Source organism: Sander lucioperca, chromosome 17 (assembly GCF_008315115.2).
Source record: "Sander lucioperca isolate FBNREF2018 chromosome 17, SLUC_FBN_1.2, whole genome shotgun sequence".
NCBI lineage: Eukaryota > Metazoa > Chordata > Actinopteri > Perciformes > Percidae > Sander > Sander lucioperca.
This window is the reverse complement of record NC_050189.1, coordinates 8,296,350-8,440,528: the sequence shown is the minus strand read 5'-3', so window position 1 is coordinate 8,440,528 and position 144,179 is coordinate 8,296,350. Positions and strand designations below refer to the sequence as shown.

The 144,179-nt window shown below is 40.6% G+C and overlaps 4 protein-coding genes and 1 long non-coding RNA gene across 14 annotated transcripts in view; 3 read left to right on the top strand and 2 right to left on the bottom strand.

Moving 5' to 3' along the window:
- The window catches only part of clcn5b (chloride channel, voltage-sensitive 5b), a 36,643-nt gene extending 24,469 nt beyond the window's left edge, over positions 1-12,174 (top strand). For all 5 annotated transcript variants that reach the window (XM_035994126.1, XM_035994127.1, XM_031304317.2 and 2 more), the window contains 5 exons: positions 3,564-3,706; positions 4,333-4,482; positions 4,866-4,971; positions 6,856-7,072; positions 11,037-12,174. In XM_035994126.1, the coding sequence (XP_035850019.1) occupies positions 3,564-3,706; positions 4,333-4,482; positions 4,866-4,971; positions 6,856-7,072; positions 11,037-11,127 (707 nt within the window). In that variant the 3' untranslated portion in view covers positions 11,128-12,174. The remainder of the gene's footprint in view (positions 1-3,563; positions 3,707-4,332; positions 4,483-4,865; positions 4,972-6,855; positions 7,073-11,036) is intronic.
- Positions 12,175-36,706: 24,532 nt separating this feature from the next.
- On the bottom strand, positions 36,707-93,320 carry tnfsf10l (TNF superfamily member 10, like). 2 transcript variants are annotated; one of them, XR_004895490.1, is made up of 8 exons: positions 92,760-93,320; positions 63,890-64,039; positions 41,080-41,116; positions 40,852-40,959; positions 38,866-39,029; positions 38,131-38,241; positions 37,670-38,041; positions 36,707-37,602 (listed from the first exon to the last, which is right to left on the bottom strand). XR_004895490.1 is itself a non-coding variant. In XM_031304134.1 (7 exons), exons 1-7 carry the CDS (start codon positions 93,006-93,008, stop codon positions 37,856-37,858), a joined length of 1,005 nt encoding a protein of 334 aa, XP_031159994.1. In that variant the 5' UTR covers positions 93,009-93,320; the 3' UTR covers positions 36,707-37,855. The 2 variants fall into 2 exon arrangements, 1 of the variants encoding a protein (XP_031159994.1); XM_031304134.1 differs by having other exon boundaries at positions 36,707-38,041.
- Positions 37,976-119,313, top strand: LOC116053171. The gene is made up of 3 exons (XR_004105763.2): positions 37,976-38,058; positions 118,914-118,996; positions 119,203-119,313. It is a non-coding gene; the product is annotated as an uncharacterized LOC116053171 (long non-coding RNA).
- On the bottom strand, positions 113,656-120,932 carry si:dkey-171c9.3. Of its 3 annotated transcripts, XM_035993688.1 has the most exons (3): positions 118,609-118,701; positions 113,893-114,783; positions 113,656-113,862 (listed from the first exon to the last, which is right to left on the bottom strand). In XM_035993688.1, exon 2 carries the CDS (start codon positions 114,775-114,777, stop codon positions 113,917-113,919), a length of 861 nt encoding a protein of 286 aa, XP_035849581.1. In that variant the 5' UTR covers positions 114,778-114,783; positions 118,609-118,701; the 3' UTR covers positions 113,656-113,862; positions 113,893-113,916. The 3 variants fall into 3 exon arrangements, with proteins under 3 accessions (XP_035849581.1, XP_035849582.1, XP_031159995.1); XM_035993689.1 differs by lacking the exon at positions 118,609-118,701 and adding an exon at positions 120,700-120,932 and having other exon boundaries at positions 113,656-114,783; XM_031304135.2 differs by having other exon boundaries at positions 113,656-114,783.
- Positions 120,933-121,003: 71 nt separating this feature from the next.
- ccnb3 (cyclin B3) lies at positions 121,004-130,747 on the top strand. Of its 3 annotated transcripts, none has more exons than XM_031304132.2 (13): positions 121,004-121,204; positions 121,438-121,573; positions 121,816-121,899; positions 124,935-124,991; positions 126,563-126,675; positions 126,794-126,962; positions 127,059-127,157; positions 127,327-127,419; positions 128,412-128,549; positions 128,665-128,820; positions 129,058-129,207; positions 129,803-129,933; positions 130,053-130,747. In XM_031304132.2, the coding sequence occupies exons 2-13, from the start codon at positions 121,490-121,492 to the stop codon at positions 130,120-130,122; spliced, it is 1,344 nt and encodes a 447-aa protein (XP_031159992.1). In that variant the 5' UTR covers positions 121,004-121,204; positions 121,438-121,489; the 3' UTR covers positions 130,123-130,747. The 3 variants fall into 3 exon arrangements, with proteins under 3 accessions (XP_031159992.1, XP_031159991.1, XP_031159993.1); XM_031304131.2 differs by having other exon boundaries at positions 121,005-121,204; positions 121,435-121,573; XM_031304133.2 differs by lacking the exon at positions 124,935-124,991 and having other exon boundaries at positions 121,008-121,204; positions 121,435-121,573.
- Positions 130,748-144,179: the final 13,432 nt, after the last annotated feature.

Genomic DNA, 144,179 nt, shown 5'->3' with positions numbered 1-144,179 from the left:
CTTCCTATAGTGGTATTCTGAGCAACTGGTAACATGTCAGAGATTAGATGATTTGATGTGGGAATGTCTTGCGACGCCCAGAGAGCAGCTGGATGTGGGTGGGGAGAAGGAAGTCTGGACTCTGCTCTGTTTTTTTTTTCTTCTCTCTCTTCCCCCCCCCCCCTTTTTTCTGCAAACCAGTCCCAAATAAGTGGTGTACTGCTGATGGATGGACTGAGGAAGACTTTACAGTGGTTTTTGAGTCCCTTAAAGCGTAACTCTCGCCAAAATGCTACCTAGGGTCTTTTTGTGAATGTACCCGAGTCAAACTTTCGTTTAAAAGCCTATTTAGGACAGAATCGGCACTTTTAAGACTTACCGAATTTTCGTTTTTCGGTCAAATGGCCTTTTGAATGGGAGTCCTACGGGCACTTTTATGCTAGCCTCAAAATAGCTATTTTTAAAACACTAAGAAGGCTCGACACAACATGAAACTGCTCGAAGTATCACCAACAACTCACCGTAGGTTTTGTTGTTTCCGGCCGCTACCACCTCGGCAGTCAAAACGAGTCGATATCTGAATGTGAATGAACGGACTCCATATGAGGCTCCTTTTTCAACTACGAGGTCAATATTGTTTTTCAATAATGACAAAACAAGAAATAATCTGTGCATTTATATGGAACTAAGCTTTAGGAGCTTTCCATCTTTACTGTCCTCCCTGTTATGTTGCATTCGGAAATCGATTGTTTTTGACTGATAAAATGGCTGCGGCCGGAAACAACAAGAGCTACGGTGAGTTGTTCAAAACCTTTCTTTTTAGTAAACTCTGGGTACACAAACAATGTTGTCAATGCTGGAGTTCATGTGTAGAGCCCATGGTGATACTTCGAACAGTTTCATGTTGTGTCGAGCCTTCTTAGTGTTTTAAAAATAGCTATTTTGAGGCTAGCATAAAGGTGCCCCTAGCACTCCCATTCAAAAGGCCATTGGACCGAAAAACGAAAATTCAGTAAGTCTTAAAAGTGCAGATTCTGTCCTAAATAGGCTTTTAAACGAAAGTTTGACTCGGGTACATTCACAAAAAGACTCTAGGTTGCATTTTGGCGAGAGTTACGCTTTAAGTCTTATTAGTTGCAAGTATTTTATAAATACTGGGTTTCGGTTGACTTTTTTCCACTTCAAAAAGGTTTTTAAAAAAAAAAATGTTTTTGTTTTTTATAGACTGACATGTCTTCATAAGGTGATAATTTGCACACTAACAATAATTTAAACTATTTATTATTCAATCTGTCTGTTTTTGAATTCTAATTAAATCAGTTTAGTTTTTGTGAAAAGAAGTGACTGTTTGGCCTCCACAGACTGTGGATTTATTCCATCAGCTCTTAAAATGACACATAGGAAACTAATATACACATTATTATAAAGGCTGTGGTTAAAATAAGTACGGCAACATGCCAATCCAAACAGTTTTCTCATATTAACTGTTGCTGTTTCACATTATGTACAGTGAATTCCAGGAGTGTTAATGGATAATGAGAATTAATCTTTCTACCTTCTAGTTCCTTTGTCAAAGCCTAAGTGAAGAAAGAAAACAGATAGCTGGTATGCTTCGTCGCACACAGGAAACATTTGTATAAAAAACAGATTGGTACTAAATTCTTACCAAGAGGACAGGGTTTCAGGGTAACAGGCCAGATCTGTCTTTCTAGCAGATCTGGGACAAAGTTTCTTTGTTTCTGAAATATGTACCAATACATTTGTGTGACTAATGTTAGTACATTCTGTACTTAAAGATAGCTCTTGTAAAGTAGCATTTAATGCAAGTGACCAAGAATCACTCCCAGCAATGATCTCCTCTAACTTCAAAGTCGATTGAGCTTATTCTCTTTACTACACTGTAATTTGTCTCTCTGTTTGTAATGTCCTCGTACATTAAGTGCTTTCAAAAAGGCTATCAAAGCATTTACCCAGAGGCCGTGGGCGTCCTTAACTACTAAAATACAAATGTGCTGTTTTATAACTCTTGTCCTTAACCCTCTGAGACCCACGTAGACCCATTTTTGTCCTTTTTTTGGGGGGGAGGGACAGGGGATCTTTAAGGGGAGGTAGTAGGTCAACAGTTTAAGCCACATATACGTGTGTATACATCATCTGAAAGATGCAGCTCAGCTTTGTGTGTCAAGTCTTTCTACTCATAAATCTGTAATAAAGATTATGTTTTGGTTAGGCGCCTATTCAGTTTTGAAAGTTTAGTGTATAGTTTATTTATATAGCACATTTTAGCAAGAAGTGAAGTAAAGCAATTCAAAGTGCTTCACATACAACAGGAAATAAAAACAAGCTAAAATAGAATAAGACAGGTATAAAATACAAGAATACAAGTTACAGTGCAGTGTAAGAAATGAACAATTACTTAATTTAATAGAAGGCAGCGTCAAACAGAACTGGGAGTTTCAGCGGTTCTGCAGTTTTCTAGGAGTTTGTTCCAGTCAGGTTAAAACAATAAAAAATAGTCTCACTAAAATAAAATGGCTTCTATGGGGACTAACATCATTGAACATGAATACAGTTGGTTTCAATGAGTCATACCCAATTCTTAGACTAAATATTTCTGCATACTGGCATCCATAAAGAAATACTGTACACAATTTAAGAATAGGCAAAAATAACACATTTATACTGCATGAGAAAAATGGCATGGTTTTTGCAAAAGACTACATGGGATTATATAAAGTGGGTGTGTCTGTAAAGTGCGGACTCAGGGATACCCATAGAACCCATTTTCATTCAGATATCTGGAGGTGAGAGGTCAAGGGAAGGCACCCCTTTGAAAATGCCAGTCTTTTCCTTGCCAACATTTAGCCTAACTTAACTTTGGAGCGTTATTTAGCCCCCTTCCCAAAATGCTAGCATGATTTAGGCTTTCTAATTCCATATGATACCAGCCAGCCCGCTACAGCTTCTTAAAGACAGTAATGTCGTCCAGGAGCGCTGATGCTCCCGCGGGTCTCCGAGGCCAGACCGCATTTCGCGTCATCCTCCGCCGCTCGGCGCTCCGAGCACTGGCGCCACTGAGGGAAGTCAAATCACCATTCATCTAAACACACTGCCCACACAAAGATGCCACGCAGCTGGTTTAAAAAGCAGCAAAGTATCCCTTTAAGCTAGTTGTTTAGAGGAAGGAGGCCACAGAAGAAACAACGAAGCTAAATGGTTATAATTGGATTCAGAGTGGAACCACAGACCTAAACTCCCAACATCTCCATATGAAGAGGGAAAATAAAGAGCTCAAACTTTTAGATAAAGAAATGTCAAAATGCATTAATATGTCACTACATGTTGTTGCAGCTGTCTCTTCCATCCAGACAGCCGGATGGTATTTTCTGACTCTAGTATTTACCCTTTGTGTATATCATCAGTACTGTATCCCTTCCAGCCTTATGCACCCTTATCATACTGTAGATATTGTTGTTAATGTAAAGTTTAGATGAATCAGACAAGTGATTCATTCGACAGAACTTACTGTGAGTCACCTGCAGATGCCTTGCTCGAGAGTATTTCTAACATTTTACTTCCTCCAGGTGGAGTGACTCGTATGACGGTGTCACTGGTAGTCATCATGTTTGAGCTGACTGGCGGTCTGGAGTACATCGTCCCGCTCATGGCAGCGACCATGACCAGCAAATGGGTGGCAGATGCTTTCGGAAGAGAGGGAATCTATGAGGTGTGTGTGACATGTGGTTGTGGTTGTTATGTATGCATGTCATGCATGCAACAGACTTGGGGGGCGGGGTTTTGTCCATAAAAGTGCCAAAACGATCTCCTCTGGCTCTTTTGTCCTTACTCCTTTCCGACCCTTCCAGTTAAAGTAAATTGATGGACAAATGTTGTCCACACAGCAGTTTAAAAGGAGACTGAATGTGATTTAGAGCCTGATGTTCAATCAGAATTACAACACAGCTATCAATGCGCGGAATATTGAAGTTTAACATCGAGATTATATCGACATATATGAGGCTAGATATCGTCTTGAATTAAAGTGTTGTCTTTTCCTGGTTTTTATAGGCTGCATTACAGTAAAGTGATGTACTTTTCTGAACTTACCAGACTGTTCTAGCTGTTCTGTTACTTGCCTTTATCCATTTAGTCATTATATCCACATTATTGATTATTAATCTAAAATCTCATTGTGTAAAGTTTTTGTGAAAGCACCAAAAGTTTACCCTACAGTATCGACATCGATGTATTTGGCCAAACATACCGTGATATTTGATGTCCTCCATATCGCCCAGCTCTAGATTTAAGAGGTCAAGGTTTTAAGTTTGGTATTTACTCCTCAATGTTCTGCAGGCTCACATCCGGCTGAATGGATACCCTTTCCTGGAGCCTAAAGAGGAGTTTGAGCACAGCAGCCTGACTGTGGACGTGATGAGGCCCAGAAGGTCGGACCCTGCGCTGGCTGTGCTCACACAGGAGGGCATGACTGTAGAGGAGGTGGAGGTAATGGACACATGCGCACAGTATATCATAACACACTGGAATGCAGAGCAGAAAAAAATTGAGTGATATGAAATGCACATGTGGTATATTAAAGCAAAACGTGTATACTGTAGGTGGGGATACGGATAAGTACATGTGAGAAACCAAAACTGTGCTAGCTGCATTTACTGTAATAAGTGAGCAATGTCAGTTATAAATGTGTGTGTGTGTGTATAAATAGCATTTATATGTGTGGGTAGTATTTATTACATTATTCCTGACTTCTAAAACTGTCAAAAAAAAAAAAAGTCTAAAGTATTTGGTCTTAAGAGTATTAGGACTTGTGGATTTATAATATGATGTACCATATTGCATATAACCTATGCGGTGTTATTTGTCCCCAGGCCTTGGTGGAAAGCACTCGCTACAGTGGCTTCCCTGTGGTCGTCTCCCAGGAGTCCCAGAGGCTGGTGGGATTTGTATTCAGAAGAGACCTGCTCATATCAATAGGTCAGAAGTGTGTGTGTGTGTGTGTGTGTAGAAATATACCTGCTGTCCGGCTTAAAACATATATAAGGATAAAGTTGTATCGCTAATCTATATAACATTATATCATCCTGTGTATGAGTTGAAGTGACACCTTAAAGGACAATTCCGGCACAAAACGAACCTAGGGGTTAATAACAGATGTGTACCCATTCTGTCGCTCTCTGGGACATGTTTTCATGCTAATCGAATGTGTTTGTAGCTTGAAACAAGCTAGCGCGGACCGCTGATTAGCTTACAACACTAGTATACGAGAACACGACTGTCTTTATAATCGGCGGCCGCTGTCTTGGGAGCTACTGTCTTTCTAATCTATCTTTTTAATACATTGTCTGTACACTTACAATGTTCTCAATGCTTCGGTTAACATTTAGGGACCCTCATTATGCTACCGTTGAAGTTTGGTGATATTTTGAGCCTTTTTAGTGGTACAAAATAGCGATTTGTTTTTACTTTCCCTGTGCCCCGAATACTAGCGTTGTCAGCTAATCAGCGGTCCATGCTAGCTTCTTTCAAGCTACAAACCCATTCGATTAGCATGAAAACATGTCCCAGAGAGCGATCGAGTGGGTACACATCTGTTATTAACCCCTAGGTCCGTTTTGCGCTGGAATTGTCCTTTTAAAGTGGCAATATTTAACTTTCAGTTTGTGTTGATTCTAGTGGCCGCTTTGGACAATGGTGGCAGTGTTTTTACCACCCCTGCTGTCGTAAAGGTCTTTTCTTTACAGTGCTGTATTACCCACTGTATATTACTGAGTTAGTGTTACAGTGAGGTCATACAGTCGCGATGAATGTTTTGCTCAACTAGAAAATCATTCATTTACAATAAGAGAATAAGTTACAGATGCATCGTTGCATTCCAAGTGTTGCATACGGTAACTTAGCTTACTTTGGATGTCTAAATGAGAGGATGAGCTAAACTGGGTATCACTGTCACTGCGTACAAGCCAAAGCATTAGGAGTTTGTTGAAGCAACCAACATAATAATAACTTAGATTGATAGAGTGCATTATTTGAAACCCATGGACGCTTTACACAAGTAACGTTACAGGGGGGCAAGGGAAAAGAAAATAGGAAGCCAACACGGACTAAAAGGAAAACGTCCATGCTAAATGGAAGGAGGACGTCATTTAATGTCTGCTACTAACGTACAACCACATTGCGCACTGTAAAGTTATTTTATGAATGAAATAGACATATTACATACCTGAGGGACAATTCTGGGTGGGTTTTGAATCATTTACAATCCCTTAATTGTCTCCATCTGTTGAAGCCCGACCAAGTGTGACTCACGTTATTGCCCGTTGTCTTTCCCTTCCCCTTTTCCCTTCCTTGTTCTTCGTTTAATTTCCTTCTTTTCTGTGATGGCCCTGCCCCAGTATCAGCCATAACTACAGCAAATAACTTCTAAAATAACATTAAAATACAATTATGCCTATATAAAGAAATCTCCTGCTTCCTTTTACCTGGCTCCGCTGGCAAACGCTAACACTGGCTTTTTCGGTGTTACAAAGAAATCAGTGACCCATCAGAATGTGTTACTGTAGCGCCGTCTACCTGCCGCAAATCATTCTTTGACTTCACGGGAAAAATCAAACCTGGGTAGATGCCTTACTAAAAACTATATAAAAATAGCGTTCCTTTTACTGTTAGTCTCGTTTGCTGTTACAGGTCATAAAAGATCATTGTATGAAAAATGACAGAGCTTCAGAAAAATGTAAAAGTTACATATAGTCACTTTAACAAAAAAAACTGCTACAAAACTACATTTTTTTTATTTGAATAATGTTGTGACGTGCTTACTTACTTTAAATAATAATACAAGTTAACCACCACTCCTTTCAGACAACGCCCGAAAGCGCCAGGAGGGCGTCGTCGGCGCTTCCCAGGTGGTCTTCACTGAGCACGCTCCGGCTCACGCCGCTGACGCTCCACCGCCACTCCGCCTCAGAGGCATCTTGGATCTGAGCCCCTTCACGGTCACAGACCACACACCTATGGACATCACTGTGGATATTTTCAGGAAGCTGGGGCTACGCCAGTGTCTGGTTACACATAACGGGTGAGAACAAACATGCGCAGCAAGTAGGGCTTGATTTATTTTTACTGCTTCATCGTTGTCAGGGTAGAAAATCCTCTCTGTGATCACATCACATTAAAGACAAGACAAGAAAGGTAGAAGGCACTAATAGACGGGAGGAACAGATGGATGAATACATAAACTGAGCGCACTCCCACACCTGTAGACATTAAAGTGAGACATCTTCAGGAAATTGTGCGTGTGGAGGGATTGAAGGAGTGACAGGTGGATGCGTAGGAGGGCCGCGGGTCGTTGTGCTGTCATGTCATGCATTAAAGGAAAAGCAAGGAGGCACAGGAGGTAGGGAGGAAGACAGACGGTTAATGGAGGGGAGGGGCAGTGAGAGATGGCACAGAACACTCTTCAGGTGCATTTACCCAAATCTCTTCACCGCCGCTGACCTCATCACCATGAACTTCACCGAGGAGCCCCCTTTCAGACGTGGTATCTGTAACATCTGTTGATTTAACGGAAAACATCCATGGTGACGCCAGTGGAAAAGCTTTGATGATATTTGACATCCTATACATTTTTTTTAATTCATGTAGCTTGTAAAAATCTATCTTCAGAGTCAAATCTGCTACTTCAAAGTGATCTCTGTGTTGAGGCAGGATTTATGGAGTGTTTGGGGAACCCGAGTGGAGGACGAGTGAATGTTCTGCTTCTTGCTGTAAGCATCTGTTAAAGGAAGAAAAGGGAGTTAGAGAAACAGTAAAACAGGGATGTAGACATTTCTACTGGGGATGCTTTAGGGGTTCGTGGGCACACACAGCTGTCATGTCGAAAGTAATTGAATTTTTTTTTCTCCCCAGAGCGAAGGTGGCGTTTTGAGATGTCTTATTTTGTCACACCAACAGTCCAAACCCCAAAGATATTTACTGTACAATGATACAAGACAAACTGAAGTGGGAAATCTTCACATTTGAGTTGTTGGAACCGGCAAATATTAGTGCTTGAAAAATAACTTCAATGATTGATTGATTGATTATCAAACTTGCTGCAAATGAATTTCCACTCAGGTTGTATGTTCATCTGATGCATAAACAGCAGTAAATACACAAATACCTGCACAGCTGTGTACTTTTGATAGGAACTAAGACTGACTCTGCTGTGTTCAGTTATTTGACAACAGAGTTTAACCTCTCAAACATATTTAGCAAAACTTTCTTTCTCACTTTGTTTGAAATCGTCTCCATATACAAAACCAATTCCAACATTTCACACGCGATGCTGTTTGTCTGTCAGACTTCTGTCTCTGTGATGACTAAGGGACAATGTTGACCTGGAGAATTCCATTCAGACAGAACAGAAGATACTCCCAGTGAGAATAAACTTAATCAGTGTTTCACTCCTAATCCTCATGCCTCTCATGCGCACACGCACACGCACACACACACACACACACACACACACACCATTTGTTTAGATGGAAATCTGACATGTTCAAACAGACAGCTCTCAGGGATTTAGGGGTGGAATAATGTATATTTTCACGAGTGTACAGAAATAGTGTATTTTACAAACATTGTCAAACACAGGCTTATAGTAGCTCGCACACACACATGTAACAATATAGCTTGTGGTTTCTCTTTGTCACTTTGTGCTTCTGACACACACTGTATTTATTTTCCAGCAGGAGTTAAACCCCTCAGCTGCTTCAGTTAGTTGTTGAGCTTTAAGTCTTGGTCGAGCTACCTTGTGTCTTTTTAGTCTTAGGGCCCTTTCACACCTACCTCGTTTGGTCTGGACTTTCAGCCTTTTCCGGAACCAAACAGCCAATCCTTGATCGGACAAAAAGAGGGGGGTCTCAGTCCAGATCAAAGTAGTAAGGAAGCTCCTTAAAGGAATAGCTCAGTGCGTAGCGAGTGTGTGGTCCAGAGAGAGAGAGTGACGGTGGATGAGCTCAGAGCAGACAGCTGTTGGCGATCGGAACAGAGAGGAAATTAACAGTAAAGTTGTCAAGTTGTAGTAAATGTACAGGGTAGGTTTCAGTTTGTCTGTTAATAAATACTGCAGCTCCTCAAGACCCAGGTAAAGTTCCCGTATCCTGCTTCTCAACTACTGGGTAGAGTCAAAGGGGTCAGCCCAGTTGGAGAAAACTCAAATTATTTTACAAGAGGATGAGAGAGAGGGATACGGGAGGGTGGGAGAGCATGTCTTCAAACCAAGCAAATCTGTTGCAGAAAATGGGTAATAATCTTGATCGGTTGAATATCGGCAAAGTATGCCTTTAACATGTTGAATCAGTGGAGTAAGATTGCATCTGCTGCCAGGTGGAGCAGATTTTTAAAGTTTCCCAGTGCAGCTTTAACGTGTGCGTATCCTCAAGATGAAGGGCTTGATCAACTATAATTCAAACCAAATCACCAAAACCGCTGTCAACAAAAACCTCACTAGTTCCCCTCAGTTTGGCTCTACATGTTTTCTTCTCAGGCATTTGGCTACTGATGTCCACCAGAACATCTCACTACGAATTGGCAATTTTTTATGTTCACTCACTGCCTGGCCCATGGGCACGGTTGACAGCGCACACAGCTGTTGAAAGGCTGTTGACAGGCACAATGACTCTGGATGAATCTTGCACATATTTTTTCTTTAGGCCAACAATAGAAGGCTCAATTATACCAGAGTGGATCCATGTGTGACAGGAAATGGGACATTTTATATGGGATCAAAAGGAGGCACAGAAAAGAGGGCAGTGAAGGGAAGGCTTGGGCTTCATGCGAGAGGGCAGGATGAACTGAATATGGCTAAAGAGACAGTGATCTACTCTTCTTGATAAGGCAGGATTTGTGTTTTCAGGCGAGGTTTTAGAGCAAGCTTATCACTCATTGTCTGGGAATGAAGATAGTCTGACACACTCATAAAAAAAGACCTTGAGGCGGTGTGAAGTGCAGAGTATGATCACTGCGGCCGTCTTGTGAGATGGATACCGTTAATTTCAGGACTCTGACTGACAACTATGGTATGTTCCCAGGAAAACTTGAGTTAGTATCTAAAGTTATCTAAAGTTCAAAGTTGCCTGGCTGCATTGGCAGGAGGCATATCTGGCTTCAAAACAGTCCAATCCTGGGTTTGTTTCTTTTCTTTTGTCAGCTTAAATTAACTTACAATTTATTTTGCAAAAGAAGTTTGTTTTAAGAGCTTTGTAAGACATCATCATTATGACAGAAATGCAAAAACAGGAGGAATTGTGTTTTCGGGTTTTCCGTCCGTACACCTGTCCCATTCTTGTGAATGCGAGATGTCAGAACCCCCTGGAGGGAATTTCTTCCAATTTGGCTCTCTTTAAGGCAGCATTCCTTCCACCCACATCTTTTGTGTTGTTTTATGTTGCCACATTTATTTCCTTAATATCTCCGTCCACAAATGATTTCTCTCTGCGTGAGGCCATGTTGAACCATAAGCTGCCCCCGCTGTCGTCGTTTTGAAATGGAATGAAATCCATTAACTGGAGAGGGACTAGATTTAATATGCTCTTTAATGTTTAATTTCTTATACTGCGCTGTAACTTTTATTCTCGTATTTGATCTGTTTTAAATTTTATTATCGTTTTTATGTAAAGCACTTTGAATTGCCATGTTGCTGAAATGCGCTATACAGATATAAAGCTGCCTTGCCTTGCCTTCATTTAACATAATTTGGCTTTGGCTCTTGTTGCTTAGTGTCCCGAGTGTGAACCTGAACAAAATTTTAAACGGCTTTAGTGTGATCAGGGACTTTGCGTTTCCCCCGTCTGATCTCCTGCTGCGTGCCAGTATCCCTCTGAGACTAATAAAACTGAGCCAAGCCACAATGTTAAGACGGAAGGCCAGACCTCCACTGTGTGCGTCTCTGCTTTCTGTCAATTCTTTTGACTTTCCATGACGAAGCAGACAAAGTATGATATGAAGTAATCTGCTTTTTCCATGACTTTTTTTGTTTTCTTTTCTCTCTCTGTCACCAGGAGGCTGCTGGGAATCATCACTAAAAAAGACATACTGAAACACATGGCGCAGATCGCCAACAGAGACCCCGACTCCATCCTCTTCAACTGAACCCCTCCCCGTCCTTCCTCCTTATTATCCTTCCATCTTGCCTCTGTAGACCTGGGGAGAAGAAGACACCAGCTTGCACACTTCGGAACGAAATGCACCTTCTTTTTTTTTTTTTTTTTAACTCTTCTACATTTAAAGAGTCTGTTCAGAGAAAGCCAAGTAACTCGAGCTCCATTTGCTCAGGCGAATAGAGAACAATGGATCTTTTTTTTTCTTTTCTTTTTTGTAAGAAGGAGGCGTTTTTGGCTTTGCGAAACAATGACTCATCCTCACTGCTGGCCTCAATTTCATGTTCAACCCAGAAGGATGTTGTACACTTGAGAAATAAGTTAACAGAATAGTTCACATCTGCGCCTTTTTGGCTTTTTTCATTCCTTCCTTTCCTTGAGAAATCTGGAGAGCAAAAGTGCTGTCTTGCTTCTCTGCAACACCTCAGAGAAAAACATTTAAAAGGAGGTGGGAACAGGTAATCCTATGCCATATATATTCGCAAGAAGAGAGGAGAAATAAAGAGGTTCGGGGAACTCCGTGCCTGCCCTCCGGCCGTCACAGCGAGCCCAGACAGAGCTCTCTGAGCTGGGCTGATGGATGCTCTGCCTCCCCCCCCTTCTCTTCCCTCCTGTGAGGTTTCCTATAGCCTCGGGGGCGAAGCACACAGGAGTGTGAGAAGAGGATCTAATACACACTTACACTCCATAAGGACTCCATGACAGCCTGGGAACTCTCTAAAAATGTCTTTTTGTTGTTGTCATATAGACTCTTGTGATTTGTAATACGGCGTTGGACTCCAGCCTGGGAACTATGCAGTGGTGTCTTCCATACCGACTCTCCCATTGGCAACATGGCGGTTAATATTCGAATACAAAAAAAAAATCATACGAACATAAAGACAATGCTGCAAAAACCATGTCAAGCCTTATGGAAGGGTGGAGGTGTTTTTCTGTGCTGCTGTGGAAGGGCTAAAAAATACAAAAAGAGAGAATCATGACACCTAAAATTAATTTATGTAAATGTAAAATTGTTTGTTTGACTAAATTATTTCACTGACTTAAATGTGTCTGTGTTTCTTTGTAACACTTTAAAGGTTGAGCAGGTCAAGTTGTTTTCAGCCTGGTACTCGGCCCGGGTTCTTTGACTCTGTATGCTTTATTTATCCACTGAATTGTCTTTTTTCACTCTGACCCTCCCACCTACAAACTGCCCTGTACTGCTAGTAAAAACATTCCAGGGATGCTGAAATTTGACTTATCTCTTTAATTTTGAACACCTTCTGCACCTTTTTTTTTTTTTGGTGGGGGGGGGGCACACCAAAGGTCATGTTCTGTACTGGCAACCAAGCATTTGGAAAAAAAACTATGTTCATTTGAAATGTTTCGGTTTTACGGCTCAAAACTTTACCATTTGGATATTAACCTTCACTGTTCTCACTGCTGTGTTTTCAGACAAAAAATCTCCAATGGATGCTACTGTACCTGCCCAGCGCCAAACAACCAACAGAGATAGCAATTAGATGGTAAACAACGTGGAGCCAGTTATTTCCTTTAGTAGTTGTTGATGACCAAAACAGAGCTAAAGGACGCTAAGGAGCATTAATATTGGATGTACATTCCGATGCACGACTCGAAATGTTGCCACGTGTCAACTGATTGTGTAATTAGCCAAGTGTTTGCTAACAAGTTAATCTTCGTAAGAGAATCATTTGTCCATGTTGTGCTTCCAGCGTGTTTCTGCTGCCCCCGAGTTGTCAAAATTGATGAAATTATGTTTAACCTTTCAAGTTTACTAAAAAAGAAGTTTCCCCACACACTTTACACCCCTGGCCCAAATTTGGCATCGCAGTTCCTTTAGATTGTCCTTTGCAAATTGATTGATTCCGTTTGCTGATTTATTATTGCAGTCAGATTCATCTGGCAGATCGTCACCAGGACGATCCAGCATCTCCAGGATGATTTAAGGGAGACATATTATGCTCACCCTCTGTCTGAAACGCTCCGTTTTAGCACATCTCTTTAACCCCCCTCCTGAAAAGCCCAGTCTTGCAAGACAAATGTGTCACTCCTTTGCAAAGGTAGTAAGATACTCAGATGGGGGGCGGCATATTCTAATGAGCCTGCATGTGGCGTAGGAAGGGGAGCCGAATCTAAATGGCTTGATGAATGGTTTGTGGGTTGGTAGGCTCTCCAGATACCCAAATGTATGAGCACGAGCACTAAAAATGTCCCCTTTTATGTCTGAAACAATCTTGAGTGATTGACTGTGTTACATTTGATGTCATGAACTCAAATTCCGAGTCATTTCTCTGTTGTGTCCTGCTTGAACCTGTTATTGCACAGCATGTGCCAATATTTTGTGATGTCTTTATTGATACATCTGTTCTCAGTTGACATGTGTTCCAGGACAAACCCACTATGAATTAGTCTCAGCCTTCATTGTTATTCATTATGTGAAGTTACTGCCAGATGAGATGATTAGATTCAGTTTGCTCCAAACCAGAGTCAATAATGGCCCACACACAGGTACATCCTCAGTCGAAATAATAAATCTAAGCACAAAACATATTCATTGTCACATTGTCATAGTCATATTCATCAGTACTGCATGGCCTTGATGCAAAAAGTTATTTTCTTCCAAACCAAAGACTTTGTTTGGCATGATTATCGCTTCCATTTAGAGGATTTTGGCCCAACAGAGGCCTAGGTTGGACAAGATGGAAAAGGTTAATTTTACAGATTAACAGTTTACTCTCCTTCTCATCATGTCTGTTAAGAGATCTGTAGGGGTTCTGTCAGTTTTGAAGAAATAGTGAAGGGGGTTTGGATGCCCCCAAGTAGTCACAAGAAAAAATATCTAAACCGGAAGGGTCAGAAGAAAGAAGGATATTTACCTTTTCAGGCCTCCTTAAAATGAGTCAAATGAAAGATTCTGAGAAGCTTAAATCACTCTTTATATTCCAGACGGGTACACAAGTAAACATTTAGTTTTTAAGGGTTCACAAGCACAAACAGCTTGGCAACCATGGATGATCCCCATCTGCATCATTTATGACATTTTCATCAGCCTCAGCTGTACTTTGTCTTCACTGATATAGTAATTATTATTACCTCTGCCAAGGAGGTTTTATTTGTTTGTCTTTAATGTCTGTCTATCAGCTTTACTAATAAACAACTGGCCGGATTTCCAGGACACTTGGTGGACGTGTGTAGCATGGGCCAAGAAAAAACCCATTGGATTTTGGAGCGAGGGGCGGATATATTATTTTATTTATTACTTTGCGAGATAGAGCATGGTCTTAGCGAAGGTCCGCACTCTCTGAGTGCGTTTTTAGTTAGCAAATGTTAAAAAGCGAGATGGTGAACATCGTAATAACACCTGATAAACCTTAGCATGTTAGCACAATCATGAGCATTTAGTTCAAATCACTGCTGTGTCCAAGTACACTCTCATTGAGCCGCTAGCACGGCTGTTGACAGCAGTCCTGTTATATTTGTGCTATGTATTTTTCCTTATAATGCAGAAGCACAGTACATACTTATGCTTGAATTTCCCCTTGGGGATCAATAAAGTATCTATCTCTACAGTGAGTCCACATTAAATAAATAAATAATTAACTAAGTTTTTCTGTGATTGTTTCTGAAGATATTTTTGTATAGTAGCTTATTTGTATACTAGTAGAAGAGTGTGAAACTTCTGCCACTCCTTTTCACCTTCTTCATGTCTGTGCCCAGGGACCCATTATTTTATATAATAACCTCTTTACATGCTGTGGGACAAGTACGAGATGACCGCTGTGTGTGTTTGTACTGAAGATCCTCTGGGTTAAAGGTGTTACGCTGTCATTCTTGACTTACTGACTCTGACAGCGAGTCAGAGCTCATTTCTGGCCACATAATCTCTGTGAGAAGTTTAGACTTCAGAGCGAAGTGTGTGTGTGTGTGTGTGTGTGTGTGTGTGTCATAGCTGGTTAGTGATGACTCAGCGTATTCTTGAGCTCAGTTCCTGTTGCTGAGACTTCACATGGGGCTCGAGTTACCAACCTGCTCGTGGCTTCTGCATTCTCACACCTCAAACACACACACAGGTTGTACTTCCACACATTGTGCTTGTCTTTATTTCCTTCTCATTTGAGTTCCTCTTTCTTTATCGCATCATTACTCTATGTTTCTTGTTCATTATTCTCTGAAATATGTTGCCCTACCTCATTTGTTTACTCTCTCTCTCATATCAGTAATCCCGTTCCCAGGCCTGCCATTGTCTTGGTGCACATTACAAAGCAGCGAAACATTTCAATTTGGATGACGTGTGTGTGTTTTCAAGGAATACAATCTAATCCACTCCACAGTGTTGCGTCTCTGCCCTTTTGGCCTCACCTGAGGTGGAGGTTCCCACAGCTTCTGCAGCCGCTCATGTAACACAGAATAACCACACTGACCTTTTACTACCAAAGATGAGTTGTCGAGTTGTGATGTTGATTGTTGTAATTTGTGTCATGTTATGACCAGTGAATGCGTATGTTGGAAAAGTACAATGAAAATTTGAGGGCCGTAAAACCAAAACAATGAGCTAAAGACACTAAAACGCTAGAGCTTATGGGAACTGCAGGGTCGGTTGATAATTCTCTGTGGGTTTGTCACTACAGACTTTAACTTAACATGTCGCCATTTGATCCGTTGTTACAAAATACTGATTAGTGCAGCTTTAAGATGCGTTGACAAGTAATGGCACTTAAGGGCTTGAAAGAGTGGACCTACATTTTATAAATGAGGAATTTCAGTGAATTGATCTCTCCCAGTAGACCCACACCTAACTGGTAATCAAATAGTTTGAAGCCCTCATAAACTCAGTGTGTCTAGGGAAGTTCAAGAAGAGGCTGACAAACTGTTTATGTCCTGCTGATATCTGGAAAAAAAGCTTTAGGTTGGAAAAAACACATGGTGCACCCCAGAATTTATGAGCCAAGTCACACTACATGAATGTAGCTCCAGCACAACTTTTACCCGAGGTGGTGCTGCTAACTTATGCTATTGCTACCATACATTTGTATTATTTATCTGATATTTGTGCACTAAATTAGTTTCTTTTAGGGATATACTGAAGTGTTTTTAGCCTCTTTGGTCTCTGCTGGTAGTTAATTAAATGAAGCAACCCAAAAAGGGAACGTCATTCCTTGGTTAAACTGCAAACGCAGCCTCTGATGGGGTGACACGAGCAGGCACTGCTTCTTTTCAAGAGCTCACGAGAAGCAGTGAGGTTGAGAACTGTTGATCAAACTCAAAGGTTTAAAGAGGTGGTAAGGGTATGATTGAATCCAGAGAAAATGGAAAGAAAAAGGAGCCAACACATACTCTGGAAGCAATCTAAAATATACCAGTGCCATATGACAGATTTGTATTCTCGCTGGGGGTTTTGGTGTAACCCCAGAAACATCACGAATTGGGCTCCTGAGTGTCGAGGGCTTGGATCAACCCATTCTTCAGTGTGATGGCTATCACTAACCTCCACAACACATCAAAAAGTAGATCTATGGCTGCAATCAGATATGTTTTCATCCAACATGTTGTTCAACTGCTGGACAGCTTGTTGTACCTTTTTCTCCACGGATACTGGAAACTTGAGGTCATCGAGCATGACAGCCAATTTACGTCCCCAAGCTGCAATATAATCCTACTTCTGCATAAAACCGGCATTTTTATAACTTCATGGAGCACACGCCAACAAACTCAACCACATCGTTATTTCACACAAACTTTTAGCTTAGCCTAACACTTGGATTTAAGTGTCTGTCTAGCATTAGCCAAACTCATTTCAAGAGCTAATATTAGCCTATATTTTAATTAGTGGCTAGTGATATTATCCAACTCCAGAAGGGTTATTTATACATTCGGTTTAGGTCAGGTTAACTGTATAATAATTTTTCATGGAAAGTCCTATCACATTTATTTTTTTTTTTCTGCCACTGAATGTTGCCTTAAAGAGCTGCAAAACAACTGCGCCATCAGCTTCTTTTTTGGGAACTGGTTAACGCTAATATACGTTTGTTTATAGCATGAAAACAGTCAAATTCAACTAAATTAGTCGTTGTTGCATATGTTTCGTACAGGTTGCATATGTGTGTGTGGGTTATGACAAGCAACAGTAAATCAAAGAGTTCATCTTAACTATGATTTATTGGTAACACATTGATTTTGTTTCTTGTTTCATTGGGTTTATCTCAAACTACAAAAGTATGAATCCAGAGACTGAAAGAGATTCAATGTAAATGTATAAAGTGTAAGTAAAATACTACATTAAACATTAAAATTACTTTCTCAACAGTAAATATTGGTATTGATCTAGGTTAGTGTATAACACACATGTGCTCCAGTCCCCAAAGCTATCACAAGTAATAATGAATTATTATATATGATGCAAGACAACACAGACACTAAATGACTGAATTGTCAAAACAGAAAGATGAACAAACATGTACAATTGTTTAAAAATGCCCCCTCTACTCTCTTAAGTTACATATTGTGCCTGTGGCTGATCTTAATGGACAGGTGTGGAGGAGGATGACAAATTAGACCAGTCTGGTAACCAATTCACATTAATTAAAATTAGCTACAGTACCAACATGCAGTCTCTCCATCAAGTGCAGCTAGTGTATGTGAGAGATAATGGTTAGTGTTGTTTATTGTAGGCGTTGGTAGCAGGTTTTGAGGCCTTCAGCACAGGGGTTGGTGGCTCCCATTTGAAACACTGCGGTTCCAGGCCAGCCATTTTCACTGTCATGATGGATGATAGAGTTCCATCTAGTGCCAAGCTGTTCCTGGTTTTGGTTTTGTTTAGTCCAACCATGGAGAAAACCCTCTCAGCGTCTGCATTTGAATGAGGGAGCACGAACACTAATGCAGCTATTTTAGAAAGCCTCCCAAACTGGCTCAAACCGGTCACCTTTGAAAAAAGGAACCAAGAGCCTCTATTACTCAAATGCTTTGCTTTTATGATTTCAATTAATTATGTGTATGTCGTGGTGCCAAGTATTAGTTATGACTAGTTAAACTAGCAAACATTAACAGCTTCATTGCCTGGTAAGTAGACTGCAAATTATGATTTATGTGTGAAACATCAATATTTACCATCTGAAAACCTCTTGTTGACCTAAAAACGATTTAATAGCATCAAATTATACTGTATAACTGCAACCACGATACATAGAGACTTGTTGACCAAGCTAAGCTAACATTTGATTAGTAATGCTAGTTTAACAAGCTAATGCTACTGTAGCTCAAAACTGTTAGTTAGTAGCCAATGTAGCTAACACTAGCCACAAGCATACTGCTAGCTAAAAGAGTGCTACCTTGCAGGTATGAAAGCAGAAAATAAAACTTTATTTTGAAGCAGTAAGCATGACTATGATTTGCAAGGGTGCTCAGGGAAGTTTTCAACTGAGTAAAGCAAGGCTAGGTTGAACATTTTAAATATTGAATTGTATTGTTTTTAAGGTGATAGCATGTGGACTATTTGCCCCTTTCCCACCCTAAGGATTGGCAAAAATGAGTGGATGACTTCAGCCCAACACAAATGGACCAAGAGAGGTTAGAGGCTATCTGCAAAATGCTTCTGGAGCTTCTGGTATGTAAATGATCTTTTATTATGTTATCACAAAACAGCAGAGGCAGACAGACTGCATGACATAACATGATAGAAAGATTAGATTAGGGAACCGCTTACTCTTGTCATATTGTATAATGAAATATACAGTAAAAGCTTTCCCTGAGGGTTTGACCAAGATATAATAGGCCAAATATAAAACACGCATTAAGCACTGAGCAGAAGGAGAAACATCTGTGCAGTGTAATGCATTCCAGTGTAAAAACAACTTTGTACTTTTACAAAACTTTAACTATTTTATTTTTGTTGAAACTGTTCTATAGGGGGTTGACACAGCTTATATTGTAGAACCTATGTATTTTAGTCACCAAATCATTGTTAATTAAGTTCATATGAGAAAACCATATTTTGCTAATTAAAACAAATTTCTCATTTGCCCGTTTTCCGTGCCAAAGCATTGGCTTGTTTTTCAGTTAGTTTGGCTAATTAGATCTAGATGTACTTGAGAGTTAAAATTGGGCAGAGCTATGCTGGGAATAATGTGGGGTCCAGCAGACTCCATGCACCAATACAAACGATAAAAGTAGAATTTGTCAGGAAAATGGCAAGGAAGCTTAATTTGCCACAATAATTAAAAACACCTGTGCAGGTTTTATGGCTGCAACTAACGATTATTTTCATTATTGATTAATATGCCGATTATTTTCTAGGCTACGTAAGGGAATGTCTTTAAATGTCTTGTTTTGTCAGTCCAAAACCCAACAATATGCAGTTTAACATGATATTAGAATTTAGAAAAACAGATTTGAGAAGCTGGAAACAGCATTTTCTCAAATTTTGCATGAAAAATGACGATTAATCGATTATCAAAATAGGTTTTGTTTATTTTTCTGTTGATCACCTAATTGATAAGTTGACCAATCCTTGCAGCTCTATTGGGTTTCCCATGGGTGTGAAGGGCAAGTTTGTGTTTATCTTTAAATATACCATGATACTGTACCATTAAGGTCCTTTCTTATTTAATTTTTTTACTAATCCCACTCAATTTCAATCAAAACATCTCTTTGAGCATCTTGAACGTTCCTCAGAATTGTAGCCATCAGTACAGTTAATTTTTTGCAAAAATAATTTTATTCAACCCCTCTAATATACTATTTCCCTACTCACTACTCTGCTCAAATTACAACTGTATCGCGTCTCAGTCCAAAGACTGTTGAACTGTTCTGAACGTACCCTGGACTACAGTTACAAAAACAACCAGTGGACTTTGTTTGGAGCAGAATCGGTCGCGCCTGTCACTCGGTGAATGAACAGTGCTCTGATCCACTCCATTACGCAGCACGTTTTCCACATGCATTAAATCCTTGAACACACCCTACATTCATACCATAATAACTGTCCATCAAAGTATTGACAAGAAGTGTAGTTGTACTTGATTCGATTCAATGTGGCTGAAAGTCTACACTGAAGTGGTTTTCTGTGCGTTACATATTTTTCATATTTTCTCAAACTTTCCATAACGTGGCTCAGATTGCTATCACAGTAACCTCCAGTCAAGTTTATTTTCATACCCAAAGCCATGCTACAGACATTTACATGCTCCACACATATTGATCCCATTCCTAGTCTGGCTGTTATTTAGCCTTTCAAAAATCCTCTGCAGATGTGTGTTTTAGTGTCCCGTTTTTTTTTTTATTTGTGTGTGTGTGTGTGTGTGTGTGTGTGTACGACTGAGCCCCACAGCTTTTCATTTTCTCATTCTCCACGGGTTGTTTCCTTCAGCTTCCTGTTACAAACCTTTTGTGTGCCAGAGGGGCTGCTTTAAAGACCTTATCAAAGCCTTAATACTGTTTGTTGCTTTATTGCAGGAATAACTGCATTGTTTAGGTGCCCTGCAAGGTATTCTGATCACACCACTCCCACTGATTCTGAAATTCCCATTTCCAATGGCCGGTAGTCAGGGCTGCAGGTTTTAGAAAGTAGTATTGTTCTCTTAAAAAAAGTGTGTGTGTGTGTGTGTGTGTGTGTGTGTGTGTGTGTGTATGTGTGTGTGTGTGTGTGTCAGGTTGAGCGCTTGTCTGGCCCCACTTAGTCTCTTCAGGATGTTTTGGGTTTTCTGTGTGCGTGTGTGTGCGCGTGTGTGTGCATGCATGCGTGTGTGTGTGTTTTCCAGCTTTATGAAACTAATTTCCTGACTGGCTCTTAGGAAAACAGAAAGCATGTTGGGCAATAATACAAGAGACGTGGAGTAAACGGCAGCACTGTTGATATGAAGGGTGTGCGGCAGTGCTATAATGGATGTGTTGTGTGTGTGTGTGTGTGTGTGTGTGTTTCTGTGTGTGAGAAAGGGAGACGGAGGGAAAGCGGGTGCAGTATGAGGAGAATGCTGATATGGAGATAACTGTAGTATGTAGGTGGCTGGGTCGTGTGTGTCAGGAAGGGTGGTACTGTATTGGGGCAGGTTAAAAAAGCCAATAGGTCTTTTGTTAACACTCCTATGAAAACACAAGGGGTCAGAGAAAAGTAGATAAAGTGTTTTGTATGACCAATGGCCTCCATTAATCAAAATGTCAGTCTGGGTCTGAAATTAAAGTTGACAGGACTCTTTTCTTACACAGTTGCGGGCAGTGTTTCTGTATGGAGGACGGAAGCTCCCAAAATAAAAATAAATAAATGACATGAAAGAACATAAATTGACACTTTTGTTTTATTTTTCCTTTTTTGATGTATTTACCTTTTGTATTAATTCCCCAATTTCATTTTCCCATTTATTCATTTTTAAATGTATTTATTCATGTATTTGCTTTTGTATTTTAAATAAAGGACCTTTTAACACAAAGGTAAATAAAAATAGCAAATTAAAACAAATATTATGTCACATTTTATCAACACAATAATGCCTACATTTATTTTCAATATTTTGGTACATTTATTAGCATATTCATTAATTCATCGACTCATTTATTTTGGATTTTGGCAGCTCCATATTTCTGGAGGTGATGGTTGCGTTTGATTAAAATGTTTTTTTTGCTTCTCAAGAAAATGTGATTAACTATGATGTGAAAATGCTACATGTAGCACCTGTAAAAGGTAAAGATGATGATGAAACTATGCACAGTAGCTCTTGTTGTGTATCCTGCCATAGCTGTCGTGCATGTGGTGTTTTCTCCTGCCTGTTTTCCACGGAGAAACTTGGACGTTTGGTCATTTCTTTAAGGTGGAATTTACTCACAGGTGTAAGTAAATTTTGCGCCAAGATTTTGTGTAGAGTTCAACTTTGGTGGACTTTTTGCAAACCATCTTAACAGTGCTGACCTTTGAGATGAAGATAACTGGAGAGTTCAAAATGGCTCTCATTAGAGCTGTTGTAACATAACCAGGGCTTTAAATTGACACCCGCCAACCCGCCAAATGCCGGTTAAGATTAACTTTGGCGCGTAACATTGTAAAGTTAGTAGCCAGATTGGCTGGAGACGAAAGAAGCGAATAACACAGTCTGTTTGAATCGGCAGGCTGCAGAAACAATGTGCCAGATTTGGTCTGTTTTCCGCCAAGAAATTTGGGCAGTTTTGTGTGTGTTTGGCTTGTAAATGTAATGTTTATCTGGCAACACTGTTTGTAGTACTAATCCTACATTTCACATGAACACCATGTGGTGTGTTGAACATCTGTCGGCTATACGTGCCTAGCGTGCGCTATCGATGAAGGTAGTAAAGTTATTCAAATTTGTTAAAATTAGTAAAAATTTGGCTATTGGAAAATCTGATTGGCTAGTAACTTTAAAAATGCACTAGCTATGTTGGCTGGTGATTAAAATGTAAAGCCCTGAACATAACATACATAAATACAATATGATATACATAATGCAAATATTTGCTTTTGCTGGCCATAAAAAAACCCCTCCCAATTGATCTTTGAATTAAACTCGCCACAATCTATAGTAGTATTTGTATTTTATGATCTAATGAAGACATTTCCAATTGAAAAACCTCTTCCATTCATTATATAAAATTATGTATTTAATAATATTAAGTATATTATAAAGGTCCAAGAGTGCCTGAAAATTCAAAACAAGTCCATAAACTGTAGTGTTGATTTAACGGGTGAAATCCAATGCTGAGCTATAAATAAGTCACTAAACTGTAATGACTGTCAGACCTCCACAGAGTAGCTCTCATTTTTTCACATAGTAAAAATTGTATTTATGAATACAGTAATAGTAAAATGCATTCATTTGAAATCTCTCACACGTACACACATTTTCTTCCTCATGCCACACACGTTACTACTTACAGATTATGTTGAATTATTCTGCTGTTATCATGGATGTATCTACACGCTGTTCATGCAGCACATAGCATGCTTAAATTACACACATTCTTATCCCCTCTGCAGGGTAACAAAATTGAACATTCCTTGCACACACTATCCCTTTGTTCATCAAATCATGAGGGAATTTGCCTGACATCTTCATAAACCTTCTTTATTTGTCATTCAAATCTTCCTCCTGGTATCAATTGTGTCGTAAGAAAGAAACAAATAAGTCGTCTCAGTTGGTTTATGTGAAGAGTTACAGTAGTTATTTTGTCTTTTTCATGTGGCATTCGTGAGTGGTCCAAGAGCTGCGTCAATTGTACGGTTCTGGTTGAAGTTAATACCCCTAACATCAGCAAGACATTAAATTAAGCCAGAGTAAATGTTAAATGAATGTGAATCTGCACGAACCATGATAACATTACTGTCCTTTCTTGACCCTGACGGTCGATATGGATCCACATGTGACTATCTTTAATCTCTTTTAGTGTACAGTGTGCATCCAAATAATAGCCATCTTCACAAAGGAAAAAGACCTTGCTGTTTTACAGTTTAAGTTGTGTTTGAGGCGAGCCAGTCATTATTGGGAATTGAACCCCGACAGGGTGATGCAGGACCCTCTGACTGTGTTGGGAAGATACAATAAAATGACATAAATAAATGTGTCTGTTCACAGTGAAATCTTTCTTGCATGACCTTCTCCAACAATCGCCTGTTAATTGATTTAACGTCCTCTTCTTTTGCTTCAATCTTATAAGGTTAGTAAAGTAAAACAAAACATTCCTTTCAATAATTACACTCCTGCATCCATATAACACAGGATGAAAATGACTATAGCTGCAGTTACTGTGAGCTTAGTATTATCAGGAGACCTCTGTCCTAACAAAATTATGGTCGGCAATTTGTGCTGGAATTTTCACTCGACAAATTACAGACACAGTACATTCATATGGGATAAAAATTTCTGACAGCCTCTGCAATTATCACAAATTACTGGGTGTCCCCAGATAATTGAATTCCTGCAAGACACAGACCAACGGTGAGCTTCAGTTCTGGATTAACCTTTTTAACCAGGCAAATTGATTAAAAACACATTTGTTATTTTAATGGCTTGGGCGAGTAGTTGTAGGTATAGTAACGCACATAATGTACACGTGTCTGTGTGTGATTACGGTGCCAGAATTGAAGTTGACACCGCGTCTGTAGTTGATTATAGCTGCTGCCTGGATCGTTTGGGGCCGTGGCGGAAGAAGAATTCAAATCGTTTACCTCAGTAGAAGTACTAATGCCGCACTGTCAAACAATACTCCACTGCAAGTAAAAGTCCTGCATTAAAAACTGTATGTAAAATATGTATCAGCAAAATGTACTTAAAGTATGTATTATGCTGTATTAATGTGTATGTTGCATTGTATTGGCCTGTGAGAACCATGTATCTCTAGAGCCAACCTTTCAATAGTTTAAGAAAAAACAGCCCTGTTTTCAGCTTTGTGACGATGCATATCCCAGCTGATCCAAAAGGAAGACTTTTATCCTTCAGTTTATCACAAACATTCAACATCAAACACATCTGGAGATACATCAGACAATCACTGTCAGACAAATGTAGTGGAGTAAATAGTAGAATACTTGTCTCTAACATGTAGTGGATTAGAAGTATACATACACAAAAACAAAAATCAAGTAAAGTACAAGTATCTCAAATTTGTACTAAAGTGAGTAAATGTAGGCTCTTACATTCCACCGCTGGTTTTGGGAAGCTGGGTCACAAATTAATATATTTTAGGATGAAATGGGCCGCTATAATATACATTATAGCTAACAAAATCTACTAAATTAGCAACATTTAGCATAATTAAAAGTTCAGTTTGCTAATACATTCCCATGCTAATAAAACTAAAACATCAAATGTTTCAGTGATGAGTCAATTTACTGAACTGAACCTGCTGAACCATCTGATGCAAGTGAGAAAATAAATTAAAGTGTGAAAATAGAGGTGGAATCCCAAGCATTAGTTTGCTCGTTCAAATCCCTGGAACATCTAAGAAAATGAAGGCAGCCGAAATTAATAGGTAGAACTCACGATGCCTTCAAGCAAGGCTCTGAAGTTTTACAAACTCAATCAGAGCTGCTCAGTGCCCCATGATACAAAACTGTGGTACTTGGAGATGTTGAAGTAAAACAGCAGCAAACTAGAAGGGCACTCGGACAGCGCAGACCTCCACAAAATCCATGTCCAATGTTAACGAAAGTGAAAAATAATTTGTGTATCCACTCCAAAATGTAATGGGTTCTTCCTTGGCCCAGGCTACACCCTTCCACCAGTTTCATGAACATTGGGCCAGTAGTGTTTCTGCAATCCTGCTGACAAACAAACCAAACTGAAAACATAACCTCCGTGGCCGAGGTTATAAGGTCCTGATGTGCATGTCTGAGTGGTTTAAAAATTGCATTGTTGCATTTGTTCCTGCTCATTGTGTACTACATGTGAGTTATTGTATTTCAATTGGTATCTGATCCAAATTACAGTGAGGACAGTTTGCCTGTCCTCACCTCTTCAAGGGGTATGTTTATTATGTTTATTGGCGCTTTCATTTAAGGTTAAGGTTAGATTATTCACAAGTATATCTAAACAGACTCAATTATGTTTTTTCTCAAAAATAGTATGAAATAGAAAATTCTGGAGGGCTGAAGATCTGGATTGCATTTTCACTCATTGGTTGTTGCACTTCATAAATTGGCCGAATGGGAATGTACTGCAACAAACATTGTTTTTCATTTAGTCACACTCATACACAAACTGACAACAGGAACACATTAAAGTCAGCGGGATAATGACAGTAATCTGGTCCTGATGAGTTGATATGTTGATCCATCTCAACGCCGTCAACATGATGTCACAGCATATGTGCTAGGGTCCAAGCATGTTGTGCACCAATAACAATCGGGGGTGGATTTCTTACTCAACAGCCATTTTTGCTATTCAGCAACCATACATGTTATAAGCTACATATGTTTGTTGGAGCTTGTGTAAAAGCAGAAATAATCAAATTGGTTCAGTTCCCCCTGGAGGAGCCATTGAACCCCTGTTGAATAAAATTAGCTAATGGACGAAGTGGAATGACCAAGCAGGAGCTGTGATTTGATTATAAATATAACAGTGAGCTCTTTTTATCCATTCATGAAGGTAGTATTTGTGATGTTAGAAGGTTTGGAGACTAGCTCACTACCTAACTAAACTTGGAGTAAGGTTAGTTAGTTTTTGACCACTAGTAGCACTAGGGAGTAGGGTCGGGCGGTAATACGGTATACCACGGGGTCTAAAAATAGCAACGGTATCAGTTTCAATACTGTCATTAAAAAAAATGCAATGCACTAATATAGGACACAAGGATTAAATATTAAATTGTGGTGACCCACAAGTACGACTGAAAGAGACATTCACCAAGGTACTGTAGCTTTAAGGGAGAGGTGTTATGATATACGAGTTCCGGGGCTGAATTATGTCAAACAACGACGGTGGCGAAAATGCTATTGCTGCGGCGACGCCGGCCGCTGCTAGTGGCACGGCTAATGTCGGTGCTATCTACGCGGCCACCATCAAGTTACCAGACTTTTGGCAGCACAACCCACGGCCGTGGTTTTAGCACATCGAGGCCCAGTTCCAGCTGAGAGGAATAACACAGGATGTTACAAAGTATTTCCACGTGGTATCGGCCTTAGATGCCTCAACAACAGCCGGGGCTATGGCGCTGTTAGAGGCTCAAAACATTCCTGTTGGAACTCTTTGAACTGTCGGAGCTGGAGAAAGCTGACCGCCTGCTGTCCCTGAATGGGCTTGACGACAGCAAGCCGTCCGAGTTAATGGAGAGCTTCCAGCACCTGTGCGCACCGCACTGGCCTGCTCCCCCCTCTCTTCCTCCAGAGACTATCGGGCGCTGGCTGTGGAGGCAGACAGGATTTTCCTCGCCAACCGGCAGCAGTTTGTCCACGCGCTGCTGCCCCCCCAGCACACGTCCGCCCCTCTTGCACTCCACAAAATATAATTTATGTAATTATGTGTGGTTGTCATCACGTGACAGTGTGGAGGAGAAATTATTTTTTTGTAAGTTGTTGTTATGTTATTATTGTTTCAGTATTAGTGTTTGGTATTCAGTTTCTGAACGGTGCACAAGCCAACAGTTTGGTGACGCCGTCTGAGCCTTACATCATAATTTTTAATTACTCACGGTAATACCGTATACCACGGTAAAATAGGGAGGAGGTTTGACGGTATCAAAATTTGGATACCACCCAACCCTACTAGGGAGCAATGTTTTATCGAGAAACACAGTCCTGCAAATGGTTTCATGCTATTCCATTGATCAAACAGTTGGTGGCCCTAACATGGTAGGAAATATAGCAATGTGCCAAAAAAAGGCAAGGAAGAAGAAGGATGCTGGCTAGCAAACATGAGGTGCTTCTCACTTCCCTTAAATTGCATCCCCGGCTCCTCCACTTGCCTCCCTTCCTCACGTCTTAGTGAGGAAGCATGGGAGAGACGGAGGAAATCATGGGAGGAGAGAGGAAGCAAGGAAATGTGTTTTTAGAGGGATGAGACATCCTTTCCTCTGAAACCTCACGTGAATACGTCAGCTGTATGGGCGGAGTTAGCAACGGCTTTCTGCTGCACGACTTCCAGGAATGCTGCTCTCGTGTATCCTCGCTCATGGCTCCTCAGAGATCCCTTTTCGATCCTCAATCCTCTGTCCTCGGTCCTTGGTCCTCGGTCCTCGAGGCAGGAATAAGAGCTTTGAAACAGCCTTCACAGGAGGGCCAGAACAACTTCTGGTTCAGCCTTGGAGCGAGGAGCTATTAAACAAGGGAAGTGAGAAGCACCTATAGATGTAAACTATGCAAGTTAAAATGTATCCAAAAATCGACTTTGCCGTTTTATGAGGACTGAAATATATTGTTACTTGTCTTTAAAGATGCACACAGTTCATTTGGGTGAGAAACAGTAAATGTAAACATAACTTTGTTTCAAAGGGTATATTTAACAGTTAAAGTACTCTAGACAAACTGTGGTAGACGAACCAACAGTGGCTGGTTGGTGGTGTTTTTCCATCCCTCCGAAGCCGAAGCAAAAACTGTTGCTTTTGGACAACCAGTCTGTCGAACTCAAATGGGGCTTGTGATGTATTTCCCTTGGAAATATATAATTATGTTCAGCAAGCTGCACTATTTTTCAAAATATAAATACAGCATGCATCTTGGATGGGAGCTCAGAACAGAGCTGGCAGTCGGTCTCAGTGCTGATTTATATATGATTCACAGTAACTCAGTGTCTTTCCCCAAGTCTAATGGAGAACAAATAATGGACGATGTGTCCGACTCGTGGCCTGGCAATTTCTGAGTTAACGCTACAAACTGTAGAAATGGAAAACCACTTTTCATGCAGAGCCACACACAAGACATAATTACACAGAGAGTATTTTTTTTTCTACATTTGAAACATGGGCATTATTCAATAATACAAACTTAACTGCTAAGTTCAACAGTATTGGGCTGTGGTCTCGTATTGGATTCACAGCAGACCGCTAACTGTTAGTTTCAAATGTCAGCATGAATACATACACACACTATCCCTAACTAACATATATAAAATGAAACTCCTCTTGGCTGTTTTGTACAGCTGATCTGATTTGAATAGGCTTATTAGTTTTTTTCCTTTCAGACATGCATGTTTCAGAGCAGCAATTTTACCTCAAATCTAATTGACCCTTCGCTAAGCCACGCCCGAAAACCACCACAGGCCAATCGTGGCTTAGTAACCGTTACTAGGCACGGGAGGTCTGTCAAGCTTTCGAGCGAGGGAAACATGCCGAAGCGTTGTGCGTATGGATTGTGCAAATCCGATACCCGGTTACCTAAAAGTTTGGACGGGGTGGTGGAATTTTTTCCCTTCCCGAAACCTAAAACCCAAGGGGAGAAATGCCAGGCGTGGATCAAGCAGTGTGGGATGCCCCATTCACAACTAAATGTCGACAGGATTAACAAAAACACCTACGTTTGCTCCAAGGCAAGAACACGCTAATGTTAGCTAGCTAGCTAACTCAGCACAGCATTGCTTGGAAATAATGATGGTTCTTTGTTCATAATGCATATATTTGAACGTAAAATAAGATGATTAAAGGCAAGACGGAGGCTCATTGACATACTTTAAAATATATTTCAGCATTTTGTTAATCGCTAAAAATATAAGCAGAAGAATGTTATCATTGCAAAGTGGTCAGGCTAATGTCTTGTGTTTATTCCACAAGACTTATGGATAAGCTGTTTGATTTATAATTATTAGATTATTTTCAAATTTCACTTACCCTGCTGTGCATGAACATAGCTGTTCCTCAATTGGTGTGTTTACCATTTGAATGGTCAGCGTATGAGGCGGCTGTTGCTTGCGCTGGGACTTATAGGCTTTAGCTAGCCTGGATGCCAGCCGAATTTAGCCCCGCCCACAACATTCAAGGTTGGGAAGTTCATTCTGACTAGAATCTGAGTATGACGATGTCAGGCTAGGCTTTAGCTTAAATTTTGATGAAATTATTCTCAAATCGGTTGCATATTATGTCATGGATATATCCCTCGAATGCATACTGCAGTCCCTTTTGTCTTGCTCTCTCAGATATTTCACCTGTTCGCCAAAAATTACTAATTATCTCCTTGGGAATGTCTGACACCGGTGCATACATACTGTAATAGACAATGTCAGGCGTAGCAACAGTAACTAAGGAGGGCGGGGCTTAGCGAAGGGTCAATTTGGCTACATACATTTTGTTGAGGCTGCACAGTGCCTCAGTGGTTAACAAAAAGAAGGGTCCTGGGTTTGGACCCGAGAGGCTGGGACATTTTGGTGTGTTCTTTGAATTTTCTTCTTGTCTGTTCGTTGGTTGTCATAGGAATTGGAGACATCGGTGCAGTCAGAACGTTTTTGTGTTAACTCTTAAAGTCTCTCTTAAACGTTTTTGTGTTAACTCTTAAAGTCTAATTTGAGTTCAGTTGAACACTGTTAGAATTGTAACCCTTTTTATTCAAATTCCCCAATTTTATGTAATTGGAAAAATTTATATAAACTTAATGTAATTCTAGTAAATATTAGTACATAATGATTTTAGTGACTCTTTGAAGTCTCAGGTCTTCACTCTTGCTTCTTCAGGCCTAGCCCACCCATACACAAGTCTTTTTTTAAACATAGCTTTTTCTGTGTTTTGGCCTTTCGTCCGCACAAACTGTGTTTCAGGTCACTGAAAATAGATCTTTTGTTAAACTCCTTACATGGTAAAGATTTCCAGACTCTGTTTTCAGTGTTGTTGTGTAATACAGCGAAAACTAGGTGTTTGTCCGAGTGTGTGTCAGACTGTGCGCTGTTCTCTCCTTGTAAGGCGTCACAGTTGAGGTGACGTTTAATAGCGGATGTGGCCAAAATAGTGCTGGTTCTGACCTTGCTAACAGGTCTTTTTACATGTTTACACATACATGTACAGTTACTCTTCCACTATACTGAGAAACAGAGGCATCAGAATGAGCTACAGAGAGATGTATGTGCTATTGCAGCCTGGTAACCTTCTGATAATAGCATGGCATGCTCTTTACAGCGCTTTGGTGTGTTTTTGCTTTTTCATTTTGGACCACGATTTTGTAAAAGTGTTTGTGTGGACGGGATTATTTTTGAGAACGTCGGAGGTAAAACCATGTCTTCAAAAATACACGTGTACGTGTGGACTAAGTCAGTGGCTTTTTGCCTTCTCTCTGGTCTTCTCTAACACATGATCAGTTGAACTGAGGTCAGGTGGCCAGTCAAGATCATTCCAGTTTGGTCATACAAACTCCTATACTGATCACCCAATATAGATGTGAAAAACTTTTTTTAAAACTGAAAGTCAGCAATTTAACCTCCTCCAAACAATGTGCTGTAGTACAGAGCCAAAACGATAAAAACGTTTTTAATTCATCCTAATTTTTGATGACTTAATTAGCTAAATGATGAGTTTGGTCTTTGCAGCATTTAAATGAACATATCTCCAGTTATTAAGATGATTTGGGATGACATGGCCCCATACTTTGTTTTTAAGCATAAACAGAGCGTCGCACTAAAGCAGCATGTGTACTCGTAGCTTATTTATTTATTATCTAACAACTAGTGAAGTGTTAACAATGCTTGGAGATGAGGAAGCTCACATTGCAGGGTGCTGCAAACGAAAAACATTTAAACTCAGAGAAACTTAATAAACTAAGCAGCGGATGTCACAAGTTGTTCTCTGCAAGAAAACTTTCCTTACGATCTTTGCACTAAATTCCAAATACTGCCAATTATTTGCAACAGTGGGATACTTTATGGATCCCTGGAGGTATTCTCATTTCTTCTCGACCCACTGCTTCACAGGGCGGACTCAGCTGCAAGTGAATCCGTGGGGTGCTTTCACTGTCTTCAGCAGAGTAAATGCTAGTAGTCAATGTTGAAATAACTTTTTTTTGACATTGTTGATCAGTTGCTTCCTAACTTGTGAAGTTGTGGTTAATTCCACCAAAGAGTGAATTTCACCACTTAAAAACTCCTATTATAGTAACTATTATTTCACAAAAAGAGCAAAGATGAGAGAAAAATTACCCCTAAAACAAATTTACCATTCCCATATTATCATTTTTGTAATCCCTCATATTCATCTTATGACCCATAGAGCTCAGCAGTGACATTCCAGGAGTGAAAATCCCATTAATATTCCGAATCAAGGATTTTGGTTATTAGCCATGATGTGGTAACATCCATGGTAGACTCTCCACAAACTATGAGATTGTGAAACGATGGTAAGCCACAAGTAGCCACAAGTAGCCACAAGTCTGTTTTATTGTCATGGAGAAGTACTACAGTACCCACAATCCTAAAGTGTAACAGCAATGTCTCTGATTGGTGGAGCTCCCTATTAACATGGAGATGAATCGTTATGCACACAGTTTTGTACTTTTCCCCGTTGTCCTTATTAGGGGCTGGTATGCAGGGTTCAAAATTAACTTTTTGTCCAAATACTAGTGAATGTTAAAATTTTACTTATTTTTGGCTGGTGAGTCAAGCAAATCTACCAGCCACTTGCATATTTTACCAGCATTTGGCTGGTAAATGGTGCTAATTTTGAAACCTGCTTGTATGAACGAATGTGTTGAAGGGGAGTGCAAGGACTGTTGGTGTCTGGCCGATTGTGGTGGACTGGTCTGGGTCTTAAAAGTCCAGGGCAGATTTTTCACCCCAGTACAGCCCTGTGTGTATATATATATATATATATATATATATATATATATATATATATATATATATATATATATATATATGCAGTATTGTGCAAAAGTCTTAGGCAGGTGTGAAAAAATGCTGTAAACTAAGAATGCTTTCAAAAATATAAATAATGATTGTTTATTTTTAACAATTTACAAAATGCAAAGTGAGCGAACAAAAGAAAAATCCAAATCACATCAATATTTGCTGTTACTACCCTTTGCCTTCAAACCAGCATCAATTCTTATAGGTACTTGCAAAAAGTCAGGGATTTTGTAGGATTGTAGTCAGGTGTATGATCAACCAATTATAGTATATAGGTAGTTATACTGCATCAGCAAGGTCTCTCCCAGACAAATATTTCAAAGCAGACTGGTGTTTCAAGATGTGCTGTTCAAGCTCTTTTGAAAAAGCACAAAGAAAACGGGCAACGTTGAGGATCGTAGACACAGTGGTTGGCCAAGGAAACTTAGTGCGGCAGATGAAAAACACATCAAGCTTATTTCCCTCCGAAATCGGAAGATGTCCAGCAGTGCCATCAGCTCAGAACTGGCAGAAACCAGTGGGACCCAGGTACACCCATCTACTGTCCGGAGAAGTCTGGCCAGAAGTGGTCTTTGTGGAAGAGTGGCAGCCAAAAAACCATATCTCCGACATAGAAACAAGGCCAAGCGACTCAACTATGCACGAAAACATAGGAAGTGGGGTGCAGAAAAATGGCAGCAGGTGCTCTGGACTGATGAGTCAAAATTTAAAAAATATTTGGCTGTAGCAGAAGGCAGGTTGTTTGCCGAAGGGCTGTACAGCGGTACAATAATGAGTGTCTGCAGGCAACAGTGAAGCATGGTGGAGGTTCCTTGCAAGTTTGGGCTGCATTTCTGCAAATGGAGTTGGAGATTTGGTCAGGATTAATGGTGAGAAATACAGGCAGATACTTATCCATCATGCAATACCATCAGGGAGGCGTATGATTGGCCCCAAATTTATTCTGCAGCAGGACAACGACCCCAAACATACAGCCAAGGTCATTAAGAACTATCTTCAGCGTAAAGAAGAACAAGAAGTCCTGGAAGTGATGGCATGGCCCCCACAGAGCCCTGATCTCAGCATCATCGAGTCTGTCTGGGAATACATGAAGAGACAGAAGGATTTGAGGAAGCCTACATCCACAGAAGATCTGTGGTTAGTTCTCCAAGATGTTTGGAATAACCTACCTGCCGAGTTCCTTCAAAAACTTTGTGCAAGTGTACCTAGAAGAATTGATGCTCTCTTTATTTGATTTTCTCTTCTGTTCATTCACTGCATTTTGTTAATTGATGAAAATAAACTATTAACACTTCCATTTTGAAAGCATTCTTAGTTTACAGCATTTTTTCATACCTGCCTAAAACTTTTGCACAGTACTATATATATATGTGTGTGTGTGTGTGTGTGTGTGTATATGTATATGTATATGTGTGTATATAGTGAGTGGTCACTGTCACTGATCTATTGACACTTTGGGCCCCTGGGCCTGTGCCCGGTAGGCCCGTTCAGTAAACCATTCATGGTTGAAGGATGTTCTCTTTGCTCATTACATCACCAAAATGCCACACTGTAAATCTGCAGATACACAGGGAGAGTTCAAATAGTTGTTTATTTTCATAGCAACCATGTGCTACACATGTCACAGCTACAAAACTGTTGAGTACAAACACGCCTCAATTCAATGCAAATGTTTTTCCCGCTGGCCCAGAGATTTGTGTAAGTTGCATTATCACTGGTGCTGGACCTGTTTGAGTGATCTGTTTGTGTTGGTCGGAGTGCAAGAAAGAAAAGGCTGTATGATTGTTGGAAGTTTATACTGGAAAATAAACTGACTTTAGTCCAAGTTTACAGAGGGAGGGCAAGCTTGGTATGTGTGATGTGATGGAGCGTCGGCGGGCCGAGAGAAAGCCCAATAGAAACGTGACCAGTTGCCAAAAAAAAAACAGCAATAAAACTAAATAAAATTTGCCTTCAATTATCTGCTTTGCACAGAAAAATAAACCGGAACGTTGTGTTTTCATTGCTTCACTATCAAACTTACAGTATAACGTAACCTTGCATAGAGTACATACACAGGTATGTGTGAACCACAGTGCCGGAAGGATGTCACCTTATTAAAAGTGTGCGTTAGAGTGTGTGTGAGTGCATAAAACATTTTCTCTCAGGGAAAACAAATAGTAATACACAAACAAAGAAATGTGTTTATGTTAGTTTGACCTTGTTTTATGAATTATCCATGTGAACCGAGCCCTTTGAAGAAACATAAGTATACACACACACACACACACACTCTCTCACACTCCATGCATGCTGCCAACTGATCACTGACAACTACCAGATGGCACAGGGAGGCAAGATGGTGTGGATAAATGAGTGGGTTTGTGTCTTTACAATTTGACGCTGGATGATGTGTGTGTCTGCGGAGCATAGCCTGGATATGGTGTGTGAGGTGATGTTTGTATCTCCTTATGTGTGTGCCAGAGATAAAAGTGTGCAGGGGTGGAGTCTTCGGAGTCGGTGTATGGTTTGTCTGTGACTATCTTCGCTCGCTCCTTCCAAATCTGTCTTTATGCAAGTCTGTGTCTTCTAAATCTGCTTTGTATTTTCCTAAAATTCACCTTTTCTGTCTCCACTTGCTGAACTGTTTTGCAGAGGGAATTCTTTGGTGTGTTTCTAAATCAGAAATGCACAAAATGTTTGCATGTTTTTATTTATGTGTCAGTGTGTCCAGGTGACTGGCAGCCATATTGGAGGAATTCATCTGCTGGTGTGTCTGAAAGTACAACTTGACCATGATTTTAACTAAGAACAGTTTCAGCACTAATACACCAAATTACTTTTGTTTTCTTGTTAGCAACTAACTTTTATCCAGTTAACTAACTATTACCATAATGTTAAAACACATCTGATTGGCACATAATAAGTGGCTGGTCGTAAATTAAAGCAATAGTTCGACATTACGCTTATTTGATGTCTTGCTAAGAATTAAATGAGTTTGATACCACTCTCATAACTGTCTGGTAAATATGAAGCTGCAGCCAGGAGGCAGTTAGCTTAGCTTAGCACAACGTGTTGAAACAAGGAGAAACGGCTAGCATGGCTAGTGAAAAAATCCTCCTTTGCCTCTGCTTCCAGTCTTTGTGCTAAGCTAAGCTAAGATGATAGCTAATGGGTTCCGAGACTGCATTTTGGCCAATGCTTTTCATCTCTTTTACTCTCGACACAGACTGTTTACCTGCATGCAACCAAAGCCTGCTCAAACATGATTGGTCAAAACTACTCTGACTACAAAGGTAAACCAGAACCCTTCCGATAACAAAATCTTGTCCCGTTGCCTCCAGATTCTGCATTCATATGCAGATATCTGTTTATATAGATTAGTCGCGCATTGCCAGACCTTCCTCCACAGCGCTGCGGAGGAGGGTCTGGCGCGTCCACACAGCATTCAGATGGGAGAAAAACGTGCTCTGGTTTATTGCCATTTCTTTGAACCATTCCCAATCGTCATGGGCAGTGCTAAGCGCCATATGGAGCAACAGTGTTTCTGCAAAATAGCCTCTGGAAGGAGCTTGTTTTGGTGGAACATGTATGTTCAAAAGTTGTTTTAGTCGTGCAACAGAAAACTCAGATTGGACAGATAGTCTAGCTAGCTGTCTGGATTTACCCTGCAGAGATCTGAGGAGCAGTTAACCATAGTCCTCAGAAATTCGGAGTTTAAAATTACAACACAAAGAACGCGGAAGGTAACGGACATCCGGCCTTAATGAGTGAAATCCGGCAGAATTTCCGTCGGCAACGGAGCAATCCCGGAAGTGGAACATCGTGAAATAGACTAATATAAAATAGATTAACTGTCTCCTGCTTGTAGCAGTTATGATAGTGGTATGAAACTCATCTAACTCTTAGCAAGACAGATAAAAGCTTCAAAATGTCAAACTATTTCTCTAATGTTAATCCGTGCTAAAGTGATGTAAGTCTGCTCCAATTTCAGGCCATTCTCTCTTATTATCCAGATGTTATTTTTTGTACAGTCAATTCTCCAGTGGACCTTTTTATATCATGAGTGGCAACTTTCCTTATTTGGTCTGTGATGAAACTCCAAAGCAACTGTTTTTTGTGATTTGCAGGACTAAAGAAGCAAAAGTAAAAAATAGTTTCAGACATCTAGGTGTTTTAATAACATTTCAGTGAGTCTTTGTTAAAATTGCTAAACCTCTTTTCTCTTGATCTGAAAAGCACCTAAACCATGCCTCTGTGTTTTGTGTTTGTACAACTAGCCTGTTGGCATGTGTGTCTGTGGTTGGTGGCTTCACTGATGCTTAAAATAAAACTGAATGCAGCTTCACAGGGTAGACAAGATATTTAAAATTCTTTTCAAGAAAAGAAAAAGAGATTGCGAGGGAGTCATCAACAACACAGACTGGTCGGGCTGCATGCCAGCCTCTTTCTCTCTCTTTCCTTTTATCTTCTTCTGCATGAGCTCATTCTTATTGGCCTTTTACAAGATTTCTGCCTCTTCCTCTCTTTTTTCATTCCTCCTTGCAACGTCCTTTCTTCAAAAAGGCACTATATGTTGCTCACAGTCTCACAGTCTTATTACTGTATCCAGTACAAAGAAACAATCCTGATCATCCTAAAAATGTCTTTGCATAAAATCCACAGATCTAGTGTTGTAGATAGTCCTCAGCAAAATCCAAGTGGTTTTAAGTCCAGTCAAGGTAAAATACATATGAATTATTTTTTTAAATCACCACGGTTCATTGTCTAAATCTCATTCTCAGCCATTCATATGTACAGTACTCTCATGGCACGCTTAAAAAAAAAGAAAAAAAAGTTTATTCCACAAATTTCTTTTGCTTTGGTTTGATCATCTGACTTTCTTCTGCTACCGTTCCACAGTCCTTCCTCACATCTCGGATGCAGAGGATTTGAGTTTTTATTGTCTACATTCTTCGGTCTTGAATCCAAATCCGAGGGGTCCCATTGCTTCCCACAAAAAGGCTGCTGTCGTTCGAAATATACTGAGATTCATGTGGTATTTGTGGGTGCAGGGTGACCTAATTCTATGGGCAATTCTCATCTGACAGGAGGGTTTTAAATGTTTTTCTGTGGTTAACTTCTTTTTTTGACATCCAAAAGGCAATTTGCTATTCCCAAGAATCAACAGAAAATCAATATCCTCACATTTATTTTTCGCTTGATTGCACGTGTCTTTGTATATCTTGCTCTTGACGGTTAAGTTTAAGAGTAAGGAAGACTTTCTTTTCCCTTTCACTCAGGCGAAGCCTTCAAACCCCAATCCTTCCATCCTTCAGTGTATCCATCCAAGCAAACTTTGAGGATCCAAGATCCAGGCCAACATCCTACAGCTCTGCCTAAATGACAATTTTTTTCTTTCAATCAACGGATATTCAGAAGGCCCCTAACTCATTGTCTCCAGCCCACCCATTTATTCATCTGTTCCTTTCTTTCTTCTTCCATCCTTTCCTCTCAGAGGTCCAGGCGGAAGGCGCCAAAGTAGCTGGAGGAGTCGTCCGCGTTGACCATGGTCGGGGACGAGACGGAGACGAAGAGCTCGTCGCCGGCTCTCAGCTCAAACAGTCCTCCCTGGTAGACGGAGTGCAGGGCGTACTCTGCGTCTGGAGCCCAGCACTTTGTCCCCACTCCCTTCAGGAGCTGAAGTGAAAATGAAGGTAGGAAAGATATTTAACCATGTGAATCAATCAACATGAGCGAATTATTTCAAGTGGAAAGGGATGATATACCTGTATGGGGCTGGGGTAGGAGGTTTTCTTGTAGACACACTGCACCAGCTGGTGGCTGACGCTGCGCTGGTCTCCGTCACTGGCTGCTGGGGACGGGTAACGAAAATACACCTGGGGGCAGGAGAGAGCAGAGCGGGAAAGATGATGAAGATAAAACTTAATATTAGGATTGTTCCATTTATACCATTAAGGTAGGAATCGTAGACAGTGAGAGGCACTTTGGATCAATGCTTAAACCATTATCTGATTAATTTAGTTGCTCGAAAATTCAAAACGTTGATTCATCTAAAACTCTTTAAAAACTTTTTTCCAAAACTGCCAACTTTTGTTGTGGTGTGAAGATTACCAATATGAGGATGCATATGTTTTCTCTATCTGAGAGAACTATTATGAACTGAATACTTTTGCGTTTCTTTTATAAATTGACATCTTGAGCTCTGAGAACTTTCTTTGGAATTTGTCCTTATTTAGGTCCACCTTTCCCTTAGATGCAGTCATGTCAAGGTGCAAATGCATCACAATAACTACCATCACTTCAGCAGTCATGTCAAAAAAATTAACTCAATTTGTAGGCAACTAAAATAGTAATTTCCAAAAAACAATATGATTTTTGGTTTGTTTTATTGTCAAAATTCCTGTGTGAAAAGTGAAACAAGTTTGCACCAAATCAAACAAACAAAACCAAATACTGCAGGGACTTCAGGTTAAATAGCACTGAAAGTACAGTATGATCACCTGTGAGTACAGGTAGTACCGCCCATCCTGAGGCACTCGGAGTTTCCCATTGGACAGGCTCATGTTGTGCAGGTGAGCTCCGAAGCTCTGATTGGCCCATGTGCGGACCACATGGCGACAGGACTGGTGGAGACCTGGCGTGGGGATCGGGTAGGGAGAGAACCCTGTTGGTGAGGAGGAGGAGGAGAGAGTGGGGAGAAACAAATAAGTACAAGAGAAGAGGGAAAGATGCCGGCTGATTCTGAGCCAGCAAGTCTTGGGCTTTCCTTCTATATTCAACAAGCATCTTTTCCTGTGCTTGCGTGTATCATTTTCTGTCTCCCTACTTTATGCCTTCATCATTCGTGTGCATGTTTACATATTGTGCAGGATTGGCAGATTGCACATTCAACACAGAAACACCTACAGAACGTAAATCCTGCAGAGAAGTGTTCATTGCGGGAACTCGTGTGTGTGTGTGTGTGTGTGTGTGTGTGTGTGTGTGTGTGTGTGTGTGTGTGTGTGTGTTAGTTAATGTGTGTGTGTTTATGCTCTGGTGTGGCTAACACACTGTTTCCTTCACATTTGTAAGATAATCAAAAACATCAAACGTCAACCCCTTTAGAGTCTCTTGCTGTTGTACTTCCTTATGAGAAATCCAGGCAGAATGTGTGAACCTCACCCTCTCTTCCCACACACACACGTACACAACACTATCCTTGCCCTTTGTCAACTCAATGGAAATAACATCAGTCGGACTTTGCCAGATTGTTAACACCCTTCAGTTCGCACGCCAGTTTCAGATGAAACGATACAGAGGTCTGGATAACACACACACACACACACACACACACACACACACACACACACACACACACACACACACACATGAAAAACACATTCCCACTTTTCAAATTCCACATTTTACAACATGCATACGCTCCATTATTCCTATCTGTGACGCTGTACTGTAATAAATATCTGTTTTACTGCTGAATGTATTGATATACCTCACTGATTCAGTCAGTTCATGAAAGCTATTCTTGGCATGCAGGGAGTGACATTTATCAGAAGAATTGGTCAAACACAAGTAATCTGAGGCTGTATTTGAAACCACATACTATTCTGGCAATACATACTAATTTGGCCAAAGTGTAGCATGCCGTATGCAAACAAAAGCAAAATCTACAGTATGCCAAAAATACCCGGATTGTACTGATTCGGAAACAATCTCCGGTATGCATCTGACCAGTCTACCTCACCTACTTTTTCCCACAATGCAAAGCGCTGGAACGGTCACAACAACCGGTCATTACTTCTGCTTTCAAAAAATGGAAACTGGCTAATCCTGGCCTTTCATACTGCAAAATAAATTAAAACAGTTTCATACTGCATATACTACCGACGAACACAGTGTTCAGTATGTACTGTAAATATGTAGTATGTTTTAGTTACAGCCATAAATAAACACTTCATATTTGAGATTAAGGTGGAATGTCCAAAGGATAAGCAACTTTAAAATAACTATATTTGATCCTTAATACAGCAAGTTCAAGTCCTATGTTCTTATGATCCTCAGCCTGCCCTTATATTAATGATTTAAGGTATTTACTCAATTAATTATTAATTATAAGCTATATTTAAGCAGCCTGTTCCCTAGGGGAAGATAAAGGGATACCGTGCAGTGACCTAAAAGATCCTGAGTTTATGTTAAAGGGAACGTGCATAGACCGAAAGATAAGACAATTAAAAGAATATTTTGGGTGTTTCAATTAGCAACAGCTGCTCCTCCTATCCACACTCAAAAGTCTGCTTTCATGCATCATTGTTTGAGTCAGATTTTCTCTTTCCTTGTAATTTTTTAAAACAAATTTTCACATTTCAGCCATTTTTTGGTTTACCAGTGTACCTTTTAAGTCTCACCCCTGCTCAAACGTGATTTGAGTTTCCTTTCCTTTTAACTCTCCCTTAAACATTTGAGCCAAAGTAATCCCAGCCGAAGCTCACCTTGAGAGCTGGTGTCTCTGAGGGTCAAGTGAGCAGATGGCCTCTGGGCCACCGAGGTCATGAACTTTGACCCTGAGTTGTTGAACGAGCGAGGCATGGTTCTCGCCTCTGAGGGAGAGAGGAAATGGAAGAATGTCAGATATTGATGTGTGTGTGTGTGTGTGTGTGTGTGTGTGTGTGTGTGTGTGTGTGTGTGTGTGTGTGTGTGAGAGAGAGAGAGATACTCACCTATGAAGGTTTGTTTAGAGATGATGTTCTCTGTCACCTAAAAGAAAGTGTGAAAACATGCTGGTTACCAAAAAAAAAAAAACATATCAACAGTAACAGAGAAATGTTGTCTACAGATTTGTTTGTCCACTTGTATGGGGCTTTATTTAACTTTTGTGTAAGTGAAGTGAATTCTTAACCTTCAATTGTTAGTTTGTTTCATGCTGTGATGGTTAAATAGCCAATACTGGTTGTGAGTGTGTATGTGTGTGTGAGCAGACTGAAATGGTCTGGTTTGTGTTAAAAGTTCTGTAATAAAACATCCCCCTCAGACAACTTTAGACCTTTGATTCAGATAAGAAACAACTGACCATATTAGGTAAAAAAAAAAAAAAGTAAATATTAACAGTATGTAAAAATAATATGCTTATGCATGTGTAATTTGTACAGTATTTCCTCCACAAGGAACGTACTTACTTGGCAACGTCATAGTTGGGGGTGAAATCATATTGAAATCTATAGTTTCTATGTTGTTAGAGGAGACATAATGTTAACGGTAATTTTACCTTGCAGAACATGGGAGTTGCTGGCCTCGATTGGTTAGTTTGTGTAATTTATAAAGTGTTAGTTCAGATTCATAATACACTGACTTTGAATAAGTACCTCATACAACCCCATTTTTTTTGCTTTCTTGCAGCAGCTTTGAGGAGCTCCTCCCTTTTTGTTATGCATTGCAATGTGGGATAACAGTGTCTGTAAACACCACTCTCAGTTACTTTAGTGTAGAAGGTGGTGTTTTACAATGTACCATATCGTACTCTAAACATGGTTATGGTTCAGTTTGGTTTGAAGTTAGACAGGACACTTTATCTTCCTCTTTCCATCACTCCAGTAATTAATAACTATAAACTTTCCCACTTTTCTCCCCGACGGCACACATCTCCTCTCTGTCCTGTCTCTGTTTCATTTCTTCCTTGCTCGGTTTCATCTAGCCCAGATGTAGACAGAGCCAGCCAGGCCATAGAAATATAGACGTACACAGATACATTTTCTCACTCTCACACACTCAGTAATTCTCTCATGTTAGTGCTTTCTGTGCCGACTGTTGCTCCTTGTTTTTGTCTTTCTCACTTTGTAAATCAAGCTTAAGTCGCCCCTTTTTAATACATTTTCACTTATGTCTTTTCTTCTTTTCTAACATCCTGCCTCTCTTTTTCTCATTCTTTCATTTTTAACTCTATGGTTTACCATTTGTCACTTCATCCCCTTTCATTCTCTGCGTCCATTCACCTTTTTAGGCAAAAGGTCACAGGTTTAATCACCTGTTACTAGTCTAAAGTTTCTTAAGCAAGGCACTGGAACCCCCGGTATTATAAATCTCCCTGATTAATTTGCTGAAATGCCTCAAAATCCTGAATATGATTAATTTCACCAGTGTTTTTAATGGTCATCCAGCTCTTATTGTGGTGTTATTCTTGGCAGCGGCCTCCTGCATCGAACACTCAACCCAACCTGCAAATTGGACATGATCGCTCTGGGGTTTGGCGTGTGTGTGTGTGTGTCTGTGTGAATGCAAGCATGCCACCCCCCCCCCATATTTACCCTATATACTCTAAGGGGAACCCAATACAGTGTAGTACAGACCATGGACCCGGCCATTCTAGCTCGTCTAGCTAGGCGTGTCATGCCTGTCTCAGCCTCACGTTTTCAGTCCTGAAAGCAGAAAATTACCCACATGCACTTAAAGAGAGAGAGAAAATTGCCAACAGATTTTCAGCCCTCCATGTGGCTGTAGTTGAACAAAAAAAGTAAAAAAAAACAAAAAGATATGGGGAGATTTTTTCAGACGCTTAGACCCTCTGTGAAGCTTTCAGGCCTCTGTCAGAGCGACTCCAGAACAGCATGTTTTCAATACACAAGTTCAACATGTCTGCTGTCTTTAATGCTTAAAAGCTCACATGGGAAACTATTGGATGGCTAAAGAGTGAAATCAGCTGTCGAGGCTTCATGCATAATTTATGTTCCACACAGCAGTGGAAGCTTTCTACGGCATCCTGAGAGACTTCTGACCAGCTGTATGTTTAAAGGTGAATGCCGCCGTCATGCAGAGTTATAGTCCATTTACAGTGTTTTCTTACTCCCTGTTTGCATATGGTCTGCATTTAGAACACCTTGTATGTAGATGGATATTATTATATTTAGAGTAAAAGGCTTAGAAATCTGCTTGAAATGAATTGCAAAGACACTAAAGTAGAGAAAATGAATTTGAGAAATTATTTCCTGGAGGAGACTTCCATGAAGATGAGAAAAAATCTCAAGCTGACACAATAAAATTGAGACAAAACAGAAACTCTTGCTGTAGTAAAACACGTCTTAATTTTACCTGTGATAAATAGGCTGTTTTTCACACTGATCAAGAACAAATGGCTGCAAACGGCCTCTGCTGAAGAAAGGCCAAGGGGTCCTGATATCCCAAAAACTAGACACAACTTATGACCTAAAAACATGCCTGTAATAAGCTTTATTATTTATCTTCTAACATATGCTCAGCAGCACCACAGCACATGAAGTATTTCCAGTATTATCAGGTGTAACTATGTAGGAACGGTATACTCTTGGGGCTCTACAGGTGGTTTAAGTGTGATAAATTTGGAACAGACTGGTACCTTTTGACTTCTTGCCTTGTTTGGATGATTCCAGCTTGGAGTCATTATTCTGCCCTTTAAATAAAAGGTCAATTACGGCTAACATCGTGGGATAATCCCAGAAAATAAGGGCTTCAGCTTGTTGCTTGTGGGTGCAGTTTGCTAATGACAACGGCATGCGTTAAATAAAAAACAATGTCAAGATTATAACCCCAGGGCACGGTCACACATGCGCTAATGCCTACCGAGGTGATTTTCGTGCTGAATGTGGGCAGTGCACGGTGTGACGCACACGGAAGTCCGTGTAGTCCGTTTGAGTTGTTGTGGTTTTTGTTTTTTGCGAAATGTGATGCTATTGGTACATTTTCCATTTCCTTACGTTGTCTGCGAGCCAGGCAGCGTCTCTCTTGCGGGGCAGTTTGTAATTTTCATGGCCAATATCATACAATACTGACTGGTTAGACAGCAACAACCTGTTAACGCGTGTTGGAGTTATTTGATTTGTGCACCACTTAAATAGCTCCCTGCAAATGAGCTGGACTTTCTTGTCTTTACCTTTCGTGTTTTCATGACTCTGTTGTTGGATGTCTTGTCATGTTAAATGTTTGGATGTCTCAACTCTATTCAGTCTGGAGTTCTTTTCTTTATCCAATTTCTCTCCCAAAGTCAATCATTCTCGCACAGGACTCGTCTATGTCTGTCCCCCACACACACACACACACACACACACACACACACACACACACACACACACACACACACACACACACCGTCTTTCAACTCGTAATCACACACAAATGTTTTTTTTAAAGACTGATATTTAAAAAAGACAAGATATCACAAGATAACTTTGTTGTAATCACGAGAAAGGATCTCTATATGTCCATACTTATTCTGTATTTAACAGGAACAGTTTTCTTTAGCAGGAACAGCAAGAAACAAACGGAGGAACAAGCACAAAAAAGTTATTCCTTTCTTTTTGAAAAATAATAACCCAAACAATAACTACTGCCAGCAATTATTCAATAATCCCTACTATAGGGTTCCCAGATAGCTCAGTTGGTAGAGCGGGCGCCCATATACAGAAGTTTACACCTCGACGCAGCGGGCCGGGGTTTGACTCAGACCTGTGGCCCTTTGCTGCATGTCATTCCCCCTCTCTCTTCCCTTTCATGTCTTCAGCTGTCCTGTCAATAAAGGCCTGAAAATGCCCAAAAAATAATAATAATTCCTACTATAATCTACAGGCTGAGTTCCATTCTTTTTCAATGTCTTTTGCTAAGTTGGCCATTGACCTTTTGAGTATTTTTCTGTCCCTCAATCAAGTGGATTCCAATAAATACTGGCTGCCATGTTTGTTCGATTCGAGAGTTTTTGTGAAGCCACGTCATTATTCTTTCTCTCTTGGCTGCAGTGAGCACTTTGCAGAATTTGGCTACAACAAAGGAGTAGAAGTTTTAGTAAATCTGTCTTCTTTAAAGTCTGCTGTGGCCTCTGTGGAAAATATTCTGTCAAGTAAGTCAGATATCTCACTCCAAAAGTTATATATCAACCAGTACTGTCAGGAAATAAAGCTACGCGTTTTTAATTACATTCACCTTTTGTTTAAGGATTTCTTTCATTTCAGCACTTCTCATTTAAAGCAACATTTTTAACAATTTTACCTTTATAAAACAGTTTCAAAATCATTTTGATGCTACTCTGACTTATGTTACCTAATAAGGAGAATTGTGCCTCTGTGACCGACCATAGTGTGTGTGTGTGTGTGTGTGTGTGTGTTCGCGTGTGTGCGTGTGTGCGTGCGTGCGTGTGTGTGTGTGTGTGTGCAATGTGCAATGCTTTACGGCACGGCCACTGATTTTGGTGAAACTGGACCATATTTTATGGAGAAAGTGTTTTCTTGTTTTCCCTCTAATGTCCTCCGGCATGCTCTGCCTCCACTCTCGGTGATTTACGGAGTTTTCTGATCAACAGAAAGCTTTACTTGTTGCTGAAGTAACGCTAACAGCTAACTGCTAACTGCTGCTAAATACGGACAGATATGTTATTCTCTGTTTCCTGCCCAGGGCCTACAGATGAAAATTAGCTCATAGCTAACTCTGGTACTGCTAAGGAGCTGTGCATTCTCCCTGTCAAATATATAAATAAATAAATTGTATAGCTGACATCAGCTAGTAATCTTGGCTGTGTTAGCAAAGTTGTTGACTCGCTAGTTTTTACATTGATCATGTAATGACCATGACCGTGTAAACATGGTACGCATGCCTGTGGGGCACCATCGTGACGTCTGACAACATTACTTGGGAGGTTCAAGAAAGGGTTGAAATCAAGGACAACTGACTTGGTTAAAGGTGCTTCGAAGACGCTTTAGCGTTTATCCAAGAGACTTCTTAAAAGTAGAAAAAGAAGTCTCTTTAACCAAGTCCAGTTGTCTTTGATTTTAACCCTTATACTTGCATAACTATGACCTGGAACATTACTTAGAGGCTTTAATTGACCCTGACATGTGTGTTTCTCTTACACTTTTAACTCTCCAGAATGTTATTTCATACTCAACTATCCAGAAGAATAACAGATTTGCTGTGAGCCTTCCTTTCCTTACTGTAGTTTGATGCACGCCCTGTCTCCATCAGTTGCAACATTATTCTTGCTTTCATAGACAGACAAGGAATATGTAACAATGACGCCAAGTATGATCCTGCAGCAAAGTCTTATATATTTGTGAAGAAAAGAATTGCATGAATGAAACCCTGATGTAACTACTACTGCCATCAGTGTTGAACTGGCCATCTGGAATTTGGGCAAATGCCAGAAGGGCCACCCTCTATAGGACGCTACTGATAATAACAATAATTTGTCTTATTTATTTCGTGCAAATTTCATGCAGGGCCATTTCTTGATCCCTGTCCGTCACTATTTGCTATACAGTGAAATGCTTTGTGATGACCTGATTCTGCTTTCTGCCACCAGGATGAAAGTCATATTTTAGCTTCGCCCTTTACGAGGGGTTTAGCGATTGTCACATGGCGGTTTTACTGTAAGAGACTACACTTCAGCCCTCTTTAAGAGGGCTGCTTTTCAGTATAGCAGCCTGTAGCCTTGATGTGACAAGCTTCAGAGTTTAAATTCACTGCCAGCGTGGCCTTATGTGACTGCATGTAGACGACATCGACGGCAGGGCACACAGGTCAGTGGCTTATGGCAGTCTGTAAGTCTTTAAACTTTCCAGCTGCAATAACACCAACAGCAAATAAACCCTGAACTCTCCTTTCACCCTGTTGAGAACAACCAACAGACAGAAATAGTCTGATTTCATCACGTCATACTTTGTCTGGCCAAAAGCTAAAAAAAAAGAAGGCATAAATTATAGAAACAGAGGGGAAAATGTAAAAATGGATAAAGAGAATGCTAAGATGGTGTGAGTAAATCCTTTTTGGCAGTTCTTATCCACTTACTACATGCCTCCACTCCAAAATACTGATTGCACTCCAGAAATGTAGTATTACTTTGATAAAAATGGGAGACTCAAAAGAGACTAATTTATAAAAGTCCAAAGCAGTAGAGGCTGGGATAACCTGACTTTTAGTCCCCATGGGTCAAGCTCCAAAACGCTAGCTCCTACACCTCCCACAGTGCAACTCAAGTGTCTTTCCTCTAGTAAAGACCATGGCTGCGGTCACATTGTCTTTTTTACTTCGGAAGGACTGAGTGAAATGACCCCGAAGTATCTTAGTGGCTGCCATGATGAGAGCTGTTCTTTCACGAAAACAAACGGTATCCCAATCTTGCTTATTATTTTCATACAATCATATTAATTGGAGTTCATGTGGATAAATACAGGAGGATGATTGTGAGCAACCATTCTCAATGTGACAACCATTCTTCACGTCTTTCCTTGACCTCATGACATTTTTTTAAATGAGGTCAAGGAAAAGACAAAAGTGATGGATGTCATTTCTTTGACTATTCGACCGCAGCCTCTCTCTGCTTGGTACTGTAAATGATTTAACCCTTGGACAGTTGAAATGAAAGGCTCGTACATCAAACGTAATTGATGGATTGAGATAAACTATTCCTATTATTTTGCCTTTTATGTCCCAGTTCAAACTTTTAAAGTTCTTACAGGACTGTTTTGACTGAACAAGTTGCAAATGTGTGAGTATGTGAGACTGCAGTGCCAAAAATCAGAAGTTGGTGGGAAGAAAGAGAAAACCGGAGAGCGAAAGATGATGGACAATTATGGGAAACAAGAGACGAAGAGGAATGAGGATAAAAAAAAGTTGGGGAAACAGAGGAGAGTCAGAGTGGACAAGTAAGGGAAAAAAAGAGAACAGGAGGAGGACTGAAAGAGAGGATTGAGAGAGGAAAAGAGGGACAAGTATGCACATGAAGGAGCGTTTCTTCTGCAGATTAGCAGTAGCTGCAACCCAATACTTTAATATGCTGCTCGACCCGACAGGCCTGGACTGGCTGTGGGTGTGTGCGTGTGCGTGTGCGTGTGCGTGTGAGTATGTGTGTGTGTCATTTTTGAGCTACGGCAACAAACTCTTATCAATGCTAATCTGGTCTAAGAGGCTACTCATTCCTCTGTGTGTGTGTGTGTGTGTGTGTGTGTGTGTGTGTGTGTGTGTGTGTGTGTGTGTGTGTGTGTGTGAGAGAGAGAGAGAGTTGTCTAGTTTTGGTGTGCATTGAAATGGGACTTTTGGGAAGTGTAGTGCAGAAAAACAGCCGGTTGAGTACGTGTGTACAAAGATGGAGAAGAAATACCTGCGTGTTTGTGTGTCTAATGGCTAATGTTGCTCCTTTTTAAAGCTGGGCCGATAAGTAACTGAGACTTGGTAGTGTCTTGGCAGATTGGTATGTAGATTTGGAGAATAAGGAATGTAGGAATTATATTAGCTCTGCTGTTCTTCCCTTTAAGGCGGAGTCAAAGGGAACAGCTCTGTTTAAGAGTGGTGGGTGATTCAAAGGGCTCCTTGCATATTTGGCTTCATTTAAAACACCTCTGCTTCAACAGTCTGTCTCTTTCCTTTTTAAAATCTCCCCCCAAGCTAGACACGTTATTGATGCTTGACAGGGAAAGCCTCATGGAAGATTTTACCACAAGGTAATTCTCCCCACACACATCTGCACTGATGTGTCCTACAGTACAAAGCTCCAAAGTAGGGCTGCAACAAATGATGATTTTCACTATGGTTTATACTCTTTGTCTGACCGACAGTCCAAAGCCCAAAGATATTCCATTCAAAATGACAGAAGAGTAAGAAAAGATGGGTGAAGCAAATGTTAGTTTTTTTGCTTAAATATAACACTGGCACTTCCCTTGCACATTTACATTCTTGTACATGTGTACTTGCTCTGTGATATATTGTGTCGATGTGTTGTTGATGTTGTCTTTTTGTGTTCTCTTTTCATGTGAACCCTGTGTGCAAAACAAATTTTCCCTAGTGAGACAATAAAGATAACTCTTAACCCTTTCCGCGATCACGGAAGGCTTGTATCATGTGGACGCGCCGACAGTTTTATTGTCATTACTTAGAATTCCTCATGGGGGAGACAGAAACTACGCACTATAGCTTTAACTGATCAGTTTTAGAGGACTACTGTCCATTTAACATGGCACTTTTATAACTGTGTCAAACTCACAATGGACAGTTGAAATAAAAAAAAGGCCACGAGATGTGGCTGAAATCTCGTGAGAATTTTCAGTTAAGAACAAAAAAAAAAGAAAATGAGTTTAACTCCTCCACCATTAATGCTCCATAAAGGCTTGGACTGTGGAAAATGTTGACATTTTCTATCATATTCTATAATGTCAAAGAATATTTGAGGCACCAGTGTGTCAGCGTGGCAGACCTTTTCTTTTGTTTCACTTATTTTAAGCAACTGTATTAGGCTTAGAGCGATACTACCAGTCACTGTGTGTGATTAGCACAGTCATCTGACTGTGATTTACTCGACCTACTGCAACCAAACAGGAGTCGCTCATTAGCCGTTTACCGTTGAGAAACAGCGAGTAAAGGTTTTATAACAGGTAACGCACCAGTGGCCGACTCGATGCCAGTCACTGATAATGGACCTGTTTGCTGTGGGAGTTTCCTGCCAGGCAAATGTTGTGTACAGCTAAGGAAGCAGTTGGCTTCACACACATGAGAAAGAACAGATTGATATCACCCTGTTATGCTTTTTCGAGTTGAGTTTCACACAGATGAGACTTTGGGTCATTAGCATGGCTCTCTTCCTCTCGCTGTTTTATTGATTTCACCATACAGGATAAAACTCAACAAACAGTGCAGCATTGAGTCGGTTCTCACATTTACCTACCTATATGTGTTTGTTTGTGTTTCCTTCTGTATTGTTCTCTTCGGTTCCTCTGCAGTTAGACACAAACTGCAGTCGAGACGAGGAGGCAGTTTCTACATAGCTGACAATTGCATGAGTTCTATCTCTTTCTCCTCCCTCCCTGTGTCTCTTCATGTCTGTCACCCTTAATCTCTTTCACAACACCATTTTTACTCCAATGGACACTAACAGCATGAAACTAGGCCAGGGCGGGGTAGTTTTACAGCCTCAGTCTTCTGTTCCTTGGACTCTCTGTGTTTAAAGTTTCGTTTCACACAAGCAAATACTAATAACAATACAAATACCTGTAAGGGTACGACATAATAAAGACAAAGGTGTCTATAGACATGTCATGCCTTTATGTCAGATATGTTCACCGGTATAGTATAATGCAAACTCTGACGATAAAATATTTCAGTTTCTTTGGGGGGGAATATTACTGTTTTATTACTGCATTCAAATTTTTCTGTTCCAATTTCTTTGTCCCTGATGTAGTAAAAAGGATATTTTGTATATGGATATGTGGAGTAAATTCTATGAATATACACCTTACATCAAATTAGCACTATGAGATTTGGGCTAAATTGCTAGAATAAATTGTGCTTCTTATATCATTAGATTGTAATTTAGATATTACCTAGGAATAATAATGCATGATCTCTTTCAAAAAACATTTCATGATTTCCAATCATTGGCTTTGGTGATTTCCTCAAATCTCCAATCTCAATCTCTTTGATTGTTTCGGGAGGGACTTTGACTTTGTGCTGACACCACAAGGCAGAGAGCCGTTACAGGAATAATGTGTGAAAACAAAACCTTTTTTATAGGCCTAAAGGACAGGAATAACGTAATACTACTGCACCTGAGAAAGTATACAAGCTTTGCATTTGCATCTCAGATTACCTGGTAAACCTGTCAAAGTGGCATCATCACAGGTTCAGAGGAGAACTGGCTTTGTGCAAAGTAATGGTAAACATCAGCCTACTGTGTGTGTATGTATGAACAAGGTGCAAGCTCAGATGTGTCATGTAACGTGTGACATAACGCTATAGTCTCTCCTAAAAATATGAACTAGTTAGCAAAGCTGATAGTGATATTGTGTTTTAGAAGAGCTGAACAACTTGGCTGCTAAAGAAAAATCAACGTGATAGTTTGTGTCCAGACTTTATTAAGCCCTATTTGCTGGAACTAGTATTAACTGTAGGCTTGCTATTAAATTGTAATAATTGCGGAGGTCATCTGTGATCCTAATCCCGTGTGAATCTGCCATGTTTGTTGAGTAAAAATTCCACCGCAAATGACCACCATATTTTGCCAAACACAGAGGTCTTATGATATTTGTCCCATGTGAATCAGCATCTCTCTAATTTTGGGTTTTATTGGCTGCATTGGCAATAAAGGTTTTGACAGAGCTGGGGCATAATGTCAGTAAATTTGATTAAAATACAGACTTTGGTTATCCCGTGCGAATGCGCTGCACAAAACACAGACGTGGGGGGTAATTTCTAAATCCCATGCGGCCCCCTGGTAATACTAGTCCTGTGCGAATATGGCTTTAGTCAGGGTGGAAACAGAGAGGGAACAATTACAAATCAGTTATTCTTTTCATTTTTTTTAAAATCTCCATTTAAGCTACCCTACCTCCATGTGTGGCATGGGATTTGAAGTTTAGTTTTTTCATATCTTTGCTTTTATTTTGTTTGTCGTTGGATAAGTATTTTTATGTAGAAATTGTATTTTTAAGGCATTATTTTAATACATATTAGGTTAGTTAGGTAGTTGGGGGTGGCAGTAGCTCAGTCCGTAGGGGCTTGGGTTGGGATTGGTAGCTGGAGAAATGCTAGTTCAACTCCTGGGCACTGCCAGGTGCTCTTGAGCAAGGCACCGTTCCCCCCCCCTCGCCCCAACCGCTCAGAGTGCTGGTCCAGCACTAGCAGCCCACTCACTCTGACATCTCTCCATTTGTGCATGAATAGGTCCTGAGCATGTGTGTGTATTTCAGGCCTGTGTGTAGTGATTTCTAACAAACAGAGTGTAAATTGTAATTTCCCCACTGGGGATCAATAAACAGTATAAATTATTAAATTATTATTATAAATTATTTTGCATGAAGATGTGAGTGTTTTTGAAGTCTAGTTGTGATTTTTTGTTGTTGCAGCTTAACTCTGGCAAATGTACAAGATGAAAATGGTCCAACTCAATAAAAAACACTGATTCATCTGCAGTATATCTCATAAACATGTCGTAACGTTTTGTATTATCCAATGACTCCACCCATCTGCTTCATCTGACAGTGCGAAACAAATGCTACGATTCAGTTCGGCCCAGACTTGCCTGTCTGTGGTTTACAGTCATCTCTAAAGCCCACAGCTTCCTTTTGAACATACTGTAAAAAAAAAAAAATATATATATATATATATATATATAATAATAATAATAATAATATATATATATATATATATATAAACAAGTCTTTCTAAAGCCTGCAAGGTGGTGAGCGTCAAACGCTTATTGTTTGGACTGTCAAAACAAACAAAAATTTGTCAAAGCGCACAGCTTGGTTTCAGACTTTCTGCTTACAGTGTGATGACTTCGTACTGTAGCAGTTGTGTATTTATTCTTTTATTTCAGTCAGAGTTTATGCAAAGGCTACCATTCTGTTTCATACTGACAGCAGGGGCAGTCTGTGGTCCAGGAAGCCAGTGCACATCTAGGAAATGGCTATAAATAAAAAGAGATAAAAGGCTGAGCCAAGGAGACAATGTGGTCAAGAGATTATACTAGACATGAACACAACAATTTAAGGATTCACACAAGCACATCATGCGGCCGGGGGTTTACAGTCTGTAGGGACTTTATTTCCCCCAGAAGAGACCTCAATAAAATCCTAATCAACAAAAACATCCTTGATTGTGGTAATGGAACCATGACTTCACTAGACGCAACCGAAATGTCACATTTTCAAGGTTGCAAAAAAGGCTTGTTATAACAGAGACAATGTGGAGCCTGTTTACCCCAATAGACCTACTGTTAAGTTTTTTTTTTAACTGAAGCTAGAAGCCAAAATGCCAAATGTAACAGTATAACAATATTTGGCCTGTAAATGCCCCATGTAAAAACTCCCTGTTTTAACCAAGAAAATACACAAAAGTAAAGATGCAGTGGAAAAAACGCTCCAAAATAGGGTCATATAACCATTGATGAAATATTAGACAGCAGCATTGGCTTTTTTAAGCATTTCTTAAGTCATCAAAAATAAGTTCAGGTCTGCCAGAGGAGGTAAAATAAAAGTCGATGGTGCTGCTAAACACTGCTAAAAAGCTACAAAAGCTTCCTCCATGTTTGACTCTGGCTCTCCCCCCGAAGGTCAGCGCGTTTGCTATTGGTCAATGGCACAAATGTGTGTCATGTATGAAATAAAATAGTAAACCTCTTCACACTCATCCATAACATGAGAAACAAAAACCTGAGCCATTAGAATTGAGTGTAATTTTCTTTTAGCAGGTGTTAGCAGAGTGTGTCGCAATCTGCTGATGTTATTGTTACTGCACACATGTATGGTCACGTTTCATCAGGAGCAATACAACTCTTCTTTTCTCTGGTTGTTGTTTCACCCTCTCTTTCACTCTCTCTCTCTCTCTCTCTCTCTCTCTCTCTCACTCTCTAACCATGCACTCTCTTAAGCTCTTACTTTTTGGCTCCCTCAGCTGTCTTTTCAGCATTTGTTTTCCAACTATTCTTCATCTTGGATGTTTTTCTATTTTAGTGAAAATATCATGAATATCCAGGGCACAACAACTTTACAAGGATTTGAGGGGAACATACGTGAATCAAAAAGAGGTGAAAAACGCAGTGATGCAGAAGATAAAGAGAAGGAATAGTACATGATGGCAGATTTTACGAAATTTCATGAAACAAGGATAATAGCCCAAGAGACACATAGACCGTCCTCGCCCATTTTGATACCCAGATGTTATGTTTCCTCATACAACTAAGAAACAAAGAAATAAATTATATGGTCGATAACAGGCAAACAGTCGTTTTATATAACACAGTAATGAAAAGATCATATTTTCTTTGGCTGGGACCAACTCCAAAATTCATGAATAGTTTTGAAATGTGTAACTTGTTTATGAATATCAGTTTGAAAGTCAATTGAAATTTGAGATAATTTGAGATCATATGGTCAGCCAACAAACCGAGTTCAGAGAAGGTGAAAACCCCCTTCTCAGAAGCCCTAAAGTCAACAGTTCATTCAAGGCAAAGTGTTATCTACTTCTTTTTTTTAAAGATTTTTTAGGGCTTTATTTTGCCTTTATGATAGCTTGAGAATGACTGGAGAGAGAGAGAGAGGACACTCAAGCAGGCAGGTGAACTGTAATAATGACTAACTTTCAAATGTTTAGACAATATGACAACTCGAGAGAACGTTATCAATATCACAACAAGTTAACTGCCGATTGGCTTCTGCTGGTACTTTTCCATCTCTCCAGTACTTGCAAAAGTGTTGATGTGGAGTAGTAACATTGTGCTTTTACTGTAAGTAGGAGTTAAAGCTGCACAGGTGCTGTAGGAATGCTGGCTGTGAGCTTTATTATATGAGTTTCAAAATGCCCTGGGAATGTGCCGAGTCTATAGATAAGACTTAAAACAGGCGAGTAAGTTGATCATCTGATGGGAGCTTTCTGCTGTGTGGAAATTCCCCAAAGATTATATGAGTCTGGCATTTAATACATGTGTTGTAAGAGCACTGACGTTTCTTGTCTTTCGTATTAACAAAAAGCTGATGCTAAAGAAGCTACAGAAAGTATCATGGTGAAGGAGTTGAAGATGGAGGGAGGGGAAGGGTGTTTATGGGGGGGGGGGCTGGTCACTGGACAGGAACTCGGCCTGAGGGATGAATGAGGAGAGGGAGGGTGGTCGACGCCAGACACAGAGGTCTTTTGTGTTTGTGTATCAGCTGGAAATCACTAACAACACCACAGCCCTCCACCCCTCCCTGTATATGTGTGTGTGTGTGTGTGTGTGTGTGTGTGTGTGTTTATACACAGCATGGCAATGACTGACATTTGCTTTTCAATAGCCAACTGTAGAGCAGAACAAGATAAGGAATAGCTGCTCAAAGGCCGACTTGTTTTTTTGGCATTTGTTGTTCACTCTAAAAAAACATGTAGCTACGGTTACGTCCTTGTGCCTTGCATCTCTTCATCATGACCTGAAAGTTTTGTAAGTCTGTCCTCACAGGAGACCCAGGCATACATTATTTTCTCTCTCTTCCATCCTATTAAAACCATAAACTTGACTATGTGCTAGCCTTAACCAAAACACTACACACTACTTTCCTAAGTGATATGTCTGGTCATATTCTATATTTTTCTTATCATCAACAAATCCAATGCAAACACCAAAGCTAACATGAACTAGTCCCCAACAAATGCACTAGAGATGGACATATCACATTGAATTATCTACACATAAAAAGTAAATGGTAGTACTTTTTATGTGTAGATAATTCTTTGAGTGGTTCCTCACTAAAAGAACCATTTTAGCACTGATTTGTATAACACAAAGGTCTTCTCAATAACAAACAAGAGACAAGGAGAGGGAGTGATGAAAGGAACAGAAAGTTGATTGAACAGACCATTGCACATCAAAATGCCTCCCTTCATTACAGAGCTCGGAGTGCATAACTGAGTTGCATGGCGCGCTGCTTTCTTCAAAGCCTGTTGCGTGTCTGTCCACACCCTGACCAGTGATGTCAAAACAGCTGTTTTGCATCAGTCAAAAGCCAAATATTTGCTGTAACATCACTGCTTCTACACTGAGCAGATTTAGAGATATGGCACCCACACAACATCTGTGTGAAACAAAGAGAGGCCAAGTGACCTTTTTAGTTGAAATAACTTAATGGAGCTTGATGGGTCAACAGTCAAAAGTTTGAATAAAACAGCTTCTTCTTCTTCTTCATCTTTTATTTTTATGATTATTATAGGTTTTAAAATCATGCAAGAAAAGAAAGAAGAAAAAAAGGAATTTGTTCTCAGATACGCTGACGTAGAATTTTCCTTTTTAAACTTATTTAGTTGAACATCAAAGTGTATTCTTAAACTTGGAAATAGTTGACAAAACAGCCCCAACTCAAGGGCCACTTGCTAACTTATTTAGGAGCTTTCAACCCTATCGCATCTGTTGGACATGTGAGCTGTTGTGTTTTCATCCATAGCACTTTTAGGACTTCAATTCCTAAACATTGAGCATCAAAGCTCATTCTTGACCATGAAAAGAGTATTCGATGCTGATGAAGAAAGTGTGATACGGTTGAAAGCTCTGGAAAACGCTAGTAAGTGGAGCTTGAGTTGGGATTGTTTATCAAACTACTGTTTTCAAGTTCTACTCAGCCTACATGTCTACACATCCAACTTCATGACAACCGTGGAAACTTTGTCTGCTGATAAAGACTGGTCGATACAGTTGAAAGCTCTGGAGAAGGCTAATAAGTTTTCTCCACAGCAGCTTGTAAGTGTCCATGAGATAACCTGGACACAGATTAATACATCAGATCTATGGATTAATACATCCACAGATCTAAGAGCAGGTGTGTCTTGGGTTTCAGCTTTGTGGTAAAACAGGATTTAAAAAATCATGGACATTCTTGGATAACAATCAGAGCAGACCGACAGATATCTCTGCCAAAAACTAAATTAAAGAAACGTCCTTTCAGTCAGACAAATATGCATGCAGCCGTTATTTACCACGCTGATCTGAGACCCAGGAGAGAACATTTGATGGGCGATAATATGAATTCCTGCCGTGGATGTGTCGACCCTGACCCTGTCTCAGAGCGTTATCCGTCACTGCAGCTGGAAGCTGAGAGCTGATGTATTGACGATTTGTCTCAGCAGGTGCAGATGTTACAGTACCGTCTCTAAAACTGAGGGTAGCAGGGTAGAAGAAGGAAAGTTACTCCGGTCTCCACAGGAGCTGCAAGCTTAAGACTTGAATACCTGAGCTTAGACTCACGCATGCCATCTTAAATCCTCCTCTGCTATCCCATTTCCCTTCCTCTCCCCTGGTTTCCAGCCTTCCTTTTAGCTTTGCTTTGTCTCACGTGAAGTCAATGCGTGCATGCAACACAAAACTGTATGCGCAAGAAGGAATGGAAACCCCTCGCTGCATGTGCTCATTCATATATAAGCCTGAGAAGTCAAATCCTCCAGACGGCAAGGAAACTTTTCCTCGCGCCGCATACTGATTGTTTTCCAGAGTCTACCCCATTAACTTTAAAGCGTTTATACTTTACATTATTGCTGACTATTTTACAAAGCATATAATGCATTTCTTAAAGTGCCCATATTATGCTCATTTTCAGTTTCATAATTTATTTAGAGGTTGTATCAGAATAGGTTTATGTGGTTTAATTTTCAAAAAACACCATCTTTTTGTTGTACTACACATTGCTGCAGCTCCTCTTTTCACCCTGTGTGTTGAGCTCTTTGTTTTAGCTACAGAGTGAGACATCTCACTTCTGTCCCATCTTTGTTGGGAGTTGCACATGCGCAGTAGATACTCACTTAGTCAGTGCTTGGGCACAGACATTAGTAACGGGGAGAGTGTAGACTAGCGTGACTAGATAGAACTACGTGTGAAAGTTACGGACATGGCGGCAGTAGTTCAACCATACATGTTCGACACTCAGAGAATTCAGCAGGACGCTTATGAATGGTTAGTCAAAAGTTTCGGCCAATGACGTAGACAGCCCTGCCGATTTTGACCAGCTCACCTGGAGACTGAAGGCAGGATACATTCAGAAACCTGTATCTCACTCTAAACAGCATGGATGTTTTTTTTTACAAGTTTGTATGCGTGTGGAAGCACCAGAGACACAAAATAACACCCCAAATCCCAGAAAAAGTGATTTTTTTCATAATATGGGAACTTTAATGGATTTCCACCTTACAGGAAGTCATGAGTGCAGCATGATGTAATGTAATTGCACAGTCTTAAAATCAAACATATTTACATTGTTTTCATGCAAAGGCGTTAGCGCATTAGCGCTTACACCGCAAAGGATATTTTGTCAAATGTGTCCCACAGACAAATTGCTATTTTTGGAAGGAAGTTAATCGACTATATTCAGGCAAGTTGAAGATTTTTATACATTCATCAAATGGTCTGAAACTAATGGCTTCCTGAAGGGGAACAAAATCAATCAAAGTGCTTATATGGTTTGGAAAACACTCAGCAGGTTAAAGTATATCTGCTGTGTAGTTGTGATTTATGAATAATAAGCTAAAACATGCAAAACCACCAATTAATTTGGACCTGCCGAGTTTTAACTCAGCCACCACAATGTTTTTCTTTCCCTTCTTTTTCTCTCCACACAGTGTTGTATAATTAAAACCTCATTGTGATATTTTTTCATCTCTTCTTTCTTCTCCTGCACCACATTTATTTTCCACTTCCCGTCTTTTCCTCCCCTTCTCTCATCTCTTTTTTTTATTTTATATTTGTTCCTGTCCAGCTGGGCTTCTTTCCTTCTCTCTTCTTTCCTCCTTTTTTCTTTTGTACACTGTTTCCATTATTCCTGCCTTGACGTCTTTCAGTACACTCCCACTCTCAAGTCGACATCTTCATCGCCATCCTCATCATCTCATGCCAACACCACTATCTTCATCCTTTTTCTCCATCCCCCTCTCACACATATTTGTCACATCATTATCTTCATCACTCACTCACTGATCCCATTAAGCACAGTTTGTGTGCATGTATCCACAGAGGAATCTACATGCAGAGCCAACATATTTATAATCATTTCCAGGAGAAAAACTACAGCCCAAACTGCATGCCCCTCTTTTTCTTCTTCTAACTTTAGTTTCCCATTCTTTTCACTTCCCGTCACTCTCACGATTGTCATTCTCTCTTTTTTAATATATAACTGTCATGAAGGGCCGAGGCTGAGTGTGCATCCAAACCACATAGTTTACGTTTATCAGCGAACCAAATGCAAGCATCTGTTTTGGACTTGATGGATGGATGGACCAGAGCTTAAAGGCACCGAGAGTTTCTGTGAGTGAATTCTCAAACTTAGTCCTGTTAGATAGGGGAAGGGTTAGATAGGTTTATTGCATCTATGTGGGTATTTAAACTTTATTTTTCACTTTGGACCAGTGATAAATCCATTCCTCATGTCATTTGCTTTTTTTCTCCTCTCAACATGAACGGATACACTTCACTGTGTCCAGCACTAAGGGCGTAGCATCCAAGTACTATAAGTCAAAAATATTTCTCAACTTGTTGAGAGAACATCACAGAATCAAATGGCTTTAAGTAGCTGATTTTCAATAAGGAACCGTGATCAGCACCTGTTAGCTGCAACAGCTGGGATGCCATACAGACACCAACAAGCTGCAGCAACACGCCTTTACAAGTGGCTTTGGTCAGACTTGACTCAGGAATGTTGCTTCTGTCATCCTGGTGACCCTCTAAACTACGTTCTGGGTTTTTCAAACATCGCTGATTGATTATCTTTGAGAGACACAGATGGTGTGAGCTAGTACATGAGAGCTGGGGGCTAGGTGATCGTTAGCTTAGCTTAGGATAAAACATTGAAAGCAGAGAGAAACAGTTGTTGAACTATGAAGCCTTTTGCAAAAAAAAAGACCAATTTTTTTATATGATAATTTAAATGAATGCATCTGAAGACCCTGGCAGGGGGGTCCATGAAAAGTTTAGAGGTTTAGAGGTGCGGCTAGATCTTTTGTTCCTTTGGACAAAGTCAGGCTAGCTGTGTGTAATTCAAACTATATAATTGCTATCCAGCCTTAGCATTCATGTGTAAAATGTAAAAAAAAACAAAAAAAACTATATAGATATATATTGGTGCCACAGTTTAAAATCTGGATTTCCAGTACTTTCACTGAAGCATTTTATAAGGAAAGAGATGGCGCCAAGTTGGTCTGCCAGCTCGATCTAACCACCATTTGGGCTTTTCAACTCCACTATTCCTTTTTTTAAAACCTTAATCTCCTGACGCAAGCTGATGAAGAACACATCATAGTGTTGTACAAAATCAGCTTAAAGGAATCACTAAAAGTGGCTCTTTGACAGCTGACAGCGCAAAAACAATGTTGTTGATGCTCAACTGGATCAGAAAGGGGTTTAAATGCCTTGCACAAGGGTAGTTTGCCCTTTTCCCTTCTCTTTTTCAAGACGCATCAGTTGGAATGTTTGGATAAAAAGTAATTGGATGTAAATTTGTTTGGATGTGTGTCACCAGCGTTTACACTGGAGAAAAACTAGACATTCCTGTTCCCGTCCACTGCGGACCACAAGGGCATGCAGCAGCACTCTCTGATTGTATCACACAAGTAGAGCAAAGAAAGAGAGGAGGGTGAAGAAGATTGGGAGAGAAATTAAGCCAGAAAGAGAGAGAGACTTGAAGAGAAAGGGCAAGAGAGGCTTAAACGCTGACACTGAAGATATTCTGTTGTAAGCGTCCAGACATTCAGACTAAGCGGGAAATGTCCTCTTGGCTGCAAGAAGATGACTTATATCAATGTGTGACTCAGTGTGTGTGTGTGTGTGTGTGTGTGTGTGTGTATGAGAACCACAGCTTCCCGGAGTCATTGGTATTTTCATGCTGATTTAACATATGCACTGAGAGCATTGTGACCTTGATGTGTCTCTCTGTTACTGCAGGAGTGTATGGGTAATAGTAATGTGACTGACTTGTGTTTATGTTTTGTTTTGTGTGTGTGTGTGTGTGTGTGTGTGTGTGAGCATTTCTTTATCCATGTGACACCCAAGTTTAGAACTTAGAGCCCAGAGGAAACCATATATACAAGAGCTACTGATGAGGCAAAGCTTATAACATAATAAATGTAAGGCTAGATTTATGTATGAGGCCTCATTTGAAAGGTAACATTATCTAATTTCTGAAAATGTACTTGTTTAGCATATGGCTATAACACAACCTAAACTACATCAGTTCAGACATGTAATATCATCTACATCTAATCCTCCCCTGACTCGCCAGTGGGCAGGTGGCAAGAGGTAAACTGCACCCTCTAGTATCGGGTACCAGTACCAGGTACTTTTCACAAATTTTGCTAACTGAAAACCAAAAGAGAGTGAATCCAGTTGAGTAAAGCCGGGCCATGCAGTGGAAAATGCGCCATTTGACATTTTAGACCAGCGATTTGTAGTTGTAGGGTTGTTGCGGAGGGAGAGACATGAGGCAAAGATACTGCATGAGGTGAAAGGGACAGGTGCATACTGGTGTTGGAAAAACAGGAAGTCAGTCATTGTAGTTTTGCTCGCTGATTTGAAGCAGTTGGAGCTGCAGCAGTGGCTGTGACACACAGCTCATGGACACAATTAAGGTACTTGAAAACCCTTAGTGCCTCAAATTTGCAGCCAAATTCATACTCCTTTGAGACATAACTCAGCCAAATCTGAACACAGATACAGCAATTATGAGGGGGTATTGCAAGTTTCAAGTGTGTTTGATACAGGTTTATCACTTTAACACTTAGTTAGTCTGTATCCTTTGCGTTCCACTTCCGGGATTGCTCCGGATGCATGTATTTTCCGTTTCCTTCCGCTTTCTTTGTGTTGGAATTTTAAATTCGGGGGATTTATGAGGACTATGGTTAACAGCTCCTCAGATGGATGCATGGTAAATTGAGACAGCATGCTAGACTATCTGTCCAATCTGAGTTTTCTCTCGCACAACTATTTTGCAGCGGCTCTGTGCTGAGTTTAGCGCCGACCATGATGATTCATGGCATGAGAGCATGTTTTCCTCCCATCCCCGAATGCTATGTGGAGTAGCCAGACCCTCCTTCAGCACGCTTTGGAGGAGGGTCTGGCAAAGCAAGACTACACTTTAGTAATCCTGAGGTGACTCAGGGCCATCTATAAGTGGGGCGTCCACCTTAATTTGAGCTGTTTTTGACTGAGGTGTGGCACAGGTTTATCAAGCATTGGTTTTTCAGATATAGCTTGTAAAAGCCAAGCAGGTTCAACCCAAACACTTGACATGCGTACAACAGCTTCCAAACACACACAGCTGGAAGTGTATATGCTAATCTCTGTTTGTGCTACCATGTGCTTAAAAACACCTGGAAGCACAAAACAGTTTCCAGCACAGACTCGTGAAACACGACAAGTTGGAGCACATAAATGTAAACAGCGGTTGTTATGATCTGAGGTCTCAGGTCACCGGTTCTTGACAGTTATTGATTGGTTTCATGTTACATTGTTGACGGGGTAAAACAGAAAGTCGTGTTTATACTTGCACACATCCTCATAAACACTTTAATTAATCTCTGCACCATCACTACAACCACCACCAGCCTCTCCACGGACACTATACATAGATAAAATAACCCAAATATTTCACAAATTTGCAAACTTCCATAGTTAATGTTTGGTGTTTTTAAGTGAGTCACTTTTAATTAGACTGTAACTGTAAAGGTGTATCTGTAGAAAACATGTTGAGCAGCTGGCTGAGGCCAACACTGTCAGATACAAACGGAGATAAATGATGATGATAAATGTAGCTCTCACTTTTCTAATAGTAATAACGTTTCTCTACCACTCATTCCATCATATATTACAATTTCCAACATTTATGTGATTAATACTGTCTTAGGGTTTAAATGTTTTGTTTTTTAAAGGATGCTCTTAAGTTCATGGCTAGAAGTGAGATGATTGAGCGGATGAAACAGGCCATACAGTTAAATATTGAGTGAGAAACATTATTGAATATATACAGTACCAATGAAATCAGTACATCTGCAGCTTTTAATAAAGCTATCTTTTTAATTGTCCATCTTAGTTTGTGTAATTTAACACATATGCCCTGTATATATCTTCATATGGGTGTTACTCCCTCACAGCTGAAGGTTTCTCCATTAGGTTGACAAATATAATACCCAAAGGATCAGTTCTGCATCAGTCCCCACACATGTTTCTCAGCTCACTGTAACTGAGCAGATTCCTTCACAGTGAAACCAGCCTCCATCTGTTCTTAAACCCAGGGTCAGCAGAGCTAATTTGATTTCCAAAATACGTAATTTAGGGAATAAAGATTATTATCTGGATTGTATCAGTTAGCATTGGCGAGATAAAGAGACAAAGTAGATATTTCAGAGTGTAGGCCTATGAAGTAAACCACGCCTGTTTATTATAATAAAACATTGTATTTTTTTCTTAAATTAATATAAAATTGACTATTACCATTAGGACCAATGTTAGCAATTAATTAGTTAGTTGCGGTTAAACAAAGAAATGGTGATTATGTGAAATATCTGCGATTAGACAATTACGTAATAATTGTTACAGGTTAGGGGGTTAGGGTTACGATGCATTTAATTCACCTTCTTCCCATTTATAACGTACACATTTGAAATGTTTTTTTTAAATCTTTTAGTTTTCCCACTATCTTTCTTATGATATATGTTACTACGGACTGATTCTTATGGCTGCTTTTCATTTACAAAGCACCTACAACAAAACCCATCTTGCCATCAACTAAATGTATTTAATCCAGACTACAGTTTAAAAAAAGGCTGTGAAGCTTTTCCTCCCAAAATAATGTCTAAAAACTATTGAACGTACTTTCCTGGAGACTGGACTCACACCAATAGCAATACCACTATTCTAATACCATAGAGGTTCATTATCATTAGAAGGCATTTATTATACAAAACAATAATATTTTTGTGGATTTCATCATAAATCAAATAGTGATTGAGTAGAATTTATTTCTCTAAAGCAAATACAGAAATCTAAAATGAAACTCTGCATGTACTGCACTAGTTTTAAATTTCTTTTCTTACCTTGGAGATGTATGCTTTGATGCCTTCGGCCAGTTTGATGCAGGGCTCCCCGAAGAGCTGGGCCAGCTGGTCGGGGATGTCCTGGTCCTTATCCAGAGCATTCAGTAAACTCAGGCACTTCAGCTCCTCTGTGACCCCCTGGCTACGCACCTACACAACAAACACCAAACACAGATTGAAAAAAGTTAGATCCTCACCGCCTTGTAGCAAACAGTAAACATATCTCTACAAGATATTTACAGCGTTGTTGGTCGATAACCATGGCTTAATTATTTCGACAAGCGCTGAACTTTCTGGGTTTCAGACATACTATGTACTCTCTGTTTTGGACCACAGGCTCTAAAGAAGAACATAAAATATACAGAATATATAGTTCATATGATTCCTCATCGATTTCAACGCAGGCTGTTTTGCCCTACAAATGGAACTGAACAGTCTCCAAATAAATTGCATCTCTAAAACGGCTGTTTACAGAGCATTCACTGAGATTAAAAAAGAGCCACATTTAAATCGTGTAATCAGTTAAGGACAATTTACAGCACAAAACATGAATGAAAGTGAAAAATGTCTGTACATTTAGATTCTGGGCGAATGATCCGATCACAAATTAAAAAAATTGCTGAATGGAACGCCTTAAGATAAGACACACATTGCCACCAACGTCATTAGGTAAAGAATAAATTGTTCTTAAATCCATATAATAACAATTAAAATGCACAACAAACAAAACACCTAGGAATCAAAATCACACGAGCCCCAAATTTATCATGGCAAAAAAAACAGAAGACGGAACACGTGGCTGCAGCAAATAATACATACAACAAACATTACAACAACAAATACAACTAGTTGTCCAAATAATGCTGCGAAGTGTGGCCGTCAGCAAGTCAGTGGTGTCTGTCTGTCGTGTATGCATGAATGACAAAATAGCGGAATAACAGAATAACAACGGGAAGCGTAGAGCATAGGGATCAGCGTTTCTCCTCTCTCTCGCCCCCTAAGTGGAACACGTGGGGTGCGTTCCTATACTGGAAACACCGAGCCCAGGTGTTTCCCATAAATAATGACCCGACCACACCTACTGGCATCTGCAACTTGGAACACAAAGACAAACAGACAGCCCAGCAGCCAAAAGAGGTGGGGTTAGTCACACAACCCGCGACTGAGCACGGAACAATAAAGGGAATACAGTTCAAATGCAAATTCTGCAAATATTATTAATTAAAGTAACAATAATTATGAATCTTGCTCTTTGATGATATCCGCCATCTCCTTTTTGGTTCATGGGATGTTCATGCACGTCATATATATTCCTGCTGCTAAGTCAAACTAGTTGTCACTCTGTCTGCACGTCTCTAATACAGTATGCTGCACTTTCAGTGTATCAGCAGTCTTCCTCTTGCATTGCTTTATTATTTTCTTGTTTGCTTTCTTGCAGCTTGTTCCTTTTGTCCCATCTGTTAAGCTTTTCTGTACATGTTGTGCTATTTATTTCTGGATTTGGACATTTCCCAAAACGTTCTTTCACTCCTGAAGTGTAACTGTCCTTCGGGGGGACACTGCATATTTGTTTTATAGTGACTTGTACAAAGAAACTGAAAGAAAAAATTCACACCGTGGAAATCGGCGCAGTGAAAGAACCTGAGACCAAATGTAACCAAAATGTTTTGGCACACGGACCGCTGGCTTAGGCAGCTGTAACACAAATCCTTATGTCACACTGAGGGCATGCACAGTCTTACTGAAGACTTTCCCCTCACATATAGTGCATCCCTAATGAGACATCTAATTAGAGACAATTACATCAACAGTTTCTCTGGGGCGAATGGGAAATTGTTTCTTTTCCCTTTTGCTAAGCCTCCTGTTTGGCAGCGACTTGAATCTGAAAAAATAAATGTTTTTATGTAATTTTGGGGCAGCACGGGTCGAATAAGACATCTTTGGGAACTGAAATGTAGAGAGAGGCTTTACTGTATGTAGCTCAGTTATGTGCGTGCGCGTGTGTGTGTGTGTGTGTGTGTGTGTGTGTGTGTGTGTGTGTGTGTGTGTGTGTGTGTGTGTGTGTGTGTACCCTTCAGGGAGGTTGTAAGCGTCACGGTCTGAAAGCCCTGCTAATGACTCTATAACAAGCTCTGATGAGGAGGGAGAGATTACAGAGCTTGACTCCTTCACCCCTGTTCTTTATTTTTATAAATTTCTTTCCGCTTGACCCCCGCTTTCTAATGAAACCTGTTCCTTTTGTCTTCTTTCCCTGTGGTTTCTGCCTTCCATTTGCCTTTTCTTTTCCTCTTTCTCTTTACTTCTTTCTCTTTGTCTCAGCGATACTGTTCATGTTGATGCATGAGTGGATTTCCCTGTTCCTAGTGAAGATAGCGGTGTGTTTGTCTAAGTGTTTGTGTAAATTAGCCCCAACCAAGCGGGAAGGACAGGGCACTTACGGGAAAAAACTGGGTTTCTTTGAAAAAAGGATGGGGCCACATCTCAACAGTCTGTTCCCCAGTCCTGGATGACTCATGTCTTTAATGGCTTCACGTGTCTATTGATCATAATGAGTCTAATCAGACACACATGTAATTGTTCCAGTCGGTGCACATTCCGGTTGCAAACTTCTATCCAGGTCAAATCTGGGAGCCTTGTTAAGTCAAATAAGGGGAAATATACAAAGTGCATAAAGCTGAGAAGCAGGCTTCCCCAACTGTCTGAACTTTAGTCGGTCCAAAAATCCAGAAATAATGTACGATTTCAGTAAACTAACACTGTATTTAATACTGTAACAAAAGAGATGAGAGCGACAAAAGTATTTCTTAAAGTCTGGAGTTTTTCTTCCTGTTGGCAGAGACATTTGTGCACCTGGGATCATACATTTGGGCAAACATTACAAATCTGAAGCTTTTAGTGTGGAACAATCTTCCTCATTACAGAAGCGTCTGCTTTACCAACTGAGCTATCCGGGCACCCAAACAGATATTTTTTTTTTTGGTGAGCCTTTTTTAGGTGACTAAATGCGTTTAGCTGTTGCCCTCTTCCACAGCAGGACATTGCTTAGCTTTCGTGTCGGTACTCCTGCCTGCTTCGTCAAACTGGGGGCGTGAACTATTCCTTTAAGTTGCAGTACCAATACAACACTATTCAACTTTAGTGAAAGTAAAAGTCCTGCATTCAAAGGTTTACTCAAGTAAAAGTGCAAAAGTATTATAAGCAAAATTTTACTCAAAATTGTATCAACTGTACTCATTAGGCATATTAGCCCCTTTTATATACTGCAAGTTTACTCTATAATAATGCATCACATTTTTTAAGATAATCATATTTTGGGTGCATGTTTTAATCTGAAATGCGATACAAATACAATATTTCCCTCTAAAATGTAGTGGACTAGAAGCATAAAGTGGCGTACAAGTATTCAAGTGAAGTACCTCAAAGTATTTGCATTAAAGGCTTATTTTAAAAACTCACACATCCATATACCCTTTATTGTCTTGGAAGTAATGCAACGTGATTAAAGGAAGAACAGTAGCTCATAATCGTCTGCATACAATCAGGACACTTCCCAACAAAAACTGCTGACAGTGGAGCATGACAGAGACAGTCTGTCTATTGTGATGATAGCTACTATTGGCAGAAGTGTCGGGGAGGTTCACACATGGATGAGTGGATCTGAGTCCGTTCGCAGCAACAAATGGAGTGAAAGTAGGCTTAGCTTCTTCCCGGCGCCTCTGCCAAAACACACTCCCTGCTTTGGTGGTTTTGGTTGAAGAATTAATTGTTATTGAGGAGTGTCTTTCGTATGTGAGAATAAAAGCTTTGACTTTATAGGGCATTCATGTGTGTGTTTGTGTGTCCATTAAGTTTTGACGGGGCTGGTAGGGAGTGCCTCATCCCTGTTAGTGAGGAGATAAAGCCCGTACACATCACTGCCCTGAGCTAAAAACAAGATTAGGAGACTTTCTGCTCCATTGGTATATGGAGACGAGGCCAGAGGCTAAACTAAGGTATGCAGAGAGAGATTATCATCACATTGAAACGCCGTCTTTTCACAGGGTTTAAGCTGCACATAGAAACTTCTCCCTAAAGTTAGTGAGAAATGTTTACACTTGCTGGTTAGGAGACAGTTTGGTATTTTAAAATAGTTTTTTTTCCCTGCCAATGACAATAAACAACAAACGAGACAATTTATTTTCAGTTAGGGCATGAGAACTTTATACTGCTAAAGAAGCAAACATGATTGGCAAATCCATCACTTATTAAATGAACTCTGAATACCTGAACTAACTCGACAGGATATTTTAGTTATATCATTTTGATTTAATTAGCAGATACTTGTAAACATGGCTAAGAGTCGAGTCTCCAGTCACGCCAATGGCTCTGAACTGAATGCCAACGTCAGCATGCTAACATGCTGATTTTAAGCAGGTATGAAGTTTACCATGTTTACCATCTTAGTTTAGCATGTTAGCATTTGGTAATTAACACTAAACACCAACTGCAGCTGAGGCTGATATAATTGTTTTGAAGGTATTTGGTATTTGAAATGTCAGAGCATCACCGAGATTATTAGAATTCATCTTGAGCGCAACATGAATTTTGGTACTAAATTTGAATGGCAATCCATCCAACAGTTGTTGAGACATTTCGCTCCAAACCACAAATATTAACCTCATGGGGGCGTGAGATGAAAAGGGGATGAATGACCAAAGTCATTAGTATTCATCTTTTGGGCACCGTGGACATGTGTACCAAATTTGATGCCATTCATCCAAAAGCTGTTGAGATATTTCAGTCTAGACCGACTGCCTGCCATCCCTAGAGCCACACAGCCTGTTTGAGTTTTATCACACTAAACATATTACTGAGAGAGTTAGGGCTCAACATGTATGTTTAGTTTCCTTCCCCCAGTGGTTGTTTCTGTATTTAATAGAAATGTACAGCAAACAGTCCGGTGTCTGGCTCTAACTGGAAGTCAGCACCACCACAGAGCCAAGCTGGTTCTTCCTTCTTCCAAGTTTGGTCTCCCTGCAAGATCTTTACCAGCTGCGACAGTGACACTGGTATTGTGTTTTTGTGTGTGTGTGTGTGTGTGTGTGTGTGTGTGTGTGTGTGTGTGTGTGTGTGTGTGTGTCATCATGGCAAAATGTTTTCCTGATTTTACTGTAGCAGGAACTACCACATAGGTGGTTTTAAGTACTTTGCCAGGTGTTTATAATTCTGTGGCCAGATTGTGTCACGGTAATAGCATCACAATTTTGTTTTACAAGTGTGTAGTGAAAGCCAATTTCGAGAATGGGTGTGGTCAAAGCAAGGAGGCCGTAAGTAGTTAATGGGCCTTGGTCTGACAACCGTGCAACATACATGTGTAGTTGACACCAAAATGAAGGCCGAGTTCAAGAAATTAGATCTTCATTTAGGGGATTGTGTCAGTTATTTATTTTACTCATTGTGTTTTTGGTTTAGTTAAACTGCAGAGAAGCAGAGAGGAAAATGTGAGAGATTCTGTAGGCTAGTAGAGACATGCAAGCCTCCGGAGACGGGGGACTCTACATCCTTACCATGCCCTGAGAGCATGCAACTGGAACTGCTCCACAGGTTTTAAACATGAACAGTTAGAAGACCCTCCCCCCCTCTCCTGAGTGCTCCTTCAACAGAAGTTTCTCTTTGCCAAGTCCTGACTCCACTCCCGAAATTGCAAAACTGGTCCTATTAGCTATCATTTCAGGAACAAGTTACACCCCGATGATTCAACGTTAACAAATCAATAAACTGACAGCAGGTCAGCCTCGGCTGTTAGAATTGTAAAAGGTCTCATTGTGTTTTAATAAAAATAACTTGACTTGATTAATTACTTTTAATTCCCAAACAAAGGTCTTTAGAGGAATCACAATCCTATTAGTAGCCCATAATCTGCTTTGCAGTTGTGCCGTTTTTATTTTAAAATGACATACTTCTCTCTTCACAAAGGGCATACGTATATCCTTTTTTGGCAAATAACTCTTAAATTCTCGTGTCTGTAACTTGTCCCCTGAGCGGTGTATTTTCTCAGTGTGTTGACATCGATGGCTTGTCCTTTCCTGGGGTCTTAAGCAATGAGTCCGTCGGGCTGGTTCAGCAGCCAAAACGCAGGCTAACACATGTTAAAAACATTCAGCAACACACAACAGATCTGATGAAACTCCCAGTTGTGTTGTAAAACTAGGTTGCATGCCTGCGTATGATTCTGACTCAGATGTAAGAAGAAAAGGAATGTGTCTGTAAATATAATTTTCAGTGGACGTTACCTCTGAATTTCTTTTGTTTTTTCAAAATATCTGGTTTACAGTTTTTTTTAAAATTCACTGACATAATAGAGGAGCTTTCAGTTGATTTAATAGCCTACACATGCTGGTGGTCTTTGACACTGGCTCCGGCAGGATTCAATTTCATAGTACGCACAAGAATCGCCGGCCTGCTACTAGGTAGGTTCCCCACATACACAACGGCCCACCACTGCAAAATTATTACTGACGCTACTTCAGAATTTTATGAATTGTCATGAAGTCGCAATAACGGAGCTGTCCGCTCTGCAGAACTCAAACGAAGATGTCGGTCTACTGCTCTCTCTCCACTTTGAGGATGAGCAACTGGAACAGTCAATCACTTGCGTAGTCATGAAAACCAAATAAAATAACAGCGGGAGTACAGCATTTTCTCCTCAGGCAGAGTGACATATGACAGCTACAGTAGTTTGGAAAATAGCGATATGGTGCGCCGAATTGGAATTAGATTTGGCCAACAGGCAAGTCTGCTAGCTGGCAACACCAAAAAAATAAACAGAAATGTCAAGTATCAAAACTTGCCAAAATCAGCGTTTTTATATAGACAATGTTCTTGTATTACATTGTACTGCATTGTATTGACACCAGGTTTACTACTAACAAATCGTTTTTTCTTGCCAGATTGTTTTGTGAGGAAACTGCAGAGCTGCTAAAGCCCAAAAAAAGTAGAAAAGGTTTCTCAAACTGTCAGAATATTATGTTTGGGCTTTGAACCTGAACTATAATCACTCATAGCTTATAACTACTGTTCTTTAAGTACAAGAGCTAAACTGGGATCGTCCCTGTTGGTCTGCTTTTGGAAATCATCGCACACACACACACACACACGTATGCACTTTTTATCCCCTCTTAGCCAGAGGACTTGCGGTCTCATGGCTGTCCACAGTGAATTGGATGACTGGGCTCCAGAGAGAGAGGAAGGGTCCAGGCTGACGGAGCTCCTGTGATCCTGATGCCGACTCTCTCAGGAAGCAGTGAACAATGCTTCACTGTTCCCTCCCCTGTGTGAGTGAATGTGTGTGCGTGCACATATCACATGTGTGTGTGTGTATCTGTGTGGCCTGCCCTCAGTGTGTGCATGCAATGGTGTGTGTGTGTGTGTGTGTGTGTGTGTGTGTGTGTGTGTGTGTGTGTGTTTAGCTGGCCCTCGCTGGACACTAAACCCTGAAAAGAATATCTCAGAGGGCTACTTGGAAACCCGGCTACAATTTTGTGTGTGTGTGTGTGTGTGTGTGTGTGTGTGTGTGTGTGTGTGTGTGTGTGTGTGTGTGTGTGTTGGTCTGGGAGTTCCTTGGCAGTCCAAAACTCCAATTTGAAGGGATTAGGAAAAGGAGAAGTTGTCCACGTAACTCAAATCCAGCAGGCCAGAGGTCTGGCTCAAGAGTGTATATGTATGTGTGTGTGTGAGTGTGCGTGTGTGTGTTGGGGGGAAAACAGTGAACACAAAGGGAAAGAGAGGGAGAGAGTTGGCTGTATTTCAGTTTACTTTCTCTGCTTTGTGATGAAACAGACAAGACAAGAGAGCAGTGGGGTGAAATAACAGCAGAGACCTCGCTGGCAGTGGCACTGCACATAAATCGCTTCACCCAAACACAGAGGCAGGGAGATACACAAGTCCAGGACTGAAATAAAACATACTGAGCGTACAGCTTGGTGGAACCATCTTCATCATGTTGAGTTACACCCTGCAGCATAACTCACAGCACATGCCTTACTGTAAGTGTCTAGAGGAGAAAAGGATTCTTGCAAGAACTGGCAGAGGTATACTGTACAAGGTATATTTAGAATACTGCATCATTAGAAATGATCGTCGAGGTGATGTGTCATGACAGTGGACACTAGGGATGCACTGATCCAACGTTAACTCCAAAATCTAATACTACTTGTGTGTAGTGTGTGGCTCTGTCTTTCTCGCAGTCCGAAACGTAGCCCCTCTGTGGTGATGTTTTACGTAACACCAGTTGTTAAAACATTTTCGCTATGTACACCTCTGATTTATTAAGTGATTCAAATTGTTCTGGTGTTTTCCCCCGGTGGAGAAAAAATCAATCATTAAGATATTTGTAGTTTAGATTTAAAAAAAAAAAAGGGGGGATTTAAATACATAGCCAGCCACAAGCATTTGGTGTCAGCCAGAGTGGATAAGATAGGCAAAGCTGTACGGATTGACAGAAATAGCAACTCTTGCATTGGCAAATTTTCTCGATCGTTGCAAAACATTTTTAGTGCTTCAAGCACTTAAAAATGCTACCGCAGCCTTGGAGTCGCAAAATAAAAGACAGGTCTGTCTCATTAGTAGGCCCAAATCACTAACTAAGTTACCTTTTTTTAAAACTGTAGGTTTCCTAAGATGTTGAAGTAGTGATTGGCAAATATTAGTTTGAGTTTGAAGAGGGGTGTGATCGGAGCAAGGGTGCCCGAAATGGTGGGGGGGGGGGGATTTATTCCCTAGCCCGATTTCGTGTCGCTGCTGGTATGATCCCAACAGATTTAGTGAAAGTCTTTTGTCCATAAACACCCGCCCATATTTATTATGAGGTTGGTGAGCTGGTGATTTATAACCTTTGCACGTAAGCTACAACAATTTGACTGTTAAGATGAGACTTTGGCGAGTTTGTTTGGCCTCAGACATTTACACTCATGACTCTCTTTTGTGAAAACGGACCCAAAGCAATCATTACAAACTGCACTGCATGTAGTTTTATTTCACCCAAACCAGTGGACCCATATGTTTGCATGAACATACAAGCTTCTGGTAATTGTGTAAGTGTGCAAGGGTGAGAATGAGTCCATTTAAGTTTGTATTTGCCAACGCATGTGTGTGTTTATGTACTTGCTTTTAAATGTGCGTGCGGGGGTTTATACTGTATCCATGATTTGTGAAGGTATTTAATGTAATAGCATGTGTGTCTTTTTCAGTTTATCATCCCTTCAGGACGCCGGTGTATCTGGCTGAAAGCCAGCATGGTGCCGACGTTGATTTATTTGTTAAAGCTGTCCAATTCATCCCTGCCATACTTTAAATGACCAACAGCTTTCTCAACAATCCATCATGTTAGAGTGCGATCATGCCGGGAACTTTTTGACTGCCAACCATACACAAAGGTATTTACGAGCAAAAAAACAAAGACCATTTTGATTATGAACAGTGGATAAACTGTGAGTTTCTACCTCACTTCACAGCACAGGCCAAGTTTTTGTCTGCAGTGAAAAGACAGACACTCCCCCACAGGCCTGCCAGAGCCCCAGCACACATACAGAACAGATTTCTGAGCCAAAGGCACAATCATTAGGGGATTGGGGAGCAGAAACCACTGTTTTTAACATGGGTTCATGAAACCACATGCGTCCTGGCCTGGCTGCACATGTCAGCATCAGTTTGCTTCAAGGACCCACACTGTAGACAAAGAAAGAAACATTATCAAATGAAAAATGTCTATCAAGCTTACTAATAACAGTATATGCTTTATATATGTCTTTACACTCCTCAATATTAATTGCTTCTGACATGGTACTTCAATCTGAATGTAGTCTGTTGCTCTGGATCCTCAAATTGCTGTTCATCCTGAAACCTGAGAACATCTCAACCCTTGCCTAAAGGTGATTAAAAACCACCCAAACTGATCCTCAACTTCCCCCCGTCTCAATGGCTCACTTGTCTTTCCTGAAAATGCCAGTCATCTGGGAATTTATGTTTGGTCTTTGTAAATGTCCCTAGATAACAGCAGCAGGTGCCTTTTAAAATGTAGAGATGAGTTGGCTTTGTCAAGGCCAAGACAATACTTTTTCTGATGATCTTTATAAAAAAAAGTGAAACAGTTTAAATAACAAGATGCTGATTCATGCGCGATGATAGGGGAGTTGTTTAGTTGCCTCTCGCTCCCAGAGTGCAAAAGTGAAAGAGCCTTTACTATGAACAATGACTACTGAGTGCAGTTTTAGAGGATGTTTGGGTCATTCGTTTCTGTTTTGTTGATCAAATTTCTTTCATCTTTCCTGTTTAAATTTCTCTGTGACCAAGCCACAGAGCAACGGTTCTTTAGCTGATTTCTGTGGGACAAAACAAAATGAAGGGATGATTAACATGTCATGATTGCCATTGAAATTTCACTCACATCGTTGGCAGAAACTCACCGATTCAGGACTGCCTTTCTCCCACAATGACCTCACTCTAAATCGTGTCTCTTTGAACTTTGACTTCTGCTCTTTCGACACTAATGATGATGATAGCTTACACACAACCTTCAAAAAGCTGCTCTGATTGCAGCTTTAAAGGTCATTTTAAAATGAGGAGGGAAGTCTTTTTAATCACCAGAAACAATCACATCAATTTGTCTCAACACAACTCTGGAACTTCAAAAGCACGTGCAGATATATATCATACAAGTACACTGTGCACAGCAGACAGACAGTGCATCCATATTTCTCTCTACATTTAAACAATCAGTGTTTCATTGCTGCACATTTAAGCTGTGGTTGCACACTCTAAGAAATAAATCTGTAAAGTAACAGAAAAGGTACTGGCAGCTTATTACCGGGACTTTGCCCCATAATTAAAAAACTGAAATGATGTGTGTACCTGCAGTTAAAATACAAATCATTTGAAAAAAAACTTCAAAAATGTTGAAAGAAATGCATGGCCGAAAAAAGCAAGAAAAACATCAGAAAACGTGTCACAAAGGTCGAAAAAATGGCCAAAATGTGACAAGAAATTCGAAAAACAAACTTAACAAATGTCCTAAAAAGCAACAAACGTCAAAAAATGCAATTTGAAAAACAAAAATACAACTGTAAATCACTCTATGGACAATTTCTGTTCAAATATACAGTCATACAACTGTTATTACACAGATAGTTCTTAGAGTGCAGCTAGCCGGAGATAAAGCCCTTGTTAAGTGAGGTGTTTTAACTTGTTGGTATTGGGAAAGACAAAAAGAGACGTTCCCTATTGCTTAAAAAAAGAAACACTTAGAAACTGATTTCTATCACAAAATCAAAACAAAGACAACGTGCCTGTTCAGAGAACCTTACCCACATCTTATCAGCCTACATTAAAAAATTAGGGTTAGAGAAATATCTTGAGATCTCAAGGGACAGAGACAGACATGGTGTTCAAATCTTTTCCAAGCACAGATACAGAAAAACTGAAGCAGGAAAAAAAAACAGAAACGCATACCAAAACTAGCAGGGCACGCAGAGCGCACTAACGAGACATGCTATGTTTTCTTTTTCGTCTTCTGAAGTCTTCAAAATTCCCTCTTTAATGTTCCCTTTCGGAGCCTTAATTTACAGCAATAAACCTAATCCTAATCCTGTACACTTTAGAAAGTATTTGATAATGATCAGTTAGTGATTCTTCTTCACCAAAATGGACATGAAAACTTTACATATGGTCCACAAATGCTTTCCCATTTCACCCACTCCATTGTTAAATTAGTCCAGAAGATAGTCTGCTTCTGCTTAGATGCATTAATGGCATTACTGGCAAGCACTTACTTCCTCTGTGTGTGTGTGTGTGTGTGTGTGTGTGTGTGTGTGTGTGCGTTAGCATTCCTTTGTGGTGAGGAATGCTGTAAGTGATCTAACGAGTGTATGGGTTATTGTGTTTTACCTGCAAGCTGCCCTGCAAAACTATGCATACAACTTGCTTGTGATTGCATGATTGCGTGTATGCATTTATGCACAGGTGTCAGTGATAGTGTACACAACCTCACAGCAAGACAGCAGAATGCCACTCCCTGCCTTTGCGTGTGGAACTATGACCTCTCTTTGTCAATTTTGCTGTTTTGGATATCATCCAGTTTAAATAAAGTTTAAAGACATACAAAAGCAGGGTGGACCTCCCTGCTGATATTCCGGTCATTTCTTTCTTTCTCTTTAACTTCCTTGTTTCTTAAAACAATTGAGAGTTTTACTGTTTAGGTCAAATAAAAGAGCTGTTAAACTTATCTCAGAGTTTATTATAACTGTTTATGGGAGTGTGAGCTGTGTTATCTACGTTAGTGGCATTGAGAAATTAAGAGTCGCCATAAGATTTCGCTCTCGTTCCAAGGGTTAAGTTTCTGGTTCTTGTCAACTGGCTTAGAACGGGGAAGAGAAAAAGAAAAAGACAAGAGCAAGAAGAGGTCAGGACTTTCCAGTTTGTCTCAGTCACCTGTGCACACATACCGACGGAATCGCTTTAAGCGTCCAAGTTGATGTGATAGAGACAGAGAAAGATTTAAAAGGAAGATAAATGAGCTGTGTTCAGAGGCTGGATCTTCTGGATTGTGCATACTACGATAGTCCCAAAACATGGCCAAGTCTCAGAGAAAGCAAAACTTATGGTGCATTCAGGCGAGTCAATCATTTCCAAGTTTATCAAATGGCTCCCAAAATTCCAATACCAGCTGGTAAACTGGGGCAACTTCTTCAATGTGATGTGTAACTTAAACACATAATGGACAACTGGCAAATAGTGCACCAAGTTAATAGTAAATATATCAATATGACTTATATTTTTCCGTAACACCTTGTAAATAACACGGCCAGGCTAATATCAAGAGCAAACAGTAGTGTTTGCACCTGGCTTCAATTTTTGGATCGTTGTATAGTCCATGTGAAATATTTACCAATGACTGATGACTGGAGCACACATATCTGGTAAATATTAACTGGTCACATTATATTTCCCGACTCTACAAAGTGATGTGGATGGCATGAATCCTTGTCAACCCTCCTGACAATTTCACTGGCACATGGTGGATTATGGGATATCGAGGACCAGAAAAGATACATTAGTCGTGGAGACCAAATTCAGACCAAATAAAGCTGCATTTCTTGGTTGATTTGGACCCATGCGTTATCGTTGATCTTATCTGTCAAGACATGGACTTCTATGCCAGCCACGAATTGGTGATAATGATTGCTCCATAACCAATCTAAATTAAGCAAACAGTTGGACATCATTTGTAGTCCTTTAACTGAAGTATCCTCTTCATTTAGCTGTAGTTCTGATAAACAATTTTAGCTTTATCCAAAGAGCCATCTGCTTCATGCAATAAAGTCAAAATTTAAGATATTTCCCACTACTGGATGATGCATATTGAATTGCATTTGGGAAAGTTGAAGGAAAGAAAATCAAAAAAACTAAGGCCAATGCTAGACCAAAGAACACACCATGAAGTGAGGCATGTGGGGTCCTCTGGGTGCCTGTGGGTGGGCAGGTCCAGCATGGGTGGGCAAAAGTGTCTCTAAATGTGTTTTTGTGTGCAGAGGTGGTGAGCAAGTATGACTCAAGTGAGGCCTTCGCAAGTGTTATTGTACTGGCACAGATTGTAGCTGATCTGTGTTTTCTCTGGTGGGGTCTAGACGTCCCCACAAGAATGGAAAAACAAGGAATGTGGGCACTTTGAATGGCTGAAAAGGTTATTTTTTAAGACAAAGGTTAGATATATTTTTAGGGTTATTGTTAGAAATGTGAAAAAGGCTGAACAAGAAGGGAGTGAAAACACCAAATGCTAACCAATGCGATTTTCTTTTCATGTAATGCTCAACACAAAACCAGCAGCCCAGGGTTAAGAGAAAAAAAGAATTAGCTATTGGACCTTTTTAATTGATAACTACTTATTTGGAGGTGCGATGCCGTCCTTCCATCGTCGGTTACAGTTAGTCCAGAACGCAGCAGCTCGGCTTTTAACTGGCACTACAAAGCGTGACCACATAACCCTCGCTCCACTGGCTTCCTGTCCATTTCAGGATTGATTTTAAGATTTGATTGCTTGTTTCTAAGATTTTAAATGGGTTGTCGCCTTCTTATTTATCAGAGCTTTTACATGTCCACACACTTGTCAGAGCACTGAGGTCTTCTAATCAGAAGGTCCTCGATATTCCCAGATCCAGGATAAAAATAAAGGTGACCAAGCCTTTTCAGTGGCAGCTCCAAATCTCTGGAATAGTTTACCTATTCATATAAGAACTGCTCGGGCCGCTGAAACTTTCAAGTCCTTGCTTAAGACCCACTTCTATTCGTTGGCTTTCAATTCAAGTTGAGGTTTGACACCTTGACCTTTTTTTTTACGGTTTGTTTACTTTGTATTGTTTGTGTATTATTATCCATTATTGTTTTTTTGAGCTCGTTAAGCACTTTGGTCAACTATGTTTTTTTTTAAAACGTGCTATATAACTAAAATTGAACTGAACTGAACTGGTGTGTGTGTGTGTGTGTGTGTGACAGTGTGGTAATGCATGCATGAGTGGCTGCCTGTGTAGCTACTGTTCCTGCAGATGAATAGATGATGGTGTCACCAGCTACCACAATAAACACACTGTTGACTTCTATGAATTCTCTTTATACACTTTTTCACCCAAAAGCACAACTCTTTAGCTTTAGATTATTTACAGCCACTACACCAAAAGAAAGACAAATATTTGCAAAAAAAAAAACTTTACCAACTAGTTTCTTAAAATCCCATGTTTCTTCTACACAAAACTCTACACCCTCTGGGGACCAATAAAGTTCAACTGGACTTGACGTATCAAGCAAGACTTCCACAAGCCCTGACAACGAGGTGGAAGGTTATCATGGGCTGTCGCTACCGCCGTGACTGATCATGATCCTTGAAATGGAAGCAGTTTAAATGTCAGATTGCTTACTGAGAAATGAGCTCAGCACATATACACACGTTTAATGTTTCTGATTTGTTTTAAACTGTTACCTTGCATTATGAAGAATTAAAACAATACCAACTACAGCAAAGTCAGGGAATTGGTGATTAAGTGGTTTAGCAGGAAATTCTCCCACACGTTTTCTTCCGAATTTAAAATTGTATTTGCAATGTGCAGTCGTGACTTGAATCAGTCAAGCCCTATTTGGTAAAACCAAATTGATTGCATGATTTGCAATTCAAAGCCACACAGCATTACACTGAAAAGACTTTTCTGCAGCTGCTATTTGTTGATGTGCTCTAATTTGGCATTTCCATTGAAGCTATCAATGTGTGTGTTGAGAAACATCTTGAATATCTAACGAGAAGCCTTAAATGCTGCCTTCGCTGCCAACTCAAACATTTGCCTACTCTTAAATGCCAGAGAACCTGTTTGGATACAAACGGATGGGATTTTTGGCCACTATTATGTTGTTTCCAACATACATTCACCTTTCCGAGAATCTAAAGCAGGATGTTATTCCAGTTCTTACTCTCAACTGAACTCCTTCCTACATATTATAAGGTCAAGGTTGTTATTTAAGCTTGTGGCTGAGGAAATTTACTCTCGAAACACTGAAGTTTGTAGCCACGCTCTAGGGATGGCAAGGTCAGTCAGTCAAGCAACCACTTTGGTTTAGACCAAAATATCTCACATTCACCCCCCCACCCCTCAGGATGAATTGTAATAACTTCAGCATGGCTGTAGACTCTTAAATCCTAATGTTTGTCCTGTAGAAACATGCAGGGAAACACTAAAATAAGACTTTGTGACTTGACTCTAAAAATAGCCTTTTAAACCCTTAAAACTTCTGTCACTATATAGATGTTTCTCGACTGTCCCATCCTATTCATAATATTTTGAAAGCAGCCCGGCCTGAGCTCAGCAGAGAAACAGATCCTAGATAGGACGTGTGTTTTCATAACATCCATGCAGGATTTTATCTCCTCTACAAGAGGCCAAGACAGCCTATTTCTGGAAACAGGACTTCTGTCTTTTCTTCCAAACGAGTACAGTATGTTAGCATTTCTCCAAACGAGTACAGTATGTTAGCATTTCTCCAAACGAGTACAGTATGTTAGCATTTCTTTGCTGCCTCTGGAAGGTCTGTTTGATTTAGATCCATGCCAGCGACAACTTGATTTAAGACATCATCTGAGATATTAAGACATACAAGAGCCAAGGATTGGCTTTCTTTAAATTGATGACTCATCCTGATGCAGATCTAAACATCATCAATTCGTTGATTCGTTCGTCCTAAGTTTAATTTCCTAGAGAACGAAAATGACGAAAGTTCCAGTGCCCTAATCTAAAAATCGAGCAAACATCTGCTCTCCTCCAACTTTTAACAGACAAAACGTCTACCAAAAACATACATTATTTAAAGGTCTCTGCCTGAAGGGAAGCCTTGACTGCCTGCCTAGGTTCATGATTTCACCTCTTTTCCCAGAGCTTTCCTTATTAAGCTTTTCCATTCCAGCAGCTGCAGACAAAGCCAAATCTGTGCTCCATGGCTGATTCATTGATTCATGGATGACCTGCGATCACACATGTCCAAGAACCTTACAAGCTTTTAACGAGGCATGTGTGTTATGTTGTGAGACACTAGGCCAAAAACGAGCTGCAGTCTGGAGCTTAGTGGCGAGCTGAGGAAGTGGAACATCAGTGAGCATGTTTTTTCTTTTCTTTTTCAATTTACCAAAGTAATAATAGGTTCAGATGTGCTTTCATTAAAACACCAAAGTCTTGTTCTTCACAGTCAATGAGACACGAGAGAGAGACAAAGGGACGGCCAACACTAAGGTTTATGGCGGAGGTTGTGGAAGTTGGACATGAGTGGGAGGAGAGATGGAAAAGATAATTTGGGAGAGATTTGATGACAGAAGAAAAGAGTTCACTGGTTGTTTAATTGGCACAGAAATGAGAGCTGACAGGGCAACAGGAGGGTCTTGTTACTGAGAGTTCAGAGTCAAAATGCTGATATCAGAGAGAACGTGTGTGTGTGTGTGTGTGTGTGTGTGTGTGTGTGTGTGTGTGTGTGTGTGGGTGGGTGGGCGCGCGCGTGCATGTGTGCGTGTCTTTTTAAGGGAGGAAATCATTGGAGTAGACAGACTTTCAGCTGACACTAACAAGCCCTCCTTCTTGTGCCAGGACATAGATGTCTGCCCATTCCCAGGGTTGGATCATGTTAGAACAACTGAGAACTTTTACACACACACACACACACACACACACACACACACACACACAAACACAGGTTTGTGGCACTATCTTTGTGGGGACCCGTCATTGACATAATGCATTCCCTAGCCCCTTACCCTAAGGGGTCCAGCATTTTGGCCCCACAAAGCTGTCCGGACTAGAGTCTGGATCGGGCCGAATTATTCTGTCCAAGCCCGGCCCGTGTCCGACAGAGCCATGACCGAACCCGGCCCGAGCCCGACAGGCATTTAGAAATTTGTGTCCGAGCCCGACACAGTTAAAATCTCCTTTTTTTCTCATACTAATGACACATGTACGTTTGTTTGTGTAGAAAGCTTAACTGTAGGAAGGCATTCGGAAATGTCAAGAGATGAGCGCATCAGCGCACACGGGGCAACAAGCGCACGTTGATAAGCTGTTTAAACCAGGGGAGACTCGTTACCTCCAAGGCCGACGTTATAAAATGAATAATGTCGGGGTTAAAATCCCGTTTCTGGTGAGCAAATGAATGAACTTGGCTTTCAGTCTGGGGTTTATCTCGGACACCGCACACACTGTGTACAAAACTTAAACTTATTCCACCAACTCTGCTCCGGTCGCAGCTACACGTCTGCTTCTTCTTTCTCTATCTCTCTTCTGCCCACTTTATACACGCACTGAGCTCTCTTAAAGCGTAACTCTCACCAAAATGCAACCTAGGGTCTTTTTGTGAATGTACCAGAGTCAAACTTTAATTTAAAAGCATATTTAGGACGGAAGCGCCACTTTTAAGATTTACCGTATTCTCGTTTTTCGGTCAAATGGCCTTTTGAATGGGAGTGCTAGGGGCACCTTTATGCTAGCCTCAAAATAGCTATTTTTAAAACACTAAGAAGACTCGACACAATATGAAACTTTGCTCGAAGTATCGCCAGGTGTTCTACACATGAACGCAAGCATTGAGAACATTGTTTGTGTACACAGAGTTTACTAAAAAGAAAGGTTTTGAGCAACAGGACTACAGCAACCTGGCCCGGTTCAGGTATCCATGCCTTAGTCCGGACCCCACAGGTTACTGTATTGCCGGTTTTTGGACCCCACAAATATAGTTAAACAATTTCAACTTTACCCTGTCCCACAACAGAGTACGAAATTCAACTGCCATTTGTTGTAGTAACTAGGGCTGCAACTAACAATTCCTGTACTTTCCTTATCGATTAGCATGCAGAATGTTTGTGCTCCATTAATTGGTTCATTGTTTGGTCTATATATACACAAAGTGAAATATAGTGGGAAAAGTCCAGAAAACAGTCCTTATAAGTGAGAGGCTGGAACTTGTCTTAATATCAAAATAGTTGCTTTTTCTGTTGATTGACTAATCAATAATCCCCTAATCATTTCAGCTTTAGTGGTGGAGAAACATTAATTTAGCGAGGATGAGATATGAAATAACTTTTTGAAAGGTTTTTCAAGACAACTCATTATTTGGACATTTTTCTCTGGAGTGCTGCATTCAATGATTCCAGGTTTAACAGGATGTGTACTTGTAATGTCTTGGCTTTCGTACTTCAAAAAAGCCTGGCAAAACATGTTAAGACCAAACAGTCAACTTTTGGAAAAACCTGAAAACCCTTTTCAAATATCTTAATTTCCACTCTTTCTTCTTATGTCACCCCCACCAAACTCACGGTCTATCTGTTGTTCGATTGGACATGTTCCAACGGGGAAAAGCAGCTTCTTTTTCTGCCTCTCCTTTGACATACATGTACAGAGAGTATGAAAAGGATTTGGTTTCCATATGATGGGAGCCACATGGGGCTCTTACAGTGGAGATCGGAAATGAAGGCAGATGGACAGATGTGAGGAAGGACATTTCGTTGTAGGAGGTGGACTTCCATTCTCCAATTTATATACATTATGTCGTCCATCTGTTTCCTAGTAACACCGTAACTATAAAATCTGGAACCTATTATTTACCTAAACGGAACGATTCTGCACAGGCATCATATGGGAGTAAAAGCTCATGCATTGGCTCCAAAGTCTTTATCATTTAATAAACGTATACTAAAAACGAATTGGACTTTTAACCAGTGCCAGCAAACTTCAGGTACTTAAAAACATGGAGGAAGTAGGCTAATATATCAGCTATTAGTAATTTGAAATATTTTCATCATGATTCTGGCGAAGTTGGACTGATACGGTCTGATACAATACTAGAAAAAGCTGTTATTGAACTTAAAACATCTCTGTGGTTTTATGCGCAGCTTAATGGCATTTTTTTTCCACCCTTTCATGTCTCACTGTTATATGATTTCTTGATATTTTGAACCTGAACTTACTTTCTAGAACTGAAATGATTTGTCAACAGAATGAATCTTCAAAAATCTTCGGTTAAGTACATTTTAATAAAAAAAAATGGTCCTGGTTTCAGCCTCCCAAATGTGAATGTTTTCCGCGTTCTTTTGAAGTTTTCTCCTTTTACTGATAGTAAAGTAATTATCTTTCAGATTTGGACTGTTAGGACAAAACAAGAAATTTGACGACGTCACCTTGGGCTCTTGAGAACTATTTCCTGACATTATATTGACCAAGCAATCAATGCTGCTTTTTTGCACTTCTGAACTGCATTTGGTTGTCTCAGTACAGTACCTATAGTCTGTGCAATGATGATAAAGTTGAAACTAATCTAATCTACAAAAAAACATGCATGTAGAAAATATCAAAGCTTTCACAAAGTGGATATACAGTACGTTAAATCACTATTGTGTGCTATCAGCTAGAGATAGGGATTAACAAAAACTTGTGAAAATGTAGAACACAGAAAAGCAGCTGACTCTGCAGTCAACAGGCCACAAAAATATGAAGATATGATATGAAAACATGATATTGCTACCAGGTATATAGAAGGTTTAGCAGCACTTACCAGATGTAGCAGAGGTACATTAGTGCCCTAAAATCGTATAACAGCGTTTATCAGCACTTTATAGCCATGTTGACTGAGAAAACAAAGTGATAACACACAGCACCAGCTGTTGGCACACACACACACACACACACACACACACATCACAGCTGTAGCCACATCCTAATGAGCATTCCAACCATGGATTCCAACATGGGAACGCAAATATCCTGTTTTCACGTGTCAAGCTGTTAAACCAAGGTCGTGTGTGTTTTTGTGTGTGTGTGTGTGTGTGTGTGTGTGTGTGTGTGTGTGTGTGTGTGTGTGTGGTGGGTTTGTATATCTGTACTCCATCAGATGACATAGCAAATAGCTGCCGACTCCTCTCCCGTTCTCTTTGAACATACGAATGATCTCACCCTCTGTTGCCGCTCTCCATCTTTTATCTCATTCAGCTTCACTCTTAACAATTTTGTGATCTCCTATGTGAGACATTTTGTGGTGAGGAAACATGACATGTTTTTGTTTTTGTGGTACTTCATTTGTTGTGCAAGACTTCTTGTCTCAGTGGTCCTTTACATTTAAAACGTGCGCAGTTGCACTGAAGTGAAGGGTTTAAAGATCAAAAGGAAATAATGGGAGATAAGTTGATGAGCCTCTGAATAACTGAGTTGTCTGTGATGATAAATATGAAGTGAATCACTGCTTCTACTTGGGTGTTGCATGCAGCTGTATTTGAAATTACTTAGTCTTCTCAAAGTCATATTAAAGGAATAGTTTTAGGAAACATTTTGGGAAATACACATTTTTGCTTGCCATGACTTAGGGGCCTAGAAAAGTCTAATTAAAGATCCGCATCTCGATGTATTATCATTGTCATCTCTTCCTGTCGTCCCTCTTCTATTGCCCAATTTCTTTCTCTCTTTCTTTCTTTCTCTTTCCTGTGGTCCCTGCCTTCCAATTCATCCTCATCCAAATGACATGGCCATGAAACCACTGAGTGTGCATGCAGGCCTGTGCAAAGACACTGTGTCTCCCAGTGTGTGTGTGTGTGTGTGTGTGTGTGTGTGTGTGTGTGTGTGTGTGTGTGTGTGTGTGTGTGTGTGTGTGTGTGTGTGTATTATTCCTGTGACCATCAAAGCATATATCAAGTGAAAGAGACCTTTGTTTTGCAGGAAATCACATTAGGATGTTTCTTTTTATCGGTTAGAAGATGACAGGTATCATGTACGATCATAGAGACAGAGCGCATTTAAGTCCCGCCCCCACCGGAGTGGGAAAACAACTCTCTGCTCTCCATTGATTTGAGCTGCCTCCTTGTCAATTCCGTCTGCTACAACAAACAGAAAAAATGCCTAAATGCTGCTGTGTGGTGTTAGCTTAACTTACAGACATATAGTTAGCCTAAAACTGACATTTGGATATTTGACTTGGTAACAAAATGCTTGCTACAAACATAACGTCGGACATAACGTTAGCTGAGTGTCAGGATCCCACAGTCTACCTATTTTTACTGCTGATTCCTCACGTCTATATCCACTTTGGTCATGGATTATTTACCCTGTTGGTAATGAATATTACCACACAGGAGGTTTCTGTTGTTTGCTAGCAGACGGAACTGACGAGGAGGCACCTCCACACAATACAAATGGAGAGCGGAGAGTTGCTTTCCTGCCCGGAGCTTTCAGAGTATGACGTGATGCGCTCTTTCTCAATGGTATAAGAACAACAAAGAGCCAGTTCTTGACCAAAAAAGGGCCAGATTGCCAATATAATGTTATTCAGCAAACACTTAGTTGACGTCATTTTGGCCCTGTCATCTTCATTGAGTCATGAAGACACAAGGCCAAATTTATGTCTTACACCTTCCATCAACAATATGTGTGTTTACAATAATGTAAGCCTCTTGTTTTTGTGCTACACCCATATAAACACCCCACGTAACTTCGGCGACATGCCCAAGCCCTGCTTAGATACCCAGAGAACACATGCGCGCACACACACACACACACACACAGACACACACACACACACACACACACACACACACACACTGCCAAATAATCACTTAACTTCTCAACTCCTACCTCATAAAAGAAAAAAATAACTGCTTGTGTCACTCCTGAAATATTTGTCCCGTTCCCCTCAAGCCCTAAAACTGACTGTAACTCGATTCTCCGATGTGGACTTGAACCATAACACACAGAGCCTGCAGGGGGGCGGGAGGTGAAAAGACAGACAGAGAGAGAGAGAGAGGGAGGGAAGGAAGGTGTGATAGAGAGAGAGGGAAGGGTGGGGGGAATTGTGTATTTTGGCAATGGAGTCTGGTGTGGGAGGTTTATATTAGTATATTAGTAGGGGCTTTGAATTAAATGAAAATATTTGCAGTTAAGGATTTGATTTGACTCTAAATTGGTTTCTGACGATGAACATGTGTCTTTGTGTGCCCACCTGTGTTTCTGTTTGCGTGTGGAGATGTTAAAGTCCACACACACACACACACACACACACACACACACACACACACACACACACCGAACACACGCACACATGCACCCTTGCCCACTCAGTGACAGCAACCCCCCCTGTAATGCACAAGTGTTGCATGATCGCCCCCTCAACACACACCACTCATTCAATCATTGCCATTCTTGTTAGTTTGTCCCTAAATGGTAGGGTATCGTTGATACCTTGAATTCGACACCGGTTCCTGAATGTTTTTCGATACCAATTTTATAAAATCCATTTTAACAAAAAGAAATTACATTACACATTACAGTTAAAATCTTTTTATTTATTTATTTTTCAGCACCTTAACACCTATGTGAGGCACACTCTAGTCAAGCCTCTCAAAATCCAACAGCACACACGTGAGCCCCTTTCTCTGCGTGACTTAGTGTTTTTCCTCCGTGTCTCTATGACGTGTAACGTTAGACAGCCAAATCACAGGCATTATTGGATGTTGCTACAAGCATGCTGCATGCCTATTGGCTCACTGACGCTGATGAGATTTACTCCTAGGTATTATACTCGATACTATGGAGGAAATTCGGTCAGTGCCTAAAAGTTCAAAGTTTGGTACCCAGCCCTACTAAATGGTAATGTTGACCTTCGCCTTCAGCAATAAAACCTGATCCAGTGTGAAACTCTAGGATGAATATACAGCGTGGACTATACTGTTCTATACTGCGCTATAGGAGGTAGTGTCAGAAGTGTCTTGGCAAGAGCAGCTGAGGCCACACAGGGAGGCTGGAATGAGAAATGGCTGTGTGTGTGATGATGGATGGAAATGACTAACACTATTTTCTACCAGGTATTTTAGCCTGGGTGCAATCAGTCAGTAGTTTAGTTTAGCAGCTGGCAGCAAGATCTCGTGGCTCACTTCCACTCACTTAAAGCGCCACTTAAAGCCGCCTACGGAAACATGTAGGCAGTGACTAAAACAGCTGAGGTTACGTAACGCCAACTCTACAATTCAAGCCTAATGTGGCCTAGTGGTTAAGACGCGTACAAGATAACTGCAATGTCCCTGGTTTGAATCTGGCTGAGGGACCTTTGATGCATATTATAGTTGCATATCATACCCCCCCATCTCTCTCCTAATGTTTCCGGCTCTTCTTCAGTCACTATCGAGTGAAGGTACATCCCACAAAAGAATCAAGCAATACTTGTTTTTAAACATAATCAACATAATTACGGATAGTTTTTCTACTTTTAACTGTAAAATCAAGGCATTTTTGGCCGAAATAGAAGGGAAATATGTTGGGGGGGAGACATGCAACACGGATGCCAAATCGTACCGGGGACGTTGTGATCTTAAGCCACACGACAAGCTGATGCCACCTGAAATTTGTTTTTTAAAGTTTAAAAAAAGGCGATTGGAAGTTTGGAAGGAGAACAAGTGTCTGCTGGGTATATGGCTGCAAACAACCATTATTTGAATATATATATATCAATTCATTTGCTGATTGTTAATGTAGTGGATTAATCCTTTTGTCTATAAAATGTCCAAAAATAGTGAAAATGGCCATTACAACATCCCACATCCCAGGGTGATATCTTCAAATGTCTTATTTTGTGCGCCCAACAGTCCAAAATCCAAAGATAATAGATAGTTGCGGTTCCTTTTCTGTTGATCGGTTAATAGATTGACTAATCGTTTCAGCTCTACCTGTACTATAGCAACTTAGCCATCCATTCTTGGCAGTGACAATTGTTTCTTATGCTGAACTGACCTTTGGCAAACAAGCAGACATAAACACAAAACTGAGTGGATCGCTTGCAAATGTTTGCCACTAAAAAAAACTGCACAGAAATGATCAACATTACTTTAGTCCTGTTGCCTATAAGGTTTCGATATTTAACTTTATGGTTGTCAAAATACTAAGGTCCTTTTAATATGGTTGGTAGAAGGGTGCTACATCACCCAGGTTACATTACCTACTTCAAATTGTTGTAACTTTAACATTTTAACCTACTGCAGCCTGACTCTGATTCTAATCTGTTAAACTAAAATTATCTGAAGGTTTCTTTGTTGACCGGACTAATTTCTCAGGATTTTCCTCATCTTTCTATGCTTTCTATGCTTAAAGGTCATCTGATCAGCACACAAATATCAGGATTAAATCATAAAACACACACTTAAATCACACAAACACAGCTAGAAAAGACAGAGATTGGGCATTTTTAGGGCGAAACGGACCACACACACATCTACACACAGTCTAACAAACATCCACATTAAGCTCAAACTTCTTCTGTGTGAATCAGACCACACACACACACACACACACACACACACACGCACACACACTTGCACAAACACACATCAGGTGTATTGTTGCATATAAGGGTGAGTCAGAGATCACAGATCTGTGAACCCAAACAATAATAAAGTGGACCAGTGAGATGTAAGGAATGGAATGCCAAACACACACACACACACACACACACACACACACACACACACACACACACACACACACACACACACACACACACAGATAAAACAAAAATCCCCCGTATTTTACACGAGTAAACACAAATGCCATGAGAACCTGAGCCTGCAGACCAACTCAACACTTGTCACTTAACTCAGCAAACATTAAAGGCTTTACACAGATTATAGTTTTATACAAAATAAAACACTCTAACTGTTACAGATCTGGAGATGCATGTGACCCAGAGCAATGAAGACATAAAACATGGGAATTAATCGTTTTAATGCAGATAAAAGATGCAACATACTGCAACCGAAACATGGCTAATACAGTTTCATCCCTTCAGTTTTCATCACACAGATGGAAAAATATTAGCCTCGTGAGACCATCCTGATCTCGCGAGCTCCAGTTTTCCACTCGCAGATCAGTCTGGCATCTTGAGACAGAGAAAATTTGGAGCCGTTCGCCAAACGATCGACCAATCAGCGTTGGTTTTGAGGCGGGTTTAGCTGTGACGCAACGAGAAGCGACTGTTCAGTCTAAACAACATGGCGGCTTCGGCAAGAGTTTGATGTATCAACTGGCTCCGCTAGTCGTGAAGAAGGTGGTGATAGACAGATCATTTATCCAATCAGCTAACCAGTATTTTCGCCCCTTCCCAAAAGTTCTCCAACGGAAAGTTCCCAGATGGATATGCCAAGCAAATGCGAAGCAATCCATCTGGCGGAGTCAGGTTAAAAATATCTTAAATGTAAAGAAGTTAGATCACAGACACCCACTTTAAATGTCTCGCCAACTGTCCAAAACCCGAAGATATTCATTTTATTATCACATAAACAGAGAAAAGCAGCAAATCCTCACAATGGAGAAGCTGAACCAGGAGAAGAGATTTGACGCAAATAATGAATCGATTATTATAATAGTTGCTGTTTTTTATTTCTTCCTGTTGATCGACTGATTGTGACAGTTCTAGTACAAAGTTCCTTAAAACTGGACATTAGTCGTGAGTTCATTATGTAGTAGCCCATTAAGATGTGACTCAACCAATGGATTCATTTCTGCCTCTGAGAAATACTTGTACAAACTCCAATCCGCCTGACTTTCACTGATGAACACAAAACACACATTCAGAGTATACAGTATTTATGTATAAAGTGAATAACTGGTTTGCACAAAGTGCCTCATCCAGCTGCAGAGGACACAAAATCTGCAGAGGACATAGTTGCATGAGGCCCGGAGCTTTTGTGTGTGTGTGTGTGTGTGTGTGTGTGTGTGTGTGTGTGTGTGTGTGTGTGTGTGTGTGTGTGTGTTTGTTTGTTTGTTTGTGTGTGAATGCTGCAGCAGCACTGAGGCAACACTGGAGCGTTCCTCATTGTGCTCATTGGTATCTTTTGTCTTAAACAGGCTGGCACGGGGTGTAACTCTACTGCGACTCAATGAAGGGCCTGTTTCCAGATTAAAAATAGCTGGCCTTCGCATGAGAACCAGGGGATTCCCCACATGCAGATACATAGCTCCATGTTTTTCATTATGGTCTCTGTCCAGTGTCATCTCCAAACTATTCAACGTGATTTCCTGCTACCTCCGACGTATCATAAACACAACCGAAATCAACCAAGAGATCAAGTTGTAACTTAGCCTTTTAACTTGCTAATAAATGTATATATTCACTTATTATCTCATCAATAACAAATATAAAAGACTTATGGATTTCATGCCAGTTGTGAATTGGAAGCAGGTAAAGGCAAACTGTCATATGTTTGCCTTTATACCATGTTCCTTTCATGGCATGAAGGCCGTAAACCATGAAGATCAAATGGTATTCAAATGTGTATCTATTCCAGAATGCAGTTTAGCCTGTGAATGAATCTAATTTATACCCATCTAATTAAAGTATTTTGGGGCACTTTTCTGATTGTTACTATACAGGGTGTTTTACTTTAGCTTCATGTATGATATCGGAGTTTGTCATGTAGTTAAATTGATTTATGCCGTATTGCATGTGGGGAATGTTTACAGCTGTTCCTTATTTAAGATGGCTTCTCATTGTCACAAACCATTTGCCTGATGAATGTCTAGCACCGAACCATCTCTAAATAAATGTATCTTTGCAAGGTAAACAATGTGCAGGAGTTTTGACTACTCGCCCTCCTCCTACGCACCTGCCTTAAGAAATAGATTTGCAAAGTAAACTTCTGTTTTGATTAGAATTTGTACAAAATGATAAAGTATAGGGACTGTGTCTCCCTGATGGTCCAAGACAGACGTTACCTTTGCTATTGCTCTACTTCAGAAGCAGTGCAAAATAGTTTTAATGGACAGACAAATCTTTTCATCAGTTAAAAAAAAAAACCTGTGTGTTTTAGCTATATTTAGCTTTTTAGCTAAGTGTGTCATAGTATTGTGAAGTCCAACCTGTATTTCCCCTCCTGGGCATAACACAAAAGCATCTATTCTAGAGCTTAATGAACATTTCATTAACCCCATGATAACCACTGGTACACATGATGAGTAACACAAACAATATGGCAAATAGCAAAAGATACCAGACTGATATTATCACTTGTTGCTCGTTTAATTTCAGCCATGCTGGCTCGCCAAAAAGTCCCAGATTTGATCCTTTTAATGTGAAAATGTTGTGTCAGCCACGCTGAACTCTTAATGTTTCGCTTACTGTACATCACTTTGCAGAAAAACAGCGGCTTAAAAGCTTCAAATGTGAATTGACTCCTGCTGTTTTGAATGAAAACTAGCTGCAAAAAGCATTCATTTTTCTTCTCCAAGTAAGTGTGTCAAAGAGATGCTCAGGTTTTTACGCTCATGTGGAGAGAATGAATGGAGTCTCTGAGGTCTGGAGGAGTAAATGTATCAGGCAGGTTTTTCCTTGATACCAAATCCTTAACGGAGAAAGGAGGAGGGCAGAGATGTAAGTAAGTCTTCTGCAATATTTTCTGCCTCACTGCACTGAACTCTAAAAAAAGCAGATGAAGACAGGCTGTGAACGTTGCTTAGTTAATGATTTGCTTTCCCCTGCTGGGACTCACTGAACAACATCTCAATGCCAACACTTGGTGTCTGGTACATGTATATCTAATAGCCAGTGTCAAAATATGATACTGGGCAATTTTCTTTTTACTAACTGTAGGTGACAGCAGCTCTGCTAATTGATTTCTGGAGTGAGGAATAATAATATCAGCAGTGTAAATATTGCATCAATAAATTCCCTCTAAAGATTGTAGACATATATATTTAACATCTCTTTACAGTGAAGATCCACAGGCACATTGAACAGTAGTATTATGTATGTAATAGTACATGTATAAGATTATTTCAGGGGATAAAAACGGCTTAAATAAACCCCCAGGAGGTTAGCCCACCTCCACCACTGACCTGCATATTTCACCTCTGCACACAACATCTGTAACCTACTTAAAAGCAATCTACGGCCTCGGACTACTTTCTGCCGTCCCAAATGGATACAATGTGTTCATGTGAGCAGCAACTTAACCCGTTTAGTTCGATAAACTCTGGCGGACAGACAGGCTGCTTATTCCCTCTCCATTTAGGTTTATTGCTTGTAAATTCCGGATTGCATTGTTTAACAAGTCCAGTGAGGCAAAGCTGTTTTCCAAGTCACAAAGCGGGGGGCGAACTTTGCCAAATCTCTTCCACAAAAGACAGTTTCACTTCGTGCAATAACATTTCTACAATATTTCAGTTGTTTTTCCAGCATCACTTTAACAGTAAAAGTTACATTCAGCTGTAAAAATAAACGGGTGTATTTCTTGCCAGTTCAGTGCGCAACAGCGTTGTTGCATGTTAACTCTTAAAAGTGAGTGGAAAGCAGCTCTTACCTGCGATATGGACATGTTCAGGTAGAGGAAGAGCCCCGTGGTGGAGGCAATCTGCAGCACCACCACAACTATGACCACCATCGCCACCCACATCTTGGACGGCGCTTCCCGGCGCCTCGTCCCGCTCGGCCCGCCGGCCGGGACCATCATGTAGGTGGTGGACTCGCTGCTAACCGATCTGAAATAATCCTGGTGCTGCTGCTGTGCGCTCGGAGTGGCCATGGCATTCCCGACGCATGAGCAGACCATAAAACCAAGGGAACCGCAAAACAACAGCAACAGCCCAACAACAACAGCCTCCGCAGACTTGAGCGCAAAATTAGATCATCATGCGTCCGCTGCCAACGGAGCTGTTCATGCGGAGTTCAGCGGGGGGAGCGGGGCGGGGAGGAGAAGAGCTGCAGGTCGAGCAGGCAGGAGAGACACGAGCTGGAAGTTAAAGTTTTGATGTGTCCAGGTCTGTTCAGCGCGCGGCTGCTGCGTAAAGTGGAACTGGAGCTGCTGCTGCTGCTGGAGGAGGCAGCAGCGGTGGACTGATGGGCTGCAACCAAAAGAGAGCAACAAAGAGGGGGCTGGCTTAACCTTTTCACCCTGGGGCTATTGAGGAATGCGCTCTCTCTCTCTCTCTCTCTCTCTCTCTCTCTCTCTCTCTCTCTCTCTCTCTCTCTCGGGACAGACTGGCTGGAGTTCAGATTTTATACACATTGGAGATTTGGATGGTTTTAAACAGCTTTGGTGTTTTAATAATATTGTCTGTTCTGTTATGATAAAGATGAAGTTTTTACTAGATAAATTATTTTAAACAAACTGAGATTTTAATGCATTAGCACTATTTAATGGTAAACTGTACAACTTGTAAATTTGTTAAGTGTTTTTGTACAAATACTCACTCACTCACTCAATCGCTCACACACACACACACACACACACACACACACACACACACACACACAGTTTCAATGGTGCTTTCAAGGCATAATTGAATTGTTAAAGTGCTCATATTATGCTCATTTTCAGGTTCATAATTGTATTTTGAGGTTGTACCAGAATAGGTTTATGTGGTTTTATTTTCAGAAAACACCATATTTTTGTTGTACTGCACATTGCTGCAGCTCCTCTTTTCACCCTGTGTGTTGAGCTCTCTGTTTTAGCTACAGAGTGAGACATCTCACTTCTGTTCCATCTTTGTTGGGAGTCGCACATGTGCAGTAGCTACACACTAAAAAATACTGGGTTATTTTATTAACCCAACCACTGGGTCGAGGCTGGTTAACCCTGTATTATGTATATTCAACCCATATTGGGTAACTTTCAGTAACCCAGTTGTTGGGTTAATGGTTTTGGACTGTTCCTCAATCTTCCTTGATCTGAATAACCCAACCAGTGATCATTTTAACCCAGTGGTTTGGTCACCTTCAAGTTTGGGTTCCCTCCTTTTTCTTTTCCTCCGAGGCGGGAGACCACTTCTGGAAACGCTTAAGGTTTGTCATTTCTCATTTTTTAGAACAGTACCTCTGTCTTCGACAGGAACATGAGCTCGCTAGTTGTTAGTAAGTCATTCTTTTCATAACGGGACAAGCCTGTATAACTTTACTTTACTTTGCCGAAAGCAACCGTTACTGCCCCCTCTAACGGCTACCACTGATGCTAATTAAGCAAACAGCTAGCAAGCTAGCAAGGAGCCTATGCTTACTACAACATTGCTTGCAGTCAAACAGCAGACTTTAGCTCCGGTTACTGGTTACTCACTTGATCTTGATTCATGGTGGTCTACACATAGGGTTGTAATATCCACACTTAGTCAGCATTGCCGGATACGAGTAGCATTTTAGCTCTGATAATCCATTTAGCAACAGTGATTTCTAGCTAACTATGACTCATGCATGCTATAAGGCTAGCGCAAGTTCAAGTATGATAGCGCTAATGCTAGCTAGTTGGCTAATGTTGTAGCATGCTACCTAAGATTTAACTGGAGAATATTTCTAATTCTCTGAGGGAGTGACACATAAACAGTGCTTTTATACCCATTGTGTGTGTGTCTGGGGCAAATCACGAGACAAATTCACTATGATATGAGGTATTATAACGTTTTAAAAAGATCGCTAATGCTAACCGCTAGCTAGCGCTAATTGCTGACTCATGCTGTAAGCTAGCTAGTAGTACAGCTAATAGCGAAGCATTGAAGGTGCATTGCATGCATTCTGTTGATAAAGTAATGTGTGTTTAGTGTAGTTAACACACTTTGATTGTAGAAATACCACTACACTGTTTTAAGTGATTATGAAAAGACCACTAGCTAGCTAGCTACATGGCAGTAGATTACAGCAACTTTCGTTATATTTTCACTAAATAGATAGTTAGACAGACAGACAGACAGACAGACTGCAAAATACACCTCCATACATTGATTGAACATTAACAGATCTTGTTCTTCTCCCCTGTAGCGATTGAATATGGATGACTTTGTTAAACTAAAGTTACCAGAATGGCAACTTCCGGAGCTGATGAACCATTTTGCAGGTAAATGTTATATTGTTGTACTATAGGCCTATTATTAATACTGTTGAATATGTCAGCATTAAAAAATTAGCTACCCTATCCTCATGCATTCCCAATGAAATTATAGGCTACACAATACTCCATTTTGTATAGATGTACAACATCTTGACATGTAAGAGCATTATGTAAAATAATCTAACACTGTGTGTGCCACTGAAGACCATGCCTCCCTAAACAGAATCACATTTTGATTACCCATCACCTGTGGTCACCATTGTAGGTCCCTGAAATACCATTTTGATAGTGACAGAAATTCCTCCACTATAGAAGGCAAACAATTGGCATGAGGTTTTATTAACCTTACCATGGCCACAGAATCTATAGTTTAGCTACCTCTTATTTTACCACTACACATCTGTCTACCATTGTGCACAGCAATACTTTAAATGTAATTTTCTTATTAAAAAATGTGCTGGGGTCTCTCTCTCTCTCTCTCTCTCTCACTCACTCACTCACTCACTCACTCACTCACACACACACACACACACTCCACGTGCAGACACGGTCTTTGTCACAAGGTATAACATAAACATAATCCTAAGATTTGAATATTTGGATTTGTGCATTTTTTGAGCTATAAGCTACTCATCCGATAAACTATGATAATACTTAAGTCAAACCATTTTCTTTCTTTACAGGCTCCAGAGACTACATTTCCCTGATGGTTCTGCCAAGCCTGATGCCACCTGCAGTCTTCAGGATGGGCCTGAAAGACCGTGAGGTCTACAGTGTCTGACGCCATGAAGGCCTTCATCGATCTTAAGCCTGTGAGTATTCCTAGACTCACACAGCCCCTTAGATCTAGTGATGCAGGTCTTGTAATTGTAAAATCTGTTAGAAAACATTAGCTGTCAGTCTTTGTCATTCAAGTACTTGATTTGTGGAATATTATTATTTGTAGGTCGGAACAAACATGGTGGAGTACCTTGAGGCAGCAGACCAGACCAGGCCGTAGCCCTACACCCTGGTGTTGGGAGGAGAGGAGTGCTGCTCACAGCCATTCACCGTTCTCAGTGGGCCGGCCCTGGAGCAGGACAGCGGTGTCCAAGCTGGACATGTTTGTTTCAAAAGTTTTTATGTGTTCGATATCAATTTCCCAAAGCAGTGTTTCTCTGCTTTCTCCTCCAGGAGGCTGTCTATGGGATGGGGGGGGGGGTAATGTGGCCCCATGCGTTTGAGTTTTGGAAATTCTCATGTGATAAGGGAATTCTGTCTCTCTGCCTCTCTCGCTGTCTTTCTGTCTCTCTCTGTCTGTCTATCTCTCTCTCTCTAATATTTAGGAGGAATATAAGGAGGAAATTAATTATTGTTAATAATTGTTGCTTGGTATTATTATTCCAGTTATTTGATACACATTTTGAAATGAGGTAGGGGTAATGTGGCCCCATGCATTTCTTTTTTGGAAACACTCATGTGATAAGGGAATTGGGCTTGTTATTGTTATTCCAGTTTTTCAGTTTTTCTCTTTAAATGAGTAAATTAAATATTGTTCAATAAAATCAGTGACATTAATGAAGTGTATGCATTGTGTATTATTATTATTATTATTATTATTAAAAATATAGTAATTTTATAGATTAAAGAATAACTAAATGAATGGGTCAAATATCAACCCAACAAGGGGGTCAGTTGAACTCATTATTGGGCTGGTGGGTCTGACCCAGTAATGAGTTGCATTAACCCAACGTTGGTGTCACAATGACCCAGGTTTGGGTTTGTTGAAGCAACCCTTCTACTGGGTTAAAATTTCAACCCAACTCAAAAAGTCAAATCAACCCAGGATGTGTTCTGTCCTATATTGCACCAGGAACTGGGTTGGGAATAACCCAATTTGGGTTATTTTCAGCCCAGTATTTTTTAGTGTGTAGGTAAGGACTGCTAGCCAGTCAGAAGCAGAGTATGAGGGCACGCTACGCTAGCAGCTAGGTGAGCATTATAACGTGTGGTACAAAGTGACGCACCTTCGTCACGGAAGTAAAGGCTGGACTACAATAGAGCTGTTTGGAGCAGTTTGTGAACAGTGTTTTCTGTTGGAGATGGTAAGTCCCTTTGGGGTGGACTTTGGGCTTTTTCACTTTGTAAACGTATAATGTGCACAAAAAAGATATATAACACAATAAAGGAAAGGGAAAAGCCAAAAAGCATAATATGAGCACTTTAAGTCATTTTTAAGCAAAAAGGACACAAATTCACTTCTTTTAGCTTCTTAAATATGAACATTTGCTAGTTTTTCTACTACTTGATATTAATAAAGTGAAAAACCTTTGGCGGATGGACTGTTGGTTGAGCAAAACAAGCAATTTTCACAGTTTCTGACATTTTATACAAACTTAATAGGTTAAATAATAGTCAGATTAATCACAAAAACTGCTCTTTTGGACCAAATCTTTTTTTAATAATAGATAAAATGGCAAAATAATCTCTTTCTTCACCCTTTCTATCTTCTTTCTGTTCTCCGAGCTGCTCCGTCCAGTGTTTGTTTGCATGTCTGTGGTCTGTTTTCCAGCTTTGCACTGCTGGAGAGCAAATATTTTTCTGACACCCTCCAGTCTATCACTTTGAAACAAGTGTAGCCACGTTTAAATATTTAACATTAATGTAGCTTTCCAAAAACATCACAAAGTTGCACACAGGCCGCTGACTTCAACCTGACTTTATTGGATAAGACCTCATGGAGAGATGACTACATCTAGATTTTATTGCTGCAGACAGTATATTTCTGTATGCCATAACGCCTCAATCCTGTCTTAAATCACCATAAAACAGAGTCTTTGGGATGTTTTTAGACCTTGGCACCACTTCAACGAAATTATTTTATCATGGCACCACAAGCTATATATGATATATTGATATTATATATATTATCTCACTATGAAGTAAAATAATATAGGCCCGTTCTCAGTTACTCAGAAAAAAAGCTGCTCTGCAGATTTACAGATGAGAATGTAAAGTCTTGCATGCATTTCTTTCATTTTCCTCAAAATTACAATTAGCTTATTCAAGGTGTACAAGGACAAACAAGCAAACAAAAAAAAGGTTGCAGGCATTTTAATGGGACGTGAGTTCTGGATCCAGGTTCATGTAGAGCCACATGTGTGATGTCAGTTAATGAGCAATACCACAGTCTTTTACAGTACAAGCAGCCAAATCCTGTCCGCTAAGCCATTAGCTGAGTTGTGTTCAGTCTGATTTTAGTTTTCTTGGTCGGTTCATGTTATAAAAAACCCACGATAAATAGACAATGATACGATAAATCTTGTGGCATCCTCGGCTCGTCCTCAAGGCACCCACTTTGAGAACCGCTGGTCTGAACAACAGACTTGTCTTTGTTTCTTTTATATTATATTCCCACAAACAGCTGGAGAGTGGTCTGTGTGTGCCCAGCAGTCAAAGCTGTCTACCAGGGATGGGAGGAATATGAGCTTGGGTCGCTGCCAGTCAGACAGCTATGGACCGTCAGAGGGCTACAGCAGGGCTGGGCCCAAAAGGGGGCTAGAGTGCTGTCAATATGACAATTGTGATTTTCCATTGGATCAGAGTACTGTCACTTGGCTGCCTGTTCTGCCAATTTCCCCAGCCCTCGTCACATGACCAATTAATGTTTCCATGATGATTATCCACAATTCTGATACAATGGAACCAGCACTGTAATTGTTTTTTAGAAAAAGTGGCAGACTGAGCCTATAGAAAATGTGTATTCTATTTGGATGTACAATTTGTTTAAAGTGCCCATATTATGAAAAAATCACTTTTTCTGGGATTTGGGGTGTTATGTTGTGTCTCTGGTGCTTCCACACACATACAAACTTTGAAAAAAATCCATCCATGCTGTTTAGAGTGAGATACAGTTTCTGAACGTGTCCTGCTTTCAGTCTCTGGGTGAGCTGTTCAAAATCGGCTAACCGCAACCATTAGCTCGTTAGCATGCTAACGCTAATGCTAACGCTAGCATGCTACCTCGTTCTCAATAGCAAAGCACTGCTACAACACACACAAGTTCACCATAATCTACAAAAGAACTACTTACATGTGCGCCCTCATTTAGAAGTCTCCCAGCTAATCCTGCCTTGTAACTGACCGAAGTTGTAGAAACAGCCTTTCTTTTACTGTCTATGGAGCTAGCTAGCTGACATGATCTACATCTGAGCTACTGGGCATGTGCAAGTGTAATCAAAGATAGTACAGAAGAAGAAGAAGAAAAGAGGTCTCACTCTGTAGCTAAAACAGAGACCAGGTGAAAAGAGGATCTGCAGCAGTGAGAGAGAGCGGTGCAGTACAACAAAAATATGGTGTTTTTTGAAAATTAAACCATGTAAACCTATTCTGGTACAACCTTAAAATACAATTATGAACCTGAAAATGAGCATAATATGGCTGCTTTAAAATAAAAGTGAAATTAATAATGAATGTGATAGCATAATTACATTGTGTTGTTCGATCCTATCCAATATTTCCTATATTTGTAAGCATATTTTCTATGCTGTATTCTGATAACATGCCCCTTTCATGAAAACCGGGCCAGTAGTCTTCCCGTAATCCTGCTAACAAACAAACAAACAGATGAACAAAACAGTGAAAACAGATTAAATCCACAGCAAGTAAAAGAAATACTTTCCACTTGACATTATTTGCAGTTTGAAGTCGACTCCTTAAGGGTAGATTCTGCCACAACTGTGTAAGGTCTTTGTCTAGATGATATTTTAACACCTCAAGGTCGTCAACAGCCAAATGCCTGACTCTTTGAGTTAGCATGAGGATGATACTTGGCATCTGCACTGATTCCTCTGGCCAAGTGCTTGCATATTACAAGTATCCCAGTGAGATTTGCAAATATGCAAATACTCCTATTTGTGGCTGACTTGATGTAGAATTTCTCTTTCTTTTGCATCTTTTGAGTGAGAAACAAAGCCTGTAGTCTGTTTGGATTCATAGCTGTTACCAGGGGCGATTCTAGGGTCAGAGCTTTAGGGGTGCTGAGCACCCAATGAGCCCCACTGCCACCACCCACCCTCTTTTCACACAAAAAACAAAAATATGTCTATTGAAAAATAACTTTATCATTTTAACATTGGTTCAACTAACTCCAACATCCAGATTGTTTTTCTTTTTTTTGAGACCTTTTCAGAGCACCAGCTTAATTGTGAGAGTTCACACAGACAGCCCCCTGTAACAAACACAAAACCTTCTTCACTCAGCTGGTTTTCCTGACTGTTAACTCCATGTGCCGAGAGAGAGAGAGAGAGAGAGAGAGAGAGAGAGAGAGAGAGAGAGAGAGAGAGAGAGAGAGAGAGAGAGAGAGAGATGCTATGAGTTCAGGAGTTAAGCCTGGTTCAGGTTAAATCCTCTGTGTGTGAGGAATGAATAAATACAGCAAAAGAAAAACATTAAACTTTCTTTTATTGTCTATTTTGATAGTCAGCCACAACTGAAAAATAACATATATAAATCTAGGAATGAATAACAATTCATTTAAAAAGCCACAGTGAGTGTTTTCACACATAGGCCTACTGGTAGTATACAGTGATATGTTTGTTTTTTCACTCTGGTCCAAACGCCAGGGCCAGAGTGATAGAGATGTTTCCATGACGACTGACCAGAAAAGACGCACGTGATGTGCGTTGCTATGGTACTGATAAACAAACCTGCTAATGCTAATTGGTTAGATAGCAACAGACACCGAACTATTGACATTATACCGCTATATCACATTTAACCGACGTGACATGTCAACGTCCTGGGCAACTTTTCTCCATGCAGCAGCCTCTCTATTTATATCTGTATAAGAGAGGTCAGAGAGAATCGGACATTCAGACACTTATCACTCGTTCTAGTCTCTCTGCCATTTTTGTGAGTCGCTTCCGAAGCTTTTCAACGGTGTAGTACGACGTCCGCTGGGGGCGTATTGCGTATTACGGAGCTGATTTCAACTGCCAGTGTGAAGGCGGCGTTATTATAGGTGTACACGTGATTCAGGTACTCACCGATATGGTTTGTGAGACACAGCTTTGGAGCAACTTAGTTGATTCACAACACTACATAACGGGTTCTCACTCTGCGTGTGTTTCGCGCTGGATGACGGTCGTGCTGAGCGGTACAGGTACAGAGGAGAAGTAGAAGAAGAGAAGAGGATGATACCATTTGCTAAGCGGGGATGTTTTCATTTTCATCCTTAACACATACATTTTAAACCACAAACTACGGAGTATGTTTTGGACATTATTTAACCTTGTCAAAGACGAACAAAAATGTTAGAATAACAACATTTCTTACTCCAAGTTTTAGGGGTGCTGAGCTCCTTTTTAGGGGTGCTTCAGCACCCCTAAACAGGGGCTAGCCTCGCCCTTGGCTGTTACAATGAATTCCAATAGTGACAAGTTGTCTCCTCTCCTGGTGAAAATCTGACTGTTTGAGACATACTGGGCATTTTGATGAATAGCAGAAAGGTGATTATGATGCCAGACAGACTGCATGCATCATGTCAAGATCTGCCTGAAACAAGTTAGCCCCAGTTTGTGCCTCTCATGTTTTACCATTACACAGTGTTGGGAAGGAAACGTATTCCGTTACAGAATACAGAATACATGCCCAAAAATGTAATTTGAAACGTATTCCGTTAACGTTACTCAATCTGAGTAACGTATTCTGAATACTTGGATTACTTCCACATTGAATTGCATTTTATAAGTGTAGGAATACGGCCATCACATACAGTTTACTAAACAGGCCTATTCTGGTGTGTTCTTCTGTTCCAACTGGCTGAATGTGTATCTAAACAAGCAGATAGATTTTTGTATTTGTAGTCCCGAACTGCATACTACAAAAATCTAACTGCAGTCTAAGCTACCACAAGCTAATTTTAGCTAACGTTAGCTAGCATGTCAAATGGGGCTAGTCAGTCTTTCAACGGCTCTGGGGCTAGTAAATCAGCATGTAGGAGAATGTAAAGTCACACGTCAACTATAAAATAACAAGGTGACCAGTAAAACTACAGCAGACGACTACCCTTGGCTAATAAAAAAAAAAAAACTTACTTTAAGATGCTTCTTCAGGTTGGAGGTGGAGTAATTTGGACGCTGAAAGGAGGTTGATTGCTGGCAAGCAGAGGTTGCACTGCACAGTTATATATATATTTCGTTCTTCCTTCTCTTTCTTTAATGTGAAATGCTGTTTGAATTTCCAAGTTAGAAACGCATTCCTGCTCTGGCTCTGTTGTGCCAGTTCCGGCTCCATCTGTAACTGTAACGGAATACAGTTACTCATAATTTGTATTCTGAATACGTAACACCGGTACATGTATTCCGTGTGTTCCCCAACACTGCCATTACATATAAGGGTTTTAGGTTCGCTAATCCCACCTCACTCAGATTTATGAATTTAGAGCCAGTAGCCAATGGTACCCTCATAAATTAGATTACTGCACTCAGCAGACTTGAAATGCTGTCTTCTACCTACCTACCTACACTGCCGCTGAAGACAGATGGGTATCAGACCTGGTTCATATGTATTTCCAGATTTTTGCTTGTCAATTTCTCTGGCTATTTTATTATGTGCAGAAATTCAGGCAACCACACATGATTCTTTTCTGACAGGCTCCCTTCACATTTAAAGGGGTGATTGAATGCAAAGCCGATTTTACCTTGTCATAGTTGAATAATGACAGTTTAGTGGGTAACTAGGACATACATAGAACCTCAAAATCCCATTGACACCTCTTTCCTCTGCAAATCTCACAATTTGAAACTGCCTCTGAAAACAGGCAAATCTCAACGAGCCGCCTAGTTGACGTCAAGTCGGCGGCTCCTCCTCATTTGACTGTAGTCTCTATCTTTGTCACGCCTAAACATTTACATAGGCCACTAGCTAACTGATCTGAAGTCAGTTAGTCTTCTAAATCTAGGTCGCGCAAATCTCAGACACTTTTTACATTGTTCGCCTTGCATTACTAAATTCACTTCTGAGACTTTTTTATGTGAGAAATCAACTATGTAGAGGTCAAATATGGGCCGTTTTACGAAAATTGATGGCTAATTGCAAATTTTGTCTGACTGCATGTGTGTCGCAGTTCAGCAGGAACTCAGCAGGCTACGTGACAGCGGCCGGTGCTGCCTCGCCGCCCGGCGTGTCCTACTTCATAGACTCCGGCTCGCTGTGAGCTAGCTGGATCTCCGTCACGAAGGGAAGCCCGCGGCGCTCCATACCCACGCAAAGTCACCGGTTCTGGGTTACTGGACTACAAAATGCCGAGGCCCTGATGGAGCTCCAGGGCCTGCAGCTAGCCGTGATTCATAGGATTGAAGGGACAGTAGCAGCTAACGAAATCCCTAATGCTCACAAAAATGCATTAAATTGAAATCGGACACCATAGTTAGCTTTATAAGACATTGGGGTACATGTTCTGTAAGTGGCATGACGAAATTCAAACTGTAAATATACGAAAGTTATGCCGAAAGTGTAGCAACGATTATTATTAAATGGGACACATAGCCTAGCTTGCAGCTCCGGAGCTCCGCGGAGCCCCGAGCCCCGGTCGTCCAGTAACCGAGAACCGGTGACTTTAACTGGGTATGGAGTTTGCCGCTTTCTCGTCAGACTGTGTGGAATAAATTTGCAATTAGCCATCAATTTTCGTAAAACGGCCCATATTTGAGCTTTATATAGTTGATTTCTTGCTTAAAAAAGTCTCAGAAGTGAATTTAATAACGAAATAGCCCGACAAACAATGTATAACTTTGCAGTGTCTGAAATATGAGACCTGCTGTCTCGTCTCCAATGTGTTTCTATGGGGTTCGCTCAAACCAATCAGCTCATCTAAATATTCATGAGCATACCATATTTGGAAGAAAAGCTCTTGTTCCAAATAGAGCCTTATTCACAGGGTAGTTAAGGGCCTAATAAAATAGCATTCGGGCAATTTTCAGCCCAACCAATGTTACATACTCTATTAGGAGACCTTAAGGAACAGTGTAAAATACCCTATATAATCACTCAATCACCCCTTTAAAACGGGAAGCTGCATTAGAACATTTGTTGGTGAAACGCATTGCTCAAGTTAAGGGCACGGCAAGTTCAAAGAAGGGCACCACTTTCCCAGACAAGTCAAAGCACTGGAACCAACAGTCCTGTAGTTGCAGGCCAATTTCTTTAACCTTAAGGATACTGCTACTCAGATCACATCAACATAATAGTCCATGAAGAACTTTAAACTTTTAGAAGTTCAATGTTTGAACATGAATCTGATCCAGACACAATCAAACTTATCTGAAAAAGAATGCTATAAATTATTTCCAATGTTTTTAACCCCCAATTTTGGGTTAGCATAAAAGGTACACATCCACGTGTCTGTGTGATCCTGGCACAACACTGAGATGCAGTCAAATAAGATTTATTGGAATATTGCTAAAAAATGGCCGTAGGCAGCTGTGCCGTCACGAGCGAAGAGGAGAAACAATTTTGCCAAAATGTTAGTGATGCAAGAAATACTTCAATCCTCTAATGCAATATTGTAATAGTGAATCCCATGCCATCAGAATGTGTTTTTAGTTATCTAATCAACATTTTAATAGGAACAATGGATCAAAACATTTTGTGTAATGTAAAGGGTTGCAATCTTAGTGTTCCCCTTAGTTCTATGGAGCATTTCAGCATTTAAGATCATTATTTTATTTGACCAGTACCAAAACAGCACACAGACAAAGTTAGCGACTAGCTGGTGAACATAGTGGAGCATTTGGCAGCTAAAGAGCCAGATATTCCCCTCAGGAGTTGGTGGAGACCAAAACAGAGATACAAGGAGAGTGAAAATTAGACTTATATTCATCAGATGGCCAGAAACAGCACTTTCAGTAAATGCTGATGTTGCTATGGCTATATAGATATATGGAACTAGCCAACTGTTTGCTAACAACTTCGAGATAACAACTTAGTCTATGTCGATGTTGTGTTTACAGTTTGTTTGCTGCCACCAATGGTCAGAGATGGCCAAATATATATTAGCATACATAAACTTAGGGTCTTATCCTGTTACAATAGACCTTTTTCAACAATCTTCAAAGTGAAAACTGCAAAACATCAAAGGGCTTAGAGCCAAAGGGGCGTAAGTGGCATTTTGGGCGAATAATATAAAATAAAATAAAGGTCTTGATGAGCTCTATCCAGTGGTGCCAAAAAGACCTATCTGAGATCAACCTGTATTGAATAAAGCAACAAAACAATAAAGACCTAACACAAAAGTGTGAGTAATGTTTGGAGCCAGAAGGGCGCAAGTCCACTTACGCCCTTCTGGCTCTGAAAAATACATGTAGGACCCACATTTTTGTTCAGCACCAGAAGGGCGTAAGTGTAGTTGGTGCCCTAAAACAGCATTCAAAATGGCTGACACAACTGCAGACATGGAACTGTCTGAGGCAGAAAAGATTTTGATGAATATTATGAAACAAACTGATGAATCCTATATTGAAGAAGTTGAAGATGAGTCAGAGTTGTTTTTGAATGCATTTCCTCACAAGAGTGATGACAGTAAGACATAATCATGCCTTGAGAGCCTTACCTTGTTAGCCTAGCATGGCTAACATTAATCTCATTGTTTTGGTCTGATTTGGCTAACTGTGCATGCTAATTAGCCTAGTGTTCTGACATAGAATATTCTTTTGAACTTTCTCATAATCTACTTAACATAGATTAACATATTTAACATAATCTTACCCTAGCCTTGAACTAATAGATTCAGGGCACTCATGTAGGATATTATATTAATAAATATTAATGTGTTAATCATTAAGGAACACAGCCACATGAGGTGAGGAAGAGAGATCAACTTGAGGGACACATGGAGACAGTACATGATGGAGGAAGTGAGTTCTGACTTGCATAGAAAATAAGTTTGAACATTCACCTTATCTAATCCTTACCCCGAATTATTAGTATAAGGGCATTCATGTAGGATATTAATAAATATTAATGATATAATTTAGGGACACGGCATGAGATGAGGGAGAGAGATGAGGAGATGGAAGAGAGAGAGGGACACATGGAGACAGCAGAAGATGGAGGAAGAGAGACAGATCATGCAATTGATAAGGGACACATGGAGACAGAAGAGGATCGAGGGACTGAGACAGTAGACGTGCTAGAATTTGTTCAGGAGGGAGGGGCTAACAGTGGCCAGGAAGAGGAGACAGAAGAAGATCGAGGGAGTGAGACAGTAGACATTGTGCTAGAAGTTGTTCAGAAGGGAGGGGCTAACAGTGGCCAGGGAGAGGAGACAGAAGAAGATCGAGGGAGTGAGACAGTAGACATTGTGCTAGAATTTGTTCAGGAGGGAGGGGCTAACAGTGGCCAGGAAGAGGAGACAGAAGAAGATCGAGGGAGTGAGACAGTAGACATTGTGCTAGAAGTTGTTCAGAAGGGAGGGGCTAACAGTGGCCAGGGAGAGGAGACAGAAGAAGATCGAGGGAGTGAGACAGTAGACATTGAGCCTGTTCAGGAGGGAGGGGTTGAAAGTGGCCAGGAAGAGGATGCCAACACACCACAAAGAGGAAGAAAAAGACATGTTGAAAATTGGAAAAGAAACCAACGTAAAAGGTTAAGAAATTCTGGCCAAAGCTACATTAATTCACATGGCATTCATGTTCCAGGAAGGAAGGTGAGGGAGAAGAACTGTGCCTCTTGTCGTTACAAATGCACTCAGAACTTCCCAGAGCCAGTGAGGGAAAGTATATTTCAACATTATTGGGAGATGGGAGATGCAGCAAGGCAGAAAGACTTCATTGTCAATCACGTTATCAAAAGAGGGAAAAGAAACAGTGAAAAAATCTCAAGAAGAACTCATTTGTTTGAGTATTATCTAACCTTTGAGGGAAGACAGATAAGTGTATGCAAAGACTTCTTTTTGAAGACCCTTGATGTGTCTGAGAGATTTGCGAGGTCTGCAGGCGGCCATCCGTCTATTGAATTAGGAATTTCCCCTCCAAGCAAGAAAGGGCAGCATGCACCTCAAAACAAAGTGCCTGAGAGTAGCAAAGACAAAATACGAGAGCATATCAAGTCTTTCCCAACACTTGAATCCCACTACTCCAGGAAAGATACAAACAAGCTCTACTTGGAAGGATCTCTGAATGTGCCAAGAATGTATGTGCTGTATAAAGAGAAATGCAAACAGGAGTGGAAGATTAAACCAGAAAAACAAAGTCTTTATAGAATGGTGTTTGACACTGAGTTCAATCTAGCTTTCCACACTCCAAAGAAAGACGCGTGCAAATACTGTGAATGGTACCAACATTTAGAAGACAGTGAGAAGGAAAGTCATAAGGATGACTTTGAGGCCCACCAGTTAAGAAAGAAACAGGCCAGAGAACATAAAGATAATGACAAAAAGAAAGCAAAGGAACAGGAGTCATACAAGGCTGTCACTTTTGACCTGGAGCAAGTGTTAACCACCCCCTGGAGCAACATTAGTATCCTGTTCTACTCACGCAAGTTAAGTACTTACAACCTCACTGTATATGAAATGGACAGTAAAGATGTTGAGTGTTACATGTGGCATGAGGGGGAAGGCGGCCGAGGATCATCAGAGATCAGCACTCGTACCTTTCACAACTTAATCCTGAAGTCAAACATGCAGCTCTTTATTCAGATACATGTGGTGGACAGAATAGAAATGCTGCCTTTAGCACAATGTGCCTGCATGCAGTAAGCACATTGCTCCTCTCCACTATTGACCTTAAGTACATGGAGTCTGGTCACAGCCAGATGGAGTGTGACAGCGTGCATGCTGCAGTGGAAACTCCGAGGAGAAAGGTTCCAATCTACTCCCCTGATGGTTACTACACCCTTGTGAGAGTGGCAAGAAAGAACAAACCATACACCGTACATGAACTTGGTCACAAGGACTTCCTGGACTTCAAGTCTTTCTCCAATCAAGTACTCAAAAACAAAGCCAAAGATGAGGAGGGAAAAGCAGTGCATTGGCAGAAGATTAAATGATTTCGCTACACAAAAGAAGAACCCAGAACAATCTTCTTCAAGTATGATTTCACCAACCCAACCTTCCATGAGCTGAAGGTGGCAAAGCAGGCAACCAGGGACACCAGAAGCACCCATTCCGTGTCCAAACCAAGTTCAATGTATGAAGGCCCTCCTAGGATCAGTGCATTAAAGAAGAAAGATCTACTCACCCTGTGCAGCAATGGGAGTATTCCTCACACATACACAGAGTTCTACAATGCTCTGACAGTGGACAGTGAGTAGAACTAAACAAACTAGTGAACAGAAAAGCAAATAAGACGCGACATGATTCTTTGGATGTGGTCAATGAATAGACTCACAGAGTAATTGAAATGGTTGAACAAAAAAGAAAAGTGAAATGAGTAAAAAGAACATGAGAGAACTGTCAATTGTACAGAGTATTTGAAAAAAAAGTGTGTTTAGCAAATTCAGTGACTTTTATTACAGTCTGTACTGTTCAGCAGATGCCCAGAATGGAAAAGTGAAATGAGAAAAAAAAATTAATGAATGAGTTAAATGAAAATTAATTATTTGTTCAAGTGTTATTCAAGTGTTAATTATTCAATCAATTCCCCTTTTGACCAATTATTTTCTGCATTGTTCAGCAGATATGCCCAATATGTTCATAGAAGACTTGGAAATGTTTGGTGCCAAAAAGGCGTAGCTGACGTTTTTGCCATATTTATTTGATTTTAAAATGTTTTAGAACATGTTCATTGTGTTAATATGCCATACATTTATTACTTAAATACTCATTCATGTAAGTATGCCTGTGGTTGCAATGTTTGTGTTTTGAGGTTAATAATACAGGTGATTGAAGTGTAGTCAAAATTTAGTTTTGTCTCTCCTGTAAAGTTTGTCAAAAGCCACTTACGCCCCTCTGGCTCCAAGCCCTTAAGCAAAGGTGCCTCGAGATTGTATTTTTGTAGCATAGTTGAGTGAAAATCCCTTTAAAAATACTTTTGACTTGTGCAAACTGTAAAAAAAAAAGTGTATTTATAGAGGATGTGTACTTGGTGTAATAACTCCAATAAAGTCCTCCCCATTTCCATGAAAAATCCTTACTATGGCAATGTATTGTGTTAATTTAGATATACTCTTTATATCTGGTGGATAAACATGGTTTCACTTACATAAAGGGTTAAAACATAAAATTTAGGTGGGTTTACCCTCCAAAAGAGATCAAGTACCTTTACTATTTATTTTCCATTATAGTATATAGAAACCCTCCTGCTATACATCCTCTGTGTGTCATCACACCTCCTCCCTCAGTCTCCCTCGCTTTCTGGCAGCCAACCACCTGACAACACAACAAGCATTTCTCCAGATGTGTGTGTGTGTGTGTGTGTGTGTGTGTGTGTGTGTGTGTGTGTGTGTGTGTGTGTGAGAGAGAGAGAGAGAGAGAGAGAGAGAGAGAGAGAGAGAGAGAGAGAGTGTCCTCTGACACCACAGCTGTCCACCCATCCCTGCAGCTTATCTGTGTGCACGTGTGACTGTGTGCATGTGCAAGTGCATGAGTGTGCCTGTCGGTGTCCCATGGTGAGAAAACATAATGTTGATCAGCAGTGGGAGTTAAAAGTTCAGCATTCCATGACATATTAGGTATCAGAGCCAAGGGACTATCACACACTGCAGCCAGGCCAACGTGTGTGTATTGTTCTCTGTTTGTGTGCATATGTGGCTCAAATTAACAGCTAGGTTTTGTGGAATTTAGCTCCAAAAATCTTTTAAAACAGCAGACCGTTTTAGAGATTTTTCTATATCTTTTTACCTGTAATTTTTTTTAATTTAAGCCTAAATATTAGAGAAGAGTTGATAGCCATGCTAGCAGGTCTGTGAGGTTTTGCGCCAAATGCTAAGATCAGCATGCTAAATGCTCACAATGGCAATACTGACATGCTGATATTAGGCAGGTTATATTTACTATGTTCATCGTCTTAGGCCCAGTTCAGACTGACTTACGCACTGCGTGAAAAATAATTAGAGTGAGACCAGACCAGTGGCGCAGTCGGGGTGCCAGCGCCAAAACTGTGGAATCCATGCAAAGGACCATTCCTGGTGGATTACTTTGTAACGTGCCTGCCCTAATTGCTATAGCCTGGTCCTACCAGACTCTCGTACATTTCATTTGTACAGAGAGTCAGGCCACTCTCCATTGACAAGTGTTAACTTCCTTGAAGGCGGGTACTCTGTTGAAGTTTAAACCTATTGGATCTGCCCAGAGCCACTCTGGATCTGCAGTAACCAATCGCTAACATTTGGTCGTGACGTATGTCAACAACAACTATCGGCTTAGCATCGCTAGCGTTAGCCAACTCCTTCACCACTAATAGAGCGAGCTGGAAAATCTAACTTTTCCCAAACCCCGTGGGGAGGAGGGCCACAACATCATGGCCACCAACAAAACTCAGCAAAGATGGGGCGACCTCTAGCTCACCCAGTAAGAGCGTGCGCCCCATGTAGGCTGAGGCCTTTGCAGTGGCCCGGGTTTGAATCCGACCTGCATTCTTGCTCTGGCTATAACTTCTGGATATTCGGCAGCGTTGCCACAACGGACCGAATGGGTTCGCTCGCATCTTTCTCCACCGCCATTACGGAACTAAAACTCAAACTAGCGCACAACCTCAACGTCATCGTTCTCAGCCACCCCCTCTGTTTGTTGATTGTACCGGTAAAGATTTGGCAGGAGAAAACCCAACAATATACCGCAAACCCAGACGGAGTACTGAAGGAAAATGAAAATTGAGCCAGGCTAATATTGCTACTGTTTAGCTTGTGATTGTCGCAAGAAAAGATCAAATATTTGCCAACGTGATAGGTTTCCAGAGTTGTAAAATCCTGTCTCTTATTATAAATCCTTGTGCAGTGTTTTGTGGTGAAGCCTTTAAATAACAAACAAGTAAAAATGTTGATCTGATAATGACGCTGGACAAAAAGTTAAGGGCTCACCAAAGTTCTTACAGTCATGAATGCATGTGTTAAATTTCGAAGGCAATCCATTTTACAGTTGTTGAGACATTTCACTTAAAACAACAAATGTGAACCTCATGGAGGTTCTAGAGGAAAAGTTAGAGGACCACCAAAGGCAGCAGGAATCATTGTCTTCTTCGGTTTTTAGAGGCATTCTTTGGACATGTACTGTATAGAGCGCATTCGGAATATGTGTCTCATTCAGGGTTTTTACCACAGTTTACACCCAATTTACGGCCTCTTGCCTGTTAACTGCTTATGGTCAGCTCTGTGCGTTTACTATGGTTGCTGTACACAAATCAACCAACCAACAGTTTGCAAGGCTGCAGACCTGATGAGAAGGAGAAACACAGCTACTTTTAAACAGCCTTTGACTCTTTTCCTGCTTCCAACGTTAGCTACATGATTGCTGGAGATAAACCAGACACGAGCCTATATAGTTTACGTTGCTGTGAGCTCAAGCCTACATTCACTTCTAAACAGAGGCAGAACATATTGTAATCTCTGAGATTATTCCTTCACAGTGCTGTGCAATGCGAGAAAATCTCCGAGCTGAACTGGGCAGACACAGCAGTTTTCATCAGACTCACCCTGGTTCGGGTTAATTAAGTCTACTGCTAACTTACAACACTAATAACATTACTGTCAAAAAATCGATACAGCATAGTATCGCAATATTTTCCGTGGCAATACTGTATCGATACACAGACGCCAAGTATCGATCTTTTATTGTATATGTGTTGATCAGTCTGCTTGACAATCCCATTTTGCAGCAATAAAAATGTATCTGAAATGTATCTTTTTAGATAAAACAGATGTTGACAAAGTTTTCTTTTGGGGACATAATTTGAAACTGGAAAAAATTTGAAGTTGGAAAAAAGGTAATAAATTGCAATATATCACAGAATATTGCAATATGTTTAAAATCGCAATAATATTGTATCGTGACATAAGTATCGTGATGATATCGTATCGTGAGGCCTCTGGTGATTCCCACCCCTAGTAGTAGGCTGCAGTGGAGTTGCATATTAAGTGGTTTGGGGTCCTTCTGTAAGTAATTTTGGGGTACAATTTGGTTTTGAAAAATTCTACAAGCAGCAATACCACAGGCCAAGCAACTTTCCAAACAGGCACATTTTCAACGGGCACTGTATTAGTTTAATAAAAGAAGAAACCTTTGGAAAGAAAAACAAGGGTTTTCTTTTATTTTTCTGCAGGATCACATCACTGTTTTATTTAAGCACTGTGGCTCCCTCTTCTCTCGGATTGGACTTCAGTAAGTAAGTGAGTATGAAAATTTGTTTCATTTGAGCCAGACTTCCCAAATGCCACTATTCAGTTCAGTCCAGGGGATGAATGAATCACTGAATCTATAAAGTTTTATAGGACAATTAAGGGGAAATAACCGAATAACTTCCAGGATTGCACTTGATTATAAACAGGCACTATTTACTTGTGGTGGGATACAAACTCATCAAACATCGATGATGCAATTTCATCCTTTGCCAGAGTTGTCTTCATAAAAGTTATATCATGATGGTGATATTTAAAAAAAACCGTAAAGGGCGTTAGGTTTCAGTCCATGAGTGAAAAGACAAGTGCAATTACATTTGTAATATTCAAAAATAAAGTCTTTATTCTCATTCATCATTGAAAAACTAAATCGAGTGGCCGGTTAGCTCAGTTGGTAGAGCAGGCACACATATGTAGAGGTTTATTCCTCAGCGCAGAAGGTCCAGGGTTCGAGTCGACCTGTGTCAGTTTCCTGCATGTCTTCCCCCCTCTCTCTCCCCTTTGATGTCTGAGCTGTCCTATCCATTAAAGGCAGAAATGCCCCCCAAAAAAACATCTTAAAAAAACAAAAACTTCAAGACAAACAAATCAAGTTATTAACAATGTACAAAGACAAATAAAGAACAATCTGACATGCATATTTATAGAAAAATAACTTTTGTTCCCAAATGGAAAACTGATTTAATTCCACGTCATTGACCTCATGCTCATGCTGATGATACTCAGCATGGCTCCTGTGATGCCATCTACAGGACATTTATGTGTATTGCAGAAGATACTCAGCATTGCTCCTGTGTTGCCATCTACAGGACATTTATGTGTATTGCAGTTGAATCTCAGTCCCAATTTCTTTCAGAACCATTAGTTTTCCTGCCAATGCACTTTTCCTCCATCTTGGCCTAAAACTATTACCTTAGGTTCATCATCCAGCACCTAAAATACACAGCTTCCAGGATCGACATCATTTCAAGTACCAGATTTTGTTTTAACTTTGAGTCAAACATCTTTTTGTTGGATTAATGGTCAGTTGCAATACATAGGTAATATTTAAAAATCAAACACTTCATCTGGATGAGCTTGAACTGAACTTTATTGAGCAATACACTCTGTCAAAAAATCTACTTCAGACCATTATGGAACAATATTATTGCAGTAAACCATACTTAGACTGCAGTGGCAGTCAGCCGGGAGGTGGGTGGATATCTGTGTGTGTGTGTGTGTGTGTGTGTGTGTGTGTGTGTGTGTGTGTGTGTGTGTGTGTGTGTGTGTGTGTGTGTGTCTACATGCTAGTAATCATAAATATGATCCCATTAACCACATTAAGATACCAATACTAGACAAGCATTTTAGCTTCATCAAGGGAGGAGGAGATGATGGTTTCAGCTAGTTGGTGGGCGAGTAGATGAAGATCGCTATCGGCTATCTGCTCTCTGTTTTTATTACTCAAGACCCAGCCAATAATGTCACATGAAAGAGCCTCCGCAAAAGCCTCCAGCTTGGCTCCATGGTGAGGTCCTACTTCAAAAGAGTCTCTTGCCAAATCATCTGTGGACAGCGAGTGCATCAGATGCTCCATTAACTCCACCTGGGAGTCGTTGGAAGTTCTGTCCATGTCGTCCTCTTTGTCCTTTGGGGTCGGCGGAGGAGGTGAAGGCAGGAAAACCTTTGCCAAGCCTCCTTTTAGCTTCCTTGCGAAACTGTGTCTGCTCCTCTCAAGCTCAGGGAGGAGAGGTGTGGTTGGAGGGGCGTCGGGGTAGTCAAGGGATCCCATGACGGGGAGCCCTGACTGGGACAGTGGTGGGTAACAGGGCTGGGTGTCTTTGGACGTCTGGATTTCTTTGCCTGGATCCATATCTGTGGATCTTTCGCTGTCGGATTCATTTATAAAAGCTGACTTTGTACTCTGGGAACCGTCGTGATCCTCGACGTTGTGACCTCCACACACTTCCCTCAGAGCAACGTCAACCACTGCTGAGGCTAACTCTTCAGCTAACGTCTCCTGGTTCTGATAAAATCTGGACAGCCGGCAGTCCACCTCAGGCGCCACCATTTCCATTTGGTTTATAAATGACTGGATTATGTTCTCGGCCATATTTTGGGCAAATTCCTCAAGAACCCCAATGTTTAGGTGGCTTCTCTTGAGGCCTTCTGGAGTGGGCTCTGACACCCTTGGATCTGCACTCGCTGCTTGCATCAGATCCTGTGAGGATAAAAGCAATAATCTTAGTAAAAGTGAAGGAAATATTGCCTTTCCTGGATCATCTTTACAAGCTTATGGTGAAGGCCAGTACAAGGCACAAGCCCAGAACAGAGTCCAAAGATGGAATGAACCACTGCCTCGTTCCTATAATTAGTTCTATTTTATTTTTCTATTAGAATATTGCTTGCCAACATGTTCAGTTAAAGCCAGGGAGGACATATCTTTCCCCTAAATGGTGCAGCATTTATCTTTTAGTCTCTGTTCTACAAATACTCCTACATTCCTCGCCTGTCTCAGCGAGAGAAGAAATTGATAAGCTGCAAATTGAAAGAGTGATAAACTACGAATATAAGAAACAGCAAAAGAGAAAGTAATCCAGACTGATGTAGAAATAGAGGAAGAAAACACAGGCCCAGACAGAACAAAAAGTCCCCTTCTGAAGCCTCAGATGGAAAGTAAGATTGAGGCCGCCACCACAGCCTGTCAACATGTGAGCTGTCAGCCAGCCAGGATGTGACAAGCAGGAAGGGCTGCCGTCCAAAGCAGGAACCTGACATTTTCTCTAAACTCTGTTCAAGTATCGGTATCTTTAGTTAATGGTGATAGAGTTGTGTTGGGTAATTGTATCTTCAAGTTGAGAAAACAGAAATGGAGCAAAGCAAATGTTCTGTTGTTAATCTCTGAAAACATCTGTATCCATTTCAATGCAATGCAGAAAAAAAAGCTTTGGACAGACACACAACTGTTGGAAAGGGTTTTGTTTCACTAAACTTGATTCAGCCAGCAGGAGTGTTGGTACTCACATCCAGTGAAACACTGACCCTACAAGTGTTATTAATATGAAACTTAAACTATCATTGCTCTCGAGGGCATTGATTCTCGAGGCTGTGTTGTATGTTTTTCTTTCTTTTACTACTGTTTTATTCTTATGAATAAAGCCATGACTGACTATTTTGCTCTATGATTTATGAAAGTTTTCCAAATTAGTTATTTTAAAGGTTAATAGTTAAAATTTTAGGAAACAAACTTATTCGCTTTAATGCTAAGTGTTAGATGAGAGGATCGATACCGCTCTTATATCAGAATGGTCAATAGCTTAGAGTGCACCAGTTAGCTTATCACAAAGAATGGAAACCAGGGGAAACAGCTAGCCCTAAAAAAACTAGCACCTCTAAAACTCACTTATTAACACGTTATATTGTGTTTATTTAAGTCGCACAAAAACTAAAGAGTAAAAACGACCAGATGTGGTTTTAAGGGGATTATGTGCCAGACTATTTCTTGGCTGTACAGACATGAGGTATTGATTATTTTAAACTTTTTTTCCCGTGAAATATCCCTGTTTTTAACTGTGTGTTATAAACAGACTGCAAAGTTAAATAATATTTTACGTGGCAAAACAGTCTGGGCAGCAGAGCCTACTGGTTCAACACATTTTCACTCCCATCGCATAAAATACTGACGCTTGGTCAGGTGCCTTTGGCATTGTTATTGAAGCTAAAAGTCTCCTTTAGCGTCATATCTAAATGCACTTTATCTAAAAGTGCTTAGTCGGGACTATTGGTGTCACTTTTGATGCAGTTAGGTTAAGGAAAAGCTTGTGGGTGGGTCTATAAAAGGTACGTTTCTGTGACACGCGGGACAAGAACGGGATAGTTGGGTTTAGGTAAAGAAGAACAGGACAAGAACGGGACAGTTGGATTTAGGAAAAGTAGAAAGCGACATTTGGGTTTAGGACATGTTTGAGCCATCCACCACCCCATCACCACCCCATCCTACGCGGAATTTCGGGCTTTCATACTACTCACTACCGTTGTCGCTCTTATACTACATCATCTTTGAGCGCCGCGTAACTGCTGCTCTGCCCGGTGCGTTCTACACACTGAAACCAGAATGATCCCTCTTTTTTATTTGATAGGAAATAAAATGCATATGGAACAATGGATATTTTATTGATATATTTCATTTCTGAAATCTTGTCATCTTAATCCAACTACAAGAAAGTAGGCGTGTTTTCCAAAACGTTGAATTATTTCTTCAAGCTTTTAAAATTATTCTCAAATTAGCTAAAAATGGTTTCAGTAAAAAGATAAACCTCAAAACATATTTATTTACATGTTTGAGATAATTAGGTTGTAGTAAAGTAACATAGTTTTATTTATTGCATTGTAAATTTTTTCACTTTAACATTTAGCTAGCTAGCTGTAGCATTAGCAGAAGTTGGCTATTATAATAGACGTTAGCACTTGCTAACAACATTTCTATCGTTGACCCTTTTGTCTTAAAGGTTGCTCAAGTTGCGAAACTTTGTCTACCTAGCGGACAAACGTGTTGTCATCAAATATGTTTAAAAACTACTGAAAATATGTATTTTCCCTCTTTTTAACCTTATCTAACTAACGTAATCTTATTGCACAGTTGCTAATTAGGTTGTATTTTAAGTTTTCTGATGAGACAGACTGTAAAAAAGTAATGTGAAACTGAACTTAACACCCTTAACAACTTCCTCATTTTCTTCTTTGGTTCTACTACAACTACTGTATTACTACTATTACTATTTTAGAAGGACTTTGATGAATCTGCTCATGGATTTCAGGGTTAGCATTTTATTTTATCTTCACATCAAAATTACGTTTATTTTGTAACCTGTCAAAGGATAATTGATTTATTTGATGTAAATTTTCCAAAAATGTTACTCAAATCAGGTTCAAAGTTGTTTTCTGAACATACTCCACGTGGTAACTGTCTTTTCCAAACGCACACATACTTTCTCTTTCCTCTATAAGCTCCTTCTTTATGCAGCCAATACGAATAACACTCTGAGCGACACCAGCGGTAACTTTACCAAACCACTGTCTCTTGGTGTGTGTGTTACAAACTTCAAACGATGTGTCACAGTATTATCCTGCTATTACTCACTCAGTGGACCACAGCCTGAGATGAATATGGACAGAGCCCAGAGAGAAGGACAAGATCGAGAATGAAGAACAGATGTGAAACAAATTACAGCTAAAACAAAGAATGTTTTCTCTTGGCAGTCTGACTTGGACTCTGGTAGACAAACTATTGTTTATGAGATGAGGATGCTACTTTAATTTGTGTTACACAACCCTGTGTAAACAAAGTCTGTTGCTTATGATGGTACTTACACACCTAAAGTCTCTTCTATCCAGACAAAGTTTCTACATGCTCACAATTACCAGCACAAAGGCCATTCAGTGCCTTGCAAAATGTTATTGGAAATGCAATTCCTCAGTCGACCTTGTATTAAAACTGGATTTAATAATAATGAAATAGAGATAGCCTTCTGCAAGGGAAGTAATTGGGGGGGGGTTTAGAATTCATTTTTGCTGATAAATTACTGAAAATATTTTCACAGTGTATCATCTTTTGTTTTCAATATTTCAATTGAACCTTTGTTAGCTCAAGAAAAACTAGACAGATAAGACCAGAGATTAAGCACTACAAAATAAGCTCTATGAAATAGATACAAACAAGAACATATTTTAATTGTCCCTGACCAAAAAGAGGGAACTAGACTTGCTTCAACTTATAGAACTTTGAGATTTATGAAGTATGGCAGGTGAAAAAAGCAACTGTGGATTTACTGTGATACCTGTTAAGACGCAGAAGGCATCTTAAGAGGCTGGATGAAGCCAAAAGTTACGTAAATGAACTACAAAATGAGAAAACAAGATACAGGAAACATCAGGCGGCTTATAGAAGGCTGGATAAAGCCAAAGGTTACGTAAATTAACTACAAAATGAGAAAACAAGATACAGGAAACATCAGGCAGCCTATAGACTGTCTGTAAACCAACTTACCAGTTGGTAACGGGGGCGATGGTTCGCTGTTTGATGTCTCTGGTGCAAATGAGTTTACAAGGAAATGATTTGACAGATGAGTTAACAAGTTTCACCCACTTCCTGTGTGTGTGTGTGTGTGTGTGTGTGTGTGTGTGTGTGTGTGTGTGTGTGTGTGTTTTGAGAGAGAAATAGTGTTTGTGTGTGATGTTATTTGCAGCAGTCTACCTCATTGACAACACGAACAAATGACAAATGCATACACATTATGTAATCCTGCATTGGGTTTATAGCAATGTATTAAATTATAATTGTTTGTTCTTGAGGTCAAAATGATGAAAAGATGGTTCATGACAGGAAGAGGAGGATGGAGATAAATGGCCGAGGAGGAGGAGATGATGCGGAGAAGGTACAATTTTTTGTTACTTTTGTGGTTTTACTGCAGTTTGTTGCACAACAGCCAGACAATACCAGAAACTGATCGTGTGTGTGTGTAATTTTCTGTGACGCATTAGGTCCATCACACCCTTTATTTAGTGTCCAAACCCCACCCAATGCAGATTTCTTAGCAGCTTCAACTAAACCCTAAATAATTATACAACTTTTCCTTTGCAGCTCTGATGGAGACGTATAGCAATCTGGATATGAACTGCACTCATGTGAAAGCATTTTTGTCTTGGATGAGGACATCAGGGAGGGGAGATGAAATAAAGCAGTGCTATGAGATGATTTCTCTCTGTAGACTACATTAGACGCCATATTGCAACTCGTGAACTGCAGGCCTTGAAGCTGAGTTATTAAGAGTGAATGTTTCTGGGCCATAGGACTTTTTGTTGAGCCTGTTCATTTTGTGCTGGAAGTGAAACCATAACCAAGGGGTGTGTCCATTTTGGAGTTTAATGAGACTTGATAGTGCATTTAAAGGGCGTATTCAGAATTGACATTTGACATTAATAGTGCTGTTCTGGTCGGTAGAGGATTAAAATCAATCTACGATGTATTTCGTTCTCTTAACAAGACACGTTAGGCCTCTATCCCCATTATTCAGACAGAGATCAATCTTCCAAACTTCTGGCAGCTGGATCCCGAACATGCCCTCTGGGTGCACAAATGTGCTATGAACCTCTATTATCCAACTGTTGCTGCAGTAACTCTGGGTTGTTCGGCCCCATAGGCCCTCTGTGTGCTGTTTCTGCTCCAATTCAGGAAATACAATCTGTGTGTCAGTGAGCTCATTGCTCAACATCATCATTTAAGATAGATTCTAAGGGTCAGGTCAGTCTTGTGTGGCTGCCTAAAGGGAAATCATTACATGGCAGACCTGCATTACACAAGCAAATAAAAAACAACTACACAATTTAAGAGAGAAGTACACCCTCTGACTTACTGTATTCTGCATTTTTTGCGAGAGCTTCATACCACATTCATATTATTTTAAGGAAAACAGTTATTGTCAAACCATCAGTGTTGGTTTAAATGGAACGATGCCTTGTGGACTTTTTACTTGAAATTACAAATTGGGTATGAATGTATTGAAATTGTGCATTGTGAGGGTTGTGAATGCAGGTAAAAAACATAATAGCAAATTAACAAATGTCATAAACAAGTTACATAAAAATCATAGTAACAGCAAATGCAGTCAAGTAAAATCACGTAATCTTGTAAAAATTGCTTTGACAAATACCTCAAGGTCAATTTGACACACACACACACACACACACACACACACACACACACACACACACACACACACACACACACACACACACACACACACACTCTCTCTCTCTCTCTCTCTCTTACTTCTATTATACTTCTTTACTACTAACTAACATCTGGTGCCTGTGTGTGCACAATCTGCAGATCTTATAGTTTTTTTGTACATATTTAAGATAAGATAGAGACATCAGTTCAATATTACAGCGGGCCTATATACAGTTTGTGATGTAGCTATAGTGAATTGAAATATGCATAAATAGTCTAATAAAGTTAGAAAAATATGTAAACACGCATATAAATATAGAGTATGAATGTAAAAAACGTGTTTGTGTTTAATCATGTGCACTACATCTTGGTGCCTGGTAGTGAGGAAAACATCAATAAAATCCCTACCGTTTAAACTGCTATTGGTTGTTAGGCTGTTTGAAAATCCTACATGCTCCTCCTCCAGGGTTCGTTGGATCGAGGAATCGAGGTGGGCGGGTGTTAAAACATCTTAAATTAGTTTGAATTGATTTTTCTTAACTTTCTTAATTAAATAACATAACAAAACAACACTATAACATAATAACGTTTTCGTATGTAATCAGTTATTTTTTAACGCTACTGCTTTGATAATCAATATTTGCACCGGGCGGAGCCGTTACTATGAAACCAACGCCTGCTGGCAACGGCATCCGTAGCGACTTCCTGATTGGTCCACCCGGCTCAAATTTCAGCCAATGAGAATGAAGCGCAGTAGATTTGGATCCGCAGCTGAAGCACTTTTGTTAGCTGAGCTCTCGTCTAAGAAGTAACACAACAAACCTGGACTATTTACAATAGTTAAATGCGCTGAAGGCGTTTCTCGTTCCTAAACTAAGCGACCGAATCAAACGAGTAGGAATTGGAAAACACGGTAAGACAAAATAATACATTATAGCTTTATATTTTGAATGCAGAATCGGTTCACGTGTGGAAACCCCACCTCACAAACACAATGATGCATACGCTCTTTAGCTAACTTAATGTTTCTCTATTTCAGCGTTACAACTTTTTTTGTATCTGTGTCTAGCTAACACTGTTAACGTAAGCCTTGAAGCCACAGGATGTTTTTAAAACCGACCCGCCATTTGTGTTTAACATTAGCAGATCAAAGTGCAGCCGCTGCAGCGTTTGTTTGCGGGGGATAAAGGAGCCAGCCATGCCCTTCACTAGGGGAAAGAAACCCGCACTCCCCGCTGGGAGCAAGATACCCAAGCTTAATGCAACAACGAGTGAGAACCAGGTAAAAGATGCACTCCATGTTCGTTTAAATAACCAGCTTGGTTGCAGAGGAGAGGCTGTTAACAAAGCAGACATAGCAGCAGCTGTTCCTTGAAGTTGCCTGTTGCCCAGAGGTCAACGTTTAAAAGGATTAACGTATCTAAACGTTAAGTTAATGAGACTTGTGGTAAAATGCAAACAACGTATTTTATTTTTGCAATCAGTGCATACATGTGATAAGTGTGTTCTCCTGTTATGTTGCAGGACGAAGGCCCACAGGTGAAGAGGTCCTCCTCCCCTCCTCATGGAGCCCCGAAGAAGAGGACTGCTTTTATCGACATCACTAATGTGAGTCTTGTCTTACAGGTTTGTGGTTTTGGTAGAGTGAACAGCATCCAAATTCTAGGGTCGACGTTTAAAAAACATATTGGATGAAGCAGTTGGCATCAAGGTTGTTGTAGGGCTGGGCGAAATGGGAGGGAATCAAATTTCGAGATATTTTTGACCAAATACCTCGATAACGATATTGCGACGATATGATGTAATTGGTGCTTCCACAAAATATTTACATAATGAGATGACTAAGTGGGAACTGCAAGAACAGTCTGGAAAGTTAAGAAAATTACATCACTTTACTGTAATGCAGCCTGTAAAACCAGGAAAAGACGACACTTATGTCATGTTATGATATTACGAAATTTCAAAATCTAAGACCATCTCATAACTCATAATATCTCTAGTGCTGCCAAACGATTCAAATATTTAATTAATCGCATTAATGTCATAGTTAACTCGCAATTAATCACACATTTTTTATCCTATTCTAAATGTCCCTTGATTTCTTTTTGTCCCATTTATTTTTTTCCCCTCATTTTAATGCTTTTATCAACATGGAAACATGGATCGGCTTGCTTTTGGGCAAATGTTTTTTTTTTTTTTATTGAAAACAACATTGGCATACTGTAGTGTTCAATTTCACACTAACATTCTCACTTGGAGCAAATAATCTCTCACACAATGTAACGGCTTTGACGAGGGGGCGGAGAATTAGCATCAGCTGTGTGCTTGGCCATCAAGTGGTATTTCAGACTGGACGTGCTGCGATGATAGCTCAGTTCACAACGACAAAACACACACACATCACTTTGGTGTTGTCAATGGAACCATTTGGCAACTTTTGGAAAGTAAACTTTCCGTTGAGAATCTTACTGGCATCCATTTCGGCGTCTCGCGCTCGCCATCCACTCCAAACGTAACGTTAGCCTACTACTCTTTGGCCGGCTCGCAAGCCCAAACAAGTGTGTGCGGCGTGCCTGTTGTTTTGTTCCCGGTCTAGCTAGATCCGGTGTGGTGTTGTAGTTTTTCTAACGTTACTAGTTGTTGCAACGGCATGTGAAAAAAAAACTACAAAGTTTGCTAGGCCAAAAAGAATGTTAATCTTGCGATTAAAAAATGTACGCCGTTAAAATGGGTTTGCGTTAACGCCGTTAATAACGTGTTTAACTGACAGCACTAAATATCTCATATCGCAATATCAATTTATATTGATGCATTGCCCAACCCTAGGTTGGAGACACTTTGTCTATAGTGGAAAACTACCTTAAACCAACCTGGTGAGTAGAAATGAAATGGTTACATCTATGACTATATTGTCAGTATTAGCTGATAGTAATATCCCTCCCTGCATCATTATTATAGCGCCATGTTCTCTGACTTTATGATAATGTTTTCTAAGTGGTAATGTTTTATATTAGTAAAACATGATTGTTTTGGTCTGAATGATCACTGAGCCTAGTTAAACAAAGTGTGGCTTAGGAAGGACAAAAACGATCTTAAAATGTTCTTCCTGATTATTGTTTTTAGGACTTTTGATGACATCAGTGTTTTCATATTGATTGTGGTTTTGGGTTCGTTTTAGCAGAGCTATTCAACAGCTGGCTCTAAAGACCATCACCTTAACTTTGAGTCTCCTCTGATTGCATCGTTGTGTAACACCACCGTGCGTCAGTGGAGACACTTTTGTATTTGTTCAGACCAAAGCCACGGCGATGCACAGAAAATTTGACTCGTGATCGTGACGCTGTCAAGTAAAATTGCTGGAACATGTGTATGTTATGGTGCATGGGTAGAAAGGGTCCTTTTGTTAACATTTGTGAGGTGTTATGATTATAACCGGAGTGTCCCTTTTTTATACTAAAATACTGCACATGTGCCATGATAATGACATACATGGTGTTCCAAAACAACATTTATGAAATATTTTGTGTGTTTTTTAAAGCTTTAATGCGTAATTTTTTTTTTATAGTAAAGGGGCGCTATGAAAGTTTCAGCTTCGGAATAATTATAACTGCTGACTCCTTGCTCGGTCAGTCTGTCGTTTCCTCTTTTTCTGTTCCTCCGACAATGCTTTCTGCTTCTTTTTAGCCGACTCAGCCAGGACGATGGTGTGAAAAACTCCATCGCTACCTTGTTCTTATAGATAGCCGGTTCCTGAATGGGCGTATGTGTGCAGTGCCGTGAAGCAATTAGTTACATCGCGAGACCTGATATCAGGCGATACTTCCTGACGCTGAGGCCGGCGGCTCGCTGGCCGAAAGTTGCAAGGGTAGTTTTTCCGCTCACAGGCACTAGGGGGGAGCAATACGACCACCATTCAACCCGAAAAAAGTGATATAACCATTCCAATGACTCCGAAGCTGTTCAGTTAAGGTAAATTAAGCTTAAAAAGAGCTGCATAGTTCCCCTTTAATGAACGTCCGTTAAGTTTAAGCCATTGCCAAATGCCAAAAAGTTACTCCAAAGCTAATTGAGGCTATCAGCTCCACACAACTCTCTCTATATTTCTCACTAGAGTCCATGTTTTTTTTTTAATCCTCCTTGGCTACTAGCAACTGCGTGGGGGCGCATGCGCATTTACAGAAGGCTTGTGTCATGTGGATGCAACAGCAGCATTGCTGTCATTACTTAGAATTCCTCGTGGGGGCGACAGAAACTACGCACTATAGCTTTAAAAGCAATTTTACCAGCAAATATTTGTCATATTTCAGACATGATCTTTGGCCCAAAAACACACAAAGTAGCAGGAAGGACAATATGTTGCAGTCCTGTGTCACTCCAGGTTCTGAATGTTAGACAGATGACCTGGACAGTACTTTGAATAAAAATGTAGCTTTCAGATCCACCAGCATGTTGCCGAGTTCTGTAGCATCTAATTCTGACAAATGTGCTCTCCGCATAAACCTCCCCAGGTTTGATTTATCAAGATCTGAGAGTGAGAATGACGGGCCATGTTTCACCCGCTGCTGTCTGAAAGCAGAATGCGTTATGGATGATCTCCTGCCGTGTGTGTCTTTGTTTTAACTGCTCGTCCCTGTTGACGACAGGCTGTCGGTCAGTGTCTGTCAGAGTGTCGGCCCAGCAGCGATGGCAGCTTCAGGACAGTACGTATCCAACGCTTTGGTGGTGGTCACCATGTGGGGCAGTGCGAGAAGCATGGTGTCAAACCAGGATCTGCATTTAACACATCAGGAGTACCAGTGTGCTGCATGGACTGTCAAATACACTACCGGTCAAAAGTTTGGGGTCACTTAGAAATCTCCATTCCACTCCATTATAGACAGAATACCAGCTGAGATCAGTTGCATTGTTTTTTTTTTAACCAGGGCAGCAGTTTTCAGATTACATTATGTGCTTACATAATTGCCAAATAGTTCTCCAATGTTTTCTCAGTTAGCCTTTTAAAATGACATCAGATTAGTAAACAGAATGTGCCTTTGGAACATTGGATGAATAGTTGCTGATAATGGGCAATGTAGATATTGCATTAAAGATCAGCCACTTCTTTCTGCAACAGTCGAGAACCCTTTTGCAATTATGTACGCACATAATGGAATCTGAAAACTGCTGCCCTGAGTCACTTAATCACATAACCTGTCACCCTCCACCAATATAGGTGAAGATTTAAGATGACCGCTGAAAGGCTGTGTTTACCTATGGAAATTCCTCTTACTCATCAAAACCCAAAGCCCCACCAGTACTTTACATCCATGAGGTTGTTTAATGTGTCGGCAGATTAACTTGTTGAATATCCCAATAACAATGTTACTTTCGATACATTTATTTCAGATGTTAATGTGTACTCAGTTCTGCCGTTCGGCTGCTTTCCAAATTCTGCTAAAAGCAACAAATTGCTTGTTGAATTTAAAACAAATGAAAGGAAATCGTATCCAAGTTTCTTTTTATTGAACAAATTGAACATTGAATTGAAATATAAAAAGCACCACCATAAAAAAAAAAGTTACATTTTAAAGTGCAGTTTTCTGATTTTCTTTCAACTAACACAACAAAAAAAAATCTCCGTGTCTGTTGCATTATGTTGCAGCCTTTTCACCATGTGTTTATTGCGACAGTTGATAGTGCGATGACGATTTAAAAAAAAAAAAATAAAAAATGCCCTAATGTATACACGAAAATAGCACTGAGGAAGTGCAACATTTAATTGAACTGTATTTTAATCATTGACTTTGACATTAATGACACACAAACTGTAGTGTTTGTGTGAGTGACACACTGCGTCCCTGGGGTGTGGTGTGAAGGTGTAGCTGGGTTCTCCACTGTTGTGTGAATTGATGCACACTGCTACCTCACCTGGTTGTGAAATGAGCACCGTGTTTGTTTGCCGTCTAGTTGGCTTCACAGCAGCAGTTTTGGCGACTGTGAGGTGAGCAGGGCGGTGAGAGTTGGCCATGTGTTTACTCAAATCGGGATATTGCAGCACTTAGACACGAGTCCGTTTTGCACTTTGTGGCGGTTTTCCCAAAAGACTTCTGGCACTGATCCTAAATATCATCACTTTTATAAATGATAATTAGTAAATTGAGATATTTTTTTTAAACATTGCCATCTTATTACCACTCACTGTAAACTACCAAGGGTTTTTATTGGGCAATAAAAAATGAGTGAACAAGGGGGTGATTCAAAAATCCTAATCCCACTTTGACTGTGTTCACAGGCTCATAAGGTTCAGATCAGCCTTCCAGGGAGGAAGAAGGAAGCGGGCAAGAAGCAGGTGAAGAAAACAAGCGCCCCCTCAGTGTCTGCGAAGAACAATGCCAACCTGACAAAGTAATGCAGCCATTGTTCTTGTCTGTTTTACTCTGCCTCGATTTCAATTTCTGCTCTTTCTCCAGTAGTTCTCTCTCCTTTGCGGTAGATTTAATTTGCAGCCTCTCTCCCTCTGCAGGTCTTTGTCGGTGAGCTCAGACGGGACGCCCGATGAGAAAGAGAAGACTGATTCAGAGGAGGGGAATGAAGAGGCGGTGCAGAAGGATGTAGCGGCTCCAGTAGAAGGGCTGGTTGCTGCTGTGCCCCCTGCTGCCCGTGAAGTGCCAGCACACCTTCAGAAACAACCAGTAAGGGAAATTCAAAAGGAGCTTCTGACCTGTACAGATGTTGTAGAAAGGTTTGTTGTTTCCTCCTCTTTACTCACATTCTCCTCCTTCTTGCAGATCCCAGAGGAGTTTGACATCGACTCTGAGAACTCTGAGGATTGTTACATGTGCCCGGAGTACGCAAAGGAAATCTTTGACTACCTCAAACAGAGAGAGGTGAGCCAAACCAAAACACTATTACCAAATTCCAAAAGCAGTTTGAACATTTTTACTAGGATTTGCAGTCACTGTTCCCCCAGTGTGACTTAAAAAAAATAAGCCTATTTTAGTGCAAAGGTCATCTTTCTGTTTTTATCTCGTCTCTCTTCCGCTTTATCTTCTGCAGGAGAAGTTTGTCCTCTGTAACTACATGCCCCAGCAGCCCAGCCTCAACCCAGAGATGAGGGCAATCCTGATCGACTGGCTGGTGGAAGTGCAGGCGAGTTTTCCTGGTAGCCTGTTGTCAACTTTTGTTAAAGGAACACGCCGACTTATTGGGACTTTAGCTTATTCACCGTAACCCCCAGAGTTAGATAAGTCCATACATACCCTTCTCATCTCCGTGCCTGTTGTGACTCTGTCTGACGGCTCCACCGGTAGCTTAGCCTAGCACAGAACCTGAAGGTAATCGGTTCCAACTAGCCTACTGCTCCGAATTAGTGACAAAATAACGCCAACATGTTCCTATTTACATGTTGTGATTTGTATAGTCACAGTGTGAACAAACAACAAGGTCACATGAGACACAGCCACTAACTGACCGTATATAAACTGGGAACTATATTCTCAGAAAGGCAAAGCATCGCTGATCTGCTCGGGGCTTCTCAGGTGCTTTAAAGCATATCACTCCGCCCAAGTAGCAGAAGTAGCACTGCTTTGCCTTTCTGAGAATATAGTTCCCAGTTTATATACGGTCAGTTAGTGGCTGTGTCTCATGTGACCTTGTTGTTTGTACACGCTGTGACTATACAAATCACAACATGTAAATAGGAACATGTTGGCGTTATTTTGTCACTTATTGGGAGCAGTAGGTTAGTTGGAACCGATTACCTTCAGGATCCGTGCTAGGCTAAGCTACCGGTGGAGCCGTCGGAAAGAGTTACAACACCAAAAGTCCCAATAAGTCGGCGTGTTCCTTTTTTAAATAAGATATTTCAAGGGTGTAAAATGAGTGGGGTAATCCCATTTGTAAATTTAAAGTAAAATCATTGCCAATTTAAACTAAGGGGTTCAAAAAACATACATTTTGAGGCATGTATAAACAGTGATCTAGGTAACACTTGTGTTGCTGCACAGTTGGATGCCAGAAGCTAAATTACAGCAATACAAAGTTGCGTCTCTGTGTTGCTGACGTACCAGCTACAGTTAATGCCATAATGCTTCTCCAGTTTTGCAGCACGTTGACTGGATTCTGTTTATGTGCTTGTTTAGGAGAACTTTGAGCTGTACCACGAGACCCTGTACCTGGCCGTAAAGATGGCAGACCACTACCTCTCCAAGACTCCAGTCCACAGGGAGCTGCTGCAGCTCGTCGGCTCCACCGCCATGCTCATTGCCTCCAAGTTTGAGGTAAAAATGCACAGCATGCAATTCAAATTTGATACAACAATAGTTTGAGCACATTAACTTACTGACACCCCCCCCCCGACTCCTGTTTTCATGTTTTATTTTGACGGTCCTGCAGGAGCGCAGTCCGCCTTGTGTCGACGACTTTCTTTATATTTGCGACGATGCGTACAAGAGGGAGGAGATCATCTCCATGGAGGCCAGCATCCTGCAGGCACTGTCCTTCGACATCAACATCCCCATCCCCTATCGGTTCCTCAGACGCTATGCCAAGGTGTGTGTGTGTGTGTGTGTGATTCCCTTGTGTGTGTGTGTTGGGTTATTCCCTTGCATGACTGTGAAATGGGCACTTTACTTGACGGCCCTTTTGGGTGTTTCTTTAGCTCTTGCAAAAACCTAACCTGGCCTCCTTTTTAATGCCACGGCGAGCCCTTTTTGCTCTTCACAATCTCTTGGCGTCTGCCCATGTCCATCATCCCTCCCCTCAGCTTTTGTTGTGCTGTCTCTGCAGTGTGTGAATGCCGGCATGGACACGCTGACCCTGGCCCGGTACTACTGCGAGATGAGTCTCATGGAGATGGAGCTGGTGTCCGAGAGAGGCTCGCTGCTCGCCTCAGCCTGCCTGCTGATGGCGCTCGTCACCAAAGACCTGGGAGGATGGGTAGGCTCTCCTTCAACACTTCCTTACACTCTCGCTTTGTTTTGGCCGCTGCTTTTTAGCTCCCTGTTAAGATGTTTTCTGCAGAAGTTGATTTGGTATTGTTGGAGTAGTTCTAAAACTGTGCCAGAAGGCTCGTGAAGACGGAGATGGTTTTCATTTTAAAATGAAAACGTCGTCGTGTGGATGTAGCCTTAGATCCTGTGACTGTCAGTGTAAGTGAAATAGTTCCTCGCGCTTGTCCAACAGTTAAGGTGCCACCGTTTTTGACATGGATGAATTTTTAGTCCTGCATGACGAGAACGAACTGCAGCTCTGTCTGGAGAGAACAGTCCTCCATCAATTTAAATGCAAATTGTTTTTCTATGTAAATGTGAGTTATCATTGCAGCAGTAAGTGCAAGGGGCAGCGAGTAATTCCACTTTGTTCCTGGGTTGATTCCAGAATCTGCTCCCAATTTAGAAATGAACATTATTATTATGTAACATATTGAAAACAACCGAGCAATGAAAGCCGAGCGATGGATTTGTGTTTTATATTTTTGTAGCTTTTTAAGTGTTCAACATTTTTCTATACAAATGTCTCACTTGTGCTGCAGCGTCCCATTCTGCAGTTCCACTCGGGCTATCAGACGTCAGACTTGGCACCTGTTGTCCGAAAACTCTACGAGATGCTTTTAGCTCCTCCAGACGATAAACTACGAGCCGTCAGGAGCAAATACTCTCACAAGTAAGTTTAAAGACCTGTAAACCCAACCCATTTATAATGAAGTGGGTAATGTTGATGAAACGCACAAGCAGCTAAATATTTTAAACAGAATAATAATAATCAATTCTTCTATCTTTCAGAGTGTTTTTCGAAGTTGCTTCCCTGCCATTGGTCAACGTTGACATTTTGGACAACGCGTTATCTCAGTGAGATGTCGCCTTCCCCCCCAAAAAATAAAATCTTGCCAGTATAAATTTAGTGAGAATACTTTAAAAAAAAGAAAAGAAAAAAGAATTCCCTCAAACCTGTATATATTGTGTTAATATGTTTAATATTTATACATGTAGTCTAGCCAGTCTTTTATGTAATATTGGAAATAAATCTTTAATTCCAGTTTGTGATGGAAAAGAGTTTTAATGTGTTGAGTTCTGCCAGTTTATTATGTAAAGGTTTTTAATAATGGCATTTTAGTGTTGCATTTGGGTACACTGTTTGGCATTCATTTTATAACATTTTTATAAGAGGAAAAAACGAGAAAAAAATTCATTAGTAATTTGTAAGCTCCGTCTGTGTATAATTTTAAGATGGAGAGGTGAAATTAGTAAATTGCTTACTTTTTACTGATGAATTATGCACTGGCCCTCAAGTTTTTATAAGTTTTATAAATTGTTGAAGTTAGCAGGTATGCATGTGTGTATTTTCATACATTGTACAGTGTTTATCATGTTAATATCACTATGCTTAATTATTTCTATAAAAGACGACCAAATGATGCTGTGCTATTTTTAAATAGCTGTCATGCGTACTCTTAAAATAAAGTTGTTTTTTTTATGTTTGATAAAATGGCTGTTCATCATTTGGATTATAGGATTTCTTTTTTAATTCTATTTTAATAATGTATCCATGTCTCGATGTAGGAGCATCTCTCAAACCTGATATGTGCAGGATGTGATTGTGTTGTTCGGCCACTAGAGGGCAGTAATGCACCATGTTCCTCCAGGCTCAGACACTTCTCTGCATGGTGCTGCTGCTTCTTGGAGCCCAAATTGATCAAGTCATCAGATCAGTTTCTCTTGAAACGCATTAGATTATTATATTGAAGCCATGTTGGACTACTGTTGATTCTATTACCTAATACAGGGGCTCCCAAACTTTCAGCTCGAGAAGCTCAAGAGAATCCCGGTAGAGAAGGGGGGGGGGGGGGGGTTGTTAACAGCCCCGTACGTAGCATCTGAGCTGAACAGACTAGTGTAGCAAAAAACACTTTTTGTATTTTAATTAGGACAAGAAATTTGCATATAGCATTGTTATGCATTTTACTCTGCCGATTGGTGACCCATTTTGGGAAAGACTGCCATAATATAACCATGTCTTGCTGTTAGCAGAGGTCTGTTTTGAAGGGTCAGTCTTTACCTTTTGACACAGTAGTTGGACATAAAATTGTTAACTCAAGGACCACTTTCTAGATTTGTAGTGTAATATAAAATAAGTGGACACTTGAGTAAAGAATTTTGTCAAATATGCCTACTCATGCTCACACTTTGATCTTAACTACGTTAAGATAAATAATATGGATAGATAAATCATCTCTAAAGGTCAGTCGGTCCCAGATTTGTAAATAGTGCATGTACTGTAGGTGCTTCATTCCTGTAGTGGATTTTCTGCTAGTTTATCATCAAATGTGTTCCTTTTTTATGTAAAATCCCTGAATTGCCTAGCTGAAATGTGCTTTACAAATGAACTTGCCTTTCCCTGATATCTTGTGGTTAGCAACTAAATATTCAGCACCTTGTGTTAACTGGGTAACATGAATGTGATTGCTGAATGCCGTCTATGCTTGAAATTGGGCCATCAGTGGTACTTCTGAAGGATTTAAAGGGACAGTCCTCTTTGGCAGTTCACATTTGAGTTGGGACAAGAGTAAGAAGACGGGGTGAAGTGTGAAACATTCAATTCTATACTTCTTGCTCAAAGTAAAATATTAACTACAGCTTGGACCCAAATCAACAATACACAAACATAATGTACACATAGGTAGGCAACGCATTCTGAGGTCAGCTCCACGGCGTTGTAATGAATGTTTGCACTTTCTTTGGACAGCTTTCCACTGGGCATTTTGGAAGCCTTTTCTCTGTCTGTTACATGCCAGTGCAGATACTTTTTTGTCTGCCTGCACAGTAAATAAACCGGTTCATCTGGGAGTCTTTTTTTACACTGCTACTAAATTTCAGTCTTGGGCTTGTAGCCAAACCCATAGAAACTACTGCCAGTAGTCAAACTGTCTCTTGAGGCTCCCCCCTCCCCTCCCTCAAATATCCTCAGATGACAATCACCAGTGTAGCGGTTGGCTAGCTCCTGGGCTGCAGAGATTTGTACAGCTCAATAAATTGACCTGATGAAAGCTCTGATTCTTAACCCCACTGTTGTTCACACACACACACACACACACACACACACACACACACACACACACTCACACTCAGCAGCAAAAAGAGAGCTGCACATTTTGTACAAAACAGTTTGTGTTTGCACACACACACACACACACAAAAACACACACACACACACAGTATATGGATCCCTGCCAATTGCTACTCAGTGGACATCATCTCGCCAAACACACACTGCTGCGTCTTCCCTGGAGACTTCTGAACCTATTCTTCCTCTGCTATTCACTCGATCAATTGATTGATATTGGCTGCATTGTGTGTGTGTGTGTGTGTGTGTGTGTGTGTGTGTGTGTGTGTGTGTGTGTGTGTGTGTGTGTCGTCCCCCACACCAGTTCAATCTGAGCCACAGATTCCAATTACTCAGTCTTATTAAAGTGTGCGGGTGGAGATAGTGCCCATTCGGCTCGGGGAGATTCGCATCTAAACTGGCGCTGCCGAACTTCATATGAGCTATTGATCAGTGGTTGGCTGGGAAACAGGCTCTCAGTCTGTTAGTGTTGCACAATCAGAAGGAGCTGGCAGCATTTCAGTCTTTAGTTCTCACTTCTGAGGTGCAGCTACTGTTCAAGACAACTGAGCTGTAGAATAAAGGGAAAGTTTGGTTTGGGGGATTTTCCATTTTTTTTACTTATCCACAATCACATTAAGTCTTGAATGTCTTTCCAAGTCTCTGCAATGCAGTTTTGAAGCTTTAAGCAGTTCTCAAAGCTAAGATAAGACACCATTATTGTTCTAATTTCCAACTGCATGCAGAGTCATGAGTTTGTCTGGCTCTGGATGAAGTCCCCTTCAGCTCATAGCATCATAGCTTGGTTCCACAATCACAAGCCAATTGTCCAATTTGTTCTGAGATTCAAATGATGTTTTGGGCAGTGGTGGCATAGTGGTTAGTGGGACCGGGGGGTCGCCGGTTCAATCCCCAATTGTACAAATATGTGTGGGGAAAGTGAAAGAGCAGCACTTGTCCCTCCCTCATTACCATCACTGAGGTGCCCTTAAGCAAGGCCCTTAACCCCAACTGCTCCAGTGGAGCTGCTCAGTGGCCAGCAGATCAGACTGTGGTTGTACCGGGCAGCTTCCAGGTATGAATGTGTAACTGTGTGAATGTGACGTTGTCGTTGCAAATGAGAAGTTGTTCTCAATCGACTATACCTGGATAAATAAAGGTTAATGTTTTGCCGACTGATATCAGGCTGTCAGAAAATAGTGACAAACATGTTTGTTGTAAGTGGATTAACAGTGATAAAACATCTGTATATTACCCTCATCATACATTTACTACATTCCTGTTTACTCCTTTTATATTACTGTCTAATTTATATTACTTTATTTTATTATATTTTATGCCTTATCTTAACTTGCGCTACTTTGTGTTTAGATTCTCATTTTGTTGTTACGTGTGTGATATTCCTTTTCTTTCTTATGCATATTTTATCAGCATTGTTGGAGGGAGCCAGAGACCTTAGATTTTCAGTGCCTACTGCTTTCCTAAGATTTCTTTTATAACTATTGTAGTTCTAGGATGTGTAGCCACCTTGGTTAATAAAAACAAAAACAAAACAAAAAAACAGTTGCACTTTAATTTGGCTCTTTGTAGTATATGGCTTCTTTAAAGCTAATGTACTTGCACTTACTACTTGTTGTCTGGAGTTTGTACTTTCAAGGTTAACACACACAGCCTAATTGGAAGTCCCTTTGGATAAAAGCGTCAGCTAAATGATATGTAATGTAAATGACATGTAATGTAATGAAGCCCCTATGCTAAACACATTAACATGTTCAAATCCACCTCTTTTTGCTTGATTTTCGTCTATTTCCCTTTCCCAAAGGGAAAAGCTTATAATAGAAGAACTGCAAGGCCAAAATGCATGTACGATGCTGCTTTTGAAACCTAAATTATTCTAGTTTCTGAAAATGTGCTTGATTGACATGTGATTATAACACAACATACACTACAGCAATTTAAACATGGTTCAAAATAGTTATTTTGGTCCCGTCTAAAAAAAACAAAACAAACTAAAACACAGTTTCTGTCTCCCCCATGAGGAATTCTAAGTGATGACAACAACACTGTCGGCGCGTCCACATGATACAAGCCTTCCGTGATCGCGCACCGCCCCTACCCCACGCAGTTGCTAGTAGCATGGTAGCCACGGAGGATTAAAAAAACAGGATGGACACTTCAGAAGAGGTTATTATTATCTTCACTCGAGTTTCTACGCGCGAAAGTCACCGGATGAAACAATATTCTGAACATAGTCATACGGAGAAATACAGAGAGGTGTGTGTGTGCGCCCCAGTCAGGCGGCGTGAGAGATGCAGTCTCACCTGGGCCGGGCCCAGCAGTTTGTAAAAAGTACAGCAATGTTGTGGTTGTACTTTATAAAAAAGTTTGCATACGATATGCCCATAGGATCTGCCTCAATTAAACAGTGATTTAACCATGCACCACCCGGTGGGCACTCTAGGTGACACAAATCAAACACACCCATGGCGTTGCGACCACCGACAGGACAGGTGCACTCTGCGTCTAGCTAACATGCTAAATGCTAACATGGTGGATCCTCCAGCGGTGACTTCTGAGTTCACTGCGGAACTTTTACCTTCGGTGAGGTGTGTGAGGACTTTCTGCTGCTTTTGTTTGAACCATAGACTGTCTATGGTTTGAACATTTAGAGGGTCACAATGGGACCACGGGGGCTGAGTGGACTGGATATATTATGCATGGAGAATGAACGAGCACAGAAGTTGAACCTGGAGCAGGTTGAGGATTTCGCGGGGCTCAAGACTCACAGAATGGCGTATGTGACAGGTGAGTGCAATTAACAAGCTCAGCATCAACGTGTGTGTAGCCGCTGTGGAGTTTATATTGTTTATACATGTTTGCTTTGGTGATGTTTTATTCTGCTGTTAATTATTTAAGTATCAGGCAATGTAGGCCTAATTTATGTGGCTTAAAGGGGTGATAGAATGATTAAATAGGGTATTTCACACATTTTTTGGCCCTTATGCATCCCTGTGTAATGGCTCTATTTGGAATGACAGCTTTTCTTCCAAATATGGTATGCTCATGAATATTTAGATGAGCTATGCGCTGACTGGGTTGAGGAACCACATACACATATTGGAGACAATATAGGAGGTCTCATATTACCGGTTCCAACTTGGAATGGTTTTAAAAATTAAGATTCCAATGGAATCGTTTCTTTATTGGAATCGTTTGGAAAATGTGGTTCCGAATCCGATCATCAGTTTCAAATTTAACATGCGCAAGTTTGGGTTTCTGTAGCGGCCAGGCGGTTGTTGTGTTGCAGCCATGGAGCACAGTAAGTGGAGCTCTAAAGTGTGGCCAAAGAGTATAGAAGTATCAAGAGGCGAAACTCAATAGAACGTTGTGTCCGAGATGGCGGAGCTGCACTCTTTAAAATGTTCCATTGCAAGTAAGGGGGTAAGCTTCTCCTCGGACCACGTAGCTCCTATGGCGCCATTTTGATGCTACCAAGCCATCACCCCCGTTAGCATTCCATTGACTGCCATTCATTTTGGCGCCACTTTGACAGCGAATAACTTTACATCTGAAGAGTTTAAAGACTCTATTTGTCCATTGTTTATTTCTAAAGAAACACGACAATGTATAAAAGGCTCCATTACCTTGTACCTCACGTTATGGCTCCGTAGCAGACGTTTTTATAAAAATAGGCTAACGATTGGGTCATAACCACGCGACTTACTGTCGCACAGTAGAGAAATTACCGTACCGTACAGGAGAAGCGCGCAGGCAGTTTCGTCTCACATTAGCTGTTTAAGTGTAATTACTAATGTTAACTAGCATTTTAGTTAGCAATAATTAGCCTGTGCCTATCTCCTTACATATACCTACGCTCTCCATCTCTGCAAGATTGGGAATGATTGAGATTTCTCTTGGCACAGCTACCAGAAGACTTACAACTTTCAGACAGGTTGTTCACGTCACATTTACGTCGTCGCTCTCAGTTGGAGGCTGCGCAGTAACGCTCAGCCATCACCGGAAAAGTGCTTCCAATATCCTTCACTGGTCTCCGTCCAGAGCAACGGGTTGGTCCATGTCAATGATTGCAAGCTGCAGCTTGGTCATGGGTGCGTTTGTTGCAATGGAACGTTCTAAAGAGTGCAGCTCCGCCTTCTTGGACTGAACGCAACACAAGGTTGTATTGAGTTTCGCCTCTTGTTGTCTTCTATACTCTTTGGTGTGGCTGAAAAAGCCCGGAAAAACTGTAAATCACCATTGAATAAAAATGTCCTTGTCTGTAAAGACCTTTGAGACACAATAGAGACAATATAAATCTTAAATGGGCCAAGCTCGGCCAATTAGGGTAGTAGCAAGTAGGTTGAGATGGAGCGGCTAGGCTAGGGTTTAGCACTTCAACTGCTGCCATTAAGTTGAATTGGCTGCAACCAGTTGCAGCTTAAATTGACACGCAATGTTGAACATTAATGATGAGTTTGCAATTTGCATAAACGGTTTGCCTTAAATTTAACACTGACTTTCCACATCGAAGCCTGTATACAGATCTATTGCATATGTGAAAAAAAAGTTGTAAAAGCCTTTTTGTGTCTCCAGAAGGAGTTGTGTGAAAATCTAATACGTTGCCTCAAGTGATGTCACTTGAGTCAGCCTACCAGACCTCTGTAGTCCACTCCTCACTCACTAACACACCTGAATCTCCTGAGTTGCATTGTGGGCATCGATTTAAGATTATTAATGGAAACTGTCCATCTTGAGTCTTGACAAAATTAAAGGAGTGCAATGCTTAATCGGTGGAGTACTCGTTAAAAGTAGGGGTTTGGGGGTTAATATGAACATGCATAGTAGGTGGTGTTGCATAATATTTTTCCGTCCTCTGCATGAATTATGATTTCTTTTTTTTTTTTTTGGGCCTTTATACATTTAGCACAGCTGAAGATATGAAAGGGGAGAGAGGGGGGATTGACATGCAGCAAAGGGCTGCAGGTCGGAGTTGAACCTACGGCTGCTGTGGCGAAGAGTATACCTCTATATATGGGCGTGCCCTCTACCAAGTGAGCTACCCAGGCGCCCGAATCATGATTTCTTAAATCAGTATTTTCATTCAGTACCCAGTTTGCAGTTTGTAGGAGTGACTCAGTCCTCCCTCTCTCTTTCTCCCTCTGCCCACCTCTTTCTCTCTGTACCTCTTTCTGTTTTCCTGTCACTGTTTCTTGGACTGAACTGCAGGTTTACAAAACAAAAGCTAGACACTAGCAATTGTCTCTCATTGTTTGTTTCAATGCGTATGCGTGTGTCACGGTGTGTTTCCTGTTGCTCACTGATACACAGTGTGTTTTGGGTTTTCTCATTGTGTGTGCGTGTGTGTGTCTGGCTAATTGTCTTGGCTGTGCCACGTTGCCATTATCATTCCCCAGCTGGACGGAGAGGAAAGGGCAACATCGCCCTGTCGTAGAAAAGAGGGATTGAGGAGAGGAAAGACGGGGCAGGGAGAGAAAATAAATGAGCCAAAACAATACAGGGCCAGACGTTTGAGAATCGAAACAAGCAGCATGAATATGGATGAAGCGGCCGGGGCTGCAGAGCCAATCACTACATCATCAGAGACACCGCTGTGTTTAAAAATTTAACAATATCTTAAAAGGTCACTTTAATGCTGCTTAGTGGGTAACACAAAGACTGCAGAGAGCCTAAAGAGGAGAACTACACAACACATCTCATTTTCTGACCTATGAACCTATCTTTCATTAAAACACCAAAAACAGTGTTAACAGAGTTTAAAACCTACAGCATTTGTTATTTTCTTTTTATAGAGGTTGGAGACCCCAATGTGTTTACTGCTCGTTTAATACTCTCAGATGTAATTAATTACTGATTGTGGGTGTCTTGTTTAATAAGCTCTGCACTTTTAATTGCAGTGTTGTTGAAGACCTCTGGCAGCTTAAACTTATTGTTGATCCTTTACATTATCTCTATTACATTCCACAGACAAAACATTGCCTTGTTTTTTTTTTTTTTTAACTAATTTAATGAATGCTGCAAAGCACAGAACATATCAAAACATATTTCAGAGTGAAATTAGGGGACAGAAAGCTAGTTGCCATGGCAGCAAAGAGTTTTTGGCAGGCGTGGAATAGGGTATGGGGGCTTTTAGCTCTTCATCGGTTTCCGTTGATCTCAAGTGGACAGTTTGTTCCTCTGAAATCACATGTACACTTTGGGAACAACTATTTAAAAAATGGAGTCCTTCCAGCTGGAACGGCACGGAACCTGCTTCGAGAATATATGAATCAGGTTGATAGAACAGCAGACAGGGTCACATAATGATACTGAAAACTATCGTTAGCTGGTTAGCTAGCAATTTCTTCTTTTTCAGGTTGCGTCAACTGCTGGTCGAGAAATTGCTTCCGGATTTGTTTTCATTTATTCCCTCTGATCTGGGCCTCTCCGGCTACTCTAGTGCTTTATTAAATACATTTTCTCAAGGTGTTTCATCCTTTTCTGAAGAGAGGTTATTCTGGGCTTTTGCCCGAGCTCTTTTCATTCCTCTGAAGTGAATTGGACATTAAAATCAAGCCAGCTGTTATTGTCACTACTCTTAATCAAACCAGGGTACTTTCGGCCATTTCCTGTCTCTATTGTAACTACCTCCTGAAAGGTAATTTCAGCAGTGCAGCCGAACACATTCCTGTAGTTATTCTCCTTCAGTTTTCTTTGTTAAATATTGCCGCCTCATCTTCACTCTTCCATCTCATTCCCTCTGATTACACTCCACACGTTATCTATAAAGTTTGTTCTCCCAACCCTTTTTTTGTGTGCTTTTTTTCTCACTTGATTCTGTGCTATTTATATTCAGTCATATGCATAAAGGATTAGATTTAGTAATTTAAAAGTCCTTCGCCCATTCCTGTCAGCTTCGTTCTTCTACCCATCAAAACTGCCGTCCTAAGGTTTCTTCCTCTCTTGGCAACAGATTCTGATCCCACTGAGAGTGAATTGCAAGTTATTCACACTGCCAACCTCCCAATCAATATCAACTGATGCTCCTAAAACCCTTTCAACAGACTGGCTTTTAAATACTAATCCACCTGCTATGCCATGTTTGGAAAGTTCAGCCAAGATTTTTTTTATTCATGTTTTTCCATTATTTCTTTACTGGAAAGTTTCTATTACTTAAGTCAACTTGATTTCATTTATATCCCAAAAATGACAGAGAACACATTTGCCTCTAGAGCGTTGTACAGTATCTACCCCGAAACAAAGGCTACAATTTGAATTTTGAAAAACTCCCCTCCAACTGAAATAAGAGGGAAAAAGAACAGAGCCACAGGAAGACATCAACATATATTCTATAGTTTTTTTTTTTTTTTTCAAATTTGAAAATACTATAGGGTTGTGTAAATATGATAGAACTTGCGTTTTGTCTTGGTTCAATTTGCATACAATATATTAATTCAGACAAAATATTTATTCCAATTGTTTTTGTATTTACACTTAATATAAATGCCCTGCCAGACATTTGGAATTCTATAAAAAAAACAACCACAGATTAAACTATTTTTATTTAGCAAAACTCATGTATATCTGTTCAAACAATCATTGCACTTCTAGAAGTTTCCTAGAGCTTTAAGCAGAAAGTTAACTGTCCTATCCTGTGTGATGGATAGGTAGGCTGTAGTGCTGCTGACTGGGTTGAATTTAAATTTAACAAAGGATCAGTATTTCACAACTCCTTTATCATCAGTCAGGACCAACGATACATCAGATTGCTGATCTTTTCCTTTTCCTGGCTGAAAAGAGCGTGCGTGCGTGCGTGTGTGTATGTGTGTCAGAATCAGAATCAGAAAGGGCTTTATTGCCAAGTACGTTTTTGCACATACAAGGAATTTGTCATGGTGTCGTTGGTGCATGTCACACATTGAAATATAAGAAGGATAAAAAAATATAAACATATACACACAGTATGTACTAATAACGATAAAATAAATGTAAATAAATAATAAAATAAGTTAAACAGTAGTAAAAAGAAACGCTACAACAGAGTAGGTACAGTGGCATGTAGAACCAGAGGTGGGGTGTGGAGAGAGTCAGGGTGGGTTCTGGGCCTTGTTGGTAAAGCTAATGGAGGGGAAAGAACTGTTCATGTGGCGTGTGGTTTTGGTCCTGATGGACCTCAGCCTCCTGCCAGAGGGGAGTGGCTCAAAGAGTTTATGTCTGGGGTGGGAGGGGTCAGCCACAATCTTTGCAGCACGCTTCAGAGTCCTGGTGGCGTATAGGTCCTGGAGCGGCGGCAGATTGCAGCCAATCACCTTCTCAGCTGACCGAATGACACGCTGCAGCCTGCCCTTGTCCTTGGCAGTGGCAGCAGCGTACCAGATGGTGATGGAATATGTGAGGATGGACTCGATGATGGCTGTGTAGAAGTGCACCATCATTGTCTTTGGCAGGTTGAATTTCTTCAGCTGCCGCAGGAAGTACATCCTCTGTTGTGTTTTCTTGACGAGGGAGCTGATGTTCAGCTCCCACTTGAGGTCATGGGAGATGATCGTTCCCAGGAAGCGGAAAGACTCCACAGTGTCAATTGTGGAGCCACAGAGGGTGATGGGGGCAGGTGAGGCTGGGTTCTTCCTGAAGTCCACAACCATCTCCACTGTCTTTAGAGCATTGAGCTCCAGGTTGTTTTGGTTGCACCAGGTCACCAGGTGGTCAGCCTCCCACCTGTAGGCGGACTCGTCACCATCAGAGATGAGTCCGATGAGGGAGGTGTCGTCCGCAAACGCGCGTGCGTGCGTGCGTGCGTGCGTGCGTGCGTGCGTGCGTGCGTGCGTGCGTGTCATCCTCTTCTCTCATCTCATTCTGGAACATTTGTTTCTTAAAAAAATGACAACCCAAAGCCCAGTGTCCTGCAGAAATATGACAAGCTAGTGATCATCATCTCACCCAGCACTCTAGAGACCGTAATGCAGACTTCACTCTAAAATCATGGGAAAACATGCTTCACATAGCGTGACCTCCTAAATTAAAGTGCCCACTAGCAAATCCATCTCTTCAAAAAGTGACCTATCCAAGTAAGTGCTCCTGTGCGGCTGAGGTCCTGGGGATATGGAAAAGATGTTGGAAAATATTTCTTTCAAACTGATTCCAGGTCACTCGAGTGGAAATCGGATGGTTTTTGTGTCACCGTCCTAAACCCTACTCCAGGTTTTCTGGTCCTGATGGGGGTGAATGGTGTGTGTTGTGTTACGGATGTTGATTCGCTGAACCAGAATAACTGTGGAGTGTGTGATGAACTACAAGTCACAAACACTTCACTGCTTTTCTAGGAATTTTACAGTAAATTATTGTTGCCTGCATGACTTGTTTTTTTTTTTAGACATTTCCATAAATGTGTGTGTGTGTGTGTGTGTGTATTCTGGTGGGTGTTGGAATAAAATAAAAAGAATAAAGAGGGAGACCAGCCTCTGGTAAGAAACATTGAGAAAATAGGCACACAGACTCAAACACACAAACACATGATGAACCTCAGCGGGCAAATCTTGGTGGAACAATGCAACGGCCAGATGTCTGTGTCACTGTAGTCTGGAACCTCCAGAGAATAACAAAGAGGTGACGTTACCCTCCGATGAGCTGGATAAAACACCTAGCACTAAAAGCTCAAGTCTGACCCAAAACACATTTCACATGTGTTATGTATTGTGTGTGTTAGAGGAAGTTTAGTTTGGTTACTGCTTTTATTTTGGCGGTACCTTCTCCAAACAGTGCAACCACTAAAACAATCTTCTCTTAGATTGTCTTACACTATCATGTAAAATTAAAATGTTTCACCTGAAGGATGTTATGTTGCCATGCATCCAAAAATGCTTTTATCCCTGTTGCATAAAACATTGCATGCATTGACCCCTGCAGTTTACAGACCGCAAGAACTGAGAAAAGGTGCATCTTTATAGAAATAGAGACCTTAAAAATAGTGTTTGTGCTGCTGATTGTATTTTTATGCTAGAATTTTGTTAAAAATGTTCTTACTTGTTTTTAATGAAAATACACATTATGTGAAAGTAACAAAAAGCTATGATGCATGATTTACTATTTCCCAGGATGCTTTTCATGAACCCACATAGCAATGACATAAACATATTGTTTTCAGTCGAGGCATAATAAAGCCCACCGCCTCCCAGTTCATGATCATTTGGCCGTTGTTGTGCTTGCAGCTGTGTCTCTGTCTCGTGGCTGAATTGCATTCTCGTCTATTTTCTGCTGATGTGGGTGGAGAAATTGGTGTCTCTGCCTCTACAGTGATCAATTTCACACCCTGTGTGAGTGTTGGATGTCGCAGAATGAAACTGAGGGGATATGATACTGAAGCTATTACCTCTGTTGTCTATGTTTAGTGATAAGAAAATGACACCATTAGAAGACAGAATTATCTCCGAAACAGATTCTTGTGTTGTGCGAAAGCAGGCTCTTGTCATTATTAGAAGGCGTTTTCTTTGGTTTTGTACATGCAGTCTGTAATGAGCTCATGACAATATGCATGTGTGTGTTTCTGGGTGAAAAAGTGAGCTATGGAGACATAGTGTGTGTGTGTGTGTCCTTTTTTTTTTTTTCTTTTTTTTTTTTTTCAAGAACTAGTAAAAGTCTTTATTTCCATGCATTATTAGGCAGCAGGCTCTGAGCCAAATAGCTTCCACAGTGCAGATCTCTTAATGTACCAGTCAGTCTTCATTCTGATTCTCACTGATGGTCAGCGACTGAAAAAATGAGATGGCAGATACAGAAATGAGGTTTCTCTGGGTGGCTGGCCTCGCACTTCTTGCCAGGGCTAAGAGCTCACTGATTCAGTGCGACCTCTGCTGCTCCTTCACACGGAGAGCTGCCTCTAGAGGTGGCTCAGGCCGTAATGGTGATGGTGATTGCAAGGTGAAGGGAGACCTCGGGGCCGAAAATCCAAGAAACGATTGGATTGCAGCTCGGATTCTCAAGAGAAACACGAGGTGGAAAAGATAATTTAACTGAGGACACATTGATGGTTAAAATGGGAATATTCTTGATTATTGTTAATATTCCTCAACTCTACTAATATAGGATTCATGTGGTCATCCAGACTGTCTACATCCATGTTTTTTTTTTTCAGTTTATGAGCAATACATTGAAATACTATATGTCCAAAAGTATGTGGACACGCACATGGGGGTTGTTTCTCATAGCCGTGTTATGAAAACCCAATATTTCATTTTATTCAAAATAGTAATTTAGTATAACCGGCCAAAAATACACAGAGCTACCACATGAGGAAGCACACGTGTATGGAAAACACCCACTAGTGCCAGACCTTATCATGCGTCTGACTCAGTAATGCTCTCTGTGGCTGAATGGGAACAAATGCAGCAAGGTTCCAACATCTGGTGGAAAAGCCTGAAACCAGAAGAGTGGAGGCCGTTATAGCGGCAGATTAATGCCCATAGTTTTGGAATGAGATGTACAACCTTATAGTTTTCAATACTGTACATTGGTATGCAATTTATCCCATTTGCTGCCTTTCCTAACCATTTCTTCTCGCACTTGCCCGCTCCCTTCCTCGGCTTTGCTTTGCGAAATCTTGCCTTCCTGTCTCCGCTCTCCTTCCTCTCGTTTGTTCGATCCGTCTTCCTCAGTAGTTTCCATCACAGCGAGCTGTCAGGTCTGCCTGGATTTGGACATAAAAGCCAAAGCATCAAACAGTTTAAAATCTGACATAAGCTTCCTGACTGATGAGGCTGTATGTCACCAAACCATCTCTGTGGGAACCGTTTGACTGATGTCTGACCCGCAAAGTG

Excerpts from the sequence above, each read along its gene's own strand:
- ccnb3 (XM_031304132.2), top strand. The coding sequence starts at position 121,490 with ATGCCCTTCACTAGGGGAAAGAAACCCGCACTCCCCGCTGGGAGCAAG. Across the intron at positions 121,900-124,934 it reads CTTTTATCGACATCACTAAT|GCTGTCGGTCAGTGTCTGTC; the intron begins GTGAGTCTTGTC and ends TGTTGACGACAG. Across the intron at positions 126,676-126,793 it reads AACAATGCCAACCTGACAAA|GTCTTTGTCGGTGAGCTCAG; the intron begins GTAATGCAGCCA and ends CTCCCTCTGCAG.
- tnfsf10l (XM_031304134.1), bottom strand. The coding sequence starts at position 93,008 with ATGGTCTGCTCATGCGTCGGGAATGCCATGGCCACTCCGAGCGCACAG. Across the intron at positions 40,960-41,079 it reads CTCTAAACAAACCTTCATAG|AGGCGAGAACCATGCCTCGC; the intron begins GTGAGTATCTCT and ends TCTCTCCCTCAG. Across the intron at positions 39,030-40,851 it reads CAGAGACACCAGCTCTCAAG|GGTTCTCTCCCTACCCGATC; the intron begins GTGAGCTTCGGC and ends CCTCACCAACAG.
- si:dkey-171c9.3 (XM_035993689.1), bottom strand. The coding sequence starts at position 114,777 with ATGCAAGCAGCGAGTGCAGATCCAAGGGTGTCAGAGCCCACTCCAGAA.